The 141,379-nt window shown below is 35.0% G+C and overlaps 13 protein-coding genes and 2 pseudogenes across 20 annotated transcripts; 2 read left to right on the top strand and 13 right to left on the bottom strand.

The window, feature by feature from the left end:
- Window positions 1-13,444: 13,444 nt before the first annotated feature.
- LOC132645462 (cyclic nucleotide-gated ion channel 1-like) lies at window positions 13,445-16,422 on the top strand (annotated as a pseudogene).
- Window positions 16,423-16,668: 246 nt separating this feature from the next.
- Window positions 16,669-26,284, bottom strand: LOC132645461 (long chain acyl-CoA synthetase 4-like). Its single transcript, XM_060362456.1, has 19 exons — window positions 26,016-26,284; window positions 23,514-23,577; window positions 23,097-23,186; window positions 22,742-22,798; window positions 22,363-22,411; window positions 21,629-21,705; window positions 21,433-21,472; window positions 21,253-21,347; window positions 20,434-20,601; window positions 20,095-20,205; window positions 19,930-20,017; window positions 19,610-19,676; window positions 18,840-18,915; window positions 18,611-18,728; window positions 17,875-18,120; window positions 17,646-17,785; window positions 17,306-17,488; window positions 17,055-17,174; window positions 16,669-16,897 (listed from the first exon to the last, which is right to left on the bottom strand). Exons 1-19 carry the CDS (start codon window positions 26,168-26,170, stop codon window positions 16,862-16,864), a joined length of 1,980 nt encoding a protein of 659 aa, XP_060218439.1. The 5' UTR covers window positions 26,171-26,284; the 3' UTR covers window positions 16,669-16,861.
- Window positions 26,285-36,628: 10,344 nt separating this feature from the next.
- On the bottom strand, window positions 36,629-37,219 carry LOC132644383 (uncharacterized). The gene has a single exon (XM_060360972.1). It carries the CDS (start codon window positions 37,217-37,219, stop codon window positions 36,629-36,631), a length of 591 nt encoding a protein of 196 aa, XP_060216955.1.
- A 724-nt stretch (window positions 37,220-37,943) lies between these two features.
- On the bottom strand, window positions 37,944-42,488 carry LOC132645457 (cyclic nucleotide-gated ion channel 1-like). 4 transcript variants are annotated; one of them, XM_060362448.1, is made up of 8 exons: window positions 42,364-42,488; window positions 41,440-41,818; window positions 41,147-41,359; window positions 40,089-40,384; window positions 39,898-40,009; window positions 39,330-39,572; window positions 38,854-39,248; window positions 37,945-38,751 (listed from the first exon to the last, which is right to left on the bottom strand). In XM_060362448.1, exons 1-8 carry the CDS (start codon window positions 42,393-42,395, stop codon window positions 38,451-38,453), a joined length of 1,971 nt encoding a protein of 656 aa, XP_060218431.1. In that variant the 5' UTR covers window positions 42,396-42,488; the 3' UTR covers window positions 37,945-38,450. The 4 variants fall into 4 exon arrangements, with proteins under 4 accessions (XP_060218432.1, XP_060218431.1, XP_060218429.1 ...); XM_060362446.1 differs by having other exon boundaries at window positions 41,440-41,824; window positions 42,364-42,486; XM_060362447.1 differs by having other exon boundaries at window positions 40,089-40,381; window positions 41,440-41,824; window positions 42,364-42,486.
- A 19,984-nt stretch (window positions 42,489-62,472) lies between these two features.
- Window positions 62,473-63,476, bottom strand: LOC132645458 (non-specific lipid-transfer protein 4.2-like). Its single transcript, XM_060362450.1, has 2 exons — window positions 62,961-63,476; window positions 62,473-62,628 (listed from the first exon to the last, which is right to left on the bottom strand). Exons 1-2 carry the CDS (start codon window positions 63,299-63,301, stop codon window positions 62,619-62,621), a joined length of 351 nt encoding a protein of 116 aa, XP_060218433.1. The 5' UTR covers window positions 63,302-63,476; the 3' UTR covers window positions 62,473-62,618.
- Window positions 63,477-63,585: 109 nt separating this feature from the next.
- LOC132645456 (cyclic nucleotide-gated ion channel 1-like) lies at window positions 63,586-68,164 on the bottom strand. The gene is made up of 8 exons (XM_060362445.1): window positions 67,723-68,164; window positions 66,833-67,214; window positions 66,541-66,753; window positions 65,485-65,777; window positions 65,298-65,403; window positions 64,753-65,001; window positions 64,281-64,675; window positions 63,586-64,201 (listed from the first exon to the last, which is right to left on the bottom strand). Exons 1-8 carry the CDS (start codon window positions 67,752-67,754, stop codon window positions 63,907-63,909), a joined length of 1,965 nt encoding a protein of 654 aa, XP_060218428.1. The 5' UTR covers window positions 67,755-68,164; the 3' UTR covers window positions 63,586-63,906.
- A 3,647-nt stretch (window positions 68,165-71,811) lies between these two features.
- Window positions 71,812-76,131, bottom strand: LOC132645454 (cyclic nucleotide-gated ion channel 1-like; annotated as a pseudogene).
- Window positions 76,132-78,310: 2,179 nt separating this feature from the next.
- LOC132645455 (non-specific lipid-transfer protein-like) lies at window positions 78,311-79,059 on the bottom strand. Its single transcript, XM_060362443.1, has 2 exons — window positions 78,680-79,059; window positions 78,311-78,581 (listed from the first exon to the last, which is right to left on the bottom strand). The coding sequence occupies exons 1-2, from the start codon at window positions 79,045-79,047 to the stop codon at window positions 78,566-78,568; spliced, it is 384 nt and encodes a 127-aa protein (XP_060218426.1). The 5' UTR covers window positions 79,048-79,059; the 3' UTR covers window positions 78,311-78,565.
- Window positions 79,060-81,013: 1,954 nt separating this feature from the next.
- Window positions 81,014-81,367, bottom strand: LOC132644382 (non-specific lipid-transfer protein-like). The gene has a single exon (XM_060360971.1). The coding sequence runs from the start codon at window positions 81,365-81,367 to the stop codon at window positions 81,014-81,016; it is 354 nt and encodes a 117-aa protein (XP_060216954.1).
- Window positions 81,368-84,963: 3,596 nt separating this feature from the next.
- On the top strand, window positions 84,964-90,525 carry LOC132645452 (uncharacterized). Its single transcript, XM_060362441.1, has 4 exons — window positions 84,964-85,422; window positions 86,109-86,423; window positions 88,326-88,905; window positions 90,187-90,525. Exons 1-4 carry the CDS (start codon window positions 85,073-85,075, stop codon window positions 90,331-90,333), a joined length of 1,392 nt encoding a protein of 463 aa, XP_060218424.1. The 5' UTR covers window positions 84,964-85,072; the 3' UTR covers window positions 90,334-90,525.
- Window positions 90,526-90,896: 371 nt separating this feature from the next.
- On the bottom strand, window positions 90,897-92,718 carry LOC132645453 (RING-H2 finger protein ATL22-like). The gene is made up of 2 exons (XM_060362442.1): window positions 91,999-92,718; window positions 90,897-91,398 (listed from the first exon to the last, which is right to left on the bottom strand). The coding sequence occupies exons 1-2, from the start codon at window positions 92,468-92,470 to the stop codon at window positions 90,974-90,976; spliced, it is 897 nt and encodes a 298-aa protein (XP_060218425.1). The 5' UTR covers window positions 92,471-92,718; the 3' UTR covers window positions 90,897-90,973.
- A 12,069-nt stretch (window positions 92,719-104,787) lies between these two features.
- LOC132599974 (putative RING-H2 finger protein ATL21A) lies at window positions 104,788-108,382 on the bottom strand. Its single transcript, XM_060313118.1, has 2 exons — window positions 107,677-108,382; window positions 104,788-105,224 (listed from the first exon to the last, which is right to left on the bottom strand). The coding sequence occupies exons 1-2, from the start codon at window positions 108,368-108,370 to the stop codon at window positions 104,788-104,790; spliced, it is 1,131 nt and encodes a 376-aa protein (XP_060169101.1). The 5' UTR covers window positions 108,371-108,382.
- A 2,690-nt stretch (window positions 108,383-111,072) lies between these two features.
- LOC132599973 (putative RING-H2 finger protein ATL21A) lies at window positions 111,073-113,964 on the bottom strand. Its single transcript, XM_060313117.1, has 2 exons — window positions 113,216-113,964; window positions 111,073-111,675 (listed from the first exon to the last, which is right to left on the bottom strand). The coding sequence occupies exons 1-2, from the start codon at window positions 113,904-113,906 to the stop codon at window positions 111,248-111,250; spliced, it is 1,119 nt and encodes a 372-aa protein (XP_060169100.1). The 5' UTR covers window positions 113,907-113,964; the 3' UTR covers window positions 111,073-111,247.
- A 265-nt stretch (window positions 113,965-114,229) lies between these two features.
- Window positions 114,230-118,008, bottom strand: LOC132599972 (probable F-box protein At3g61730). Its single transcript, XM_060313115.1, has 8 exons — window positions 117,780-118,008; window positions 116,111-116,310; window positions 115,964-116,008; window positions 115,674-115,838; window positions 115,551-115,598; window positions 115,091-115,261; window positions 114,690-114,797; window positions 114,230-114,606 (listed from the first exon to the last, which is right to left on the bottom strand). The coding sequence occupies exons 1-8, from the start codon at window positions 117,875-117,877 to the stop codon at window positions 114,524-114,526; spliced, it is 918 nt and encodes a 305-aa protein (XP_060169098.1). The 5' UTR covers window positions 117,878-118,008; the 3' UTR covers window positions 114,230-114,523.
- A 2,162-nt stretch (window positions 118,009-120,170) lies between these two features.
- Window positions 120,171-131,867, bottom strand: LOC132645451 (histone-lysine N-methyltransferase ATX5-like). Of its 5 annotated transcripts, XM_060362437.1 has the most exons (24): window positions 131,424-131,866; window positions 130,488-131,340; window positions 129,935-129,990; window positions 129,661-129,859; window positions 129,205-129,336; window positions 128,947-129,015; window positions 128,776-128,844; window positions 128,582-128,673; window positions 128,347-128,448; window positions 127,788-127,923; window positions 126,751-126,823; window positions 126,542-126,641; window positions 126,305-126,429; window positions 126,071-126,216; window positions 125,798-125,902; window positions 124,547-124,611; window positions 124,071-124,290; window positions 122,149-122,235; window positions 121,995-122,051; window positions 121,573-121,662; window positions 121,382-121,468; window positions 120,983-121,057; window positions 120,763-120,863; window positions 120,171-120,627 (listed from the first exon to the last, which is right to left on the bottom strand). In XM_060362437.1, the coding sequence occupies exons 2-24, from the start codon at window positions 131,250-131,252 to the stop codon at window positions 120,537-120,539; spliced, it is 3,042 nt and encodes a 1,013-aa protein (XP_060218420.1). In that variant the 5' UTR covers window positions 131,253-131,340; window positions 131,424-131,866; the 3' UTR covers window positions 120,171-120,536. The 5 variants fall into 5 exon arrangements, with proteins under 5 accessions (XP_060218420.1, XP_060218422.1, XP_060218418.1 ...); XM_060362439.1 differs by having other exon boundaries at window positions 128,347-128,436; window positions 130,488-131,867; XM_060362435.1 differs by having other exon boundaries at window positions 130,488-131,866.
- Between the last annotated feature and the right edge of the window lie 9,512 nt (window positions 131,868-141,379).

The following is a 141,379-nucleotide window of genomic DNA, read 5'->3' as shown; positions in this document are numbered from 1 at the left end:
TCACTTAGCTATGGTTAAATATTAAAAGATGTGTATACAAACATATACAATCTATGTTTTAATGAAAAACTACTTGTTTACACCATCTCATTGCCACTCTTAGGCCCCGTTTGTCCATAGATACCAAATAATTTTTCACTTTTTTTTTTTTGGAATTTTGGAATTGAAGTTGTGTTTGGCCATAATTTTTGAAATTGTAATTTTTTGTGAAATGTAATTGTAAAAAAGTGATTTTTTTTTAAAAATAAGTTTTTTGAGTTTTTGATATTCCGAAATATAACTTCAAGTTATATTTAAAATTTTTATGGACAAACACTGACTTAAAAAAAAGTAAATTTTTTTTTTGGAATAAAGTGAATAATTTTTATGTCAAACGGGGCTTAATTAAACGAAGGGGGATGAACTGTCTCATGATTAACTTTTGACACTAAACAAAAGACTTTCTTGGAATAACTTTAATTTGTTTGACTTTACTACCACGTGAAGCTAGCTAGCATGTACTACAAAAAGAAAGTACGAAATAATATCTTTATGCAATGGGAAAACTATGTCTATAAAGGAGAAATATTTACGTGACGATAATTTTTTTTATTTATAAAACATAATGATATTTTACGAAACATGGCAAAATTTTATATATTTTTCGTTTTTTATTTTTTATTTTTTAAAATATTTTTAAAAAAATAATAATTTTAAACTTAAAAAAAACAATTTTATATTTTTTTTAATTTTTTTTTTTTTTGCTCAAAGGCTTAAAATATTTGTGTATGAAAGCTATATGAAATGTGTATATGTAAGTGAAATTTTTAATATAGTTTTTCATACACAAAATGTGAATGAAATTCTAAGTCTTGAGCGAGATATACACATTTCATACCATTCTCATACATAAATTTTTTAGCGCAATGTTTAAGTCTTGATCGAGATATACACATTTCATACGTTTTTCATACATAAAATTTGAGCGAATTTTTTAAGCCTTGAGCAAGATATAAATATTTCATACACAAAAATTTAAGCGATTATTTTAAGTCTTGCATGTTGTATCAAAGTTATATACAACGTTGTTGTAGTTGTATTAATTTTAGAGAAATCTAACATGAACTTTATATACGAAAATGTGAGCGAAATTCTAAGCTTTGAGCGAGATACAAATTTCATACCGTTTTCATACATACAATTTTGAGGTAATTTTTTAAGCCTTGAACGAAATATACACATTTCATACAGTTTTCATACACTAAATTTTGAGTGAACTTTTTAAGTCTTGAGCGAGATATACACATTTTATACAACTTTCATACATAAATTTTTGAGCGAAAAAAATTATAAAATAAAATAAAATAAAATAAAAATATATATATATATATATATTTTAAAAAGTATGTTTATTATAGGGTTTGTAATATGTTGTTTTGTAAATAGAAAACTATCGTCATATTTCGTAAATATTTCTCCTTAATATGTATATATATGTAATTTACCCTTATGAAATTTGGACTGTCGACACCCAATGTTTTCAACACTTCTTCCGTAAATTAATTATTTTAATGCATTCCGCTGGAATAACTATTGCTTCAGTGATTCTTTAATTTCCTTATTTACTGTGTACTAAACTAGTGGTGTAATTATATTATTTGGTCAATTAAACTACTTATCATCTATCAACACGGTAAGCTCCTTTATTATGGAAAGATAAGTGTAATTAATTGTTTTTCTTGTTGACACTTCCTTTTTTTTCTTAGCCATCAACCTCGACCTTGTATCACTGGCAAGATACACAAGATTAAAACGTTTTGACGTACTTTACTAATTAAACATGCATGCGTGTGAGAAATTATTTTGCTATCTTATTTGTCAAACACACTGCTTACAATTAAAATTTAATAATTGATAATAAGTACTTAGAAAATGTTTTAAAGGCATGTGTTATCTTCTTATTTACACTACTAGAAATAGAGATTTTACCCACCGACATTCAGTGGGAAATTTATCCTATAAAACATGATTTTCCCACCTCATTCCCACTGAACCATCTCACTGGGAAAACGCATGATGGAAAACGGGTTTCTATTAAAACGCTGAGAAACTTCTTAATTTTTCTGTATGAAAACACTACTGTTTATGTTTTCCCGCCGACATTCAGTGAGAAATAGCCTCTGAACATTTTTCAGTGAGAAATTCAGTGGGAAATAGGGAATTTTTATTAGTATATTTACATGACGATTAGCAGTGGCGGAGCTAGGAATTTGATGAAGGGTGTGCAAATTTTCTTCTTACTTGTGTTAAGGGTGTGCAAAATTGAATAGATACTCATTGTACCTAACATTTAACCTATGTATACCGCGTAATTTTCCGACGAAGGGTGTGCACCTGACCACCCTTCGCCCAAGGTGGCTCCGCCCATGACGATTAAGTATTGGCATAAGCAATGGTGGAGGGCAGAACTTTCACCAAGGGAGTTCATCATCTATGTATTAGATATACATAAAAATAGTAAAATCTTATACGTGTAATTTTTTGACAAATAGGTTTTGTTGGAAATCTTACGGAAAATACTTCATCACGAACACTTGTAGGAACTTCTTTTACACTTGAGGAAAATGCTTGATCACGAACAATTGTAGAGAATTCTTCGTAGCTTGAGGCATGCCAATGGCACTGTCCTTAAGGATATTTCACCCGGTATGGGTGTATCCTCCAGGATTCAACAAGCTCTTCTAGCACACAACTAGGAGCCAGAAACTAACAAAGATTTCATAAAATAGAAAACCCAGCATAATAAAATATAGGAAGAAGAAATTTTTCTTTTTTATCTCATATATCATCTGCTCACAAAATTGTTGAAACTATATATAATGGTAGAAGAACCAACCAAACGGTAAAATACAACCATCTTAATAATGTTGAAAACGTCCAATACTTAAAAGCATCACTACAAGAAATATGACTTTTAACGATCACTTCTTAACGAAGGGGCATGAATCCGGTCGTTATAAGTATATCTATAGCGGCCAATTTTTTTCCGGTCGTTAAACCCAATGTTTAGCTCAATATTAACGTGGGGATAATGTTCCATCGTTAGAAGGCATAGTAACCAGTCGTTAATACTTTTAATCAACAAAAATACGCGCTTCTTTTTCCCTTTTTTTCTTTTCCCCTGACCCACCCCCTCCCACTCCAAAATAAAACATTAACCGTCGGTCAAAACACACACATTTCTGATTACTTCCGAAGAGTAAAAGAATGAGATCTGCTTATCACCAACCCGTTGCATAAGTGTGTGGGAGAAGAAAAGATGGTTCACTTGTGTCGGCATCCATCTTAGAGATTCTTCTCAAGGTGAGATTCAAAATATACCCTTTCCATATGTTAATTTTGGTTCAAATTAATAGGGTTATGATCACACTTATAGAGATATGGATAATGGTGTTGCTTTGGTGATGTTGGTGTTCAACAATTTGCGGCATTATCGATTTCAATTATCCTAATTTAGGTTTTCGTAATTTGGGCGTAGGAAACAAGAATTGTGGCATGGTCGATTCAATGTGCAATCCTCATATCATCATCTCTATCTTACTGCTTTTTAGTTGTGTTATACTCTTGATTTCTACTTCTTCATGGAGGAGTGACTTTTGGTTTCATGCTAAGTTTTAAAAAATCAAGTTTTTCTCCAATTGGGTTTGCAAAAATTTAGTGTCTTATAGAGGAATAAAGCACATTTTCCTGATAATTGGATAGTGGTTTTGGTGTTGGAAGCTTAACTAGATGGGTGCTGCTCCCTCTATCCCATATTAGTTGTCCTGTTTCGCTTTTCGAGAGTCAAGTTGACTAATTTTCGGAGCTAAATTGGATTAGATCAACTCAATATTTTAAAATTATAGTTTAGATATTCAAAAACTACACGAAAAGTACTACTATAAGTTACAATTCTTCTCATATTAATATGGTGAAATAATATATCTCAAAATGTTGGTCAAAGTCTATATAGTTTGACTTTTAAAAAAGGAAGTGGACAAGTATTATGGGACGGAGGAAGTATCATATAAAATTATATCTATTGCATTTTAGGTATCCTCGATTTCAGAGTTTTAGCTTCACTGAATTATTATGTTTCATGTTTACAACTTGTTGAAACACATCATAAGATGGTTTGTCATGCTTTAATTTATTTTGCACAATCTCTTTTCGAGAATTTTTCAGTTCTTATGAAAAAGGTGACATCTTATAGGTTCTTTCTTCTCCCTAATGTGATCATTCCTTGATCTTTTTGTTGTTTGTGTGAAGGCTAAATTTAAATGGATAGTTCTATTCTATGTAATAGTGGGCCTAAATATAAAATGTGCATTTTGTTTTTACTCTATGAGCTATTTACATTACCCAACAAGGAAAGCAATCAGGCAAATTATTAGTAGCGTAGGAAATGGGACATTTTAAGACTTCTTTATCTTGAATTTATCTTGCTTTGTCTACTATTCAAGTGAGTGACTCAATTTTTTGGTCTGTGTCCCTGCATTGCTGGACTATTGTTTCTTGAATCTTGCCTCAAACTTGGATATTCTTAATTATACCGAAGATCACTGTCGGTGTTATTAAGCGAGGAGAAGCGACCATCTATCGCTTCTTGCTTCACACTTTAAGCGAAGTGGGACCTTGTCGCTTTTTCTTGATTCACATTTCCGGAAACACTGATCATATAAAGGTATGTCTTCTTAGTTTTAGGTATCTGATTGATGTTGGATATGGATTCAAAAATGTTAATCAGCAGCGAATTTTGAAAACAAATGAGCCATTTGTATTAGCCAACCAAGCATCAGAAGTATTTTATGCTAATGATCATTCGCTGGCATGTTGTTTGAAAGTTTTGTCCTCGTGATTATTTTGACGTGCAAAAAAGGATGTTGAGTTAAAGGAGTTAGATAATTCTACACAGATGAAAAAGAAAAGAATTCTTGATGTTTTGTAAAACTCCACTATTCTATTTCCTATTTTGAGTCCTGAAGGTTTGTAAAACTACAATGTTCTGCTTTCTATTTTGAACCATGTGACAATGCATAATAGTTGTTTAATGGATTAAGCTGCTTCATGTCCTTATGTTTCTTTGTATCCATTTGAAAATACTAATAGACTGTCTGTGATTATCCAGGCTTTAAGTATGAATTCAGGCAATAGAACAACTGATAAAAAATGACCATTCACAGATGAGATTATATTTTATATCAAATTGTTTGTATTGCAGTATGTTTTTTGTTCGACTGTCAGGCCTTGAAGAATATCTTGATTATTTGGGATGATGCTCGTCTTATAAAGAACATCTTCAATAAGGCATGCTATGTATCGTGAGAAACTAATCAGCCGTTCTTTGGCCATTTCTACTTCTTCATTCTATTTCTTTATCTTCTTTCTTTATGCTATTTTTTTTTTTGCTCATCTTTCTCTATAGGACTACCTCGCAGGGATGAGGTTTTCTTTATTTTGAATTATCTTTATTTATGATTTGAGTGTTGAAATTGCAACTTCTGCGCTAATTTTTTCTTATTGCCTGCAGATTATTCTTCTGGCTTTCAATTCACCTGTAAGGAGGCTTATGTAAAGTTCCTTTGATGAATCTACTTATTCATATGATGTTGTATGTAGTTATGTGATGTTAGAGAATGAGTTATCTGGTTAAGCAAGATGTATGTGGGTAGTTTATTTCGGTTTTATCTTGTGTTGATTTCTTGACACTGTAGGCAGATTCACCAATCATGAGTAACGACAAGCACCACAAATGGTACATTATTAAATCTAATATGTGCCGAAAAACTCCACCTCTCATTGTGACCTCCTTATTCATTTTGTCTGTTAACCTCTGCTGATCTACATAATATCTCCACCTGGAATCCTCATTCAACTACTTAACTATTGTTTACTTCGGGGTCCAAGTCCTATTCATACTTATTACCTAATTTAGTGTTCTCCATGTGCTTTTGTTCCAAAGTATAATAATGTGCCAATTAACTTGTTTTCAAATTGAGTGTGGTTAAAGGTGCTATTGGGATGAAGGGCACAACAAAAAGGAAGGGGGAAGCAACAAAAGTAAGCAAATGACATGTAAGATAGAAAAAAGGGGCCCTTTTCTCTCATTTATAAATGTTTTAATTCGGTTTGTCATTGCAAATTTAGGGAGAGGTCATTTACTCTGTATATCAATTTAGTCTTCCAATTTCTTTTTGGTTAGAATTGGCAGACATCTAATAGAATAGCCACATGTTGACACCTCATCACTTTAGAATTTAGTCTATGCATTTCAAGTGATTAGTTGAAGGTATTTATTCGTGGCTAGGATTGAAGTTTCTGATGCCGTGTCTCTATGGTGAGGCAAATGTCATGCTGGAGTATTCATGTAATGAGCTGCAGGACTAACTATTGAAAGTGCCTTTCCATAGCCTTATATAAATGAACAGATGTTGTTGAACGTTTGCTTTAGGCATTTGCTCTTTTTCACAAAACTTAGGAAATTGCTAAAGTTAAATATCACATGTTGATCATTTACAGGCAGTGATCTCCACCTCATTCTATTTTTTATTACATATTCTAAAATTTCCACTGATAGAAGAGGGATAAAAAGACAGAATTCAAGATCTGGGTTTACAGTTTCTACCTTTGTACAGGTGATGAACTACCAACATTTTGTTATTATTTAGCTTTACACTTCACATATAAACTACCATGGCACTTAATGCAGCTATTTTTCTTTGGTTGAATGTAACTCTGTTAACTGCAAGTCTACAACTCTACGGGTGTTTTGGCCAATTTTTAGCTACTAAACTTTGTGGTGCTGTTTCTATCAATTTTTAATCAGCCTTCAACTAAATGTTGAACTATTTTCGTGTTGGCCCCTACTGACCTCTTACTAGTTTTTAAAGTTGAATGGTTCGGTATTCGTCCTTGTATGTATTTTTTATTTGAATTACAATTTCAACTTATTTGATAGAGTAACTGGATGATTAATATTTTCCTTCAAATAGATATGACACTGCTGAAATAAAAAAGCATGTATATATACGTGAAATGTGTTTTACTGACAAACAAAAGAAAAGTGATTGACATTTGATCATGTGATTGTAGCGTCTCTGGGTACTTGATTACAACTTGGTGATACTCATTCCATGCCAGGACAGTTGGATCGGTCGACGAGTGAAAATACACTAGGAAGCTTTATGAGATGCAGATCTGAGAGTCGCAGAGACTTGCAGGTACTTATCAGATCATATCTATTCTTTTCTACTATAAAATTGTAGTGTGTTCATATAGCTGGCTTTAAATGATTTTAGATTGAGATGTAGTTGATCGATATTGGTTTAATGCATCAAATAATACATAAAACACAATTGCTAAATTTTCTGATGGTACATTCTTTCTGTTAGTTCTCCTTAATAATTTCAAGACTAGTAGTAGCTCTACTATAAATATACTAATGATATGGTTGGCCTAGATGTAGTAGGATCCATAGCTGGTAGCAATCTGCATGTACCCACTACTTGATATATAAATAAAATATCTTGTTTAAACAACAACAAAAAAAAAATTCAAGAATTCTAATTTTATCCTATTCCATCTACTGAGCCTTGTATAATTCTCTCAGGTGATAGCATCAACACATGCTTTTTTTTCATATATTTTATTAAGGATAAAGCCTTCCTATAATTTGAAGAACTCACTGCTAACAGTATTTGATATCTTTATTTGCATTCTCCATGAGCCCAGCTTTTAGTTGTAGCTTTCAAAATCATGATTGGGAGAAGGTGATTTGTTATTAGAATATTTTTACCTATCTGGTGGTTCTTTAGCTTTGAGAAGCACTTTAATGGAATTATTTTATATTTCTTTGTTGCTAACTCTAAAAATGGTTTTGGTAAGATCAGTTGATTTGTTCGTAAAATTTATAAAAGCTTTATTCTGGTTCATGCATTGCACAATTTCAAGTTTTATAACATTAGCGCTGGCAAATTTTGATGTTTTAATTTGCTTTCCTCAATTAAATGATGAGTCATATATAAGAGGCCTGAATAATAGTATCTGACCATTCCAATTAGACAAGTTGCTAAGTGGGTTGTCATATAGTGAATGTTGATTCTCGAATTGCATTTTAATACCTGTAGGAAATTGGGCACAGACTAAGGCCTAATTTTTAAAAAGGGAAGTAGTAGCTAGTTGAATTTTGTTACTAAATTGACATGAACTTGTCTTTTTAACAGTATGAAGAATTTGAAATTGGAAGAGCATGTCCTCTGAAGAAAGTACAGAGCAATTTGAAGCACAAAAAATGTCAAAAGTACAGAGCAATTCGTAGCACAAAAAATGTCAAAAGTACAGAGCAATTTGAAGCAGAAAAAATGTCAAGAATAAGTTGAAGCCCAGGAGAAAGCTACTGTTTACGGGTTTATTTAAGATGTTCCTATTTAGACATGTTTTAATTCTATTTTCTCTTTTGGTAGGAGTTGACAAATACAATGTCATATGATTTGAAGGGATATACTTTTATAATGTTAGACGTTAATTCTTTGTATTGACTAGAATTTTGATATGAATACAAGAAAATTGTACATAATTATCTAATATAGCTTTTAGCAAAGGTTATAATGATCTGCAAAATAGTTTAGTTATCAGATAATTAGCTAAGGTAAAATCCTGTCGCTAAAGCATTTATAGCAACAGCATTTAATGTCACCTATATAGGTTTTGATGACTGGAATGAAAATTAACGAAGGGAAAATTTAGTCGCTAAAAGGAAGTATAATGACCGGATTTTTTGTCGTCGCTAAAGGATCTTTAACGACCGGATTAGAAATCCAGTCGTTAAGTTTTAACGACAGAGCTTTTAGTGACCGGCGACGACTGAAATTTTTCCGGTCGTTGTTGACCAATGGCGACCGGATTTGGACTTTTAACGATCGCTTATCCCTTCGCTAAAAGTCACTTTTCTTGTAGTGCATAGTAATGATCATTCAAGGCACACTAAAGGTCATTCAAAACAATTTAAATCATCTGTTATATTTTGCAAGACTTTGAATTCAATGACCAATCAAATGGTCTGTTAAGCTTTAAAACCAACGTTATAGTATTACCAAATTATTAGCATATTAAAGAGCCAATAACTTAATATTCAAAATAATGAAAATAGATATTAGTAAAAGTATTTCTTTTTTGAGATATTCAAATTATTTTTACAACAATCCCCCACTATCTCAAAAAGAATAATAAGGAATAAAATCAAATAAGAAGTTTTGGAATAGAATAAAATGAGAAGTTTTGCTGGGTTCTCACAAAAGAGCATAATGCGTCGAATCTGGTGTCGCGTAGACTATGAACCAGACCTAGATAAAATAAGTATAAATTTACAGAATAATTGGTGAAGTTTAGAACTTCTATGAACCAAGAATTCTTTTGTAAGTCAGGGTCTTATTTTATTACATCATACTCGCACAATCTTTGTCGTTATCGCGGTTTTGGGCTAAGAGGTCATGCGCGTGTCCTGGTATTCATGAGTGCTCTAGAAATCCGTCACAATTTCATAGAAGCGGCACCACTCCACACTCATATAGGTCCACCCATCAAGTGTACTCTGCAGAGCAATACACCACCTATAAAAGATATAATAATGGATTAAGAGTTTATAACTCAGCCTCACTTTGCCTTGCAGAACTGCACTATATTTACACACCATAGGAAGAGACATAATTTTTATAGTGCACACTTGATCAACTAATGACTTGTTATTACCCATATGAACCTAATTCATGGGGTCTCCAATCACATAGGTTGGGTTACCATCATTGTTGATCTTCTCAAATTGACTTAAAAATCCATTCCCTTCGATGTTTCTTATAGTCTGTGAATTGATCAAGTTCACCTTCTGACTTCACATAATTAATGAAAATAATTTCATCTCACAGCAACTGCTTTATCACACTATGTCTCAAACGAATGTATTTTATTGCCATTGAAAATTTTATTTTTCATTACAGCTAATGCTGCTTGGCAATCCCTATTTTTAAACACGTTGGTTTTATTCCAACCCGACTCATCACTAAGATTCTTAAACACTTAGTCTCATTACCGGCCAAATCCAAAACAACAAAATTTGCTTAGCTGATTCTCATGTTGGCATTCCTACCAGAGGTAACAATATAACCACCTTTAAATATTATCTCATCTTAATCTGAGATCCACTTAGCAACACTGTATCCTTATAATACAACGGAAAGTTCACTATACCATGATAAGGGCATCTCTCAAATACTTATTTATCGATCAACTTAATATGTTTGACACAATTTTTTGAAAGTTACAACTGTCAGCATTATCACCTCATAAAGCAATTTAATCCATTCAAACGTCAGATCCCATTTACCAAAGAAAACTGTTTGAAACTACAATATTTTCTCATAATTAGCTATTAAGGTTGTTGAAGAGGATTGAATTCACCCATTTTTCAAACTGACACTACAGCTAATGCCCCCACACTTTCAAATATTTTAAGATAATTAAGAAAGAATCTTTTCACCATTCATAAGTAAGTTTCCAGTCATGTAAGGTGTCATATTTTATACAAATTTATTCACCAAAATATATCAAAGATATTACTCACACTTAAAAATCAATACATGATATCATACAGGCAGAGAAGTGATCATTAAAACCACCAAATGTCTCATTACATTTCACATAACATACGCAGGAGACATGTTTAAAAATAATTATCAGATTAAAATTTATTAATAGGATATTAAAAGAATGAACTTTCACACACTTAACAATGCCTGAAAAGTTAACTAAAATAAGATATTGCATTATAAGATAAACTAGCACGCCCAAATGTAACACGCCATAATAAATTACATGAATGAATCAAGTAATCATAAGTACTAGCATTTTCGACATTTATTTTGACATAGTAAGCACACAAAAATAAATCATGATTACAATATTCATTGCCCACAAATACATCATTTTGGCTAACAATATTTATTAGATTCAAATGAAATTTTCACCCCCACTTTTCCTAATAATCTCACAGAAATCAAATTAGGTCATATATTAGGAGCATATACCACTTCAATTAACGCTAATGTTTTTCAGATGTGAGTTTAAGAAGAATTTTCCATTTCCAAAAACTTAAGTCCAAGACAAATAATTCATTCTTCTTCTTCAACATGGGTGTAAAATACAAAGATAATTTTGCTAGCACAAATATGCTTAGCAACACCAAAGCCTAACACCCAATCTCACACATTAGCCACAAGATTCGCTTGAGAAATGACCACAATAATTATATCATCCGCTTACTCAAATTTACTTTTCGCTTAGCGGGATTATCATTTCTCTGAATCTTCATCCATTTAGGGGCATAGATGGCTTATTTTGCCACACACAAAATAATACATATTTTCATTGAAGATTAAATTTTCGAGGTCATAAAGACTTAGTCATCCACACTAATTCTAACATTTTCACTTACAACCTTAAAAACTCACTGGACCGACCCAATTCATGAATTCTACGTGTAACCAAATTCAGGTAAGTCATAGAACAATTTAAAAGCAAAATCTATAAGGAGCATTTGTATATACATATTAACAAGTTCACTGAAAATATATATACGTTCATACTAAATCCCCAAAACAACTATTCTACTGTGAATATCAACTTCTTCTTTAATTGGTAAAAACCTACGTTAGCACATATGCTTAATATAGAGGACAAAGTACAAGAATTCTCCTTGATACCTTGAGAAACCATTTAATTATGCAAGTGCAGTAATTTTCTTGACAACCGTTTTGACTATATGAGGAAATTATAAAGTTCCATCTAACCACTTCACGTTTTGGAAAACATAGTAGTAGTAGTAGAAGAAGAAAATAACTGTGAACCATGGAGCCCCTTTATTAATTATAAATCATGAAAGAATGGGTCTATGAGCCTTTAGCATAAAGTGGGCTCGTAACTAAATAAATTCTTCTTCCCCTTAGGCTTTAACAATCACCCAGACCTATGTATGATTAGCATTCAAATATTAGAAGAAATATATCTGGAACTTAGACAGATTGTACTAAGTTATTATCTATTGATTTTTTGTAAGAATAGAGTGAGAAATATCCTTAAGATTTCCAACAGGTTTCGGATGAACCCCGTTCCGCCCCGGGCACGAGTTGACAATAACAATTGTATTTTTAAAAAAATGTGCAGAATTCTTATTGAACTTGTTTTGTGGATCTGTATGCATTTGGATCTGTAACTATCCATTTTTCCCTATTATATCGATGGTTAACGACTTAACGTGATCCATTATCATGAAGTACAAGTAATATTGGTTGATTTTAGTTTAGTTCATTAGTAGAATGATGTGAGATTTTTACTAGTTCTGACAAGAGGCTAATGGTTCCCGACACCTTTTTTTTTTTTTGGTATGTACATTAATTAATGGTAAGTAAAGACCAAATATATATCAGTGATGATAACTAGCAAACTATGCCCGTGTGATGTACGGGGCCCAACATGATTAATTTAATTATTCAATTTAGTTAGTCTTTATAGTTTGTATATTTTGCAAATGATACTGCGATTCTCCTTAGTGAGTCTCCATATTTTTTTCTTTTCCTTTATTTTTCCCCTTAATTTCTCAATTGTTGTTAAATTTGTCTTATTTTGGTTATGTCCGTATCTTTTTATATTTAGTAAGTTGACAATTCAAATATCCTACATGTCTAGTTTATAATCACAAGATTCAAAGGATATTTTATTATATTATACACATTTTTAATTTAGAACCACAAGATTTGAAAGTCTATCTTTATTTCTTAAACTCTGTGTCTAGTCAAACGTAGACACTTAAATTGAGACATAGGTAGTATATGCCAAATGAAGGAAATGAAAGGATAATTGAGACACTGCTATACGTGGGGACTTAAAAAGTAAACACACAAGCGGTAGTATTAATGTTAAACTTCTAAAATGTACACATGTTAGTCCCAGCTTAGAGTACAATTTCAGTTGCCTTTCGTACAACTTATTGTTGTTGTATTCGTCCACCTTGGGCGTTTGTTGTTAAATAAAAAAAAATTGTCTTATTTTAGTTATGTCCGCCTCTTTTTCTATTTAGTAAGTTCACAATTCAAATATCTTACATGTCAAGTTTATAATCACAAGATTCAAAGAATATTTTATTATATTATACATATTTTTGATTTAGAACCACAAGATTTGAAAGTCTATCTTTATTTCTAAAAATCCGTGTCTAGTCAAACGTAATCAATAGAACGATGTTCAATTGTCTTAATCACAAGAGTAATAATTTAAATTATCCTTTATCTCTCTTAAACGTTTCACTTAATTAACACTCCACTAATTGAAGCACCAGGGGTGAGTTTGGAAAAAAAGTAATAGATGCTCCTTGTGTTTTTTTAAACGTCAAATTTTGAAACAAATTCAGACTTATATTTAGACAAATAGAAATATCCGTGTTTCGCAGTAATCTTATTCTATCTAATGTGACATGTTCTACTCAGATTTGAGGACTGCAAGTCAGAAAGATCATCTTTTAATCAGTCAGATAACGTGTTTTTTTCATTCAGAAAACCATCAATCACCTCATGGATGAGTATTCGACAGGGGTTCAGAAAGAGTAAGTAGCTTAAGAAAATCACTGTGCATTCCTTCTCTAGCTGTTCTTCCACTCCCTAAAGAAGTATCGGAATCATCAAGAAAGAAAATTCTTGATCCTCAGGGGTCATTTCTTCGGGTCTGGAACAAAATATTTGTCTTGGCTTGTGTAATTTCAGTGGCCCTGGATCCATTGTTCTTCTACATTCCTGTCATAGATAACGAGAGGAAGTGCCTTGATTTGGATCCCACATTAAAGATCCCTATTTCTATTCTGCGATCAGTCACTGATCTTTGCTATATCTATCATATCATCGCTCCTAACATGAATCTCCCCATTTCTCTGGTGACGGGAGAACAATTGAAGATTGTTATTTTCACACAATATGTTCCAAGAATCCTTAGGATATATCTGTTATACAAGGAAGTAACAAGGACAACAGGCTTTTTTACTGAAACGGCATGGGCTGGAGCTGCTTTCAACCTATTTTTATTCATGCTCGCCAGTAATGTATGTTTTCTTGGATCACTCATCAGAGATACTTCTTTGTGATAATTAGACTTGCGTGTTCTATTCCACTAAGACACTGATCCCTCAATCAAGCAGGAGATTGTAGTTTATATGCCCCTTTTGTTTTCAAATGTTTGACCTCAGGTAGTAGGAGCCTTTTGGTACGTGTTCACAGTGGAAAGACAAGATGACTGCTGGTGAGAAACATGTCAGCGTACTGCAAAATGTGTTTTATTCAACTTATATTTAATCAAGGAGGAAAAGGAAATGCTCAATTTCTAAGTTCTTCTTGTCTTCTTCTGAAACCGGAAGATATAAAAGAGAATGAGTTTGATTTTGGGATATTTCTTGATGCTTTTCAGTCCCAAATCGTAGGAAAATGAAACTTCTGGTCCAAACTCTTCTATTGCTTCTGGTGGGGGCTGCGAAATTTAAGGTCCTCTGTCCTGTTATTTTGGTTTTGATTTTGTTAGAAATCATTCGATAACTTTGTCTCAGCTAAGCAGATCCTTCTGTCTTTTGTTTTTCAGCTCTCTTGGCCAAGACCTTAACTCAAGCAACTTCGTAGGGGAAATTCTCTTTGCCATCTTCATCTGCATTGTTGGGATGATTCTGTTTTCCACTTTTCCTTGCTAATTGGCAACATGCAGGTGCACATGGAGCACCTATTCTACCTTAGAGTCTAGAAAAAGTCAATCTGTTTTAAAGTGAAATTTTCACATGCATTATATTTGATATCGATATGCATTTGACTTTAATCTCTTCCTCTTAGCTTCTAAGATACCAAGAAATCAAATACAAATCGCTGATTTTATTATGCCTCTCTTGCCTACTATGCTTCAACACCTTGTTTTCCCAAGATCTTGCTATGAGTTTCCATTTTGCCAAAGTAGAGAAAAGATGATAACTTCTTACATTGGAGAACTGAGGTCAACTAATGTTACATTAGTTGCTGGCTACAGGAATATTTGAAGTCTATGACAGTTCGAGTAGAAGAGATGAGATTGAAAAGGCAGGATGCAGAATATTGGATGTCTCACCGTAAAACTTCCTGACAACCTCAGAGAGCGTGTTCGAAGGTATGAGCAGTACAGATGGCAAGAAACTAGAGGTGTTGATGAAGATTATCTAATTGTTAACCTTCCAAAAGACTTGAGGAGAGACATAAAGCGTCATCTCTGTTGGTCTTTGGTCAAAAGAGTGAGTGCCTAATTTTGTCCTAATCATGGCCTTTCTTGCATTATGGAACATGTTGATCTTATTTAATCTTCTATATGCAGGTTCCCATGTTTGATAAGATGGATGAACAGCTACTGGAAGCAATGTATGATCGACTGAAACCAGCTCTTTTCACAGAGAAAAGCTTCATAATCCTAGAAGGAGATCCAGTGAATGAAATGCTTTTTCTCATGAGAGGTACTGTGTTGACTATAACCACCAATGGTGGAAGAACTGGCTTCTTCAACTCTACATCTCTCAAGGCTGGTGATTTCTGTGGAGAGGAGCTTCTTACGTGGGCTTTGGACCCCCATACTTCCCCGAGTCTTCCCGCCTCTACTAGAATAGTACAAGCTGTTACAGATGCGGAAGCTTTTGCTCTCACAGCTGATGATCTCAAGTTTGTTGCCACCCAATTTAGATGCCTTAATAGCAAGCAGCTTCGGCATATTTTCAAGTATGTTGTTCAATTTCAAAACACAAGTTCTACAGCCATCAGTTTTGGAGAAGGCCCTTAACAATTTCAGTCTGCTTTGTTTCAGGTTCTATTCAGAGCACTGGAGGACATGGGCAGGCTGTTTTATACAAGCAGCATGGCGCAGACATTGCAAGCATGAGCTTGAGAAATCTTTGAGAGAGGAAGAAGATAGACTTCAGGTTGTATTGGCAAAAGAGAATGCGAATTTACCAAGTCTTGGGGCTACCATTTATGCATCACGATTTGCTGCCAACGCGTTGCGTGCCTTGCGACGACGCAACCAACCAAGGGGTCCCAAATTATCTCCTAGCTTATGTCCCTTACTGCTTCAGAAGCCAGCTGAACCTGATTTTAGCTCTTAAAGCCAAAAGGTAGGCAGTCTAACCAGAAATATTGGAAGAGGCTCATTATGACCTTAGTTGCTGCAGTTTGGTTTCTAAACGAGTCTGATAAAAGAGTCTGCTGTATCTTGTTACAATAAAAGCCTTGAATATAACAGGCATTCTGCACCTGCCTTGTAAAATTTTACTATGCTGAACTATGGCTTTCAATAACTTTTGGCTATTTTACATGGTGTCACAGTCTAGTCAAATTTGAATTCTGAAGTCCATTCCTGGACACGCTTTTAAATTGGTCACTTAATATACCACAATACGAAAAAATAGGAACAGCTGAGACTACTATATGCCCGGGTTAACGTTTCACAATTAAGAAATCTTTATTTGTAATGTTGTAGGTTAGATTATGTGGAAACTCCTCAAATCTCAAATTGGTGAGTTGAGCTTTGGAAGAAAAAGAAAAAATGGACCGTGTCCAGTAAATGAAAGGACCTCTGAGACATTCAATTGTGGAAGAAATAGCAAGTAACATAATTGGACTTTTATGAGGTACAATCAAGAATGAATTACAACTAATAAATACGAGCTGAGATAAAACTGCATGTAGCGTTTGACATCATATATATAGTTATGTTTCTCCAGCTCGAACATGAAATCAAGGTGTCTGGTTGTTTATTTTGTGCTTTTGTACAATGTATCAATAATGTCCTGCAATTTCATGTTAATTCTATGTCAGCAGCAAACAAGATACATGCTTGCAACTTAAAACAAGACTCTTGGTAACAGACCCAATTGTAGAAAGAAATCAACTTTTCGCTATATGGGCAAACCCTAAATCTAAAATGGAAGAGGCAGATTAGCAAACCTGGTAATATTTGAGAAACTGGACCCTCTTTTTCTTGTGAGTTGGGGTTAGAAGTTCACGCTCCATATCAAATGGTGTATAGTCAAGGTGCACAGCTTTTATAAATTCGAAGCCTTTCAGCTGTAGCAGAATCACATATCAATCAACCAAAAATAATAAATCATAGACATTCAGTATAGAGTTAAAAGTTTCTACATATGGATAAAACAATAACTTCACTGTATATATGTAGATACAGAATAAGGGATGACCTTCTTTTCCTTCGCGATATTGGTTAGTTCTGATAGAATATATGCTTTTGCCTTTGGGCTCTCACATATAGTAGCAAAATCCCCAGTCATTCCATTCTCCTCAGCCCAGGATTGAAGAGCGCCCATATTGGGATTCACAACGGCAACAAGAAATGACTCATAACTACTACCGTAGATCCATATCTGTTACAAATGAGCAAAAATAAATCTTCAAGATAAAATGTGACGACACAACTATATCTAGAGTGGACCTGATCATTTAATATTGAAGGACAGAAGGAACACAACTTAAAGGGGATGAGTGTTATATTCAAGACTCTGTAAAATAAAAGAAACATACAGCATCCACACTAGAGGCAAGAGAATAAATGCCCTCCAGATTCTCAACTGCAACATATTCTCCTTGGGAGAGCTTGAAAATGTTTTTCTTGCGGTCAATAATTTTCATGCTCCCATCTGGCTGCCATTCACCAACATCACCTGTTGCAAGTTTATACAGTAAGCAAAATGGAAAGCTATCCAAAAACCAAGAAATTGGGTTGAGAACACAGATATGTGTCCAGTCACACCTGTGTGGAACCATCCATCGAGCAACACCTCCTTGGTGAGGTCTTCGCGCTTATAGTATCCTGAGAATAAGCACTTCCCTCTTATGCATATCTCTCCACGAGGGGTATCTCCAAGGGCATCGTACCCCATTTCAGGAACAGATTCTAGACACACATCTATAATTGGCAAAGGAGGACCAACAGTACCAACCATTGCCAGTTCATCTGGTCTTGCAACAAATGACCCTGCACAGGTCTCCGTTAAACCTACAGCCCATACGGAGAAGTTAGAGGTCAAAACATTTCTTAGTCTTCAACTTAGGACTTCATCAGCAGCTATGTGAAAAATATATTTACCAAGCTCAAGAATGTGTTCATGTCTCTATTCTGACTAAACAGCAAAAGATTAAAAGAGGGAAAGACTAGTATGTAAGTGAAAATCTGAGCTCTTTTATGACTTAGGCCTGAAAGAAGCTGTTGATGTAAATACAGGTTGCTGAAAGGTCAAAAGGGAATAATTATCAGGCTTCTGGCTGACTGATATCCATAAAAATCAGAAAAAGTTTGTTGTCTGATGACAAGTTTGAGAAAAAAGAAAAAAAGTGATACTCAACGAATTGCAGAGAAAACTTAGCATCTTATTCATACTTATTTTGTTTAAATAATAACTTAATTACTAGTACCTAGAGAATGATTACATAAATAAATTAGGAATATCGTTGGTAAGTAGAAAATGCTGATAAACAGTAATGAGTACCATATCCTTGAAGAACATTAGCACATGTTACAACTCGTAAATAGGTTTCAACAGCAGAAGAGAGAGGTGCCGCTCCTGATAGAATAAGACGCAAGTTTCCTCCTAAACCCTCCTTCACCTAAATTAGGAATCATTTCGTAAGGCATTAGCAAATCCCTTCAGTACACCAAAAGATGGGGACACAAGGATGAAAAAAGAAGCTGCTGAGAAAGTGGCAAGTGCTTCCTACCTTGTTGAAAATTATTTTGTCAAAAATAGGAGCTGCCTCTGCATGCTTATACCCTTTACTCATGTTACCCAATTTGCTGCAAAAAATGTGTTGTACATTAGAGGCGGATCTAAGATTTGAACATTATGAGATCAGGTACAGAATTCAACCACAGCCTATTTGATTTATTGGGTTCAAACTCTAAAGCTTGTACTTATTTAGTGGATGTTTTTATCACACCTACACGGTTTGCGCCAAAAGTCCTTAACTACATCCGCTGCTCTTGTGCGTTATCATTATACAAATGAAATAACTCTTAGTAATATTTCTAATATAGCGCGACACATCCATTGAAAAATTGTATTTGAGTTACATATGCCATAACTTATCTGAGAGGTGTATTTATGCACATTGAAAATTTTACACAGCAAGGAGTCTCTACATGTATTTAACTTTAACTCTTACAAGCAAATTTCTGTGTGTTTACATATGCAATAAAGGTATATATATGCTGCAATCGAAAAACTTATTTAACGTGGCAAAGATCATAAGCATGATGATGACCTAACAGCTCAAAGGCCTCCATGAGTATCAGATGGCTTAATAACCAGAGACATGGACTCAAGTAATAACAGCAAACTGAAAAGGTCATCAACATAAAAGACTTCTACCATTTAAGTATCATTCTGGTTGTTCCACAATAAGGAAAATAGTATAGAAGAAAAGAAGGAAGCGGGTTTCAAAGATGGCATCTCTTTTTCCCTTGCAAACAAAATCAAATGGGCACTCACTAGTTATATGCAAAGTTAAACAGTTTATGTTTAAGGAAACCAGCAGACGAAATCTTCTGCACCAAACCTGAAAGTTGAAAGGTTAACAATTTAAGAATCTTAGTTGAATTGTGCAAAAACAATGCAAGAATCTGTCACTATGAATATAGATTATAAGCTGATAGCATCTTCGCAGTAGGCAAAAAGGAGACGTTCGTGTAGCAATTAAATTTCCAATCTTCTATGGTAGTTGAAGAAAAAGTTTCTGTTAAAAAGCATGTAGTCATGGCTATTTTTCTAAAGTAAAACATCTTGTAGTTCTGTTAGCTTGCAGCTTTCACCTGAGTAAATCCTGTCCAGCACACGCGGAACTGAGCAAAATACTGTTGGCTTCAACTCTTTGATGTCATCAATCAGTTGTTTAACATCCTGAGGATTCCGTTCATAAAGCATCATTATTTTCAAGTATTTGGAAGCAAAAGTAATCCACCGTGTTCTTTACTTACCTTATGCCAAAAACCTACTGAGGCACCTTTGGAAATGAATAATTCTTCAATGACTCGATCAAATATGTGCGCTAAAGGAAGGTACGATAAATATATATCCTTATCAGTGAACTGCATATCACAGAGGGATTAGTAAATGAACACGCCTAAACGAAACATGAAAAAGTTGAATAGAAAGAAGAAAAAAAAAACCCAGCTGAAACGTAATAGTATGTACAGTTTACATATGTATATGAAACTTCTACACGCATAAATTGTGACCGACACACTGAAACATTACTAGAAGGCCTTCATAACTTTATACTGCCTTTGAAACCAGAACAAGGCGATTAATTTTACCTCTTCACCCACGGTCTCCATATGGTGGTTCACTCCAGATATAAGGGATAGAATGCTCTCATTAGAAATTATGACTCCCTTTGGGTCACCAGTTGTTCCACTTGTGTACATGATTGTACAGATATCTGTCTTCTTTTTTGCTGGAAGATCAAACTTCTCTTGCATTCCCTGCAGATTAGTACTGCATATTAATATAAACTACAGAAAATAGAAATGGAAATAAGTTGCATAAATTAGTATTTGGAAGGTTAGTTCAAATAATAGGTATTAGGAACGTTCTATTAGCTGACAACTGATATATATGCAGAAGCTCAATAACCATAAGAGGAATAGAAGTTGATGATATATAAAGACATGCCGTGAGATAAGAATATGGACTGCGAAATTGCCTTGGATAGAATTTATTCCCAGTTATAATAGAAGATTAGCACGTTCCAGAAAACAGAATTGGATTCAGGACTACCGTTGAAACTGATCTAGGGTTGATTCCCTAGCATTTTCCTAAGTACAGGCACGACACTGCTGATATTTCAGACAAAAGACAGACCCCATTGGAACATGTTGCTCGCACAAAAATAACTCAAAGTTCAACGTTGAATTAGAACAAAAAGGACAGTAACTCAGTAAAAATTTTGTATGAGAAAAGTAGACCTTCCTTGTGTGACTTATATACTACTAAATCACCAAAAGTAATGAAGAATCATAAGAGCTAGGCAGTGAGAAATCCAAGAAGACTTCCATCAAGTGAAGAATGTTTCTCTACAATAGACAACAAAAAAGAGGAAGACATGACAGTAATGATTGCTCCAAGTAACCTACCAGCAACAGGAACTCATCCCAAGAACACAGTTTCAAGTCAAAAGTTCCAGCCATGTCTTTCTGTTCCTGTGTGACCTTACTGAAGCTTACAAGAGCTACATAAAGGAGTGACAAACTTAGCACCTTTAGGTTGATCTTTGCTCTAATTAATCATAAGAAGTTAAAACAGTAGTTACTTACTTTTCAGGAACTTTCCAGCGTTAGGAAAAGCTTTTAGCACCTAAAGTGAGTAAAAGTAAACAGTAAGTTCCTGGATGGAGTGAACTTCAGGCAGAGAAAGAAGTAACAAGAATATGAAGAAAAAAGCAAGGAGAAAAGTAGACTAATGAAGTTGATCAAATTTTAAAGTTTCATGATATAGTGAGAGCATTATTACCTCAGAAATTTTAGTTTCCTCTGCGAAAGCAATGGAAACTTCTGCATGGCAAATGATATACTCAACTGCACCAGCACCTGAAGCCATAATAATGCTCCCATAATGAGTGGGGACATTTATATATTGGAATGGCAAATGAAAATATTAATTATCCCATCCCAAGCTATGATTATTCCCTTCTTGCATTTCTTTCACTACTTCTTTATGTTTAGTTTAGACTGATCTGAATAAACCAAATATGACAAAAATGACGCGGAGCATGCTGACTCCTATTGAACTAATTAAAACAATCACCAAGTCCTTTAAAGAGACCAAACTATGTCTAATGTGTCTTCTCTTCTACTATATCTTGCGTGTACCTATTCCAAAGTTTTAGACAGAAAGCGAGCTGATATGTGAGGACTCACAAAAAATAACGCATTCAGGCTTGCTCAAACAAGTCCTTACCATTATGCATCAATTGACTATTTAGATTTCCCATCACGGTTTCTCCATTAAGTCAGCAATATTAAGATAGTTTCAAAACCGTAACATACTTTCTTGTAGCTGTGATGCTATGTCCAGATATATGCAATTTGCGAGATGCACCAAAAACATTACTCCCAACATGCTAACTCATGCTAAAATATATGGTCCTCTTTCAGGATTTTCTTAGTAATTCAGCATTTTACTTTAACTTTGTGTTTTCCTCGTGGAAGGAAAGGGGAGAAGGTCTGGAGAGGTGACACACTTACCTAGAGTATCATATAAGGGGACGCAATAAAGACCATGAGCATTGCAGGCCTGCAATAAGAGAAAGAGACCATTTTGCTTACTTTGCTTATTGGACACCATGTACTAAGCTGATCACTATATGAAAAAAAAAAAAAAAAAAAAACTTCATATGATCACACAGAACGTTTCTGAGACAACACAATTATCCAATTCGAATTTGAAAAAGATTTAATATGTAATGAAATTAACAATGTTGTTTCTGTTTTCCTTTCCAGTCATTGGCAAGTTATTCTTGAAATATCCCCCTGGACAGAATTGCAGGAGGTACCACTCGTACACAAACTGGAAGTGAATAAGTCAAGGTATTGGGACAAACTCAAGTATATTTGAAATATATACCTGCATGCTTATGACCCAGTTTGAGCAATTGGCGCCGTATATACCGCATTTTCCACCCTGCATATAAGTGATCAGATAAAAAGTCATTAGAATGTATGCTAAGTTTGTTAAGAGATATCATATGTAAATTGGATTTTCTAAAGAACCAAGACAAAAGGATTGTGGCTTGGCTTGATAATCTTAATAACTGAAGTTGAATAAAAAATTAACTGACAAAGCGTGTGTTCACCACGGTTTTTATTTTTTCCTAGTTGCAAGAATTTCTTATTAAATATTAATTCAAAATCACACACCATCTCTATATTGAATGAAGTTCTCTGTGTCACTCTTTAACTTTAAAGTATGAAAGGCTTACTTGCTTAACACCGCAGACACGAATAGAAGCTCCAACTTTTAACACTAGATCATACACTTCTCTGTAAGTTAACCAAATGTATTTACCTGCCTACAAAGACACAAAAAAAGCCATGGACAATTGATGAAAATGAGTAACAACAATAAAAGGAATGTACTTAAAAAAACCAAACGGAAATCTGCACTTTTTTTTTTTGGTCAAAGCAAAGCTTATTAACACCAAGTCATAATGTTCATTATCTTACTTGAAACATGAAAACATAGAAGTCATTCATGAATAAATATTAGTTTATTAAAAGACAAGTTGCTAATTTTCTTGATGTTGCAGAACAAGGAAACACATGTGGGGATATGTAGCCTCTATATAAATTAAAATGAAAATGTGGGTTGAAATTAGTAAAATGATCAATATATATACCTGACCGTGGTACATTTCCCGCTCACCTAACATTCGGTTATTTGGAAATTTTCTCACAGACTCACTGCACCAAAAATAAAAAGTAACATTTACATCAACAGCAGCTCGTTAACTAATAAAAAAGTGAAGCTTTTAGATGAAACGGTTTAAACAATTAAATTAAACTAAACAAAGGTTCTGGATTAATCCAAACCTCACTTGTGGGATTACACTGCGTATGTTGCTGTTGTGATTAATCCATCTAATAAAAATATTTTGATAGCACGTGACTGCAGAGAATAATGGCGAAAGGAAGATTCTGTTGGCTATACAACGAATAAGAGGAAACTAAGGAGGCAACTTTAGGAAAATTGAACAAACAGAGAATTGGTGGGGAAAATTAAAATTATGCCGTTACGACTTTTTTTTTCTTTTTCGCGCGGGAATTGAGGGTAGTTAAAAATGATAGTAGTAGGCTAGTGGGCCTAATATCACTTGGATATATCCAGCCCAAATGCATTCTAGGAACATTTTTTTTGTGCGGAATCGAAGGCACTGGTCTTTATTTTTTGCTTCTCAAATTTGAAATTTTTAATTTTTGTCCTTCGCCTAAAAATTCATGGGTTCCGGCTTTGAATCCCCGCTCAGTCAAATATTAAAAAAAAATATCGCAAGGTAGAAGTTTGTAACAACATTACGCCTATTCAGGCAAAGTTAGGCCTATTCAGGCAGATTAAGGCAAACCTCTGCCTGAATAGGCCTAACTTTACCCGAAAAGTTAGGTCTTAAGGCAGAGGTTTGCCTTAAGGCCTAATTTTGGATAAATATTTACCTTAAGGCAAACCTCTGCCTGAATAGACTTAATTTTGTTCAAATAGACGTGATTTTGCTACAAACCTCTGCCTTACGATATTCCTTTTTTTTTTTTACTGAGCGTTCGAACCCAAAACCTCGGGGTATTAGACGAAGGAAAAAAAAATTAAAGACCAATAATTTGAGGGGAAAAAATTAAAGAGAAAATTATACTATATGTTAATTGGGGGAACAATGCTATCAAAATTGACCCATGTTTTTAATTCTCACAAAAAATGACCCAAACTTTTTTTTTTTCTCTCTCTCTCTCTGCCTTTATATATGTTGGAATAAGTGTCTGTATATGTTTATATATTTTGGGCTATTTTTTGTAAATTTTAAGCTATTTTTTTACAATGTAAGTGATCAACTTGTATATTTCTGAAATTTTCTCAAAATTAAATACCAGTGCCTTTGAAGGGGAATCGTGCAAATGACCCTTCTAGGAATTCTCAAACAAATCCTATGTATTCCACTTTTCAGATTTTGATCCACTACATTTCATTCTTTATTCTAAAATAGTATAAGAAAAAAAGATAAATTTTATATGTGGTACTCCCTCCGTTCTAAATTATTTATCGTGGTTATTAAAAATAGTTATCTCAAATTATTTGTCGTTTTAAGAGTTTAAGACACAATTAATTATTTTTCCCATTTTACCCTTAATAGAATTTTATCAAAAATAGTTGTCTCAAATTATTTGTCGTTTTAGGAGTTCAAGGCACAATTAATTATTTTTTCCCATTTTACCCTTAATAGAATTTTATCATTAACTGAGATGACACATAGATATAGTAAACATTTAATGAGGAGAGATTATGACTTTGACATAAATAAGAGTAAAATTAGTCAAATACTCCTTCTAATTAATATTTCTTAAGTGGCGTGTAAAATAAAAAATCACTAATAATTTGAGACCGAGGGGGTAATGTTATTGTGCTCCTATTTTAGTTAAAAGGGACTCAATTTTCCATTAATTTGGATGATCGCTCCACTTTCATTTTATTACACCGAAAATTTTTTACTTAACTTTAGTTAAGTATTATGAAAGTCACCAAACTAGTATTTTATAACAGATCAATTTTGTATAAGTCTCATAAAAAGTTACCAATCACATCAGAAACTATTGGTTTTGGAAGAATGTTCATTCATATTCATCAAATCTATCGACTAAAAGGAAACAAATAGAGTTAAAAATAAATTTTATACACTGGCAGAATAAAAAATATATTTCTAATCAGGCAATGACTTATAGATAATTACACATAGATTTCAATGATAAATTTTATATATGACCTACTAATACTATCACGGGTTAAATTGTACTCCTTCTGTTCCAATTTATAAGATACTTTTCGCTTCTCGAGATTCAAATAATATAAACTTTTGATCAACATTTTAAAATATATATTTTTTTTATCAAATTGATATGAGAAAAGTTGCAACTTATAATACATTTCATATAGTTTTCAAATATATAAATTTTAATCTTAAAATATTGAATTAATTTAATCCAATTTAACTTCAAAGTTTAGTCAATTGACTCTCGAAAAGTGACAAATATCACATAAATTGAAACAAATGGAGTATTAACAACGTAAAAACTTCACGTTATCAATATGTATAACTTAATTTCGAAGAGCATAAAGTTTTGGAGTGTGATGGACTAACCAAAAAATATCCCAGCAACTTTCAAGTCCATGAGATAAAGGCCTGAAACCATCTTTGGCTAATACATTACGATAAACAGGTCCTGTTGATGGCCTTCCATCTCTGCCTTCTTTAGCTTTCTCAACTTCAACTACGTACTTCTTTTGATCCTCCATTTAAAAAAAAAAACTCAACAAGCTTCTGATCAATAAAACTCTACTTCCGATGATATTTATATAAAGGATATATATTTGTTATGGCAGACGATCTGAAAGAAATTCACGCAAGCTTCCATTTTTTGGTGGCCAAATGGGATGTCTATGACTTTATTTACTCGAATTCAACAAACCCTCAACAAGCTTTTTGACTTTTAGTTTAAGTTATTACTCCATCCGATTCATAATAAGGGTCTACTTAGCCTTTTCACACTCCTTAAGAAAACAATAACTCCTAAAAAAATAAGTATTTTGACTAAACTATCCTTAATTAATAAGACTCTCTTGCCTATTTATTGTCTTGAGTAAATAGGTGCAAATCTGGGAATATGATGTTAATTCCTCCTTGATTATGTAAGTGGATACTTAGTTTGAACCAAAAAAAAAAAAAAAAAAACTAAGTAGACACTTATTTTGAACCGGAGGGAATATTAATTACACAAGATGAGAAAAAGAAGAAAAAACAAACAAAGAATGTCCTGTTAATATTCTTCTAATTGAATTAGCGACGATGTATTTATGCATGGTTATTGAATAAATTGATTACGTGAAGCTAAAGAAGATGTTTTATTGGATATATAGCATATTATTGATCTAATTATGAATATGTTAGGTTTCAATCTGATGAACGTTTCTGCCAATAAATTTCAATTGGTCGTCAAACGGTCACACCAACCTTGCTCTTTATAATCTTTTTTCTAAGCTTATAAGCATCATAATTTTAATAACAAATTTGTAAAATTAGTCAACGCTAAATTTTCTCCTTTAATTTGTCTTGTTTTCAAATGAAGGAATTTCATTTATCATCACCCGTTCCATGAACGTCATTTAGTATTATTTTTTATTTATAAATTAATTAGTAAATTAAGATATACAAGTTACTTGGTGCCATGTGCTTAATAAGACCCGACAAAGACATCATGAACCTAGTTTTTTCTTCTTCTTTAAACTAATTTAAGTTTTGGACAACTTTGAAGAATGGTAAAAACTTATCGCACATGATATTTACACCAAATTAATATATTCATTATATGTGCTTGCATATAAACTTATATTACTTAACCATGATCAATTAATATGTTCCTCACATTATTAAATCATTTAATCATGGTTATGGCTTGATGCCCACATTGAGTGTAGGTAAATTTTTACCTACTACTAATCTTCTAGCCACAAGACAAGTTACGTACAGTCTGCTATATGTGCGTGTTCAGTTTGCTACAAGTCAGGCATACTTGCACTTTTCAACTAGTAATACCTCGTAGGAGTAATTCGATACGACAATAATTCAATGTAATAAAACACATAGTGGGATGAATTTAATGATCATCTTGTCAACGTTATACCCACAAAATGCATGGACAGTTCTCGTTCTCTTTTGTTTTTATCTATCAGGCTTCTTAGTTTCTCTTCATGACATATATAGGCGGTTGATATTTGGCACAAATATCTATGTTTAAGTGTCACTTTACCTCTCGTTCTTAAGCCTTTAATCGCCAATTATATGTTGAAATCATTGTATCTGCGCTTATGTTGGTGTATTGTGTGTAATCAGGTATAACGAGGACAAACGATGGAAAACCGGACAATTTTGGCCGACTTTGGGACAAATGAAGCTTACATGAGGTAACGAGATAAGATGCCTGAAGTTTGGAGCTGATGAAGACACAAGGAAGCAGTAAATGTGCCAGCCCCGCATCGCGGGTCCAACGCGGGGTGCCATTCAGGTGTTAGCCCCGTGATGAAAAAACACGGTTGTAGAATATTGACAAATTCGTCTTGAGGCCGCGTCGCGGGCTCAGCACAATTGATGAATTGAAGTCACTGAAGACCTCACGTTGGACCCGCGACGCGTGGCCAACGCGAGAAGGCCCAGTTTTGTCCGATTTTAACTAGGATTAGGACCCTTCTATTTGGTTATATTAATAACCCTAAACTATAAATAGATGTTTTACTTGTTATTAATGACGTGCTGGGATTATTCTAAGACTTGTAAGCCGTCATCCTACTTTCTCTCTCTAGAACTATTTTATTTTCTTCTTTTCAACCCTAGCTTCTTCATGAATTCTTGTTCTTCATATAGAATCATGAGTAGCTAAACTTCTTAATTCTGGGGTTGTGGCGAAAGACATGATAGTTGGTTTGACGACAATTTCTATCAATTAAATTTCCATATTGTGGGTTGCTTATTTATTCTTGTGCTTAGTTGTTTGATTATCTGGCCAATAGTTGAACACCATCTGTGGTGCGTGAATTGGAATTGAGAAAGGGAATTCACGTACGTAATAAGAATAAATAGAGTTTGTTCGATATTATCGCTTTGCTAATGAGGATAGAGATATACTCTTTAACCTTACTTAGTTAAATACGGAGAATTAAATGCGTTCTTGTTACCTCTGATGACCATTGAGATACATGCGTTATAGTAACATCCATAGACTTGTGAGTAGTTCGAGAGAATATCATAAAATTATGATTAACCGGTCAACTAGTAACCCAGGAAATAAGATAGGTAGAATTGTCAGAAGATCATTGTCGAAAGCCATGACCCTGGAACTCTCCATTATCCGATAAACCTTACAATCTTTGTCGAATTATTCTCAGTCACAAAAACACCCATCATAAATTGTTTACTTTTCAGTTTTAGTCTAGTCACAACAAACACCTTGATTTTCACTTTCTTGAATAGTTTTATTCGAATTTGAATTAGTTTAACAGTAGAATCTAAGTCTTTGTGGGATCAATATCTAGACTTAAAAGTTCTATATTAATTGTACGATCACGTATACTTGCGTGTGCGTTTGGGAGCAACAACGGGTATACCATAAATTTCAAACTAAAACCGACAGAAAAAGAAAAAAATTTGCACATATATAAACTAAGAGTCAAGTACATAAAATATCCACATAGAAGAAAGGGATCTCTATTCTTAATTTTTTTTATGAGAATGCAGCTCCGTGCATCATTATTTGCCATTTATTTATGCTTTATTTATTGCATCAAGCGCTACATTCATATTCCCCTGCACCACATATAAAAAAGGAATTAGAATCATTCATGATTCAACGACTATTATATGTTAATATCGCACCATATTAAGTGTATCTTTGAGCTGACTTAGCCCAGAACTACTTTACTAGAAGTTAGTATACAACCATTGAATGAAGAAAATATCTTGTACAATTAGTGTTAGGGCCAACATACGGCAGAGATGAACGCTTAATATGACATAGTTGTGAAGCAAGTGCAGTGGGATCATAATGAATACGTGAAAGTGCGCTCTGTATACACTTGCAAACAGCTGGGCGATTCTTGCTATATTTGATCACATTCACTATGTTGTTCAGTCCTTCGCAGCACGCGTTTGATGGCTTGTCCGATTGATGATGTTTGCCTCTAATGTAAGACAAACAGGGCACTATTCCTTTTGAAACAATCATGAAGGCTCACATTTACAAGAAGGATGATCTGCTGATGTTGCTAAAACAAGCAAGAGAATGATCACAATATATAGTAGCTAGCCTTGCCATTGTCACTGATAGTGGTTGTGTAGTTTTTATGTATTTGGTGTGAAAAGGGGAAACCTTACTATATTATTTATATTCTGTGATCCAAGTGGTTGTTGCCTGAATTTCTTGGGCGGTTAACACACAAGTATCATGGAATGCTAATAATCCTCCACATTGTAATGGATTCAATTCTGTAAAAACAAAAAACAAAAAACAAAAAACAAAAAACAAAAAACAAAAAACAAAAAGAAAAACTAATTGATTATCCACCGGATGCAATTGTTGAATTTTTTTTATTGGCAGAAAGGTATTCAACCAGGCTAAGAATATGCAAAAGTTTTTGCTTCCTAGAAACTACATAAAAATCCATGATATACAAAATCTTGCAAAATTTATGGGACTTCACTACTTCAGAGTTCAAATTTGACTAGATTGTGACAACATGAAAACATAGTCAAAATGCCAACTATTGACATTTGACATGCATAGTTCTCTACTTCGCTCTCTCTTTTTCTTTTATAACTGAAAAGTCACTCAACTCTTAATATTTCACTTATAAAATCACTCAACCAACTTACGTGATTTTTCCATTAGATTTTGCTGACATTTTTATTTTTTTTATTTTAAGCCAGACTTTTAAAAAATAAAAACTACCATTGTAACCATTTATTGACCTGCTCCACTTGTCCCGACCGGCTAAAATTATACGGGTCAAATATATTTAGTGCTTTATACAATCAATACTTGTTCACAAACTCATTGAATCATGTCACTAATTGATGAAGACTCTCATAGGATATGATAAAGTACTATTATCAGGTTCAAATAGTGTTAAGTCCTTTATTTTAATTTAATAATTAATTTATTGCTTATTTAGCCAAGATAGCCTAGCCTATATATATACCAAGTGATCGATTATTGACAAATAGTTTAGTTGAGCAGAAACCATTATTTATTGATAATTGACACGGGCGATTTATGATATACTTATTCATAGTCCATTAGGCTTGTGAAAAAAGTTTGAGGTTTGGGGTTCGAGGTTTTAAATAGTTCACCAGGCTTCTGTTTTCGACCGGTCGGCTTCATTTGCTTTGATTTATTATAGATTATTAGACTTTTGTTTTATTTTAGATTATTTGAGTTTATATTTTTTACAGAGTCATTTGTATTTGCATGGTGTTTTTGACGGAAAGTAAAGACAATTAAAAATAATAGCAACATAACTTCTTCATTCACACATAGCAAAACATAAAAAAGCTTTCATCTATGAAAGTCCAAAAGTTTCCAATGCTTTCATAAATGAAAGCTTTGCAAAAAATTACACATTTTTTTTTTTTTTTTTTTTAAAACTAGTATATTAGGGGGTAGGAGGAAGGGTGATAAGATCAGCAAGCTCTCCCCCGAGCCTTTCAAGGATTACACGCAGAAAATGTGCAATTCCACGGATGTGCATTTTCATCCGCTACCTGTCCTCTCCAAGCCCCCTGAAGAGACGTTCCATGTCATGTTTCAAGAGGAGGATTTCGGGGGAAGGGCTTTGATGACGATAATGGTAATGGTGTGGTAGTCTAGCCTAAATGTGGTGGGTCATTATCTTTAAGGACGTTACTCCTCTACTGCTTACCATTGCAAGAAAACACCTCTAAGTGTGAGTGCATTGTAAATCCTCCTTTATCATAGTTTTTGTAAAATGTAACAATTAGAGTTTGTTAAGTATTTGATGTAGACCAAATGTGCTCACATTTTACAAACTTAAAGGTCCAAAACTGCTCAAAAGTATATTTAAGGGATCATTTGAACCTACCCTCAAATATAAAAGACCTTTTTGTTAATTTCTCTCACATTTCAAGTAGGATTTTTATCAAATCTGATCAAAATTACTTTTGTCATAACTGAAGGAAAATTAAATAATTTTTATGTAATAAAAAAAAAGATTAGTGACTTTTTAGTAATAAACACAGTTGAATGACCCCCAATAAAATTTAGGCATTTTTACTTGGTGTAGCTTCTTCTAAGAGGTAATTATCGATAATAACTACCTTTTAATTTATTTATATTTAGTAGCTAGAGTGATTTTGTAAATTATCATTCGTAGCTACACCAAAATATATAAAGTCGGAGTGGCTGAAGTGGTTATTGGGCGAGGCTCTCACCTTGCCCGCCTAGGTTCGAATCCGGCCAACAACATCTCTTTTCTTACATATTTTCCCTAGCTTCTTCTCCTTGTATTTGAGTGTATTTCGCCATATGTATTTGGCTCACATTTGTATCTATATGTATTTGGCCTGAGTGTACTGGGCGGGCAAGGGGAGAGTCTCGTCCAAATACACACGAAATACATAGCTTTTGCTTAAAAGTAAGCTACGATACATAGCTTTTGCTTAAAAGTAAGCTACGAATTGTAATTTGGAAAATAATAGCTACTAATGATAAGATTCTCATAGAAGGTAGTTATATCAGTAAGTACTCGTTCTCCTTTTCTTGTTATCCCTATTAGGCTTCTTTCCCTTCATGACGACATATTATGCAACCGACGGAAGAAGAAGAAACGACGCATATATATAACAGAGATTCAAGTATATAAATATTCACATAGAAGAAAGTATCTCTACATTATTAATTTCTTCATATGATGCAGCTTCATACTCATACTCATTATTTGCCATTTACTTATGTTTTATTTGTTTACATCAACCGCCTACATTATCAAATGCATGTTCTTATTAGCCAATATCTGTTTGCAACATTCAGATTCCCCTGCACCACATGTGAATAAAGAATTAGAATCATTCAACCATGGCAATATGTCAATATCACACTATGTTAAGAGTATCTTTGGACAGACTTAATTAGCCCTACACTATTTTACAAGATGTTAGCATACATCCATTAAATGAAAAACATACCTTGGACAAATGCGGATCTTAGGGCCAACGGAAGCCAGAGATGAATGCGTGCACAGTAGTTAAGCTAGTCCGATACGAGTGGGATCATAATGGATACGCGAAAGAGCACTCTCCATACACTTGCAAACAGCTAGTCGATCCTTGTCATTGTTTACCCCACTCTGTATATTGTTCAGTCCTTTGCAGCACGCTTTTGATGGCTTCTCCGATATTGGATGATGTTTCCCTCTAATGTAATACAAACAGGTCACTTCCCTTTTGAAACAATTTTACAAGAAGGTGCTGCTGATGTTGCTAAAACAAGCAAGAGAATGATCATAGCACAGAATAGCCTTGCCATTGTTTCTTTTTCTACTGATAGTGGACTGTATAGTTTTTGTATTTGGTGTGAAAAGGGGAAAACTTAGTAGCACTATTTATATCTGAAAGAAGTTATTTCCTTGCCATTCACAACAATCTCAACAGTGATATATACAAGCTAAGCTACATAAGGTAAGGCTCTAAACTAGGACCTAATTACCTACAATTAAGGAGCTAAATATACAAAGTCCATAAATAGCAAATATACACTAATCAGAATATATTGACATATATTCTAACACTCCCCCCGCAGTCGAAGCGGGAGGTCGTCGAACGCTTAGACTGTCCCGAAAATCCTCAAATAATACCAAAGGGAGACCCTTGGTAAATATATCTGCAATCCGATAACGGGATGGGACTTGTAGCACTCGAACCTGTCCACGAGCAACCTTTTCGCGAACAAAATGAATATCCATCTCAATGTGTTTAGTGCGTTGATGCTGAACAGGATTCCCGACAAGATATATCGCACTAATATTATCACAATAAACCAATGTAGCCTTTTGGATAGGACAGTGAAGTTCCAAAAGTAGATTCCACAACCAACAAGATTCGGAAACCACATTGGCTACCCCTCGGTACTCAGCTTCTGCACTCGACTGGGACAAGGTTGCCTGTCGTTTAGCTGACCAAAAGATCAAGTTATCACCAAGAAAAACGCAATAACCAGAAGTAGACCGCCTGGTATCTGGACATCCACCCCAATCTGCATATGTATAAGAAACAAGAGTCGATGTAGAAGAAGGATAAAGATGGAGTCCATGTTCAAGAGTACCCTGAATATAGCGCAAAATGCGCTTGAGAGCGTGCATGTGTTCATCCTTCGGGTCATGCATGAACAAGCACACCTGTTGCATGGCATATGTAATGTCGGGTCTTGTGAAAGTGAGATACTGAAGAGCCCCAACAAGGCTCCTATAGAGGGATGGATCCTCGAACGGTGTGCTAGAAGTAGCACTGAGCTTCGGTTTAGTATCAACCGGAGTAGGTGATGACTTACATGAAGACATGCCGGCACGATCAATAATTTCTATGGCATATTTCTTCTGTGACAAAAATAGACCACCTGCATGACGGGTCACAGCTATACCCAAAAAATAGCTAAGCTCACCCAAGTCCTTCATAGCAAATTCCGAGCTAAGAAGAGTAATGATAGACTTACGAAGCTCATCAGATGAAGCAGTCAAAATAATATCGTCCACATATAACAGAAGATAAGCCATAGATGTACCCTTCCGATAGACAAACAGAGAATGATCTGAAGTACTGTGAGAAAACCCGAGAGTATGAACATAATCAGCAAATTTCCTGTACCAAGCCCGTGGAGCCTGTTTAAGCCCATAAAGAGATTTCTTCAACAAACACACATGATTGGGTTTTTCAGGATCCCGAAACCCCATAGGCTGATGCATGTAGACAGTCTCCTTAAGTTCACCATGTAAGAAAGCATTCTTGACATCAAGTTGATGAATTGGCCAAGCTTTAGATAAAGCCAGGCTGAGAACTGTGCGAATAGTAGCCGGTTTGACCACCGGGCTAAAAGTGTCACCACAATCCACTCCAACCTGTTGAGTTTTGCCATCACCTACAAGACGGGCTTTATGCCTCTCAAAAGAACAATCAGATTTTTCTTTATGAGCAAAAATCCACATAGACCGAATTACATTAACATCAGATGGACGGGGGCACCAACTCCCACGTCTTGTTTTTAATAAGAGCATCATATTCGGCATCCATAGCCTTTTTCCAATTTGGGTCACAAAGGGCCGACACTGGGTTACGGGGCAGTGGGGATTTAAAGACCGTGGAAAGAAGATTGAAGTTCTTTTTGGGCTTAAAGATCCCATTTTGGCTGCGTGTAATAGCAGGCCGAGGAGGTGAGCGAATTTGAGGAGTTGGTATAGGAAGAGTTGGAGGAGATGGGCTGCTAGGGAAATGGAGGCCGGCAGCCCAGCTGGAGGAATATGGACGCTAGTAGGGGGTGGCGTCACTGGGCTTGGGCTGGCAGGAGGGAGGGCTGACTCAGAAATGGGTCCGGTTTAGGCAGGTGGGGAAGTGGGCTCAGTGTTTGGGCCATTTTGTGGTGTTTCATTTTGAGCAGTAGAAAAATAATGGATTACAGAGGGTGATAATCCATCATCGAAGAAACTATATGTGTTATTTTGGGGAGTATGCAACTTTGCAAACGGGAATTGTGTTTCATCAAAAATCACATGACGGCTTATGATGATTTTCCGAGAAGACAAGTCATAGCATTTATATCCCCGGTGATTAGACGGGTATTCCAAAAAAACACAAGGAGTTGAGCGGGGTTGGAGTTTGTTTATGGTAGTTGAAGGAAATAGAGGATAACATAAACACCCAAAAATCCGAAGATGAGAATAGGTCGGGTCCTTTTGATAAAGAATCCGAAGAGGGGATTGATAGTTCAATAGCTTATGAGGAAGGATATTGAGAAGGTAAGTTGCCATTTGCAAAGCATGATGCCAAAATGAGGGAGGTAAAGAAGCATGTGCAAGTAAAGTGCGAACAACATTGTTAATCGTACGAATTTTTCTTTCGGCTTTTCCATTTTGAGGAGAAGTGTGAGGACAAGACAAACGGAAAGAAAGACCATGCTTTTTACAAAAATCCCAAAAAGGCCCATTATCAAATTCCCTACCATTATCACATTGTATGTTCTTTATTTCCCGTTCAAATTGAGTTCGGATGAAAGTTCTAAAATTTAAGATGGTGGAATAAGCATCGGATTTATTAGACAACGGAAAAGTCCATAAAAAATTAGAGAAATCATCCAACAATAAGATATAATATCTATGACCAGAAGAACTCAAAACAGGTGATGTCCAAAGATCAGTATGAACAATATCAAATGGCATAATAGTAGTAGAATTTGAAGAAAGAAAAGGCAATTTAATATGTTTCCCAAGAGGACATGAATGACAAATACTAGAATCTCCAGATTTATTACATTCAATAAATTTATTCTTCCTAAGAGAACTCAGAATATTAGCTCCCGGGTGACCCAAACGCTCATGCCATAATGAAGGAGCTAAAGCAGCAAAAGTAGAATGAGAAGAGACATGTGGCGTGGTGATGGGATAGAGCGCGCCCCGACTCTCACATCTCATTAGACGCATCTTCGTCTGAAAATCCTTCACAGAAAACCCAAACGGATCAAATTCAATTGAAACAGAGTTATCAGTTGTAAACTTTCTAACTGACACTAAATTTTTGATAAGGTGAGGGGCATGGAGAATATTTTTAAGAGCTAAGGGAGGATGTGGAGACTGTAATTGTGTATGACCATAACCACGAATTGGAATAGACTGACCATTACCAATAGTTATACCACGATTATTGCTCAAATTAAAATAAGACGTGAGATTACCTTTCCCGGATGTCATATGAGAAATGGCACCGGTGTCCATGTACCAGTTTGGATCCGAAGGAGTAATGTTGAGGGTGTGCATCGCCGCCTCTATATCAGTTGGGGTCAGTCCAGTAGCCGAGTAGGCTTGCTGCGGTCTAGGCCCAAGAATACCAGGTTGCTGGCGCTGGCCTTGTCGGAAATTAGGCCTGGCCCATGGACTAGTGGGAAATGGGCATGGTGGAACTGCCCACTGCATCTACGGCCAAGGCCACTACTGTGACAGCCACTGATTTGGGGCTTGCTGCTGGCCACCGTTCCACCTGCTGGTGTCGCTGCCTTTGCCCCCACCACCGGACCTACCACCAGAACTCCCTTTACCGCCGCCACGACCACCGGATGAGGAACGATTCTTCCCAGAATTACTTCGGTGTTGTTGCCGTTTCCCACCATTATTATTACGGTGGGTTGAATGTTGATCAACATTCTTTTGAGAATCATCCAAGTCCCGGGCCACCATGGCAGAATAGGTGGTCTGAGTCGCCTTCTTCAGTCCCGCTTCTTCAAGAACGAGCATTGATCGGGCTTGATAAAATTGAGGCAAAGGGTCACTTTGACGAATTAGTGTGGCCACCCTCTTGTATGACTCGGTAAGGCCCGAAACCAATTGGAGAACCAGCCGACTATTGTCCACCGGAGAGCCGACGCTCTTAAGTAAATCCGACAACAACTTGAGATGTTGACAGTAAGCAGAGACATTTGGGAAATTCTCTATTTGTGTGTGAGCGAAATCATACTCAAGTGTGACGGCACGGGAGTGTTTGTTATCTTGGAATATATCACGCAACCTATTCCAAGCCTCCATTGCCGTGGTGTCGGGTTCAAGAATTGTGTGTAACAGATCATGAGAGATAGTGGCGTAAATCCACTGAAGAATTGTAGCATCGAGAGTCGACCACAGTTCCTTCTCCTCCTCGGTCTTAGGCGGTTTCTCCTTTCCCGAAGCCGGAGGAATAATATGATCAAGTACCTTATGAGATCTTGCGTGAATTTTGAAAAGCTCCGCCCATGTCGCATATTGAACGTTCTCCATCTCAAGAGTGATGGGAACAAGATTTTTGATGTTTGAAACAACAAGAGCAGGGTGAAAAGAGGACTTTGAGTCACCCATGGAGATGGAGAATTTAGAGAAGAAGATGAAAGAATGCAACAGGAAGAGGGGCGGCTAGGGTGCGGAAGAGGGATGATCTTTTGCTAGAAATCTGATACCATGAAAGAAGTTATTTCCTTGCCATTCACAACAATCTCAACAGTGATATATACAAGCTAAGCTACATAAGGTAAGGCTCTAAACTAGGACCTAATTACCTACAATTAAGGAGCTAAATATACAAAGTCCATAAATAGCAAATATACACTAATCAGAATATATTGACATATATTCTAACAATATCATGTGAGGCAAGTGGTTGTTGCCTGCATTTCTTGGGCGGTTAGCACACAAGTATCATGGAATGCTTATGATCCTCCACATTTCAAGACTGATTGATTCAATTCTGTCAAAAAAAAAAAAATGGATTTTCAACTGGATGAAATTGTTGACATTTCTGTTGGGAGAAAGGATTTCAACAAGGCTAAGAATTTGCAAAACATTTTGCTTCTTAGGAAATAAATAAAAATCCATGCTATACAAAATATTGCACAATCTATTGGACTTCAGAGTTCAAATTTGACTAGACTGTGACCACATGTAAAATAGCCAAAATCTATTGAAAGCCATAGTTTAGTAGAATACTACAATTTACAAGGCAGGAGCAGAATGCCTGTTTTATATTCATGTTGGTCGCTGCAATGTTGTTTGTTCTAGCGATAGGCTCCATGCGCGATTCTGGTTCGCAATTCGGTTTTCTGTTCTGGAATGAATCTGTTCTAAAGAAAGACCTGCCTATACTGAAGAGAGACTGGTACATGGTAATGAATGTTGGTATCTAATCTTAAAAATATACAACAGACTCTTCTAACTGACTGATCGTAAAAACTAACACTAAAACCAAACTGCAACAGCCAGGTCATAGAAGAGCCTATTTCCAATATTTCTAGCTTAAGGAGCTAAAATCAGGTTCAGCTGGCTTCTGAAGCAATAAGGGACTTAATCTGGTAGATGATTTGGAACCCCTTGGGTGGTTGCGCCGCAAGGCACACAACGCGTTGGCAGCAAATCTTGATGCATAAATGGTAGCTCCAAGACTAGGTAAATTTGCTGTCTCATTTGCCAATGCAGCTTGCAGTCTATCTTCTTCCTCTCTCAAAGATTTCTCAAGCTTGTTCCTGCAGTGTCTTCGCCACGCTGCTTGTATAAAGCAGGCTGCCCATGTCCTCCAGCGCTGTGAATAGAACCTAAAACAGCCAACGTATATTGTAAATTTTAAGCGCCTTCTCCAAAACTGATGTTAGTATAAGACTTGTGTTTTGGAATTGAACAAGGGTTGGTCAATATACCTGAAAGCATGCCGAAGTTGCTTGCTATGAAGTCGTCTAAATTGGGGGGCAACAAACTTGAGATCATCAGCTGCAAGAGCAAAAGCTTCAACATCTGTAACAGCTGTTACTGTTCTAGTTGAGGCGGGAAGAGTCGTGGAAGCACAAGGGTCCAAAGCCCATATAAGAAGCTCTTCTCCACAGAAATCACCAGCCTTGAGAGAGGCAGAGTTGAAGAAACCAGTTCTTCCACCATTGGTGGTCGTAGTCAATAAAGTACCTTTTGTGAGAAAAAGCATTTCACTCACTGGATCTCCTTCTCGGATTATGTAGCTATTCTCGGTGAAAAGAGCTGGTTTCAGTCGATCACACAATGCATCCTGTAACTGGTCATTCATTTTCTCAAACATGGGAACCTGGATATAGAAAGATTAAATAGGATCAACAGTTTGAAGAATGCAAGAAAGGGCATGAGGAGAACAAAAACAGGCACTCACTCTTTTGAGCAAAGACCAACAGAGATGACGCTTTACGTCTCTTCTCAAGTCGTTGGGAAGGTTAGAAATTAGATGATCTTCATCAACACCTCTAGTTTGTTCCCATTTGTACTGCTCATATCTTCGAATGCGTTCTCTCAGGTCGTGAGGAAGCATTCGGTGAGACATCCACTGTTCTACATCCTGCCTTTTCGACATCATCCCCTCTAGTCTAAGTCTAACTGTGATAGACTGCAAATACTCCTGTAGCAAGCAATTAATGAAACATTAGTTGACGTCAATTCTCTCCAATGTAAAAAGGTTTTATCTTTTCTCTAGTTTGGCAAATAGAAACTCACAACTTGATCTTGAAAGTAGAAGGGGTTGAAGCATGGTGGGAATCAGAATGCATTGTCAAATTAATGATATTTATTCATAACTTCCTTGATGGATTAGAAACTAAGAGGAAGAGATTAAAACCCAATGCATATCAATGCCATTAATGTGAATTTTTTTCACTTCAAAACATGTTGCGTTAATTCAAGACTTTAAGGTAAGAACTAATAATAAGTGCTCCATCAATCCGTACCTGCATGTTGCCTATAAGAAAGGCAAAAAGGATCAGCCCAACAATGCAAATGAAGATGGCAAAGAGGGTCTCCCATACATAATTGCTTGTTTTAAGGTCTTGGCCAAGAGAACTGAAAAACATAAGACAGGAGGATCTTTTTAGCTAAGAGAGTTACCAAATGATGAAAAACAAAAAACAGGACCACAGACCTTAAATTTCGCATCCCCCACCAGAAGCAATAGCTGAGTTTGGACCAGAAACATCTTTTTCCTACAACTCGAGACTGAAGAGCATCAAGAAATATCCCAAAATCAAAGTCACCCTCTTGTATATCTTCCGGTTTCAGGAGAGGACAAGAAGAATTGAGAAATTGAGCGTTTCCATTCCCTTGTTTCACACAACATAAGTGGTCTAACACACAGTTTTTAATATCCTTACATGCTTCCCTCCAGCAGTTATCTAGTCGAAACACTGTGATCAAATACCATAAGGCTCCAACTACCTGCTGTCAGACACTTGTCCATATCATTATACATGTGAAGATAAAAAATAACACATCTATGCATGGACACAACAACAGTCATCTCCTGTTTAATTAGGAATCAGTGTCTTACTGGAATCTAACGTGCAAGTATAATTATCAATAAGTAATTCAGCTATTAATTACTAAAAAAAAAAAAAAAGGGGCAGCCCGGTGCACTAAGCTCCCGCTATGCGCGGGGTCCGGGAAAGGCCGGACCACAAGGGTCTATTGTACGCAGCCTTACCTTGCATTTCTGCAAGAGGCTGTTTCCACGGCTCGAACCCGTGACCTCCTGGTCACATGGCAGCAACTTTACCAGTTACGTCAAGGATCCCCTTCTCAGCTACTATTAATTACTATAATAAAAAAATTATCTCACAAGGATGATTGATTTTTGCTGAAGACAGGTAACAATGGTTTACATATTACTCCCTCCGTCTCAATTTATGTGGCACCATTTGATCGGGCACGGAGTTTAAGAAATAAAGAAAGACTTTGTTATGTTTACCAAATTGTCCTTACTTTAGTGCCTTCTTTTATTGACTTTTCTTCACATTAAGTACATCTTTTAAAGTTAAGTGGGACCCAACAAGGATAAAATAGAGATGATGCCATTAAATAGTTGTCAAATAAGGAAAGATGACATTCATTTTGGGACGGGCTAAAAAGAAAATTGTGCCACATAAATTGAGACTGATTGATAATAAATTATAGCACAATTAATATACGATGAGTGATCTATACATTACTGGCGATCATGAACAGGAATAAATTGAGAGCAGCTCCAGCCCATGCCGTTTCAGTAAAAAAGCCTGTTGTTCTTGTTACTTCCTTATATAATGGGTATATCCTAATGATTCTCGGAATATATTGTACGAAAATAACAATCACCAACTGTTTTTTCATCTCCAGAGATATGGGGTGATTCATGTTCGGAGCAGTGATAAATAGCACCATCTGTACCAACAGATGGCTAATATGTTAATATAAAGATATAACTGAATTCCAACTGAATGTCTGTGGAATTAAACACAAACCTGTGGGAGTGGAAGAACAGCTAGAATGTCAATGAGGAAATAAGGGAGCAAGTATCGCTTGGCTATACGGAAAGCATCCTCAATCAACTCATCCCTACCAAATACTCGAGAAGAAGGAGCAAAAAAACCAGTGCGAAATTGCAAGATGATATGATATATATAGCAAAGATCGGTGAGTGATCGCAGAACAGAAATAGGGATCTTTAATGAGCTGTCCAAATCAAGGCACTTCCTCTTGTTATCAACGACAGGAATGTAGAAAAACAATGGATCAATGGCCACTGAAATTATGCAAGCCAAGACAAATATTTTGTTCCAGAACTGCAGAAATGGTTCCTGAGGATCAAGAAGTTTCTTTCTTGTTGATAATTCTTTTGGCCTGTCACTTAGAGAAGGTCATACATATATATTAGCAGAGGTGGCGCCAGAATTTGTAGTTTATGGTTCAGAATTTTAGTCCTTTTAAATTAGTGGGTTTTAAATTAATTATTTGTACATATTAAGTGGGTTTTAAATTAATTATTTGTACATATTAAATGATCCTTATGTTGCTTCTGTTTTACTTGAGTCGAGTGTCTACCGAAAACAACCTCCCTACTTTAACCTGTCAAGGTAGGAATAAGGTCTGCGTACAGTCTATTCTCCCTAGACCTCACTGGTATGTTGTTGTTTGTACATATTAAATGATTTTGTTAAGACAAATAAAGAATTTAAACCAAAGTTACTCGGTCGGTCGAACCATTATGGAAAAGTTAAAGAATACTGCAAGACAGAAATACAAAAAGGGTATGCAAAATTATTTGAGAGTTTGGCAAAATAAAGCAGATAGCAAAGAAATATCAGAAGTAAGTAAGATATCTACATTTTACAATTGCTAGTTAAATTCAAGACGTACGGTGGTCACAATTTCATGGAACTAATTACCTTAAGTAATTTTCTTGATAGAGAGCCGTCATTTTCAGCTAATTAATTCTCTGTTGCAGAAAGAGAATGTCAAACAAGAACAACTTCCCTTTCCACTATACCCCTCTACTAGCAAGAAATTGTAGCCCAGATACACTTCCAACTGAAAGTATTAAGACTTAAATAACTGAACTTCAACAAAAAAATAAACAGAAAGCCGCAAAAAAGTGGTGGGTCATGGCTTTCTTGAAAAGTGACTTCTAGTCCACGTCTTAGAAGTTTCTCAAGAAATTAAACAAAAAGTATCAAAAAAGAGTTGCGAAAAAGACAAATCAATTTGTTTGTCTGGTTTTGACTTAACATAAAATTAAAAAAAAAATAAACAAGACTTTTGAATCTTATGTTCTTAAATTAAAGATATGTAAAATATATCAAAATACTCTTTAATCTTGTGATTTTAAATATATCACGTGAAAAGTTTAAATTGAAGAGTTGCCAAAAAATTTCTTTTTAAAATGGACTAAAAAAAGTAAGACAAATGAATTGAAAAAGAGGGCGTAAATATGTTTTGTTAATGAGGGAGCTTCCATGTTGATGCAGTAGTCTATTCGAGCGATCTAATTGATTGCAACCCCTTTTATTTGGTACAATACAGTAAAAAGAGAAATTAAGGAAGAATTGGTCATCATAACACTCGACGTCAACAGCTAAATTCCACATAGATACGTGGCGGACCCACCAAGGGTCCAAAGGATTCAAATGAACCCACTTCGTCGAAAGTTCTTAGTATTTTATATAGGTTAAGTTTTGTTACGTAGCTATAGAAGTTAATTGAATCCACTTTGAAACAAGATGATCCTGCGGGGACTATGATCTAGTGGGCTCAATTTACAGAGAAAATCACTGAGTTCGAAAAAAGGTTGCGTAGCTCCTCTCAATGTCTTTTGCATTCTTTTTTGTTCTGTCACCGTATGTACTGCACAAGTTCATGTGCTAAGTCCTACTCAACAGCACTCCCTCCGTCCCAATTTATATAATGTAGTTTGAATGGGTACGGAATTTTAGAAATAAAGGAAGACTTTTGAATCTTGTAGTCTAAAACAAGTCAAAGATATTTGTGTGATTATAGATCATCTCATTAAGCATAAAAGGTAAAGTTTCCAAATAAGGAAATGTGTCATTTTTTTTTAGTACTAGGGAAAAGTAGTTTATTCTTCTTCTTCCTTAAAAAGAAAAGGGCAAAGGGGCAAATATACCCCTCAACTATAGGATATGGAGCAAATATACCTTCCGTTAAAAAAAAGGAGAATTTATGCCCTCGCCGTTAATGAAAAGGGGCATATATACCCCTTAACTATAGGATATGGAGCAAATATACCCCTCGTTACAAAATTGGTGCAACTATACCCCTGTCGTTTTAAAATGGTGCAAATATACCCCTGTCGTTTTAAAATGGTGCAAATATACCCCTGTCGTTTTAAAATGGTGCAAATATGCCCTTTTCACTAACGGATTTTAAAAAAAAAATTAGGTTATTTTTTAATTAAAAAATATCACGTGACTTTAAAAAAAAGTCTACCCATTTTTTTGTGTAGACATACTTTTCTAAGGCCACATAGTAATTTTTTCTTTTGATAGGTGGGGTCTGTTCGTTTAAAAAAAATATCTTCGTGACTTTAAAAAAATAAGTCTATCCATTTTTTTAAAAGAACCAGACCTTACTCATCAATTTTTTTTTTACTATGTGGCCTTAGAAAAGTATGTCTACGCAAAAAAATGGGTAGACTTTTTTTTAAAGTCAGGTGATATTTTTTAATTAAAAAATAACCTAAATATTTTTTTTTAAATCCGTCAGTGAAAAGGGTAGACTTATTTTTTTTTTTTTACAAATGGGTAGACTTATTTTTTTTAAAGTCACAGAGATATTTTTTTTAAACGAACAGACCCCACCTATAAAAACAATTACTATGTGGCCTTAGAAAAGTATGTCTACACAAATAAATGGGTAGACTTTTTTTTTAAAGTCACGTGATATTTTTTAATTAAAAAATAACCTAAATATATATTTTTTTAAATCCGTCACTGAAAAGGGTAGACTTATTTTTTTAAAAAAATGGGTAGACTTATTTTTTTTAAAGTCACGGAGATATGTTTTTTAAACGAACAGACCCCAAAAAAAAAATTACTATGTGGCCTTAGAAAAGTATGTCTACACAAAAAAATGGGTAGACTTTTTTTTAAAGTCACGTGATGTTTTTTAATTAAAAAATAACCTAAATATTTTTTTAAAAAAATTCGTCAGTGAAAAGGGTATATTTGCACCATTTTAAAACGACAGGGGCATATTTGCACCATTTTAAAACGACAGGGGTATATTTGCACCAATTTTGTAACGAGGGGTATATTTGCTCCATATCCTATAGTTAAGGGGTATATATGCCCCTTTTCATTAACGGCGAGGGCATAAATCCTCCTTTTTTTTAACGGAGGGTATATTTGCTCCATATCCTATAGTTGAGGGGTATATTTGCCCCTTTGCCCAAAAGAAAATTATGATGAGCTAGTGCAATCATTGAACTTATTTACTATAATTTATCAGTTCATCTTAAATTAGTTTATGCTAAATTGTTTATTTGTTACATTAAAATTATTTATTTTACTTTACAAGCTTTCTTCCTGATAGTTTATATAATTAGTTTAGTTTAAGTTATAACTCTTTATAGTTTGTTGTCTTTTGTTGGTACATTGACAACTTCATTATTTAGTTTATCAATAAAAATGAGATTTCAGATTTAGTTAATTTCTTAGAGTCTGGTAAATTTCGGTTAATATATTTTTTGGTTAATGTTTAACAATTTGTAGACTTCGTTGAAATAATTTGTTAAATTAAATAGATAAATGTCTAACATTTTTAGTTTAAAAAATTGGTTTTTCTTAAACGTTTTAAATTAGGGAGAATAACCTATATATCCATAAGAATAGGGTATATTTACAAAATATGACGATACTTTTCAGTTTACAAAACATACCAACAGATTTCTTACAACACATATATGAAATTTTTTGTGTATGAAATGTGTATATCTTGGTCAGAGCTTAAAATTTTCTCTCAGAATTTTGTGTATGAAATATGTATATCTTGCTCAAGGCTTAAAAATTTCGCTCAGATTTTTGTGTATGAAAACTGCATGAAATATGTATATCTCGCTCAAGACTTAGAATGCTCACAGTTTTCGTGTATTAAAACTGGATAAAAACGATATGAAATATGCATATAACTGTATAAATTTTGTATAAAGTTCATGTTAGTTTTTTGAAAATTTAATACAACTACAACACCTTTATATATAATTCGGAGACAAATTTAATATAATTTTGAATCTTGCTTCGAAATTCGGATGAAATATAAAACAACTTTGTATACAATTTTCATACAATATTTATTGAATATAAAATTCAAAATATTCAAAATTTTCAGCATCAAGAGATAAGAAGCTTAAGTTCTATGCTTTCTAGTTGTTATACAAGAGCTAAATCAAAAGCCTAATGAACATTACGCTAGATCAAGGGTCCATGAAATCACTGAGGGTGTCTCTTTGGTCTGAACTACTTGCAGTACCACAACTCTAACCATACCGACTTATGGTTAAGATTGCAGCAAACAATAGGAGATAAAAAACTTGTCGACAAGTATGCTTTGTTGATGAAGAAGAGAAAGAGATTGAGAATCGCCTCGTTGAAAAGTTGGGACAGTGTCGGAAAGTATGGATGAAACAGAGCATCGACAAGCGATTTTTTCTTCCAGATCTGGACAGATTGTGATAGAGAAGGAGAAGGCAAGGGTCGGTTGATTTTTTTTTTCCAGATCTAGATAGATTGTGATAGAAAAGGGAGGAAGGGAAGGGTGGGATTTTTTTATTTTTTTTAAATCTGATATGTTGTGTAATTAAATTGGTGTATTTTGTAAATAAAAAAAGTATCCTTATATTTTGTAATATAAAGTCTTAAGTAGTATTATTAGGTCATTTTCCCTTTAAATTATCCACTAAATTTTGAAAAAACAAAAGAACAAGAAATATCGACCTCAACTTTTTTAGATTGTTCATTTTGTGGTAACATTATGCCCCCTCCAAATTGTAAACTTCGTTGAAATAGCGTTGTTAAATTAAATAGATAAATTGTGAATATTTTTAGTTTAAAAAAATTGGTCTTTGTTAGTTTGTTAAGCGTTTTAAAAAAAATTCCCCCTATTTTTTGAGAAAACAAAGTAAAAAGGAATGTTCACCTCTACTTTTTTAGATCGTTCATTTTGTGGTTGCATTATGACCCCTGTATGCCCCCCTTCACCCCCTCCCCCCCTGCACGGCCACCCTTAAAAGAAAAGTGCATTTGTTGAATCTCACTTGCTGGTATCACTCTTATGTCAGTTAATGTCATTTTTTATTGAAGCCACTTATGTAAAACTCTGAGTCTGTCACTGTATGTTAGTTATAGAGATTTAGAGGGATAGTTGTGATTGAAGTACCCGAGCAGTTGTCCAGGACTCGAACGTTCACTTTGGTAATACATATAATCGTTAATTTATAAATTAAAAAAAAAAAGAAAAAAAAGTGTGTCACCGGTTTGGATTTTGGGTCAGGTCGGATCAGATCTTTTTAATTGAGTTTTTATTTATTGGATAGATTAAAAAAAAGAGTAAAAATATATTAATCATGACATTTGAATTAGTGAAGCGATTTTTTTTGGTATTTTAGAAAAATATAGGGAATCCAATTTATGACATTATTGTGATTATTCATTATGATATATTGCCCTCTAGTGCAGATTTAGTCATATGTTTCAGGTAAATTAATCAAATTAGGTGGTTTTTCTAGTTTTTAGAAATTGATAAATCATATTTCATGTTTTTTATAGAAAAAGTACATTCAAACAACCAATTATTATTTGCAAAAAGAATAACTAAGTACAACTCATCTTCAACTCCAACTTCAAAAATTCCTAATAAAGTGAAAAATATCTGGTTTCCATGGTAAAACGCCTGCTTAGCATACCGGGTGGCCGAACATGGGAAAATCCTATGTTGCTCGGACTCTCTAAAAATGTTGCCGCACCCGCGTCGGATTCTCCAAAAATGCCCTACTTTTGGAGAACTCACACACACCCGTCGACATTTCTGAAGAGTCCGAGCAACATAGGGAAAAACAATATAAGATGAATAATCTGTCCCGAAAATTGCTCGATAAGAATGATTTCTTCCAATATTCTGTCTCTCTGTCTTAGCTAGCAACTTAATAAATCCATGGAGTTACAAATCTTAGATATGGTAACATCTCTCTGTTGGAAAACTTTATACAGTCCATACAAGATCGCAAGTAAATCATTAGACAGAGATATAAATCTAGAAGATTAGTAAGGGCACTTACCTTGATCCATTGGAAATCAAAAGAAGGAAGTTGTGCTCTTCTTGATAGATTATGTAAATATTAATTAGAATATTTTGTAGTTTACTATTTTAGGTTAGCATATTTTGTATATTGTGTAATCTCCTATTTTAGGTTAAAATATTATTCTCCTATTTTGTATATAAACCAATTCAAGTAATGAAAGGATTCAAGGAAAATATTTCTTACATTGAATCAGATTAGGGTTTCTTTCTTCTTCCTCCTTCCGCTACGCCCTAAATCCCTATTTTTCCTCCCTAAGCCGTCGCCCCCCTTTTTTTTTTTTTTTTCCCATGGCCGACGCACCTACCACCCTGGCTAAGCCCACGTTCCACCCGGCCCTCGCGGTCTCCAATATCAAGAATCACATCTCTGTTACTCTTGAGATGGAAAACTCACAATAGGGTACATGGGCCGAGCTTTTCAAAATTCATGCTCGTTCTCACAAGGTCCTTCATCACATCATTCCTCCACCTAAAGGTAAGGAGAAGCCGGCTCCCAAAACTGATGAGGAAGTTGAATTATAGACCACCATTGACGCCACCGTGCATCAATGGATTTATTCGACAATTTCGAATGATCTGTTAAACACTATCATCGAACCAGACGCTACTGCCATGGACGCTTGGGATCGCTTGCGTGATATCTTCCAAGATCATCAAACTTCTCGTGCGGTGACTCTCAAACAAGAATTCACGACGACTCGTATAGAGGATTTTCCCAATGCCTCCGCCTATTGTCATCGTCTCAAGAGCCTTGCCGATTAACTGAAAAACGTCGGGGCTCCCGTGACGAATATCCACCTTGCCCTTCAACTGGTCTCGGGTCTCACTGAAGTGTACAAAGGGGTTGGGACACAAATTCGCCATGCAAAGTCGCTTCCCCCATTCACCGAGGTTCGGTCTTCCCTTGTTTTGGAAGAACGTGAACTTTCGGCTATGGTGTCTCACGAGTCTGGTTCGGCTATGGTGGCCTTGGTCGACGACGCGCCACTCCCCTCGGATACCACAAGCTCACGCCGAGGGAAATCAAAAAATTCCCGCGGCCAAAATTCTGGAACTGGCCGTAAGGGGGGCTCGGGCCGCGGCTCAGGCAACGGCAAAATCACCGGTGGCCGCGGTAATTCTGCCCGAAGCAGCGGCGGTCAGCAGCAGTTTGGCCACTGGCAGTGGGTCCCCCAGCCCCGTTGGGCAGCTCCTCTCCCCTGCTCGTACCCGACAACCTCTTGGGCTTGTCCGCCGCCAGTCCCGCCACAACAACAGGGTATTTTGGGCCCTCCTCCAGCTCAGCAGCTCTACACGGTGACAGTGGCTTCTCCCGGGTCGTATGTTCCAACCGACTTTGAGTCCGCAATGCACACAATAACCTTGAACCCGCCCAATCTAAATTGGTACATGGACACCGGAGCCACTTCTCATATGACATCCTCGAACGGTAATCTCTCGTCTTATTTTAATTTGAGCAGTCAAAATAATGGTATTGTTGTGGGAAATGGTCATTCGATTCCAATTCGTGGTTGTGGTCATACTAGTTTGCCTCCCCCAAACCCCCCTTTATCCATACAAAATATTCTAATTAATATTTACATAATCTATCAAGCCAAGTGATGCAACCACAATGGGGAAATGCCATCGTCCAAAAACTCATAAGTAATAGAAGTGGGAGAATGTAAATTGGAAAAGGGGAAGACATTCTCATAAAAAATCACGTGACGAGAAATAATGATTTTATGGGACGATAAATTATAACACTTATACCCTCTGTGATTCGTAGTATACCCCAAAAAGACACACGATGTAGACCGGGATTGCAATTTGTGGATAGTCGGAGAAGGAAAGAGGGAATAGCATAAACACTCAAAAACCCGCAGATGAGAGTAAGATGGCTTTATTTGGTATAGCACTTGAAGAGGAGAAACGTGACCTAATAATTTACTTGGTAAAATATTAAGAAGATATGTTGCCATTTGTAAGGCGTGATGCCAGAACGAAGGAGGGAGAGAAGCATGAGCAAGAAGAGTCCGAGTGATATTATTGATAGAACGGATTTTTCTTTCGGTTTTCCCATTTTGTGAAGACGCATGTGGACAAGAAAGACGAAATGACATCCCATTAGACTCACAAAATTTCCCGAATTGACCATTATCATATTCCCTTCCATTATCACATTGGACATTTTTAATATGACGTTCAAATTGAGTATGAATGTAGGTTTTTAAAGCTAAGAATTTCGGATAAACATCAGATTTCTTAGCCAAAGGAAAATTCCATAAAAACCCACATTCACCAAGGGACTACGACAGGTCTTATTTGAAGATTTTCGGGACAGTCTCAGCGTTCGTAAACCTCCCGTTTCGACTGCGAGGTGTGATAGATTATGTAAATATTAATTAGAATATTTTGTAGTCTACTATTTTAGGTTAGCATATTTTGTATATTGTGTAATCTCCTATTTTAGGTTAGAATATTATTCTCTTATTTTGTATATAAACCAATTCGAGTAATGAAAGGATTCAAGGAAAATATTTCTTACACTTCTAAGTCTTGTTACGTTCTTTATGATAATTCTCTTAATAGGGCAGAGAGGAAAAGGATCAGTAACAGACTTAGGGACCATAACCAATATATAATAGTGAGGCACCTCTTCGAAGAGACTGTAACCTTTCAGAATTGGTGTAACTCTTCAGTTATGAACCCATCAATTATAACTAAAAAGTTAATTATGTTTCTACGATTATAAAATCCATACCTTATAACATAAGATTTATATATAGCTCATAAAATAACACTTTATTAAATCAGAAAAATGGGCGTCTTTAATTGATAGTATATCTATGTGCAATTATATTAAATATGTGAGTCCACTAAATAGAGAATTTCTTACAATCTTCCACTTGAACCAAATATATTTCTGACAACTTATACATAACGAAAACTTTATAGTGTGCACAATTTGCTATCTCTAAGCAATCTGGTCCATCAATCGTACTAATATGGGATCAAAGCGGTTTTCGTAACATATATTCGTCACTAAACCCATCAATGGTCACAATATTAGCAAAATCAATGACATAGATCAAGTACGGATGTGTAGCATGGAAATTGCATGTAAATTTGATCTCAGTCATGTCTATTTCCAACTGGTCCTATTTTATGACTTTAAATAGCCTAAAATCACTTTCTGACACTTTATGCAAAATCGCAGTAGAAAGTTCATAACTTTTTTTTCAGAATTTTCAATAAACGTTTGAACATAAAATTCTTAAAATTTTAATCTGTACAGAAAATATACTTAAACACGTTAAAAGCATAAATAAAAACAACAAACTCCCACTGAAGTGGCTCATCATAGAGTCTAATGACATCCATATAATCTACAGGTTCATAGAAAAAAACTTATTGTTGCAACCTTTTATGAGCGGATCCGCAATAATGGAGTCTGTACTAATATGTTATATTGACACAAGAAGATTCTGAACTTTTTCCTTCACACAATTAGAAATTTAATGAGTATATGTTTTAGTTTCGACGAACTTCGGATATACATATTTCAAACACATATATATATCCTAAAAGGGCTCGTCTCCAGATACCTAACACAACATTATTATTTATTCTTTGGACATAAATGATAATTTGTAAGTGGTACTCTTATAAATAGTTCATAAATAACTTCTAAAAGGCCTAGTAATATGCCTTTTTTTGGACCGACACATTACCAGCATGATCTATACTATATTAAAAGTATGAAACCCCTAACTTAAAAGATAAATTACTTAAATGCCCTTTTTAAAACTTATTTACTTATTATTTTTATTTTATTTTTAAAAATACGGCAGAACAACACCCAACCACGCTTCCGTTCGAACGGGTGTTTTCTTCCAATTCTTAATACCTATGTTAATATTTGATTTTTTGCTTATTTTTGTGTCTCAATGTAATAAGTATATATGTATTTTATTCAAATCATTTTTCATGTTGCGCTACAAGAAAACTAGGTAATAGCGACGAGCATTTAAGGACGAGTTGAAAATCTGGTCCATAAAAGTATATCTATAGGGACTAGATTTTCTTCTCATCCCTGAAGCGCTCTTAATTAGTGATGGAACTAAATCCGGTGCCTAAAAGAAAGAGTAACTGGTCCCTAATACTCAAAATTGGGGCACCAATTAAAAGCCCACTAGAAATAAAAAGTCTGTGCTTGAAATATATCTCAAGCACAGACTTTTTGTGGGTTTTCAAGAAGAAGATGATTATATATGCTTGCCATTAAATTTATGGTTAAGAAAAACATAGTTGCTTATGCTCTGTGCTTGAAATATATCTCATTTTCATTTGACATCTAAGTTTCTCGGACTCAGGTGTGGGTGTCCGATACGGGTGAGGATCTAGAGGTTGGATCCTTCATGATCTAAATTTTAAGATTCGGGTATACGGATCCAGTTATGGATCTGGGTGCGGGGATTCGGCTAAAACAAATTCAAATATCTAAAAATAGAGTTATAAAACCTAAAGTATGAGATATTATATGGAAAACTTGAGGGAAAAATATTGATCAGGGGGAGAATCCAAGAAGGAGATAAAAGGAAAAGGAGTGGCATAGAAATTTCTAGATACAAGGTATCCATTTTCTTCAATTTCACCTTAGCTTTTGTTTTGATTAAAGAAATCATTGAATCTGTCCCCAATTTCTCCATCGATTTTGATCAAAGTCTGCTCTCTAAATCTGTTCTTGTGCTTAACTTGTACCAATAACATAACCTTTTTCTCTATAAAGGATAGACTAATCCTAAGATTTTTGCTTTTGAATTCAATTTTCAGATAAAGATAGTTATGGGTACATAAACTGCTTGAATAGAGGTTATGGACCCTTCTTTGGTAGAAGTAATTCTTTTTTGTAAAGAACCCTGCATAAGTAAAGAATTGAAAATCAGAGGGAGCTGATCCTTGCGAAGAATCGTGGTCCATGGACTGGTGTATTATGCTACCGATCATTAGTCTTTGATATGCAGTTTACTGAAAATAAATCTATTGACTTTTTCCCCACAATACTGAACTCACTAACATAATAAGCTAATTTACATGCCTGTTCTTTGTTTACCTTTAAAATGACGAACATGTTTCGTGTTCTTCTTAGTTTTGCAGTAAACTTCAAGTGTTAAGTCTCATTGGTAATTTTGAAGATCAACTTGCCAGTCTACAACACTTCAAGCACCAGTAAGCTATTTCATTTCATACCACTTCAGATGCGATCACATAGAATCTTGGGATACAGTTTCTATTTGTGTGGAGATTTTAACTCCAATCATTTTACCTAAGATACTAACCTGGTCACTACATAACCTCAGAGATTTTTAAGATTAATATCCCAGTCAATTTGTTTTATACTGAGCAAGAAATTAATCAGTATCTCATGCTCTTTTTTTAGTGGATATAGAAATTTGGCATGCAATGACTTCACTCCTAGAGTTCCCCATTCTATGAGTTCCTTTCCACTTCTCTGGACGAGGTTAATAGTCTTATTTTATTATTCTTTACTGCAAAAAAAGGTCTACTAGATTGAGAAAATTGTTATGACGCAGCAAAGCATTGATATCCCGAGTTCATAAAATTATCTTCATTGAAACCCCCTGCTGTTGTTGTCAAAGATTCTTCAGTCAGAACTGAATAGTATAACTTTCTGTTAATTTCCATATGAACTGACAGGATGGCCTGAAGTGATATACTGCTGTGCTTGTGCACTATCCAAATTTCGGTAGAAAAAGTTATATTTGTTAGATTTGAGAACAATGCCATTGATGGGGGGTAGGTAGGAAATGACATTTTCTTGTGTTGTATCAGTTCATTTTTTATTTTATTTTTTGCGTCTCAACTCTCATGTACTTCAATTAATTTCCTCTGCTTAAAAAGAAATACATTAAAGTTCTATTTATGTTGATTTTAAAATATGTCCTAGTCTTTACATGCATTAACTTTTGAGTTAGTTAACTGTTTGGAATGTAAAAAACAAAGAGCATGCTTCCTTGTATAGATCTGATGCCTCTTTAATTTCTAGTCTACTGCATTATTTCACTATTACAAGTTGTTTGTTCAACTATCTTTTTGTATATTTTCTCCCATTCAGATGCCCTTTTGGACAGTTTAACTCATTTAAAGTCCACTTCCTGCATCTTCATGTTGTAGTCCAACTATTTAGTACTTATTATTAGTAGTAGCTTTTCTTTTCAGTAATTAATTTGATACAAGTTCTACTCATGAGAAGTTTTTATAATGAGGATAATTTTTGCTTGTGCATTGTTCATCTCAAATATCATCTTATAAGAATCGTTTGAATCTATTTCATTTTGATTATGTTAGAACTTTATCCCTCTTTCTATATATAGACATATGCATACGTACAAATTCTAATTCATCAGTGTTTGTCTTTGTGCACCTCCTTTCACTTTGATGTTTAATTTTTGAAGTGTATATAATTATATTTGGCGAATTGAACTTTCTCTAGGTGAGTGGTTTAACTCATTATCAGACTTTAATTTACAACAGTATTTAACCAATCTATATAGTTGATCTGAATAGTTTCTTTTAGATGTAATTTATTTTATGCTTTTACAGGATTTGAGGATCTCAATTTACAAGACAAAGATGAAGCCTTCTAATAAGTTGATAATTTTGTTACCGTATTGCCAGGACAGTTAGGCAAAACATCATAGTATTTTCTAGGATGTTAAGTTCTTCTTTCTCAAGGATTGTGTTATTATTATTTATATATCCTGGCTATACAATGCTACAAATGGGATGTTAACCCCCTTCTTTGTAATTCATTACAATGTTATATACAAGAGACCATGTTATTATTGATTACAGTATTTTGCTTTAATACATTTGATTATTTTATATTAGAAATTATAAGATAATTTAGAAAAAATAAATATTAGTCCAGTCCTTAAAACTCTTCAAGGACCATAGCTTTCATCTTAAAAGACTCTTTCTGGACCAGTAAAGTTGTCGCTGATATGTCGCAAGACCCCCTTGATTTTTTTCGGGACCAGTAATTTTGGTCCCTAAAAGTAAGTTAAGGACCAGAATATATCTGGTCAGAAAAACTCTTTAAGGACCAGTAACGAAATCTCGTCCATAATACCCTTTAGCGGCAGAGCCTGTTGCGACGGGTGGCGACCAGAAAAAACTGGTCGCTATTGACTTATAGGGACCAGAACTGAATTTTTAGGGACCAGTTTTCCCTTCGTTAATGCCCATTTTTCTTGAATGATAATAATGTAGTTAAATAATAAATTCTTCAGTTTTCATGCCATACATAGACCATGTAGTATTTATTTCTTTTCATGCATCTAAGTGGTTAAAAACATTGGTGTGGGCGTAAGATTGTTAGTTTTAATCTTGATTTTTTTGAGTCAAGTTCATAGGATAGTTGTCATGATTTTTTTATGATAATCTGCATGCAAGACTATTGATAGAATATGTGTCATGATTTTTCATGATAACTTATATGTAAGACTCTTCAGTGCATGCAGTAAGATTGATAATTTCTAAGTCGAAGAAATCTATGTGTCACATGCATTTAGGGATCATTCCACCAGAATTAAAAATCACAAAGATGCAGGCAACCATGGACTTTATGGAGGCTGAAGCTGAGGTATTTTTACTCTTCCTTATCATATTTTTTTCTTCATGAAATCTTGACTTGATACTTACTTTTTATGATTTTTTGAAGGCGGAGGAGTTTCCAATTGAAGATGTAGAACTCTCATACTGCCATCTTTACAACGTTGATCGGTATGATGTGGCAATGCGACCACTAACTATTTTGGTCTAGATCAAGCCAAAACTTCATTTCTAAATCCTTGGCTGATAAGTTAGGGTGCGAAACAACTGATCTCAACCCACGTTTGGTTGTTCGGACGACACCGGCTGAGATGTGGAGATTATCTCAAAAGCTTGCCGCAACAGTCCGTTCCATTGGCAAGGCTCTTTCTTCACTGCATTTTCCATGTCATACTGTTGAAACCTGGGGACATCGACGTAAGACTGTTAGTTGTAATCCTGAATTTTTGGAGTCAAGTTGATAGAATATTTGTCATGATTATTTATGATAACTTGTATGCAAGATTGTTGACATAATATTTGTCATAATTTTTTATGATAATTTATATGCAAGACTATTTAGTGCATACTTTAAGATTGAAATTTTTTTTAGTCGAAGAGTTACCATGTGTAACATGCATTTTGGGATCATTTCACCAGAATTACTTCTATCATTCTATGAGGTTAGAGTTGCTTTCTTTTTTCATTTTTTATGGTCTAAATGAGATTTGAGAGTTAGCACAGTAACATTAAGTTGGTCTAAATGAGATTTGAGAGTTAGCACAGTAACATTAAGTCTCAAATAAGACGAATATGTTAAACACATCTCAGAGGCAAGATAAGAAATATTCTTAAAAAGCTACAGAGTAAACATCTTTGAATAATGTTATGTTACAAGTGAGTTTCTAAATTATTTCTCTTCATTAACTTCACACTCCTTCTAAGACAGACTCAAGGATGTAATTGATGTTTCCGTTTGTAAATGTGATTTTTGAAAAATATTTCACTATTACGTTATTTCATTTGTCAAAGTTAACACAATGTATTTATGCAGGAAGTTTTTTCTTTTTTAATATATCACCTTAATGTGCTTGTCCACTAAGATATCGGGTTCTGATTTGGGAAACTGTTTCTTAAAAAAAGGCAGAAACTTTGAGATGTGAACATTTGCAACCATAATTGATGTTATTCATCTTCATATTTAAAATGTACATATTGTAAAATAGAGTAAACAATCAAGCTCAATATTTAATATATTTGAACTGTTGTCATTCGAGCATTATTACTTTGTCGTATTGAGCTTCACATTGATTATTCACACACATTTGTGCTATATTCTTTATGTGTAATTATTTTATTCAAATCTTCTATTTTAGTACTATTGATATTATTTTACAAAATCATGTACTACATGATTGGCATACACATGCAACACACGTGACGAGAAACTAGTATTACTAAATGTATCACATATTCATGACTATCCATAATCTGGCCAAAATAATTTTCCTTTGGGATAATTATTTCGCATAGACAAAGCATGCTTAATGTTCAAAATAAATAAATTTTATCTAATAGAGGTTACCTTGGCAACATATTAGACTAATCTATTCCATTTGAAACAAGAAGCACAAATGGTATAACTCCATTCCCAGTACAAATAACTATTTCTTTTATGCACATCGGAAAAATAGCAAAACAAGACATCCCCAAGATGCAACTGGAAAAATGCAGATCGATATTCGCTTTATGCAAGACTTCTTTAGAAATTTTGAAAAGTACATTAAAAATCTACATAAAGTTATGCAGAATAATGTTGCTAAATAATTCGAAGTTACTTTTGTGCTAAAGACAATTAAACTTGCACTAGTAAATTTCAACATCACCTTTGGGTAGAAGTTTGCAAAGCGAATGCAACTGACTAACTATAGAACTAAAACTATTTAACTACAAAAACCCTTCGAACTTTATTGTATCTTTGGACAACGGGAAAAGTACGTTCTTAATATTTAAATGTCTCATTCTACACCAATCAATTCTCCATATTAACCGCACCTTTGGGCGACCTGCTAAGTTTCTACTGAATTGATTGCAATATTAATACGATACCTTTATAAGATTGGCACATCTTGACTATCAAATTTACTTTGGCCACTCTCAAATTTGTAGTTATTGTGTAATCTCATAGTCTATACTAAATTTTCTAAATCTAATACCTTATAATTTTAGGATGCGTTAGCCATCCTAAAATCTTATATTTAAGAAAATTTCATAACTTTACTCCTTTAGTTCAATGTCGTTCTAAATGAAATTCATCACAATCTAATACCTTATGGTTTTGGAATCCGTTGGGAAATACCTAAACCTTAGATTTAATGTTTTTTTTTTTTTGACATTGACACATCAAGTTTTAATGTCATATTCCATATGAAATCTTCCAAACTTAGTATCTTATTGTCTTAGAGTGCTTTGGCTAATCTAGAAACCTCATTAAATCTGGAAAAATTGACACTAAATTTACCTTAATATATTTTGGTTTGCCTTTTAAAATATTGATCTCAAAGAAACCGTCAAGTAAAGATTAGTAAGTTAAACAAAAATAACACTTTAAAATTGCATAAATTTAAAACAAATATGCAGAACTGGATATGCTTAAATGAGGACCAAATTGCATCTTAGTGATTAGCCAAATAAAGTTAGTCAAGACGTTAATTTCAAAAAAGAAAAAGTACATCCATAACCTCGGATACTTAGAGAATTAAGTTCCTTAAGGACACATTGTGAATTCAGTGGACTTGAATTTCTTCATCGTTATTTCCGCTTCTTCTCCATTTCTGAACTTAGTTTTTGTTTCTAGAATATATTTTCGAATACAGAAAAATCAACAAGCTTAAGGAACTTTAACCTTTATATATTCTGTATTCTGTTAATCTACTAGAAACACTCTTTTGATGGGAAAAAAAAAGTTACTCCTGTATACAGAAATAAAAGTACTCATTTCAGAAAAGGGAAAAAAAAAAAACTCCTGTTAGATTTGACATTTCTGTATAGTAACACATCATATACAAGCAATTTTTTTTTTTAAGAAAGGACAAGAGTAAAGATTGGGATTAACTTTCATACCATCTTTATATATACACATCCAGTCGGCATTAATTACATATCACTTTCTTCCCCTTTTTTCCTATTTTTTTTTAAAATATCACGTCTAATGATCTTACAAGACCGTGCTCTGATACCACTTGGTAGAAAACTTTATACAGTTTATACAAGATCGCAAGTAAATCATTAGACAGAGATATAAATCTAGAAGATTAGTAAGGGCACTTACCTTGATCCATTGTAAATCAAAAGAAGGAAATCATGCTCTTCTAAGTCTTGTTATGTTTTTTATGATAATTATCTTAATACGGCAGAGAGAAAAAGAATCAGTAACAGACGCAGGAATCATAACCAATATATAATAGTAAGACATCTCTTTAGAAGAGACGTAACTCTTCAAATGTATCCTATCAGAAGAGGTGTAACTCTTCAGTTATGAACCCATCAATTATAACTGAAAAGTTAATTAGGTTTCTACGATTATAAAATTCATACTCATAACATAAGATTTATATATAGCCCATAAAATAACACTTTATTAGATTAGAAAAATGGGTGTCTTTAATTGATAGCATATCTATGTACAATTATATTAAATATGTGAGTCCACTAAAGAGAGAATTTCTAACACTCTCCTCAATACGGTCTGGTGGTATAGAATTCTTGTGTGACTAAAACTCATTTATAATGTGAGAAAAGAATTGTCAGTATGACCTTTTTCTTGCCACCTCAAATTCATTTGTTGGATCTTGTCGTCAAATAAGATGAATTTAATTAGGAGAGAAGGGACTGACGAAGGAAGGGCATTGAATCTCGATTCGAGTTTCGCAACACCATGTTATAATTGTTGGGATTTAAAGTCACCAATCACCGAGTAGTAAGCTTTAAAGATGAAGTGTTAATTGGGAAATGGAGGGAAATAAAATTGGAGGAAAATGAAATTTTGGACAAGTAACTTTTTCAAGTGAGTATTCTCTCACTTTGGTGGTGGAAAGTGATATATGTGTGCTTATATTTAGAAGCAGGTCCTCTAGCTCATAAAGAGCTGAGAAGAGGACCTCCCCTCGAGCTGTCGTCGTCGCTCGACTTCGAATTTGAATTTGGTCAAATGATTTGATTGGTAATCTTTTTGGACCAAATTTATTTTTCATTTTCATTATTTAATTTTCCTAATATTAATTCGTGCATTATTTAATTAATTTGCGAAATAAATTAATGTTATATTCCTAACGTTAATGTTATATTCCTAACGGTCTTAATTGATGACCAAACGGTCGCCTTCTTCCCGAACAGGTGTCTTTGCACCTTTTCAATGGCTATAAAATTTTCAAAGGCTTCGCCTCAGAACACACACTGCAATAATGAAAATTTTGTCTCTGCAAATTTTTACTCTCTAAGAAACAGTCTTTTCATCCTCTCCTCTTGCATCGTTTTCAAACACAGAAAAATAATAAGTGTCGTGTGATTATATCCGTTGGTTGAGTTCACTGAAGTTCTGCAATTTCGATTGCCAGTATTGCAGAATAGAGTTCCGTTCTATCCTGGGAGGTATTAATCCAAACCTCGGGCAATTGTGAGGGGATTAAATTCCTTAAGGAAACACAGTTTTCCATGGGCTCGAAAATACACTTTCGTTCTTAACATTTTCTGGTTTACAGTTTATACTTTTGATTATAGGATAACAATAATCAGACATTATTCTCTCCGTTCATTTTTACTTGTCACGTTTCGCTTCTAGAGAGTCAAACTCTATGAACTTTGACCACTATTCTAAGATGTATTTTTTCATAATATCAATATCAAAAGAATTACAACTTGTAATATTTTCGAGTAGATTTTGAATATTTAAATTTATGTTTTCATATATTGAATTAATCTAATTCAATTTAGCTCAAAAAATTAGTCAAATTGTGAAGTCAAATACAAACTACTACACTTGGAAAGTACTTTTGACAAAAGCACATTTTAAAATAAACAGATTTTCCAAACTTGATCAAACATGCTATAAGTTGATGAAACAAACATGCATTTTGCACCAAATTTGGCTGCTGGAAGATCTGAATGTATAAATTACTTACGTGCTACACTCGTAGTTTTTGTCTAGAGGAGGCATTTTAAGAGAAACGCCACACTTCTTGGGGAGTTCAGCAATGCAAGTGGGAATGACATTATTTCCAAGATTAATAAGTACCGTTTTAAGCAGTTGCAGATAGCAACTCGATCTTCTTTGATTTTTGCAAGTTGGTAGATGTTATTTACACCTGTACAGCAAGGTACTGATGGATCATTATTTATCACCTCCCTTTTTAACACCATCTTTTCTAATGTACGACAGGCATGGAGGTGATAGCTGAGAAGTGACAGTTTGACAGGAAGGAGCACTCCCTCCGGTCCACAATAAGGACTTTTTAGTCTTTGGTACATCCCTTACCCTCCATTTGGATGGTTGTTTCCCGTGGTTCATTAATGTACATTACAGTATGGTACAGTACGGTGTTGTATTGTATTGTACTGTATTAATGAACACAATGTTTGGATAGACTGTATCGTTTGTTGTGGTTTAATAACATTTGTATTGTTTGGTTTGACTGTATGATACTGTATAATAACTTATAAGTTTACTAAAATACATTTAACTCTTAATTAGAAATTAGTTTATATATATTAATAAAACTAAGATAAAGAATAAAATAAGAACTTTAAAAAATAAGTACGTAGTGGGTGGTAGGGTGGGGGTGAGTGGTTGTGGGGGTGGTGGAGGGGTGGGTAGTTGTGGGATGAGGGTGGGGGTAGTGGGTGGTAGGGTGGGGATGAGTGGTTGTGGAGTGGGGTTGGGCAGTGTTGAGAGGTAGTGGGTGGTGGTTGGGGTGGTGGGAGTGAGTGGCAGAGGAGTGGGGTAGTTGGGGGTGGGGGTGGGGGTAGGTGGTAGGGCAGGGTGGGGGTGGGGTTGAGTGGTAAGGTGAGGTAGGGGTAGGGGTAGGGTGGGGTGGATAGTGGAGGGTGGGGCGGGGTGGGGTGGATGGTGGAGGGTGGGGCGGGGGTAGGGTGGGGTATAATGGAGAAATAAAATACGTAACTACGGAAAAACCACCAAATCCGTGGTTACAAAAATTGGGACTTTTCATGGTTATATAACCATGGGATGAACCACAATTTTACAACACCATATCATATAATTTTAAGAACAATGGAAACAAACATGGTTTCATAGAAAACCATACATTAATGAACCATGGGAAACCACCATCCAAACAGGGAAAATATTAGTTCCTAGAGAAAAATAGGTATTTTGACTAAATTACCTTTGATTAAAATTGGCTTATGATTAATTTTGACACATTGAGATCTGGTCATAGAAAATTGGAGTAATCTAAAAGACTTCGTAAGAATACGCAATTAATTAAGGGAAAAATTTGGAAAAATAAAGTTAAATCTTTCTTGATTATGTAAAAAAAAAAAAGGAAAAAAAAAGACACTTATTTTGGACCAAAATAAAAAAGGCCAAACGGTCACTTTTTATGGACCGGAAGGAGTTTTGCTTAACCCTTATCAATTCTAATATGTATCCGCACATCATTATTTAACAATGGTTAGTAGATATGATTTGATGTAAACAACGGATGCGGGTAAGTTTCTACCAGAACACTGATCTGCTAGCCACAAGACAAGTTCATGCTATATGTGTGTGTTCAGTTTGCTGCAAGTCAAGTATACTTGCACTTTTCAACAAGTAATAACTCGTAGGAGTAATTCAATATGTCAATAATTCAATGTAATAAAAGACATCTTAGCTAGGATGAATTTAATGGCCATTCTTGTAAACGTTAACTTTAATTTCCACTAAATGGACAGTTTTCCTTCTCTTGTTTTCCCCTATCAGGCTTCTTAGTTCCCCTTCATGACATATATATAACTAAGAGAAGTTTCAAACTAAAACCGAGAGAAGAAAAAAATGTCACATATATACAGTAATACAAATATTCACATAGAAGAAAGGGATCTCAGTATTAGTAATTTCTCCATGAGAATGCAGCTTTATACATAATCATTTACTTATGTTTTATTTTTACATCAATCGCCAACATTATCAAATGTGCGTACAAATAATTAGCCAAGCATCCATTTGCAACATTCAGATTCCCCTGCACCACATGTAGAAAAAATTAGAATCATTCAACCAGTGCTCAGAGGCGGAGCCAGAATTTGAAGCTTATGGGTTCGAGATTCTAGTTCTTTAAAGTTACTGAGTTCTAAACTAATAATTAATACATGTTCAATAAATTTTTTAAGATAAATACAGGGTTTGGATCAAAGTTTCTGGGTTTGGCCGAACCCGCCAGTTATATACAGGCTCCGTCCCTGTCAGTGCTTTATGTCAAAATCATACTATGTTAAGAATATCTTTGAACTGACTTAATTAGCCTTACACTATTTTACGAGATGTTAGTATACATCCATTGAATGAAATACATACCTTGCACAAATACGGATCTTAGGGCCAGCGGAAGCCAGAGATGAATGTGTATGACATAGTAGTGAAGCTAGTCCGATGCGAGTGAGATCAAAATGGATACGTGAAAGAGCGTTCTCCATACACTTGCAAACAGCAAATATATCCTTGTCATTTTTTGCCTCTCTGTTTATACCGTTCAGTCCTTTGCAGCACGCGTTTGATGGCTTGTCCAATCGATGATGTTTCCCTCTAATGTAATACAAAGAGGTAATTATCCCTATTGAAACAATTTTACAAGAAGGTTCTGCTGATGTTGCTAAAACAAGCAAGAGAATGATCATAGCACAGAATAGCCTTGCCATTGTTTCTTTTTCTACTGATAGTGACTGTATAGTGTTGTATTTGGTGTTTGGTGTGAAAAGGAAGAAAATTTGTACTATTATTTATATAATGTGAGGCAAGTGGTTGTTGCCTGAATTTCTTGGGCGGTTAGCACACAAGTACCATGTATGCTGATAATCCTCCACATTTCAATGTGGTGATTGATCCAATTCTGTAAAGAAAAACAAAAAGAGGAAAACTAATTGTTATCAACTGGATTTGATTGTTGGCATTTTTGTTGGAAGAAAGGTATTAAACCAGGCTAGAATATGCAATACTTTTTTCTTCTTATAAAATAAAAGATCCATGCTATACAAAATCTTGCACAATCTATTGGAATTCAGAGTTCAAATTTTACTTGACTGTGACAACATGTAAAATAGCCAAAATCTATTGAAAGCCTGAGTTCAGTAGAATACCATAATTTACAAGGCAGGAGCAAATGCCTGTTTTATATTCCTTTTTCTAATCTTACAAAGATACAACAGACTCTTCTATCTGACTGATCGTAAAAACTAGGACTAAAACCAAACTGCAACAGCAGGGTCATAGATGAGCCTCTTTCCAATATTTCTAGGCTCTAGCTTTAGGAGCTAAAATCAGGTTCAGCTGGCTTCTGAAGCAATAAGCGACTTAATCTGGTAGATGATTTGGAACCCCTTGGATGGTTGCGCTGCAAGGCACGTAACGCGTTGGCAGCAAATCTTGATGCATAAATGGTAGCTCCAAGACTTGGTAAATTTGCTGTCTCATTTGCCAATGCAGCCTGCAGTCTATCTTCTTCCTCTCTCAAAGATTTCTCAAGCTTGTTCCTCCAGTGTTTTCGCCATGCTGTTTGTATAAAGCACGCTGCCCATGTCCTCCAGTGTTGTGAATAAAACCTGAAACAAGCAAAGTACACTGTAAATTTTAAGGGCCTTTATCAAAAACTGATGGCAGTAAGACAAACAACATATATACCCGAAAGTATGCCGAAGCTTCTTGCTATGAAGGCGTCTAAATTGGGCAGCAACAAACTTGAGATCATCAGCTGTAAGAGCAAAAACTTCAACTTCTGTGACAGCTTGTACTGTTCTAGTAGAGGCGGGAAGAGTTGAGGAACCATTGGGGTCCAAAGCCCATGTAAGAAGCTCTTCTCCACAGAAATCACCAGCCTTGAGGCATGCAGAGTTGAAGAAACCAGTTCTTTCACCATTGGTGGTCATTGTCCACAAAGTACCTCTCATGAGAAAAAGCATTTCACTCACTAGATCTCCTTCTCGGATTATGAAGCTATTCTCTGCGAAAAGAGCTGGTTTCAGCCGATCACACATTGCATCGAGTAACTGTTCATCCATTTTCTCAAACATGGGAACCTGCATATAGAAGATTAAATAAGATCAACAGTTTCAAGAATGAAAGAAAGGTCACGAGAACGAAAATAGGCACTCACTCTTTTGAGCAAAGACCAACAGAGATGACGCTTTACGTCTCTCCTCAAGTCTTTGGGAAGGTTAGAAATTAGATGATCTTCATCAACACCTCTAGTTTGTTCCCATTTGTACTGCTCATATCTTCGAATGCGTTCTCTCAGGTCGTGAGGAAGCATTCGGTGAGACATCCACTGTTCTACATCCTGCCTTTTCGACATCATCCCCTCTAGTCTAAGTCTAACTGTGATAGACTGCAAATACTCCTGTAGCAAGCAATTAATGAAACATTAGTTGACGTCAATTCTCTCCAATGTAAAAAGGTTTTATCTTTTCTCTAGTTTGGCAAATAGAAACTCACAACTTGATCTTGAAAGTAGAAGGGGTTGAAGCATGGTGGGAATCAGAATGCATTGTCAAATTAATGATATTTATTCATAACTTCCTTGATGGATTAGAAACTAAGAGGAAGAGATTAAAACCCAATGCATATCAATGCCATTAATGTGATTTTTTTTCACTTCAAAACATATTGCGTTAATTCAAGACTTTAAGGTAAGAACTAATAGTTGCCTATAAGAAAGGCAAAAAGGATCAGCCCAACAATGCAAATGAAGATGGCAAAGAGGGTCTCCCATACATAATTGCTTGTTTTAAGGTCTTGGCCAAGAGAACTGAAAAACATAAGACAGGAGGATCTTTTTAGCTAAGAGAGAGTTACCAAATGATGAAAAACAAAAAACAGGACCACAGACCTTAAATTTCGCATCCCCCACCAGAAGCAATAGCTGAGTTTGGACCAGAAACATCTTTTTCCTACAACTCGAGACTGAAGAGCATCAAGAAATATCCCAAAATCAAAGTCACCCTCTTGTATATCTTCCGGTTTCAGGAGAGGACAAGAAGAATTTAGAAATTGAGCGTTTCCATTCCCTTGTTTCACACAACATAAGTGGTCTAACACACAGTTTTTAATATCCTTACATGCTTCCCTCCAGCAGTTATCTAGTCGAAACACTGTGATCAAATACCATAAGGCTCCAACTACCTGCTGTCAGACACTTGTCCATATCATTATACATGTGAAGATAAAAAAATAACACATCTATGCATAGACACAACAACAGTCATCTCCTGTTTAATTAGGAATCAGTGTCTTACTGGAATCTAACGTGCAAGTATAATTATCAATAAGTAATTCAGCTATTAATTACTAAAAAAAAAAAAAAAGGCAGCCTGGTGCACTAAGCTCCCGCTATGCGCGGGGTCCGGGGAAGGGCCGGACCACAAGGGTCTATTGTACGCAGCCTTACCTTGCATTTCTGCAAGAGGCTGTTTTCACGGCTCGAACCCGTGACCTCCTGGTCACATGGCAGCAACTTTACCAGTTACGCCAAGGCTCCCCTTCTCAGCCATTAATTACTATTATAAAAAAATTATCTCACAAGGATGATTGATTTTTGCAGAAGACAGGTAATAAAGGTTTACATATTACTCCCTCCGTCCCAATTTATGTGGCACCATTTGACCGGGCATGTAGTTTAAGAAATAAAGAAAGACTTTGTTATGTTTACCAAATTATCCTTACTTTAGTGCCTACTTTTGTTGACTTTTCTTCACATTAAGTACATCTTTTAAAGTTAAGTGGGACCCAACAAGGATAAAATAGAGATGGTGCCATTAAATAGTTGTCAAATAAGGAAAGATGACATTCATTTTGGGACGGACTAAAAAAGAAAATAGTGCCACATAAATTGGGACTGATTGATAATAAAATATAGCACAATTAATATACGATGAGTGATCTATACATTACTGGCGATCATGAACAGGAATAAATTGAGAGCAGCTCCAGCCCATGCCGTTTCAGTAAAAAAGCCTGTTGTTCTTGTTACTTCCTTATATAATGGGAATATCCTAATGATTCTCGGAATATATTGTACGAAAATAACAACCACCAACTGTTTTTTCATCTCCAGAGATATGGGGCGATTCATGTTCGGAGCAGTGATAAATAGCACCATCTGTACCAACAGATGGCTAACATGTTAATATACATATATAACTGAATTCAACTGAATGTCTGTGGAATTAAACACAAACCTGTGGGAGTGGAAGAACAGCTAGAATGTCAATGAGGAAATGAGGGAGCAAGTATTGCTTGGCTATACGGAGAGCATCCTCAATCACCTCATCCCTACCATCTCGAGAAGAAGGAGCAATAAAACCAGTGCGAAATTGCAAGATGATATGGTATATATAGCAAAGATCGGTGAGCGATCGCAGCACAGAAATAGGGATCTTTAATGAGCTGTCCAAATCAAGGCACTTCCTCTTGTTATCAACGACAGGAATGTAGAAAAACAATGGATCAATGGCCACTGAAATTATACAAGCCAAGACAAATATTTTGTTCCAGAACTGCAGAAATGATGTCCGAGGATCAAGAATTTTCTTTCTTGTTGATACTTCTTTTGGCCTGTCACTTAGAGAAGGTCATACACATATATTAGCAGAGGCGGCGCCAGAATTTGTAGTTTATGGTTCAAAATTTTAGTCCTTTTAAATTAGTGGGTTTTAAATTAATTATTTGTACATATTAAATGATTCTTATGTTGCTTCTGCTTTACTTGAGCCGAGTGTCTACCGGAAACAACGTCCCTACCTTAACCTGTCAAGGTAGGGTAAGGTCTGCATATAATCTATCCTCCCCAAACTTCACTGGTATGTTATTGTTTGTACATATTAAATGAATTTGTTAAGACAAATAAAGAGTTTAAACCGAAATTACTCGATCGGTCGAACCATTATGGAAAAATTAAAGAATACTGCAGGACAGAAATACAAAAAGGGTACTATGCAAAATTATTTGAGAGTTTGGCAAAATAAAGCAGATAGCAAAGCAATATCAGAAGTAAGTAAGATATCTACATTCTACAATTGCTAGTTAAATTCAAGACGTACGGTGGTCACAATTTCATGGAACTAATTACCTTAAGTAATTTTCTTGATAGAGAGCCGTCATTTTCAGCTAATTAATTCTCTGTTGCAGAAAGAGAATGTCAAACAAGAATAACTTCCCTCTTTCCACTAGACTACTCTACTAGCAAGAAATTGTTTCCCAGGTACTCTTCCAACTGAAGGTCTTCAAGAAAAAATATACTTTGCAGCCCAGATACTCTTCCAACATATGAACTCAAATTAACACATAGAGTACAGTATATAGTACTATACAGTAATAAATTCAAGAATGAATACTAGAACAAATTAAGGTCATCAAGAGAAACTAACATATGGAGAAACAATATACTAATTTGCTGGTGTGCCTGGGGGGTATAAATAACAAGTGTATATGGGAGAAGACAAATAGGTGGCTGGTAGCACTCTTAGAAACAGGACAATTAAGTAGGAGTAGATAAAGAATGTGCTTTTTATTAATTAATTTGAGAAGGTTCCTGGAGGTTGGTATATACTAACTAAAGCAGCGTTGGATCATTGCACTTTATTGCAGAAACTCTCAAGTCAATGAAGACTGCTAAAATGGAAAATGTTTTCTTATTCTGAAATTTCTGTCCATGCTACAGGGATGGGTCCTACCTACACAGGCAGATATAAAATTTGGACTTCATGGATTCCAATTGTAGATTTTATCACAGTTCATTGGATTTAGTGAGTTCGAAATTAATTACAGTATTTATATTTATTTCGTAGTAGTAATTTTTTTTTTAGAGTAAAATGAGTTGTTCTTTGACCGTAATTTTTTCATATGTCTATTAAATATTTTAAATTATTAATTATGGTGACTTATCATACTTGTACGTAGTTTCTAAATATGTAAATTTCATTTCGAAAATATTAAAGATTCTATGTTCAAACACACGATCAAAATTAAGAAGTTTAACTCTCGAAAAACAAAAATTGTCTATCTTTTTGAGACGGAGGGAGTAATACATATACAAGGTCTAAGCTGATACAAGAGATCAGTAAAAAAATTAAAAATAACATAAAATATGTTTATAAGAACTTTTTTTTATTTAAATTATAAATGGGCATAAAAGGTCAATTCCTCTTATCCATCCGTCTACCGGGAGAAGGACAATTGCTCGAGGGGGAATTAACGTTTTCAAAGGAAAAGTGAGTAAACCTTTCGAAATTTCTAAAAGGAAAATATAAAACATTCATGTAAGTATCATGCTGATTGTTCCACAATAAGGAAAATAGTACAGAAGAAAAGAAGGAAGTACGTTTCAATGACTTCTGTTTTTCCCTTGCAAACAAAATCGAATGGGCACTTAATACTAGTTATAATCAAAGTTGAATAGTTTATGTTTAAGGAAACTAGCAAACGAGATCTTCTCCACCAAACCTGAAAGTTGAAATGGTTAACCGTTTAAGAATCTTAGTTGAATTGTGCAAGACATCCTGAACCTAGTTTCTTTCTTTTTAACTATTTAGGTTTTGGACAACTTTGATGAATTGTAAAAACTTATCCGCATCTTTATACTAAATCAATAGATTAATTACATGTGTTTGCATATATGTATTCTAATCATATCAAGATATCATCAAATCACTTAACCATAGTTAGTTGATATGATTTAATGTACACACTGGGTGCGAGTAAATTTCTACAAGAACACTGATGTGCAAGCCACGAGACAAGTTAATGCAATCTCGCTATATGTGTGCGTTCAGTTTGCTACTAGTCATGTATACTTGCACTTTTCAACAGGTAACTCTTAGGAGTAATTCTATATGGCAAAAATTCAATGTAATAAAACACATCTTAGGATGAATTGAATGATCATTCTTGTAAACGATAACTTCAATTTCCACAAAATGGACTGTAGTTCTCCTTCTCTTGTTTTCCCTATCAGGCTACTTAGTTCCCTTTCATGACATATATAACTAAAAGAAGTTTCAACTAATTAAACCGGCAGAAGAAGAAAAAAAAAATAGCACACATTCAGAGATTTAAGTACGTAAATATTCATGGAGAAGAAAGATCTCTATATTATTAATTTCTTCATGAGAATGCAGCTTCATAATCATACATCATTATTTGTCCTATTTATTAACATCAATCGCCAACATTGCCAATTGTGCGAACATATACCTAACCCGCATCCATTTGCAACATTCCAATCCGCTGCACCACATGTAAAAAAGAATTAGAATCGTTCAACCACTGCTATACGTCAAGATCACTATGTTAATTAAGAGTATGTTTGAGTTGACTTAGCCCAACACTATTTTACGAGAAGTTAGTATACATCCATTGAATGAAAAAAGTACCTTGGACAATTAGTGTTAGGGCTAACGGAAGGTAGAGATGAACGCATAATATCACATATTATTGAAGTAAGTCCAATATGAATGGGATCATAATGAATACGTGAAAGTGGCTCTCCATACAATTGCAAACAGCTATGCGGTCCTCGCCAGTCTTGACCACATTGGCTATATCCTTCAGTCCTTTGCCGCACGCGTTTGATGGCTTGTCCCATTTTTGATGTTTGCCTCTAATGTAAGACAAACAGGGGCACCATTCCTTTTGAAATAATTTTACAAGTAGGCTCTTTTTTCGGGGTACATTTTCAAGAAGGCTGTGCTGATGTTGCTAAAACAAGCAAGAGAATGATCACAATATAGAGTAGCCTAGCCATTGTTTCTTTTTCTACTGATAGTGACTCTATAGCTTTTGTATTTGGTGCTTGTGCAAGAGGGAACTTAGAGCCCGTTTGGATTAGCTGGAAAAAAATGATTTTTAAGCATAAGTGCTTAATGTACTTTTTAAGTGCTGAAAGTTGTTTTATAAATAAGCAGTTACGTGTTTGGATAAAAGTGCTTAAAAGGTTTTTAGAAGTAAGGGTAGTATTGGAATTAATAGAAAATATAAGGGATAAAAGGATAAAGTTATTGGTCAAACCAAAATGGCTTTTAAGCCAAAAAATATAAGTTGGGGTTGAACAACTTCTTGGTTTTGGCTTATTTAAGCACTTTTAAACTTAATTTAAGTTATTTTCTATTTTACCAAACACCCAAATAAGTTGAAAATGACTTATAAGCTGGTTTGACCAACTTATAAGCCAATCCAAACGGGCTCTTAGTAGGACCATTTATATTTATATTATGTGAGCCAAGTGGTTGTTCCCTGAATTTCATGGGCGGTTACACAAGTATCATGATTGCTGATAATCCTCCACATTTCAAGATTGTAATTGATTCAATTCTGTAAATAAAAACCAAAAGAGGAAAACTAATTGATTATCAACTGGATTTAATTGTTGGCATTTTTGTTGGGAGAAAGGTACTAAACCAGGCTATGCATATGCGATGCCTTTTCCTTCTTATAAAAAAATAATCATCCATGCTATACAAAATCTTGCACAATCTACTGAACTTCAGAGTTCAAATTTGACTAGACTGTGACAACTGTATACGGTGAAAACTGGATGTATGCGACACCGGTAAGGCCGGGAATCGAGGGTATGAAGAAACGAACACGAGTATGAAGTGTTTCCTTCAGACCGGGAGGATTGCACGGACGAGGTTGATGATCCGAGTAAAGTGGAGTAAATCTGTTTGGTCCGGCATCTCCGGACCAACTCTGCATGGCTGTTAGTCCGGTTTCTCCATGACCGAATTGATCGTGGCCGTTAGTCCGGTTTCTCCATGACCGAGTTGATCGTGGTCGTTAGTCCGGATTAATCAATTACAAAATTGTCACGCGTCGAGACCGTTCTGCCACATTGTACTAGCAACCGTACGGGCGTCAGACCGTACGGCCCAACCTTATCCTTTTAGGGTTTTTCTTTATTCAAAAAAGGCTTTATGTTGTATGCAAGGCCCATAGGGCAAAAACTATAAATAGAGGGCATTTCCCTACTTTTAAGGGTTAGCTTTTTGAGATCTAGAGCATTGTAATAGCAAAATCAAAATATCATTTCTCTCTTTGGCCCGAATCAGTGGAATATTGTTGTCTTTAGCTTACTCCTCTAATACCATTAACTTAATCATCCATAGGAACGTATCTATTCAAGTTATTAACGCATATATTCATATATATATACCATTGCACACCAGCTCATTTATATATTCCACACAAACCAAAAATAGATTAAAGTTTATCCACATATCCTATACCTCACTTACAAATTCAATTGATTACCTAAATTAGGGTAAACAACAACATGTAAAATAGCCAGTGAAAGCCATAGTTTAGTAGACTACTACAATTTACAAGGCAGGAGCAAAATTCCTGTTATATTCTCATACAGCAGACTCTTCTAGCTGACTAGCTGTAAACACTAACACTAAAACCAAACTGCAGCAGCCAGGTCATAGATGAGTCTCTTTCCAACATTTCTAGCTTTAGGAGCTAAAATCAGGTTCAGCTGGCTTCTGAAGGAATAAAGGACTTAATCTGGTAGATGATTTGGAACCCCTTGGATGGTTGCACCGCAAGGCACGCAATGCGTTGGCAGCAAATCTTGATGCATAAATGGTAGCTCCAAGACTTGGTAAATTTGCTGTCTCATTTGCCAATGCAGCCTGCAGTCTATCTTCTTCCTCTCTCAAAGATTTCTCAAGCTTGTTTCTGCAGTGTCTTCGCCATGCAGCTTGTATAAAGCACGCTGCCCATGTTCTCCAGTGCTGTGAATAGAACCTGAAACAGCCATAGTACATTAAAATTGTTAAGGGAATTCTCCAAAACTGATATCAGTATAAGACTTGTGTTTTGAAGTTGAATAAGGTTTGGTCAACATACCTGAAAGTGTGCCTAAGCTGCTTGCTATGAAGGCGTCTGAATTGGGCGGCGACAAACTTGAGATCATCAGCTGTGAGAGCAAAAGCTTCAACATCTGTGACAGCTTGTACTGTTCTAGTTGAGGTGGGAAGACTCGAGGAAGCATGGGGGTCTAAAGCCCATGTAAGAAGCTCCTCTCCGCAGAAATCACCAGCCTTGAGAGATGCAGAGTTGAAGAAACCAGTTCTTCCACCATTGGTGGTCATAGTCAACAAAGTACCTCTCATGAGAAAAAGCATCTCATTCACCGGATCTCCTTCTCGGATTATGAAGCTTTTCTCTGTGAAGAGAGCTGGTTTCAGTCTATCACACAATGCATCCAGTAACTGTTCGTCCATTTTCTCAAACATGGGAACCTGCATATAGAAGATTAAATAAGATCAACAGTTTCAAGAATGAAAGAAAGATCATGAGAACGAAAATAGGCACTCACTCTTTTGAGCAAAGACCAACATAGATGGCGCTTTACATCTCTTTTCAAGTCTTTGGGAAGGTTAGAAATTAGATAATCTTCATCAACACCTCTGGTTTCTTGCCATTTGTACTGCTCATATCTTCGAATGCGCTCTCTCAGGTTGTCTGGAAGCATGCGGTGAGACATCCACTGTTCTGCATCGCGCCTTCTTAACCACATCCCTTCTACTCTAACTGTGATAGACTGCAAATACTCCTGTAGCCAGCAATTAATGAAACATTAGTTGATGTCAATTCTCTCCAATGTAAAAAAAAAATTAAAAAAATCACTCAACTCGATCTTGAAAATAGAAGGGGTTGAAGCATAGTGGGAATGAGAATGCATTGTCAAATTAATGATTTATTCATAACTTTCTTGATAGACTAGAAACTAAAAGAGGAAGACATTAAAACTCAATGCATATCGATGCCATGAATGTGAAGAATGTTCACTTTTAAACAGATTGACTTAATTCAAGACTCTAAAGGTAAGAACTAAGAATAGGCAGTCCATCAATGTGTACCTGCATGTTGCCAATAAGCAAGGAAAACAGGATCAGCCCAACAATGCAGATGAGGATGGCAAAGAGGATCTCCCCGACATAGTTGCTTGGTTTAAGGTCTTGGCCAAGAGAACTGAGATACAAAAGACAGAAGGATCTGCTTAGCTGAGACAATGTTATCGAATGATTTATAAGGATGATGAAAAACGAAAAACAGGACCACAGACCTTAAACTTCGCAGTCCCCACCAGAAGCAATAGCTGAGTTTTGACCAGAAACATCTTTTTCCTACAACTCGAGACTGAAGAGCATCGAAAAATATCCCGAAATCAAAGTCACCCTCTTGTATATCTTCCGGTTTCCGGAGAGGACAAGAAGAACTTAGAAATTGAAAGTCTCCTTTCCCTTGTTTCCCACAACATAAGTGGTCTAACACACAGTTTTTAATATCCTTACATGCTTCCTTCCAACAGCTATGCAGCCTTTCCACTGTGATCAAATACCATAAGGCTCCCATTACCTGAGATCAGACACTTATGCATATCATTATACATGTGAAGAGAAAAAAATAACACGCAGACACACATATATATATATGTACACACAACAACTTTGATGTCCTGTTTAACTAGGAATCAGTGTCTTACTGGAATCTAACATGCAAGTATAATTATCAATAAGTAATTCAGATATTAAGTACTACAGTAAATAATTTGTCCCACAAGGATGATTGATTTTTGCAGAAGACAGGTAAGAAAGGTCTAAATGTTCTGTTCAGAAATTATAGCACAATTAATATACGATGAGTGATCTAAAGGAACATACATTACTGGCGATCATGAACAGGAATAAATTGAGAGCAGCTCCAGCCCATGCCGTTTCTGTAAAAAAGCCTGTTGTCCTTGTTACTTCTTGGCACAATGGGTGTATCCTAAAGATTCTTGGAATATATTGTACAAGAATAACAATCACCAACTGTCTTTTCGTCTCTAGAGATATGGGGCGATTCATGGCAGGAGCAGTGATAAATAGCACCATCTGGAAGGGTAACATGTTAATATAAATAAAACTGAATTTAACTGAATGTCAGTGGAGTTAGACACAAACCTGTGGGAGTGGAAGAACAGATAGAATGTCAATGAAGAAATAAGGTAGCAAGTATCGCTTGGCTATAAGGGAAGAGTCCTCAATCAACTCACCCCTACCAAATACTCGAGAAGAAGGAGCAATAAATCCTGTTCGAAATTGCAAGATAATATGATAGATATAGAAGAGATCAGTGAGTGATCGCAGAAGAGAAATTGGGATCTTTAATGAGCGGTCCAAATCAAGGCACTTCCTCTTGTTATCGACGACAGGAATGTAGAAAAATAATGGATCAATGGCCACTGAAATTACACAAGCCAAGACAAATGTTTTGTTCCAGAACTGAAGAAATGGTTCCTGAGGATCAAGAACTTTATTTCTTAATGATCCTTCAGATACTTTTCCTGGACTGTGACTTAGAGAAGAGATGCGCAGTGATTTTCTTATTAAGCCACTTATTCTATCAGAACCCTTCTCAATTCCTCTTCTAGTAGTACTCATCCATGAGCTGATTGATGATTTTCTGACTGAAAATAACCTATTATCTTCTGACTTGCAATCCTCGAACCTGAGTAGAACAGGTCATATTAGACAGAAAATTTAAGAATACTGCAAAATGGAAACATAGATATTTCTGTCTAACATCATATAATAGTACTTATATAGCAAAAGGTACTATGCAAAGTAATTTAGAGTTGGCAAACCAAAGGAAATACCAGCAATATCAGAAGTAATTAGATATTCTACAGTAGTTATATTCAGGACAGTAGTTCAGCCTGAGGTATCTTGAAAATCATGCAGTTTTACTTCTGATAACACAATTCATGTTGTGTCAGTTCACAATGTTAAAGGTTGCAAAATACAGGATAGAGGATGCTGATTATCGTACTAACCTTACGTATTTTTCTTCATTGAGAATCGTCATTTTCAGCTTCTGCTCTATGATATGCTCAGCTTCTTTATTCCAGAAGGAAAATGGTCAAACAAGATCAATTCCCTCCTTCCACTATGCTACTCTCCTAGCATGAAGCCCACTCTTCCAACTGAAAGAAAATGCAAGTACTTAGAAAAATTAAATTACTATGAAGACTTGAACTGAAGGCCAACAGTGAAATTAAGTTTGGAATTAATAAATACAATCCATTAAATTTTTAGAGACAGGTTATCCAGGAAAGAAACAAATTGTATAACACTAATTATCTAGCTCTAAGATGATTCTTTAAGCTAATGCAGCTATTTATTTCAACAAAATCCAAGAATAACACCTCAAAATGCTATATCATGCAACGTGAACATATGAACTCAAAAAACATATACTAGTAGTACTATACTAATTTCAATAAAGACTATATGTAAAACAAAGGTGAAGTACAAACCTTGAAAAAGTGGAGTGAAGAAAAACTAATAATGTACTTTGCTGGTGCACTCAGGGGAATATAAGAAGTGACACGGGAGAAGGTTCCTGGAGATTGCTGCTATAAATAAAGTACCATTGGATCATTACATGCAGGGAACAGCAGAAACTCACAAGACTAATTGGTGGGACTATAGTCGCAAGTCAGTGAAGAGCTGCTAAAAAGGAAAACGTTTTCCTTATGCTGGAATTTCCACATATAATATACCTCATGGGTAACCTTAGACCAACTTTTTCCATTATCTAAATATTTTCTCTATTTCAATTTATGTGAACTTATTTTCTTATTAGTCCATGTCAAAAAAAATGACTTCATTCTATATTTGGAAACAATTTAGCTTTATGCGATGATTTATAGTTAAAGGGGAGGTTCTAATTGACCTTTAAAAGGACCTTTTGGTTTTTAATAATTAGTCCTCCATTACTTGGAAGTTTCTGAAGAAACAGAAAGTAAACAAACCAGAAGTGTCAAAAAGAAAAGAAAAAACAATTTCTAATTATATTTCCAGAATAAAGGAGCTTCCGTGTTGACACAGTAGCCAAGTTCAACTGATCTAATTAATTACACCATTAGCTTAGTGAAAAAACAGTAAAATAAGAAATTAAAAAATGATTGGAGCAGCATGTATTCCAAAGAAAATGGATTAATTAATTAATTTTTAGAAGACCTGGTCAAAAGATTCGATGTTGACAGCCAAATTCCACAGGAGTATTGTTTTTTGTACAATATACTCTATGCTTTACGTGGTAATACTTTAACCAAAAATTATTTCACACAACTCTTGCACGTGCGTAAATGGAAATATTAATACTCCCTCATTTTCCTAATAAGTAGTGTTTTTAGCTTGGACACACCCCTTAAGAAAACACTCACTCCTAGAAAATAAAAAGTGTTTTTTCTAATTTACTCTTAATTAAATACCTAGAAGAAATAGATCTTTAATATTTCTTGGTCATGTGAAACTACATTTATTTAAATAAAGATAAAATTGGAAGAACAAAAAATGTTTTCTTGATCTTGTAAAACATCACTTACTTTGAAATAAAATGAAAAACTAAAAATATTACTTATTATGGAACGGAAAGAGTATGTTAATCAGAAGATAGTAATGAAATGGTAATCGGATGGTATAAAAAGTTTAGTCTCCACCTAATTCGCCCTTTCAAGTTGACATCTTATGCTTGTTTTTGGATGATACCTTAACTAAAAAATTGATTAAGAAGGACGATGAATATTTTTATTGAATGGAATTTTGAAAGATATTATTCCTATGAAAAGACATGGGCTACAAAAGTTCTTTCTTTAAAGGGCCCCTTGTTTAAATAAACGAATTAGTAGAAGACAGCACCACAATAAGACAAAACTTGAAAAAACAAATTGAACACTTACCCACCAGGCCGGCCGAACACGGGAGAAGCAGTAAAACATTTCAGCAAAACGCTCTAGAATAGCAAATACTTTTAGTTAATTCACCAACTAATAACGAAAAATATTTTCAAGCATAGAATACAAAAGTTGAAAAAGGAAGAAAAAAGAGATCAAAGAAGGAAAGACAACGTTCTCTGAATTATCATTAAGCCCTAATTAGCTTATTCGATAAATCTATAAGAGAATTAAATATCGCCGTTATTAGTGGTGGAATTAATTAGAGTTTTAATTATAAGGAAACTCAATAGTGCGAGAATGCAACATTTACCACTTGTCAAGGTAGGTATGTATAGATATTAGCTTTTTTTTTTTAACCTTATTTGCGAATATAATTTTTTAATAAAGGAAATTCAATTTTAACCCCCTGCCCAATTAATAGGTATTTCCTCCACTAATTACGGCACCACCAAGTCTCACAGTCTAATGATATCAGTGGGTTCACGTAATAGGTAGATTATATTGGATTCTCACTGCCCATTCCCTTTCCGCTCTAATGAACTAACAATTGACAATATGATAAATATTTACCCGCACATGATATTTCAAATTAATTTAACTTCATCATAGTTAAATGATTTAATATAGTAAAAATATGTATTAATTAATTATGATTAAATGATTTAATATAGTGAAAATATATATCATGCATCTATTCGTTTGATGTAAATGTCTGATGCGTAAGTACAAACTGAATGCCCCCTTCTCCGAATTTGATTTGCAGGGGCATCTGCCTAGTCCACCTACTACTTTACTTTGTAACTTTGCATTTAGTTTAATATATTTTATTTATGATTAAGAAAAAATTGACAATATGACCTTTTTCTTGCCTGCCACCTCAAATTCATTTGTTGGCAGTAGTATAATTCGGCTGATTTAAATTCCAATCAAGTATCAATGAACTCTGGTCCAAACTACTAAAAGCCGAGACACTAATCAAATTTATATAGTATTGATCATATAAATATTCGTCAATCAATATTCAACCGTGCGCTAACATTTGAAGTTACGTTTACAATGGATCTTGCTCTAAGATCGTTATACGTTTAATTAAAATCTGATTTCGTGCATATGGTATCAACTTCTAGGCTTTATTTATAATTTTATCGGTGTTCCAGCAGCTTCCTAGATCACTACCCCTTCATCAATACATAGGAACCCTGCACATGTAATAAAAATAACAAGTTAGACAATAATTAATTAAGCTGACATTGACCAAATTGGCTGCTGGAAAATTTGAAATGTATAAATTACTTACTTGTTACAGTCGTAGTTTTTATCTAGAGGAGGCATATTAAAAGAAACGCCACACTTCTTGGGGAGTCCAGAAATGCGAGAGGGAATGACATTATTTCCAAGATTAATGAGTACAGTTTTTAAGCAGTTGCAAATAACAACTCGATCTGGTTTGGTTTTTGCAAGTTGGTAGATGTTATTTACACCTGTACAGCAAGGTACTGATGGACCATCACCTACCTTTTTTGCACCATCTTTTCGAATGTATGAGAGGCATGGAGATAGCTGAGAAGTAACTGTTTGGCAAGAAGGAGCACTCAAGGCATTATATTGGTTTAAGAGAGTACTTATTAGTAGGGCTAAAGAAAGATACACAAGAAACCGAGCCATAGTTATTTGTGTGTGTGTCCAATTCTTGGGGAAATGAGTGACGTATATATATGTATAGGAGTACCTATTTTTCAGCCCCTAATTAATTAGCTGTTATAACATGCAATTCTCATGAACTACTAGAGATTGTTTAGGTTATTGTTGATCAATTCGAATTTCACACGATATTTCCTCTTAATTCCCACTGGAGATGTATAGGTTATTGTTGATCAATTCGAATTTCACACGATATTTCCTCTTAATTCCCACTGGAAATGTAAGTTGATTGAAACTCCCCATCAACAACAAGGTACATATTTATTGGGTGTGTGAATAAAATACCACATTGAAAGTAAATAAGAAAAGAAAAGAGATACTTACAAGGCGTTATAATATTCTCAATGATGTGATATCTTTTGAGAAAACAGTGTGAATTTAGTCCAAACGGACAATATTTGAGTCAGTCAATTAGCCCAACACGTATTAAGGCTTGAAAAAAATGTACCTATTGGAGGAACTAAGCAAAATTACCTTGGCCGTGTATGAAATTAACCAAAAGTGAAAATTAAATGCTGTCTAGATTGGACATATATTAGAGTATGAAGTTGGATTTTAATAAGGCAGCCCGTGGATCTTAACCTTACAAATATAATGACCTCCTATTTTTCTACGAAGACTGGCACCTCTCTTTTGTGTATCTTTATCATTTTTGTGGTCGGTGTTGCTTTCTTGTGGAATCCCCTGAAGAAAAGATCTTCTTTGACGTGCTATCAGTACTAAGTTTACAACTTATGCAGTCAAGAGGAAAGTCATTTACATTTCTCCAATTAATTTGAAAATTTTGTATAAACCTAACAGGAATTGGACATTTTCAACTGAACGAAATAATAAGAAATTAATTAGCAGTACTAAATTGCAGACTAGCTGTGAAATAACTTAATTTTTTATATGAACAAACTTAACTCCAGATACATAGAGGAAATAAGTGTGTCCGACTCTAGCGTGATTAAGAAGGAGAAGGACATTTATTTGGAGCAATTGGTAGTTTTGTCAATAGGTCGCAGCTAAATGTCTACTCAAAATTTCTAGTGATTAAGAGCGACTCGCTTATGATCATACTTATTACTACGAGGTAAGTAACATTTATTTTGCACATTTGCAGGCAGCATATGCCTTTTGTCTAGAGTAATTTTACCATTTCCATAACACCAATCACCAATCTGGGCTTGGATTTTTTTCCTTCACTTTTGTAAATTCTAAGGCGAGGTGTCAATTCATGTATAATCTCATCACATATTGTAGGACATGGTTGATTTAAAGTAGTAATTAGTAACAGAATGGCCAAACTCCATATAGCCTACTCATTCTCTTTCATTCTATTGTTAATTGTAGCACTTAGAATTAATGAAATGATATGGTGATGAAGAGAAATGTGCAAAAGTTAAGAGATTTGGCAAGTCTATGCAAAAGTATTAGGACTTCTGAGTTTACAAATTCATGCAGATTAATTACTCGTACAAGACGAGACTACAAGTAGTCGTCTAAGATGATAAATTTGTGATTGACTTCGAGAAAGATTGGACGAGTTCTATCAGTTGCGTTATTCACTTTTTCTTCATTGAAATTGGATGTGTGAGGAAGTTTGATGATGTTGGGAACTAGAGGAATCCCTGACATCCAATCATGCTTTCTATGTGTGTCTTCAGTCATGTAGTTGCACTTTTTGACAGGTAACTCGTGTAGAAGTATTCAACACGACAATAAAAAGTATGAAAATAAAACATCTACTAGGATTTTCCCATTTTCCTTAAACTGTCTTGGATAAATGATCATTCTTGTTGTGAAGCGAATTATTCTATTACAACCACTACTATTTTTTAATTTGTGGTTGTCATTTAGTATAAGGATTCACATTTTTTTTTAAATACCTTCTACTACATATATATATATATCTACCCACTGCTGCTTTCATACTACTCAGACTCTGTCAAAGTATAAGTTCACAAGTAGTGTTATGGCCAACAGCAGGCAGAGCAAATTCGGTATTACATTGTTGTGAAGCAACTTTGATACGATTGGGATCATAATTAATATGCAAAAGTGCTCTTTTTATACACTTGCAAACAGCTATACTGTCCTTCCTGCCATTTTTCTCCATTTGAGCTATATCAGTCAGTCCTCTGCAGCACCTGCCCGATGGCTTGATCGCATGATATTTCCCTTGAATGTACGAATAACAAGGTGCTAGCCTTTTCGGAACAATGTCACAAGAAGGCTCGGCCAATGCTGTTGTTGCTAAAGCAAGCAAAAGAACGATCACAGTATAGAATAGCTTCACCATTGTTTCTTTTTCTACTATAGTTTTTGTATTTGGTGCAACGGAGAAAGTAGAGAGTATTATTTATATATTATGTGAGGCAAGTGCTTGTTGCCTGAATTTCTTGGGCGGTTAGCACACAAGTATTATGAATGCTGAAGTCCTACACGCTTCAAGATTGTGATTCAGTTTTACCCTTCTTGTTGGGAGTGCATTCAGTTAGTCTAAAATATGCTATACTTTGTATTTCTTGTATAAGATAAGTGCAATATTATATTTCAAAAAAAAAGTAGAAAAATACTCAAGTTTAGTAATCATTAAGACTAAACTTTATTATTTTCTATTTCTTCAAGAGTCCATAAAGATTGAAATAGAGAAAACCTTATCCAACAAACTAATACTGGGGTCTTCTTGAGGAAGAAGCATTTAAGACTCCAGTATATAGCCAACAAACTACCCACTTTTACCAATGTCATTTAATGTGAAAAAAGCTATGTTTCTCGGACTCTTCAAAAATGTCAACAGATGCGTGTCGGATCCTTCAAATGTAGTGCATTTTTGAAGGATCCGACGCAGGTGTGACAACAATTTTGGAGAGTCCGAGCAACTTAGGGAAAAAGAGTATTATAGATACTAATAACCAAAATTTAATTAGTATCCTTTGGAATAAAAGAAACATATGGATTGAACTTAAATCGTATCAAAATCAATGTAGTGTCGTTTATTTTGATTAAAAGTAGTCATGGGATTTACCAAATATCTTGTGTATATATTTGGAGTCAGGACTATTCTAAATCTTCTTGAAGAATCTTTCTGTGTCTTGAGAACTAAAAAGTCCCTGTCATATTAACGTGTGTGTAAATCCTTAAGTCTAGAGTGAATAAACAAGAAAAAGAAATACAATTGCAGCTAAAACAACGGGGGAGCTGGTTTATTAATGCTATCTGTTCTGAAATTACTTCCCTGTTTTTCCTCTTTGATCTCTACTCTTACATTTCTCACAACCAACAAAGGACTAATAAGATCAGTGGTATAGCCGTGGTTAGCACCATTTACTCTCTTCCTTTCTTAGTACGAATATATTTAATCTGTTCGTGAGAACATATGAGTTGGTTAACATGGATCTTAAGCTTCTTCCTTTCATGATTTCGTTATCTAAATATTTTACAGTCAAATACTAGTACTTATTCAGGTAGAATTCGACTATAAAGGAGACTGTCAGCTGCTTCAGATATTGAAACTTGCATTTCATGTTTAGATATAGAAAAGCATTCAACGAACATCGAACAAATTGAAGTACTTAGTTTCTTAGACTACATTCAAGAACTGCCAACTTACAAATACTTTAGAATTGTCACTTCTAATTTACCGTGACAATTTTTTTCCTCGACTTTGATTCATGTTACATCTTTAAACCCCATGTGACCCTCAAAAACATGTATACTTTGATGCTAAATCTACTATCAGTTATATCTGGAGCTGACCATCAAAAGCCAAGGCATTAATCAAATAATTGAATTTTGCAATGGACCTTGCGTACAGATACATTATACGTTTAAAATATCATTTCATATATATGATATGTATGGTTTGTTCATAATCCTATACTGGTTCAGGCAGCTTCTTTGATCACTATCCCTTCAATTCAAAGAAATCCTGCATATAGACAACAAGAAGGTAGGTTTAACAGATCAAGCAAGCATTGTGCAAAAAATATGCTGAAATATTTGATTTACTTTTTACAGCGATAGGCATTAATTAGAAAGTTGGTAGAAAGGGTAACTGACCAATTATAATAGGATAAACTATAGTGTTGTAAAAACAATCTTTACACTGTCAGTATATAAAACTTTAAATCCATATAGTTTAGTTTGTCTACTGCCATCATACTGCATCAGCCCTATCAAAACATACCTTGAACAAACAGAGTTACGACCAACAGCAGGCAGAGATAAAGACGTTAGACATAGTTGTGAAACAAGAGTGATACGAGTGGGATCATAACTAATATGTGAAAGTGCTCCCTTTATACATATGCAAGCAGCTATAGGACCCTCCTTGCGACTTGTCAACATATCAGCTATATCATTCAGTCCTCTGCAGCACCTATTTGATGGCTTGATCGAATGATATTTTCCTTTAATCTACGAATAACAAGGTACGAGCCTTTTCGAAACAATTTTACAAGCAGGCTCGGCCATTGCTGGTGTTGCTAAAATAAGCAATAGAATGATCACAGTATAGAATAAATTTGCCATTGATTCTTTTCCTCTATTGATAGTGATGAGTGTGGTTTCTGAATTTGCTGCTTGTGCAAAGAGAAACGACATATATAGTACTCCAATTTATATTATGTGAGATAGGAGTTTATTGCTTAAATTTCTTGGTCGGTTAGCACAAATGTATCATTGAATGCTGATAGTTCTCCACATTTCAAAATTGTGCTTGATTTAGTGTATTATAGGAAATCAAAAGAAAAACTAATTGACCTTAATCTGTAGTGGTGTTCAAATGAGATTGAAAAACCGATCCGAACCGGTAAATCGAGTCAAACCGACTTAATAAATCGAAAACCGGCTCGGTTTAGTTTGATTTGATTTTAAATTTTCAAAAATCAATAACATTTGATTTGGTTTGGTGTTAAACAAAAAAAAAACGAACCAAACAGATAAACATATACGTATTTAAAATATAAATATGTTGAGAAATCCAATACTAATTCAAATAATGAGAAAGTAAATTTTGGTCAATTTGTGTGAACTGCAAGATTTACTTTTGATTTTGAGATTCATTAATTAGACCATCTATTTTCTAGTGGTGCTCTTGTACGGCTGATGCACTCCGGTTTCTTTTCTTTTCTGCTGATTTTGCATACCACTAAATAAGACGCAAATTTTGATTCACAAGAAGCAGCAGTTCTCATGTTATTAAAGAACAAGTTAGTAAATCTTGATCTTGTTACAAAATTCATTCAGTTTCTAACTGAGCCTCCAGGTAGTGAATGACTACTTCTTCTTCTTCTTTTTTTGTGTCAAATTAGCTTCACTTGCTTTGTCCTTGTATACCTTACTTGTATCAATTTCATTGCATTATAAAATACGTCCTTAAAATTCACAAAAACCGATAAAATCAACGAAATCGAAACCGATAGAATTTATGCTATAATGGTTTGGTTTGGTTTCAATATTTAAAAAAACCGACTTAATTGGTTTGGTTTGGTTTTAACCAAAACCGAGTCAAACCGGACCATGAAGTTTGTAACTTCAAACGCTAATTTGGCTTAATACATAGACAACCCTTTAAATTTGCCAGTAAATTTCATTTAGAAAGTACTTAATTGGAATACGACATAATTTTGAGTATCTATTGTAATTGGATTCTTTATCATTTGTTAAAAAACCGACGTAAAAATGAAATTTTTCTTTTTCATAGTTAATTGGATTCCTCTACTAACAATGCGGAACTTTAATTTAAACCACGTAAAAATGGAAATTTTCTTTTTCATAGTTAAACAACCAAAAAAAATAAAAATAAAAATCGCCTAATAACGAGAACCGACCCGGCTTAAAGTTATCCATTGTTTTGCCTTGATTTCTTGGACTTTCCCAAATCAGTAATTAATTCTCGCGCTCCTATATATACTGTTCAAAACGACGACCTTAATCTTTCTTTTTCCCCCAAATTCCAATCTCCGCACAAAACCGAAACTACCAAATCAATCAACCAGCAATGGAGATGAAAGAAGGATCAGTAATTCATCAAGTCCTCATTAAACTCCTTAACGGTAACCACAAAGCCCTAAATTTCACTACCCAATCCATCTCAACCCAAACCCTAAAGCACAAAATCCAAACCCTAACTTCGATTCCATCTCACCTTCAGCTTCTACTCCCTTCCAATTCATTCTACCCTCTTCATGACAACCAAACCCTAAATCTCTCAGACGGGTCGGGTCATTTTCCGGTGGTTGTGCATTTGTTGCTCCGGTTAAAGGGCGGTAAAGGAGGTTTCGGGTCATTGCTCAGAGGGGCGGCGACGAAAGCAGGCCAGAAAAAGACGAATAATTTCGACGCGTGCAGGTAAGGGTGGCAAAATCAGCTTAATAGATCATGACCCGTTCAACCCGTTTAGGTTTGGGCGACTCCCTTATTTTATTAACTCGACCCGCTTAATTTAGGTCATTTGAAAATTGGGCTGTTATGCAGCCCAGATTGATCGATGAGAAACTTTGTCTATATATTTTTCAAAAAAAACATTCTTTTATTTGATACGCCCAATTTATGTGGCATAGTTGGAATTTCGAGAGTCAATCAAGTTTTTCTTTGACCGGAATTTCTTTATATGCCTTTTAAATATTTTAAGCTCTTAATTATTGTGATTTATACTACTTTTTAAGTAGTTTCCAAATATATAAATTTTATTTTCCGAAAACTTATAGCTTCTATATCCGAATTCACGGTTAAAGTTTAGAAGTTTCAATCTCGAAATTACAATTGTGCCACATAAATAGGGACATAGGGAGTATGTTATATTAGTCATAATATAAGGAATTTTTTTTATTAGGTACTCAAACAAATTATAAGAAAACAAACGAAGAGTTTAAAACATAGTTAGAATTGGGTGTGTTGGGTTATGACCCTGTTTTTAGCCCGTTTCAGCCCAAGTAATTTTTGGCCGGGTTAATGACCTGCTTATTTATTAACTCAACTCATTTTGACATGCCTAATTTTAACCCAACCCGCTCATTTGAGTCCTCTACGTACAGGGATATGAGTGGTAGAAGGCTAAGGCATGTGAATGCAGAGAAGAAGCTGGAAGAGTGGAGAGCTGAAGCAGAAGAGAGGAAATTGGAGAAGATGGCAGAGGAATTTCTTAAGAAGAATGCTAAGGAAGCCGCGAAAAAGGGTAAGGGTGTTAAAGGAGATAATACGGATAAGTATGTGCAGAAGTATAGGGAGGATTCAGCTAAGTGTATGGAGGAAGTGGAGAGGTCAGTTAGGGAATCGCTTAAGGGATTCGTGTCATCTAAAAGGAAGGGTGTTGAGCTCAATGAATTGAATTCCAAAAAGCTCAAGATATGGTAAGGCCTGTAACATTTTTACTTTTCGCATTCTTTTTGCCCCTGTTTGTTTAAGAACAACTAATTTGTCTTGAAAGACTCAATATTTAGTGTTGAAATGAGGAATGGTTATTGAGGATTTGTGGGCGACCGGACTAGTTTGGGGTTTAGGTTAGCTGTTGTTTTGTGTTGAATTGAGTTTTGCTTTGGAAAGCCTGTATCTAGGGTTGAACATTTGAATATCATCTATATTTTTTCAGTTGGGTGAAATAGATTCAGTTCAATTTGAATATGAGGGCATGAGCCTATGCTTTGAGTTTTCCAATATCAAGTAGTTTGGATAGGCATTACTCTTATGTCTAGTAAGTCTCTCTCCTTTTTACAAAGTTGTATTGCCTCAAGAACACCTTTGGCAACCATAGAATCTCGCTAACAAGTGGAAATATAAGATGTTTGCTCTGATGTTGGGCAATCAGGGGGCAATGATCCATTATCCACTTTTTTAAGACTAAATAGTCAGGTGAAAGGAAGGAAATCCCTCCCTTTCTGGTTTTCCTGTTTCTCTCTTTTATATTATTTATATATTTATTTGGATAAAGGATGCTGGTTCTCCTGTAGTTGGATCATAGGAATCATTAGCTAGAATGGGTTTTTGAGTTTTCTATCTCTAATTTCCCCTCGACCTAATATGTGACTATTTCAATTTTGTTTTAAAAAAGTGCAAAGTGGTGAGTAATCACTGTTCTGGATAATCATATATTAAACAATCCAAAGGTGAGACCTAATGGTCAATGAAGTGGTAGGAGAGCCATGAGGTCTCAGGTTCAAATCTGTCTAAGCCTTGGTGGGCACTGGTGGAAGGTAGGTAGCAGGTACCTGGTGGAATAGTCTAGGTGCATGCAAGCTTGCATGTAAACCGCCATCATTAATATTATATATATTGTGAATGGGTATTTATAAATATCAGTGCATTTATAAATGGGTCTTCATGAACCAGGGGATTGTGAATGGGTTGCTGAAAGAGGACATCAATCAACTGAGCTGTAATTTCTCCCTGAAAAGAATAACTTACACATTTAAATTTAGCTTAAAAAGCATAGATCAACTAACACCTCGTCAGTTTAGCTTTTGATTGTTGTGTTTGCATTTCCATAATATAAGAAAGAAATAGGTTAAATATAGTTTAGCTTTTAATTGATGGGTTTACATTTTTTGATTATTCGGTTTTAAATTTTCTGATTATAACAAATTAACAATGAAATTACTCAGATTTGGTTTAGCTTTTAACTGCTGAATTTACGTTTTCAAATTATAATATTGAAATTGATTAGATTTTGTTTAGCTTTTGATTACTGGATTTACAGGCTTAAAAAGATTGAGAACTTCATTATGAAAGAAAAATTTGCAGAGAAATAGACATAGATGGAGGTGGGGGGAAAAAGAATGGACATAGATGAGGCATCTGGGTTTTTAAGCGGGAACGATATCTGGGAATTAAAAGAAAAGAGGGGATTTTGGTGAAAGACAAATAAGTCCCTACATTTAATGTGTTGACACCAAATATTAAGGATATTTAGTGAATTGAAAAATGGGTACAATGCTAACCCACAACCTTCATGTTGTAGGTTAGTAAAACCCTATACACACACACACACACACATAAAATAAACACTCATAATACCTTCTCAATAAAAACACCTCATAATTGTACATGTTACTTGCCTGATAGAGAACCTTGTAAATTTTAAATGGAAACATTAGATGATTGAATGCAAGTTGTAGAAAATCATGTTTTCTTTGACGGGTCTCCACTGTTTGTATACATTTTTACATATTCTATTTGCCTAATTTTCCTGTATCCAATATAAACTTATTACCTTATGAATAAAGGAATTATAACTCAAGGCTTGTGATTTTTGGTAGGAAGGGTAAGAGGATAATGGGCGAGAGTGATAGTGATAGCGAGGACCTAGATGATGATGACAGTGATGAAGAAGAGGAAGAGAATGACAAATCCATTGTCATAGATAATGGGGACAATTCAGACTCCAATGGAGAAGCAGAGGGAAGTTTGGATTCTGTGACTGGCAGAAAAGTTGATGGTGGTTCATCTGAAAGCGGTTCCGAGGAAGAAAAGGATACTCTTCTTCTTAAGAATCTTGATTCTGCTAAAGATGTCAGTGTAAATGCAGTTCAGCATGAAGGTGAAAGTCCGTCCTCCCTCACTCCAGACAGTCAAGAAATAATTGGGCAGAGTGGTGTTGCCTCTGCTTTTGCCACTGATATTGCATCTACGACTGAAAGTATTCAAACAGAAAAGGAAGCTTCTGGTACCGAGCCAATTGTTGTGGAATCTAGCTCTGGTGTGAAAGAAAATAATGTTGCAAAACCCAATGATACTTTAAGCCCTACACCAGTTCCTCAGGAAGATGCAGTCTCAAAGGATTCAGACTTGGAAAAGCCTTTGAATTTCGAGGAATTTAGTTCAGCGGCGGAACTGGAGGTATGTATGCATATTCTCTGATATTGTTCTGAAAAAGTATAGTTGATTCGACTCCATTGCTCTGTATATGTGTGTTGTTCATCTGTCATTACATACTGGTTTACACCTAGCCTTTAAACCTTTTTCTGCTTGCTGCAACAATTTGTTCTCAAACTTGCTGGTTGTTAATCAAATTGAAAATTACAGTACTTCAACTCTTCTGTTTGTTGATTCTTTTCTTTTTGGTGGAAGTCCTGTGGGATGACCAACTCTTTTTATTCCCCTTTCTGTTTTGGATAGCTCAAAAGTTGCTAATGACCGCGCAATGTGGGTGATTGTTACTTGTTTACACTGGCCTCCCCTATGAGATCAATAGCAGTTAGTAAATTTTTTTATTTTGGCTCAAGTATGGGTTAGTGACTTAATAAGTAGTTGTAAGTCCCAACCTTTCTATATCCTGCAGGCAAACTGAAACCGTTGAGAATGATCCATACTTTTTGTTATCATCTTTTAGCTGACGTCTGAGTTTAATTTATGATTTTCTGCTGTTACTTTTCGGCTCTGCTTCTCTTCTAATTTTTGTCTTTAATGTTGAATCAGTGATATTGCTTATGTGACTAGTATAAAATTCCTTATGGCTACTTTTGGATGTTAAAAAAGTTGCTGGAAAATGATCTTTGAGAAAACTGCAGTAAAATAAAAATAAAGAGAAGGGAAGTCATTCTCTAGTATTCTTTATTTGAAAGGAAATGGGAGTTTAAATGAGAGGAAGAGCTTGCTCTTTTTCCTTTAGATTTGCGGGACTTCGGAGGAAATCTTTCTTGGGTAAAAACCTTTTCCAACAACTTTGTTTTTAACCAGGTGCATCAACAAAGTGCTACAATTAACTTTCTGGTACTTTGCTTTTCCTTTCCACACAGTCGAATGGTTCCTTTGTGTCTTTGCTGCAAGTAAGTTTGTGTTTTAAGGGGGAATAAGGTTGTGGGTCTTTTGTTTATTGGTCTTCCCTTCTTGTGGGAACTCTGGCTTCTAGTACATTTGCTTGGTTCATCTGCTAAGTCTTTACTCTTTGTCTCAGATAACAGTATGGAAGTTTGACATGAATACATTTGGTATATAATTAATTGCTATTTTAAATTGGGGCAATATACTGTAATTTTGTCATTGGTAATTTGGTATTATTGTCTGGTCTCTACGTTTTCCTCTTCACCAGTAAGCTTGTGTTACTGTTCATGGGTAAATGGAATAGTGTTTGTAGCCAGTAATTCCTAACTAAATGTACTTTGATTTGGTTTTTTATAGGTCCTCGGTATGGAGAGGTTAAAGTCAGAACTTCAAGCGCGTGGGTTGAAGTGTGGAGGCACTCTGCAAGAACGTGCAGCCAGGCTTTTCTTACTCAAAACCACACCTTTGGAGATGCTTCCAAAGAAGTTGCTTGCTAAGAAGTAATTTTGTGCTCGTTTGTTTTGTAGCTGGTTGTAATTGTATCCTCAGATGTCTAACTGTCAGTTTATTCTCTATTGACTTACCGTGTATATATGCATGTATTTCTCTGGGTTTCAACAAGTTCCGAGGATGATCAATAGACTCACTTTTCAGATTAATGAAAGGTGACTAATGTTGACTTGTTGGCTTTGATAATTGTGAATTCGATGTCGTATGCGATTTGCATGCTTCTTTTTTTCCTAAACCAGAATCCAACCAGTAATGGTTTTTGAAACGAATTTAAACTAAAACCAAATCAAGAATGTTAAGAGCTTACAGTTTCCTTTTGATATTCTTTAGTTGTTTTCAGTTTGCCCATTTTTAGAAGAGTTTCTTTAGTATAAAAATTCGTCCGGAAGTGAATACTTCAACAAGAGGCTGGCAAAATTTAGTTATATTCACAGCCATTCTACAATAATATTTGTTTGTCGAATGGAAAACACAAATTAGAGAAAAGGTTTCAACTTTGGAGCTGGCAGGGATACAGTATCTAGACTGAATAATTCAGGTAAGTGTATTCCGTTATTATGTATGTGTCAAAAGAAATAATATATACACATAAGTCGAGTCAAAATCACAGAAGCTAAAGCATAAGAGGACAAGATCATGAATGAAGAGAATTTCGGCAAACAGGGCAAGTGCTATTCATCTTCAACCATTTATCAACACATTCAACATGGAAGCAATGTTCACATTCAGGTATGCATCTCACTGTTTCTCCAGCACTATACTCACCTAAGCATATTGCGCAAGTCATAACGTTTAGTCCCGGAATTCGCCTGCTTTCACCAAGAACCACTTTTGGATAGGATTGAATCGTTGATTCATCAAGCCCTTCAATCACAATCATAGGCACTGTTGCTAACCTTGCTGTGGCTGCTTCTGCAGCGGCAGCAGCAGCGACTTGGCGGCGATGGCTTAGTTCGAGAAAAATTCGGCATGATACACAGACTAAGCAGAGAAGGGATGGTAAAATGAGGGATACACCCACGAAAAATATCAAGATTATTTCTTTACGTGAAGTCCTATCTGTCAATTCAAGCAACTTATCATATCAGTTGTAAATCAGTAATTAGCCATATTATAATTCAATATCAACTACTGAGTATATAAAATTATTATACGTGTGTTTTGAAAAAATAAAGAGTTGAGCACAATTGTTAGCCTAAACCTTAGGACTTTTCGTGTACGCAAATGCGTTAGCTGGAATTTGTGATAGCTACACAAGGGCGGCTCATCAAAAGATTTAGGTACATTCTATGCACTGAAGATATATAGAGATATTTACATAATCTGATCATTTTAAAGGTAATTGTAAGCCGTGACGGAGCCACGTGTATTCCAGGGGTGTCAATTGACAACCCGTCGTCGAAAAATTCAGGTAAAATTTATTTTCAAGTATACATACTATATATTGACTCCCCTTGACTTCTTCATGGGGTTTACTCCTTTATATTTTGATACCCCTTAGTGAAAATTCAGGCTCCGCCACTGATTGTAGGTAAATTTATATAATTAACATTGATTAGCAAGTTGCTTGCTACAAGATTTCTATTAAATTCAGTCATGAAACAATTTAGACTTAGAAATAATCCAAAAATAAAAATTCCAGAATAGCAGTATAATCACCTTTTCTTGGAACATTGGGGTTGCTGGTTTCTCTGTCAAGATGAACATCCCATGATAATCGAAGATCTCCATGAAAATCAGATAACAAGGAGAAGGTGTAATTCTTAGAAGAAGAAGCCGAAAACGGAGAAGAAAAATGGTTTAAATGTAGAAGCTTTCTTGGAAGACAATCAGAGGGAATTTGGAGTTTGAGCTCTCTAGTGGAGTAATTGATTTCTTGTACAAGAAAACCTCCTGAAAAAGGATGATTTAGTAGTATATTGCCTTGATCAGTGCACCTTAGGGAAAAGCTATTATAGTTTGGATTTTGTTGAGTGTTTTGGGATTGTAGTTGGAAAGGGTCTTGTATGGTGAGATTCCCACAAATAGAAATGTTTAAAGAGAAATTTTGTGTAGTACTAAGGACAGAATGATTATGGAGAACAAGAAAGAAGAAGAGACTCAAAATGCCCATCATATTAGGTGATCTCATATCTTGAGATTTTGACTTTTTGGTTAAGAGAAAGAATTAAGGAAGTTCACTAGTGATTACTTTAACATAGTGTATATCTCTAAACCATTATCAATAGAAATTGACGAATTCTTAACTTTAATCAATGAATTTAGTATTTGTCATACTTTATGTAATTTGGTCTTCTCAAGCAAAGCAAGACATAGAAGACTTGGACTAAAGTTTATTTTACATTTATGTGGTAAATTATACAATCAACTTTCCTCTCTCTGTCAGGCCCTCGAAATACTCACACTACTATATAGATGAGAAAAAGCAAACTCTTGTACTCATTAAAAGTCCAAATTTTTTATATCTCGAATTTGTAAGCTTTGCATCTTCGAATAAGACCTTTACTCCATCTAACAATTGCTTCCAGATATAGCCCTTTGTGGATTGAGAAGATGGGGAAAAAAAGAATATCTTTGCAAAGCATAAGTAAAATACTCTGCCCGTTGAGTTACAAATTAAGAGCCTGTTTGGATGGGCTTAAAATAAGCACCTTATAAGTCAAAAAAAAAAAAAAATTGGGGGTAGGCTAACTTATTTTTTTTGGCTTATAAGCTGCTTTAGATAAGCTAAATCAAACGGGTCCAATTATTTTTTTTGAGCTTATTTTATGCACAAAATGACTTTAAGCTGGCCAGCCAAACACTCAAAAAAGCTGGAAACAGCTTATAAGCAACTTATAAGCCAATCCAAACGGGCTCTAAGTACCAAGCTAAGAAAGAAAAGACCAAGCTCTAAAGCAGGAACCTCAATATAATTCAAGAAAGTTCTATCGGCATGGAGCAGAGGGGAAAAAGCGATAAACATATTACTCCATATATTATTGTTATTAAGGGTGTGTTCAGCATGGAGGAAAATGTTTTCCTAAAAAATAAGTGAATTTTCACTTATTTTCTCATGTTCGTTTGGATAGTGGAAAATAAGTGAATTTCTTACTTATTTTCTCATGTTCGTTTGGTTGATAGAAAACGTTTTCCGAAAAATACTCATTCAAGCTTCACCAACTCCAACCTAACCCTATACCCCCAACCCCACCCACACCCTACTCCCACCCACCCACCTATGACCCCACCCCCACCCCTTCCAAAAAAACATTTCTTTTGATTTTTTTTTTTTTTTTTGGTTTTTGCACCCCCACCCCAACCCTCACCAACTCCAACCCAACCCCATACCTCCACCCCCACTCATACCCCACTCCCACTCACCCAGCCCTACGCCCCTCCATTTTTTTGTTTTTGTTTTTTGCACCCCCACCCCCACCCCCAACCACTTCAGTAACCCATACACCACCCCCTCCCCTCGCCCCCACCCACCCACCCCTCCCATAACTTTTTTTTTGAAGTTTTTAATTTTTTCTAAATTTTCTACACGATCACATCCCCCATCACCCTCCCCCCTTGCGTGGAACCCTACCACACCAACACCTTCCTCCCCAACTCCAACATTTTTTTTTGAAGTTTTTTTTGTCTTTTGCAGGTTTCTACACCCCCTACCCCCAAAAAAATCTTTTCACCACACAGCCCCACGCCCTCCCCCCTCCCCCCATCACCCCTTCCAAAAGTTTTAATTTTTAACCACGCAAACATTCAATTTTTATAATTGTCAACTTTTTTTCAATTTTTTTTGGAGGGGTTGCAAAAAATCAAAACAAATGTCAAAACTTTTTTTTTCAAACTTTGAGGAACAAGCTTCATCATCACCAAACTTGAGGAATTTAAAAAAAAAAAAAAAAAGGCAGCAATCAATTAATATATTCTACGTATGTTGCGTCGTCACTCATTTGGGGGTTGTGAGGTTGGTGGGGGAGAGTCGAGGAGAAAACCCAAGGAAAAGTAAAAGAGAACAACAAATGTGATGACTCAATTCAAGATATAACTCAAATGAAAGTAACTACTCTCTCCAATTTATGTGATATAGTTCGAATTTTAAGAGTCAAATAAGAAAATACTTGACCGTAATTTATTCGTATGCTTTTTAAATATTTTAAGTTGTTAATTATTATGAGTTAAAGTGTTTTTTATATAGTTTTTAAATATGTAAATTATTTTTAAAAAAAACTTAAAATTATAAATTCAAGGTCAAAATAAAGAAATTTTGACTTTCGAAATCTGAATTGTATCACACAAATTGAAAGAGACATAGAGTATTGACCGAATCACCGGATAAGTTTGTCTTGTAAACTTTCTCGAAAATTTACCACAAACCTATTTCGATCTCTTTGGATTAATTACTACATTTTGGCTTGAAATTAAATATTAGCAACCATTGAATTTTCAAATCAATAACTATGGTCAGGACTCTGGAGTTACTGCTAAAACGTTGATTACAATAGAAGCTAAAACTCAAGGAAGCAATGGACTAATTACATCTGTTTGAGCTGTTTTTTCACACAAAATCCAAGTATTATCATCAGCTTTGCACTTGGAACGCTCGCGCTTGTTGTGCTTCTTAGTGAGAACATAAGCTTACTTGAAAATTAGGAATCTTTTTAAAGAGATGTAATACACTAAGGTGTATCCAAAGAACTAAATCAAAAATCACAATATTATATCTAGAAATACCAAGCTTCCATCGAGGAGAAGTGAAATGCTTATAATTAGTTTCAAGAATCGGAGTTGATTCATCTAACAATTCGTTTTCTGAGAGAGAAATGGGGCTGGGAGGAGAAATTTTTCAAAAACAAAAGACACCTCATGAGTCACAATGGATTTTCAAGAACATAATTTCTCGATTATCATCTAGAACTAGAACTACTACTTCATTAAACTTGGGAGGAGGGTGGAAGGAAACAACACAAAGATCAAGACAAAATTATGTATAACTTTTGTGTTACAGATCAAGAGCTTAATAATTGTGGTGTCTGTGCTCTATTCATCAAAGCTTAGCTAGACAGATGAAAAGAAATCCCCTAATGTTTTTGCTTCCGCTAGAATTTGAATATGAAATCTCATAGTTTTCAACCCACTTTATTGACCATTAAACCACGTCTTTGAACGCAAAAATATTGCTTGATGCTTACAACAACAATGGCAAAAAAGTCAACAACTATCGCCAATCCTGGTAGCCTTCTCTGCCATAGATGATCAATAGTAGACACCTCGAATAAAGAGTGCTACTCGTCACAACGTAGGTCAAAAAAAAAAATTAAGAAAAAAATATATGTATAGACAATACTGCTTGAAAATCAATTTGGAATAGGATATAAAGCTTTAGAATCCCATCGATCTGATTCAAATATGCGTACAAATCAAATTATGACAATAGATCGACACAACTTGTACCAAAAAGAAATTTGTATGAGCATTGAGCTACAAAGTAGGGACGAAGTTATCATGCAATTTGGAGAAGAGGAGACACTTTCTACAAAGAGGACAAGTAGTATTGATCTTCAACCACTTATCAACACAATTAATATGGAAACAATGTTGACCCTCAGGCATACACTTTGCTATCTCTCCGGCTATGTACTCAGCCAGACATATCGGGCAACTCGATTCATCCTTACAAGCCGGAACAAGTTGCCCGCTTTCATCAACCACAACTTTTCGATATAACTGAATCGTTGACTCATCAAGACCAATCGCGCGGCCTGCACCAATGCCAGTTTGTTGATGTTGGCGGTGAATACCGGCCGCGCGAAAACGAAAAACTATACAGACTACTAACAAGGTGGATGGTACAACCAGACATACCGTAACTATTAGGACGAAGATGATTAAATGACGACTTGCCATGATTCTGGGATATTCAACTAAATCGCATGCTTATATATATTAGATTCAGTGATCATGTTTATTCCTAAGCATTATATGTATATGTATATGTATATGTGTGTATCTAATACTCCCTTTTTTCAGTTTGTTTGTTTCACTTTCATTTTTAGTCTGTTTGAAAAAAAATGATTCTTTACTTTTTTGGCAACTTTTTAATTTCAATTTTTCACATAACATGTTTAAGACCGTAAGATTAAAGGACATTTTGATACATTCTACATAAATTTAATTTTAGAGCACGAGGTTTAAAGTCTTATTTACTTTCTTAAACTCCTTGTCAATTCAAAATCAGACAAACAAATTGAAACCGAAGAAATAGTCGATTTTAACCAATAATTTTTTAAAAGTATGACGAGTTCAATACTAGAAATTTTAAAAATTAAATATTCCGTCAAGTTAGAATCTTGAATCTGTTTCTGATTAGACTCCATGAATATGCCGGCCAGAACGTCAACATACCATGGCATGTAGTATTGTAGTATTTAAGTCTAACTCTCTGATCATATGATCATGTACTAGTTGTTAAGAAAAAATTGTTTTTTTTTTTTGGGGGCAATAAGAGAGAAAAAATTGTTAATAATGTGACACGCTATAATAATTTCATCCAATTGAATTTTTTTAATTCCAATGTGATGCTTATAAGCTATGTAATAATTGGAAAGTCAATTTTACCCCTGGCACGTTTTTTCCCATTTAATTATGAGGTTAGACAATTATAGAGAACCTTCTCCACCTCACCCCCACTATTTCTTTTTTCTTTTAATTTGATGGAACAATTTAACTACAGTGAATTAGTCTGATAGAAAACTTTGATGGGAGTACAGAATTTCCATTAAGAAAAATAAAGAAATTTTAACCAACACATAAAGGAAATTAAAATTATATTGTCTCGTGGAATATTACCATGTATGGAAAGCACGAGTATATGCTCTCTTTATTTCAATAATCATAACTGGTTTCGTAATCCAAACTAAACGGAGTTAAGATTTAAATGATCTGCTGGGACAATCTCTCGTCTCATCTCCAAAAGCCCTTCAATAATTTCGATTGTTTAATGTAAGAACTCAATTAGTATTTTGAATAATGAAAGGGTCTCCATCCCTTGATATCAATTATTTATATTTCATCATTAAAAACTTGAGGAACAAGCTTCATCCCTAAACTTGAGGAATTAAAAAAGAAGGCAACAATCAATAAATATATATATGTCTATATAAGTTGCATCGTCAGTTAGCACCTTGGTTGATGGGGAGGGGGGTGTGAAGGGACGGCTCAATACTATTGATGGCCTAAAGCCAAACTTCGATGAGAGGCCTTAATATTTTTATTTAAAAAAAAAGTTATAGAATAAAGTAGTTTTTATTTAAAATTTAATTTTCTAGCTTTTTGAGATGCGAAGCTATAAATAATCGTCTTATAATCAATTTCGTCTAATAATTCTTTTTCAATGGATAATATACCTCATCCATTCAATCTCTCTTGAAACATGGTTGTTCGTAAGTAAGATTTTATCAATTTTAGTTTTTAAAAACTTCTTTTCGTTGAGGATCTATGTCAGATTTCTCGTTCTCACTCATTTCCTCCTCTTGTTGTAGAATGATATTATCATCTAATTCAACGGGGTTTGTAACTTGTTCCTCCTCCTATATTTTTTTATTTTTTATTATTTGTTAAAATTTTATCAAGAGCTCCTTTTTGGGATTGTATTAAAGCTTCATTTTTCTTTTTTCTTTTAAGTTTTGAATAACTCGATTCAGATTTTCCAGTTGACATATTTAAATTTTAATAATATAAAAAGAACAATATATGCCTATGTAAATAGAAATATCAAGCACAATAAACTTTAATTGAAAAAATAGTACTAAAAAATGAAGAAACAGAACCTGATTTAAGTAACTTGATCTCAAAATAAGAACTTATTGCTTCATAAACTTTAAATAATGCTTAATATCCAAGAAAATGAAGATCAATAATTTCTTTTGCCACACACTTTTGCTCTTTCTTGTTTCAAGAATAATATTGCTAAAGAGAATTTTTTTTTGAAGGTTGAAGGAACAAAGAAAATATAACAAGAGAGGAAGTTTACGTTGATATTTAGAAAAAGGAGTGAGTTTTGCAAAGCCCAAAAAAAGAAATGAAAAGTCTTATTTTCATTGAAAAGGTAAAAAGAGAAATTAATGTTTACTTTTTCACTTCTCTTCCATAAATTCTTTGTTTTACACGTTACAAGCTTTATTTGAGGTCCTTTTATGTCAAATCAAAGTACAAACAATACTTTTTTTTTTAGTAAAAATATGAAGTACTTTGTTTAAAAAGCAAAAGCTTATTTTATAACTATTCTGATACATTTTTTTGGGCGGATTGACCTTCTTTTGGGGTGGTCTCTAATTTTTGGTCCTCAAATTGATGCTCTTTAATTTTTGTCCTTCGCCTAATACATCGAGGTTCTGGGTTCAAACCCCAGCTCAGTAAAAAAAAAAAAAAAGAGAATTTCGCACGGCAGAGGTTTGAATTCGCAAGACAGACTTTTAACCTTAAGGTAGAGTTTGAAACTCTGCCTGAAGCATGAGGTGCAAAACTCTGTCTTGCGAATTTTTTTAAAAATTTTTAACTGAGCGGGATTCCAGCCCGAAATCAAGAGATTTTTAGCGAAGGACAAAAATTAAAGACCACCCCAGCGAAGGGCAATCCTGTAAATTACTTGGGGCAATTCGCAGGAATGCCCTTATTTGGGTGGTCTTTAATTTTTTCCCATTAAATTGGTTGTCTTTAATTTTTGTCTTTCGTTCAAACCCCCGCTTAGTCAAAAAAAAAAAAAAATCGCAAGGTAGAGTTTGGATTCGCAAGGCAGATGTTTGCATGCAAAACTCTGCCTCACGTAGAATTTTGCTACTTTCAGGCAAAGTGTGAAACTCTACCTTAAGGCAGAGTTTGCAGTCAAACTCTACCTTAAGGCAGAGTTTTGTCTCATACCTGAAGGCAAAACTCTGCTTTAAGGCCTAACTTTGGCCCGAACACGCCTAACTTTGCTACAAAAATCTGTCTTGCGAAATTATCTTTTTTTTTTTTTTTTACTGAGCTGGAATTTGAACCTCAAATCTCATGATATTAGGCGAAAGGGACAAAAATTAAAGACCACTAATTTGAGGGGCAAAACTTAAAGACCAGCAAAAATTAGGAGCCTAACGCCCAAGCTTCGGCAGGTTTACCCAAAAGCTAAGTCAAGATTAAAAAAAAAAAAAAAAAAACACTAGGAAAAATAAAGGAAACAACATATTTGTGACCTGTAGACTTTCTCGAGATGTACCACAAAAACAAATTATTTGGATGATTTTGGCTTGAAATAATCGGATAACGCATGGAAGCATATGGACTTAATTACAGCTGCTTGAGCAGCTTTTTTCACATAATCCAAGAATTTATTATCTGCTTTTCACTTGGAACGTTCGCGCTTGTTATGCTTGTGGTGCAAATCTGATGCCAGAGGTCATTTGGCTTGGTACATTTAATAATCTCCACATAAACTCCAACCTTACTAATACAATATTTGGTTGCAACGCGATTCAATAAAATTGGTGACTTAAAGTTAAAATTTAACAAAAGGTTTTGAGTATATTCAATAAAACTAGTTCGCGCACGTGCATCTCGTGCGCCACACGTGCATCCTATGAAATAGTCTTAGTTGAAATATGGCCAGTACGATTTCTCATGCATGAAATGTACATATCGTTATTTTTACCAACCGATTTATGAGTAACACTAGTTACAATTTCTCATATGCTTCGAATTATTCAAATCTATTTTAAAGTATTTTTACTTTAGAAAACTCAATTTTTTCAAAAATTATTTTATAAACCTATAACAATAAAAAATGGGGCCCTAAAAATTATGGGCCTAAGGCATTTGCTTTATCTACTTTACCCTAAAGCCTACAATGTGATAGTTGACTTATTGGGATGATCAAATGCATGATAGTAGCTAAAAGTTTTGGGAGTGCTTGATCTTAGAGAGAAGATGATATAGAGCCCGTTTGGATTGACTTATAAGTTACTTATAAGTCGTTTTTAGCTTTTTTTAAGTGTTTGACTGGCCAGCTTAAAGTCATTTTGTGCTTAAAATAAACCCAAAAAAATAATTAGATCTGTTTGACTTAGCTTATCTAAAGCAGCTTATAAGGTGCTTAAAATAAGCACATCCAAACAGGCTCATAGTCATTAGCTTCCTTGTGGACCAAAGGGAAAGACTTTTTCAGCACCGACCTTTTGTTTAGAGAACATATGTTTTTATTTTTATGAAGACTTACTTTGGTGCTTTTTCAAAAATCTAATAGTTTACCTTATATCCTTGTAAAATAGCTTGGGCCACTGTACTTGAGCACTAATATGATTTTCTTGCTTTCAACCTGTCAATTGGACCTGTTCAACTGCTAGTATCAAGATATGAGTTCTAAGGATGTTTTGATTTTCACCTCTTGAGACCTGCATTTTTTTTTCATTTTATTAAAATCTGGGATATTCACTTTTTGTTTAATCAGTTTCTTTAAATAAAAATCAAATCAGTTTTTCTTAAATTATTGGATCATTTCCGTCCAATTTTTCTCTAAAAACAGTTAAGTATCTCTTTGCATTAAGTAAATTTTAGGTTATTAATGAAAAGTGTTTTTAGATTAGTAATGGTATTAAATAATTGTATTTGTCTAATTTTTGAAATTAAATTTATTCAAAATTGAAACTCAGATAAATTTGAAGTTTAAGTTTACTTGGAATACTTTACATTTGAATTATTTCACAAAGCGGAAGTAATATAAATAACTTAGCATCAAGTAATTTTTTATTGTTTCTTTACCTATCTTCTCTAAATCCTATTGTCTTATCCTTGGAATACTTAAAGTTTGAATTCCTTAAACCGTCAATAATGTAAAACGTTCTGTTACACAATATTTCGTAATTCTCAAGAGTTCTATTAAAATAGGCCAATTCAAACTTTACACACTTTAACTCTCAATTGCTTTATTTGTTTTCAATTAATTGGCTGCCTTCTTTCGTTCTTATTGCTATTTAATTAGTGGACTGTGCAAGTTTAGTCATATACAATAAAAAATTCATAAAACAAAACAAAAAGAGAGTAGAATATTATAGTTTAACATGTTTAGTAATAAAGATTATAATAAAACAAAAAATTTAGTTAGCTCTCGTTAGGGAAAAATATGAAAAGAAAAAATTGTTTGATATTAATTAGCCAAACTTTGTTCTTTGTTTAAGTAGTCAGATAACTACATAAGTTGCGGATGCATGCACTAAAATCCACAAATCCACATCGTCTGATTTCCCCCAACTCTCAACACAAGACTTAGATTAATTTTGTTTTACTTTTTCTTCTCTATAGCTATAGCCAAATGGTAGGTTTTAAACGCAAAGTGTAGAAATGGTAAAACTTGTAAAAAGACACTACGAACGAAATTACCAGGGTTGTTCTTCTTTGTTGTTGTTCTCAGTATATGTGTCTTAACTTACATAAATTAATAACATAATCGATGACTGGGACACGTTATTCTCCATAAAAATAGATTATGAAAGATTATTATAATTCCATTAAATATGGAATACTTATGAAAAAGTTAATTCTAACAGACAATCATTCTCGGTACAGGCATGACAATTCAACCTGCCATCTTTTTTTCTTAATATACTAGTAACACAAGCTATATATATATATATAGCTGAATACAAACAGTCTCCATATCTTTTCAACATCCCTCTTCGGACGACACATATAGCTATAGCTACTACTCCAGTTTCATATAAGGATATTTAACGTAATATATACGAACCAGTCTCCAAATCTATAGCTAAAAAACCTACTGTTCTCTCTTATGGCTATACATACTGTGGCAGTTTTCACCTTTCTATTTCTCATGTCTCAGCTGGCGGACGCACAATCCCCTACAAATCGAGATGATAAGGGCTCCAAATATGAACTATTACGGAAGCCTTTATTGGTTACAGGGGTAGTTATCTTTTATATCATCGGGTATCTCCTATACGCCTGGTTTACACGGGATGGAACTGCTGACGCTTCTGACGCAACACCTCCTCTATTAACCCGCGTGTCAAGTGAAGGCATTGAGGACGTCGACCACTACAGTCCAGTCAGCGTAAGCTCATGCCCCCTCGAACCATTTTCTGAGGCGAGGATTGCACCATATGCTTGGAACCCTTCAAGGTCAAAGAAGAAGTCTGAGTCGTTCCCTCATACTGTCATCAATTTCATGATTGGTGCATCCGAGGCGGGACGGAAACAGGAAGTAGCCAGTCGTGTCCTCTTTGTTGTCGGCTCTATGGAGATATTGACGTGTAGTTTGTGTCTGGAAAATGGTAGATTTCCCTGTGTAATAATTTTCTGCTCCTTACTTTTTTGCGTTACATTTTGTAATAGGGATTCACTCTTTTTTTCTTCCGTTTTTCTTTTGGCTTTTGAAAGTGAAGACGTTATGTGGGTGTTTAATCGAATGCTTTATAGAGTGGTCAATTTCAGTTGTCTTTTGTTGAATTTGAACGACCCCTTTCTAGTTTGGTTTAATTTCAGCTGCTCATTGCATGTCATGAGTTTTGCAATTAAATGAAAAAATGATTTCGTGGTTCGCTAACGGTGTAGAATGAGCTTTTAGATACATGATTTCATTGTTTTTTCATTGTTATTCTTGGGTGGCAACATTCAAAATCTCTGTTGGCAAAGGACTCGGGGAAATACAGTGGGAATCCAATCTACTTCACTGATGATTGTTCAAGCACGACTCAATAGAATTAGTGACCTAAAGTCAAATCTTAACGAGAGGTCTCAAGTATATTTAATAAAACTAGATCACGCACGTGCATTTCGTGGATCGCACGTGCATCTCATGAAATAAATTTAGTTGGAATATGACCAGTACGATTTCTCGTGCATGAAATGTACACATCATTGTTTTAACCAACCAGTGTCTGGTTAGCACTAGTTATAATTTCTCATATGCTTCGAGGTCAAATCTACTTTAAAGTTTTCTTTTATATTTGCATTAAAAAAATTATACTTTATACTTTGAAACACTCATTTTTTTCAAAAACTAATTTATAAACCTAGAATAGTAAAAAATGGTGCCTCAAAAATTTTGGGGCCTAAGGTCTTTCCTTTATCAGCTTTACCCTAAAACCGACACTGTTTGGTTGCGACTTTTATTTTTAATCATTAGTAATGCCTGCATGTGATTCGAGAATTTATATATTATATTGTATGTGAGATAGAATGTAGAAATAAAATGCACATATTAATAATACATGAATTAGAAATACTAAAGTTGTGAATTGCCCGTTAGAATGTTAACCAAAGAAGTAGGAGTAACTGTTGTCGTTTGGTTCACGAGATAAGGTGGGATTTCTTAGAATTAAGTATGTGATTATATTTGAAGTTTATTTGGGTGAAGATATAAATTTATACCTTCAACCAAGATAAATTTATACTTTCTTTTATTCTCAAACTTAGTCCAGGATATCCCAATTCCCACTTTTCTCATCAAACTTGATATTATTTTATCCGTCTCTCAAGTGGGATAAGTTAATCCAAATTATAATCTCAGGACTATAATCCTGAGATTAATTAGTCCAGGCAATCTTAATAGCTCAGTTGGCTGGCTACCTGAACTTTCACCTGTTGGCGGGAGTTCGATTTCCCACCTTGTAACCCCACTTTTTTTTATAAATAAATAAAAATGAGATAACTTAGTCCACCAACCAAACAACTTAAGGGTTATCTATGTATAGTGTTTCAGATAACAATTTCATGCAGGACGTCCTTTGCTACAACTTTCTAATAGTATTCAACAAACTAGTATTTCTTTATCTTTCGGGGCTAAACTGAAATTTAGAAGTCTGTCGAAAGAGATGAAATAAGCCAAAGTACTCCTATATTTCTCTAAATATGTTAGTATAAATATTAGAAGAAGAAATGTTGGGGACTATTTAACTTCAGTGGAAGAGAAGTAAATAAAAGCCTTTCATAAAAATTCTCCGAATACATTCAATTTAAAGCACATCAGTATGTGAATAAAACATCCAAGCAAGGAAACCTAGCCAAACTTCTTCACACGCAAATAAATGAATTAGCATCTTATAAGAATGATCTTAACAATCGTTCAATGAGAATATGTACAAGTTTGAATTGAGATATATAATACTCCCTCCGTTTCAATTTATATGAACTCATTTGACTGGGCACGACATTTAAGAAAGAGGAAAGACTTTTGAAACTTGTGGTTCAAAATAAGTCTTGAAAATTTGTGTGGCTGTAAATCATTCATAAAGTGAATTTGTTTCCAAATTAGGAAAGAGGCCATTCATTTTGGCACGGACTAAAAAGGAAACAGGTTCAAATAAATTGAAACAGAGGGAGTATTAATTTCAAAAATAGAATGTGTCAAACAATGTAAGTAACCAAAAAAAAAAGTTTGATTAGAAAGATAAAATGCATATACAGACAAGTGCATTATGAAGAATTAACATGAGCAGGAGAAGGAGTATTTCTACAAACAGGACAAGTACCATTAATCTTTAACCATTCATCAATGCATTCAGCATGGAAGCAATGTTCACACTCAGGTATGCTTCTCACTATCTCTTTTGCATGATACTCTCCCAAACATATTGGACATGTTCCGTGATTTGGCCCTGGAACTCTCCGACTTTCTCCTAAGACAACTTTCGTGTACGATTCGATCGTCGAATCGTCGAGCCCATTCGTCGTTTCCGGTTGTGGTGCTATGGCTGCTCCGCCAGTAGTGTTCTGGAGAGCAGCCGCCGCTTGGCGGCTGTCTCGGCTTTTCTCATAGCAGATGTAACATGTCACAGCCATTGAACATGTGAGGGCTGGTATCACTAAGGATAGTGCAACAATTCTGAAAATTTGTATACCTTTTGCATTGCCTGCAACCAAAAATTAATGATGATAACGTTAAGGCAAAAGAATGTTTTTGTCATGTTGCTTTTACTTTTATTGGGCTAAGAGTTTTGTAACATAGTCGTAGACTTCTTTACTGTTACTAAACTTAATATTGCTAATACGCCCGTTTATGAGCGGGTTAAACTAGATTATAAGAACCTTTTGGCTTATTTACATGTTTGGTAAACACCGAGTGCTTATAATTAGTCAAATGCTTATATACCAAAATAAGTAGAAAATCATAAATTAGCTATCTCCAATTTATGTCTTTTCAGTTGTAAGCACTTTTAATTAGATAAAGATTTTTACTATCTTATCCTTATTTTTATTTTTATTTTAAATCTCGAAATATCTTTCAGAAAATAAAAACCGCTAACTTCCTCTCAACTTCATATTTATCATTCCTCCTTTTCAAAAGAAAAAACACTTTTAAATTTAGATTTTCTTGTAAATTTTGTAAGACTATTTTAGTCAGTCTAATAAAATAATATATAGCTTATAAGTAGCTATAGCACTTATTTATCAAACACATCAATTGTTTATTCCAGTGAAAGCGGGGTGTGCTTAGTGTCTTCTACTCGAGTTAGACAGATAGTTTAAAAAAAAATAACAATACAAAATTATATTAAGTTTTGAAGCCATTTCCACAAACAACTGACGTGTGCAGTGACATAACCGTACCCTTTAGCTTAAAATTAGATCAGATTCTCAATATTCCAAATGTAGTTTCTGAATTTATTAATTAAGGTGATATAATGACATACATCATTTTCTGCACGATCATAGCTGATAAGAACATTAGTTGTAAAATAGTATAAGTCTTTACTCCATCAAGTTTGACATTGGACTACTATACAGAATAAGAAGGGCCAACTTGACATTTCAAAATGAAATTAATATGTTTGGTCAATACAAGGACAGTTATTCACAGTTGATCTAAAACTGTAAGTGGTCGTTTGGTTGCTAGTCAAAATAGTCCCGGGATTACAATTCCGGGACTAATTTATCCCATCAGTTGGTATTATTTTATACCATCTGAAAGATGGTATAAAATTATCCCAGTATAAGTGGGTTAAGAAGGTATAAGTTGAGTTATTCCAGCACAAATTTTTATACCACGTTTGGTACAAGGTATAAAATAATCCTGGGATAAATCTATACCTTATACCAAACGTGGTATAAAAATTAGTACTGGCATAACCCATTTTATACCTCAAACCAAACGACCACTAAGAATTATAATAGTGATGATTAGTACAAGTTTATTTGTGCATTATCCATCACTTGCCTTAAAAACCGACCTTACCCCAAAACCTCAGGCTCAAGGCCACCTCAGCTATCGTTTTCCTTCCCCTTAGAATATCTTGACCCAGTCAAAGTCAAATCTCCTAGCGACATAAATTGTTTTCATTGAATACTCTAAGCTAATCCTGGTAACTTATTAATTACTTCGCAAAGTATAATCAATTCAAAGTTTGAGTGAAGAAAGAGTGTTACGGTAGATTGACTGATTAGTCTAATTAACAAGGAATCCTATGCAAACAAAATCTCACATTAGAAGTTGATACAAAAAGCTACATATAAAACGTATGATGCTTTTTATCTGAGGATAACTTTGCGGACTTAGCCCAAAGCAAACAGTATCATACTATATTAATAGTGTCTTTAGGTTGAGTTAGACCAACACACAGAGTTATTGAAAAATAATAAACTTAATGTGTTATAAAAATAATTATAATATCTCAAAAAGAAAATAATCATCTTTGAATATTTCCAAAGTCAGAGTAACGTCTTTGTAATAAAAATTTGACATTGCTCTTGAATGGCCTTAATGACTAATTATTAATCCATTAATTTCTTTCCTTATCACAGCAACAAATATCCTTCGGCCATTATTCCGTAAGCTTATTTGTGTTAAATGAGTATTCACTCATTTATCAATTCTTACACATTGAATAGTTAGCCTTTAAGGCTTTTAATATTCCTTAAATCTGAAACGTTGCCCTCTGCCCGTTTGGTTTGCTTATATAATTTCTTTTGCTTCACTGTTGAAGGATGTAGAAAAGAGATACATCAAGAAAAGTTCTTCCTCCCATATTTTTGTGTGCTGGGTTTTATTCCATATTTTTGTGTGCTGGGTTTTATTTTAAGATAAATCTTTATTAGATTCTGGCTCTTAGTTTTGTACTAGAAGAGCTTGTTGAATCCTGGGGGATACACCCATACCGATTGAAATATCCTTAAGGACAGTGTCTTTTGACACGCCTCAAGCTACAAGAATTTCTTATTATTTCCGTGTTTTGTACAAAAATTTTACAACATAATGTTCATTGCCAACTTCAACTAATTAAGATACGGGCAAAGTTGATCAATAATCTTATTTAACATTGCTAAACGGGAAAATATTGAAGGACAAACGAATGGAGAAATATTTACCTGTTCCAGGAACATCAAAGCATTGAATTTCTCTAGAAGTTGCATTCTTAAACCCACAAAAATCTCGTTTCGCTTCACAATCTTGACAATTCGGTTCATCCCATGTTAACACAAGATCATTATTAAGGTCACTTGAAAAAACTGCCTCATATTTAGGAGTCCACGAAACAGGAACAGGCAAAGTGCTATTCAGTACACTGCAGTTATACAAACTTTTCATTTGGTTTGCAAGACTCATTGACGAAGTAGCCAAAGTAGAAATAGTAGAATTACTCATACAACCAATAACACTGAATTTTGACGTGACCAAATCTGTGGAACAAGTCAAGAAAGTATAATTCCGATAAAATACAGCCTTGAAGTTAGACGAAGGAGGAAATTGAAAATTTATAAGCCATTTTGGGAGGCAATTAGATGGATCGTAGAGTTGAATTTCTTGTGTGAGGTAGTCGATATCGCGTACATAAAAATCCCCTGCACCTGGAAGATTTAGAATTGCTCTGCCTTGATTGTTGCATTTAAGATTGAAACCGGGATATGTACAGTGCTGATTATTTTCTGGGCCTTCTAATCCAAAAGGAAATCGTATGTCAAAGCGATTATTTCCACAGATGGAATCCAGGGGGCAATCATGTTTTGCATAGATAGATGAAAAGAGAAGAAAAGAGACAAAGAAGATTAGCAAATTGTCCATATGTTTCAAGAAGCAATTTCGATATGGACAGCCAGCTTATATTAGAAAGAGTTTAAGATGTAGAAAATTCTATTTATTTATTAGTTGTTTCAAAAGTCAAATGTTTGAGTTGGGGTTCATGCCAAAGATGTTATGAGCCAATTCAACAGCAAATATAAAATCATACTTGTACAAAAGAGTTAAAAGGACGTGTTGTCGCAGGTTAACGCTAGATTAAGTTAAAAAACCGAATATAAATTCATAAGGACCCATAGGAGCCTGAATACAGCGGACGGATAAAGACTAATCGTAATAATTTATTAATTGAATGATACACTTGCAACTGGAAATAATTTTAACTACTCCATCTTTTTTAAAACAATGTATTTGGAAACTCATAGCAAGTAAATGCTTAAATAGTTACGTTACTTTGTCTTTAAGTTGCTTCCATGGGAGTACAAGAAAGCACACACCATAAGGAATAATGTGAATGGGACTAATACTTTCGTTTTGTTGCAAATTTAAGCTGACTGCTACCACATAAGGGGTTATCATAGTTTTTGGTTGCCAATCATAGAAGCATCGGCTGGTTGAAATGAAGAAGTGTTACCGGGGTATTATGTGATTGAAGAATGCCTATCAAAGTGAAAGACTAGTTTTATAAAACAGCTAGAATGCTAACATTGTTATATGGTAGTGAATGTCGGGCTGCTGCAGTTCAACATATCCACAAGATAAGTGTGTGTGCGGTCATACCAGATTAGATAAGATTAAAAATGGCCACATTCGCTAGAAGGTGCAAATAGCAGTAGGATAAAATGTGAGAAAGTCGTTTGATATAGTTTGCACTTGTACACTCGACCTACAGATGCATCAGTCCATAGGTACGAAATTATGGTAAGTGAAGGTATTAAATGGGACGGAACAGATTTAAAATCACATGGAAGAAAGTTGTCTTGAAAGATCTACGAATTTTTGGTATTAATGCAGACTTAACTAAAGATAGGATACACTGAAATAAAGAATCTATACTGGTAATAGCCACTAGTTGAGGATAGGGCTGTTCACGGTTTTGGTTAAAACCAAAACCAAACCGAAAATTTAACCAAACCGAATAAAAAAACCGACATTTGGTTTGGTTTGGTTTGATTTGGTTTTAAATTTTAAAAACCGATAATATTTGGTTTGGTTATGGTTCTATTAAAAAATAACCGAATAAATAACCAAACCAAACCGATAAATTATATACATAAATTTTATAATTATTTATATGTATAATATCAGTTTTTCATAAATAATTATAAATATTTTATACCTTTTAATCATTAATTTGATTTTTGGTCTACTTATTTCACATGATTGTTTAAGACCCATGTTTTTAAGAATATGTCCAAGCCCATGTTTTTAAGAATATGTCCAAGCCCATGTTTTTAAGTCTTTTAACTCTTTAAGTGTTAAGTGTAAACCTACTAACGGAAGCTCACGTTAGAGTCTAATGTCTTTAACTTAAATGTTTAGCCTTTCTTTGTCAGCCATTTGATTTTAGGTTGTTTCTTCTTCTTTTTTCGAATTTATACCTTTTTTTTTTCTTGTCTAAATGGGTCCTAAACTTCTAATATTTTTCATATGAAGAGGACAGAGGTTGTAGATTTGAAGGTTCCTATAGAAGATACTTCAGTAACATCAGCATTTGCTGCAACTCAAGCACATGGTAATGCCCTAATACTTCTTCCGTGGGTAATCCTCCTAAAAAGCAGAAAAGAACAACACCTTGTAGTCGAGACCTTAGCCTTGGGAATAATGATAGAAAAACATCTGAAGTTTGGGATCATTACATAAAGTTTTTTTAATAAAATGGGAGAATTGAGGGAAAAATGCAAGTACTGCCCCAAAATTTGGGATCATTACACAAAGTTTTTTTATTTCATATATTTTAATTTTAATTTTAGGGAGTCTTTATGTTTAATTAATATGTATGTTTGTAACAATGCTCTACTTTATTTCTAGGTATGTGTATTAAGATGATAAAAATGGTGCAGCCACTACTAAGTTAGTTTTTAGCTCTATATGTAATAGTTTAGTAACTTTGGGTAACTTGAGTAATACACTATCACTAATAGTGAAAATGTTTCTATGATGTATGTTCCACCTTAAACTATAAATAAAAGTTATCGTTTGAACAAAAAAAAAGACATGTCTTTTTTAATTTTTTAATATTTTACTGATAAGTCTCATGGCTGCTAGTCATAAACCGAAAAATCGAACTAAACCGAACCAAACCGACAATAACCAAACCGGTAGTTATTATTTTATTTGGTTTGGTTATGGTTTTAGACATTTAAAAACCGACTAAATTGGTTTGGTTATGGTTTTAATCAATAACCCAAACTGAACCATGAACACCCCTAGTTGAGGATACGCTTTAGACTTGTTAGAGAACTTTTATTACTTATATTTTTATAATCAACTTATTTTCACTTAAACTTTATTTAGTATGATGATGATATGACTTAAATGAAGAAGTGAGAATTTATATGGCCGACCCCAACTTGTTTGAGGCTGAAGCGTAGTTATTGTTGTTGTATTGATCAACAGGAAAAAAAAAAAATAGGCCGGACAAAAATAGGACAGCACTGGGAAAATCAAATGCCCATGAAAGAGGAGCAAATTGAAGACTTTGATGAAAATCATGTGAAAACTTCAATCCATGGACGTGGGCACGCGAACAAAATATTTGAATAACAAGAACTAGCTAAGCTTCTACAGAAGTAAAGAAACTAGCACTAAACCACAATGATCTTACTAAACGCCCAATATGCATATGTACAACTTTGAATTGGGATTTACAACATTAATTTCAAAATGCAAAATGTAAAACAAACTACGTGCCAAGAAGAACTAACACAATGTTGCAGGAGAAGGATTGTTTCTGCAAACAGGACAAGAACCATTAATCTTTAACCATTCATCAATGCATTCATCATGAAAGCAATGTTCACATTCAGGTATACACTTCACTATCTCATTAGGATGGTACTCTGCCAGGCATATTGGGCAGGTTTCATGATTTGGACCTGGAACTCTCCGACTTTCTCCAAGCACTACTTTTGTGTATGACTCGATTGTCGAATCGTCGAGGCCTGTAGTGGATGCCGGATGTGGTGCTACGGTTGTTGTGGTGGTGATATTTTGGATTGCATCTACAGCGAGCCGGAATCGGCTGTAATCAAAGCAGATGTAACAGGATACACCAATTATACATGTGATGGCTGGAATAAGTAAGGTTATTGCAATAAATTTGAAAACTTGTCGACCTTTTTGGCTACCTGCAAGTGAAATTATGGTAAACTTTGAGACGAAAATGTTGTCATATTGGATCTTATTTTTATTTTACCTAAAATTTAGTAGCATAGACTTTTATTCTTGATTCACTTAAACTGCTAATACACCAGGCTCAGCCACTCAGCCATGTTGAGTCATATACGAAGGTATTGGATTATTTAACTAATTATCTTAAAGTTTTGAATTTGATACTCAAATTATTAGAATAAACTTTTGTGTAAGCATGTCATTGCACCCGTAAAAGTAAATCCCATAATTGGATTATATATACTGCAAGGCGTTGAATACTGCATATAAAAAGTTATCCAAAAGTAATATTCCTACTACATATTTTATATGTCAATAGTTGAATCGTTATTTTCTTTCACAAGCCAATGGTATAATCCAATAATTTTATTAGTTTATAATTTTATTAACTAATTAGTTTATTGAGTTGTTAGGATCTACAAGGAAGTGATAGAATGGCATACGCGATACATTTTCATTTGCACGATCTCAATCAATCTGCAAGTTGCGGAATGATACAATACCACTTGAATTGGAGGCAGCTTCTCCATAAGGATTGACATTTGAATACTACTCCCTCCATTCCGTAATAAGTGGTTTTTTAGGCTTTTCAATTTTTTTCAAAATAAGTGGTGCTTTAGGATTTCAAGAAGACTTTGGGCAGATTCTTCCAAGATTACCCTTATTTAAATAGTCAAGATTCATTAACTATCTTTTCTTTTTTTAGAAAGTAGTAAAACTTGATTAGGGGTAAGTTAGTAAAAACACTCCTAATTTTTTAGGAGTGAGCAATTTTTTAAGAGTGTGCATGAGCCTAAAAAACACTTATTATGAAACGGAGGGAGTACTATATTAAAATTAAAAGGGGCAGCTTGGCCTTTCAAATTTGCCAAATGCACTTATCAATATTTGTGATGAATACAAAAAAATTTATTCCCAGTGAGACAATCAATACTAGATTCATATAACATCATGATATGTACTATAATATATTTCTGCATTATCCATAACTCACATTATAAACCAAACCAACTCCAAAAGCTTTCCTACTAATCAAAGTCAAAGAGCCGTTACCCATATTGGATTATTTTATTTGAATATTCTCACCTATCCTTGACTCCGCCTATGTGATTGCCTAGCATAGTTTGTCCTCAGCTAGGTAAGTTAAAAAAAAAAAGTTACCCTAGGTTGATAGCCAGTATAGAGGTAATTTCCCATAAAGGGATCTTTACACAAATACAAGGGCTCTGTTTTATCAATCCCAACAAATGAGGCATAATTGATTGATTGATTCTACTCTTAGCTACACAAACGGGTTGTTTTCTTGTATGGTTACTCAATTAATAGCTATTATCTCATAAAGTCACATTTCTTCTTGATTCAAATTTGTTTAACGAAGAAAGTGACTTTTTAAGATAATAACTATTAATTGAGTGACTATCTGAAAAATCAACTCTTACGCAAATGGAAATTACAGAAGAAGAAACGGAAGGAGACTCTAATGGAAAAAATATTTACCTGACCCATGGCTGTCAAAGCATTGAATTTCTCCATTAATGGCATTCTTGAACCCACAAACACCATGTTTTGCTTCACACTTTTTGCAGTTTGGTACATCCCACGTTAACACAAGATCGGTATTAAGGTCAGTTAGAAAATCTGATTCGTATTGAAATGCCCATGAAACAGGAACGGACGAATTGTTGATTATGCTACAGTTATACAAACTTGTCATTTGGCTTGCAATACTCATAGAAGTAGCAGCTAATATTGAAGTGGTGGAATTGCTTAGACAGCCAATGACATTCAACCGAGAGAAAACTGTATTAGCTGAACAAGTCAAGAGAGTATAGTTCAGATAGGAAACAGCTTTGAAAGGTGAAGAAGGAGAAGTAGTAGTGTTGAAATCGAACAGCCGTTTTGGGAGGCAATTAGATGGATCATAGAGTTGTATTTCTTGGGTACGGTAGTCTATATCCCGTACATAGTAATCTCCTGCACCTGGAAGACTTAGAACTGTTCTACCTTGATTGCTGCATCTAAGACTGAAACCGGGGTAGCTACAGTTGTGAAGGTTCTGGCCTTCTATTCCAAAAGGAAATCGTATATCAAAGTGGCTATTCCCACAAATGGAATCCGGGCAATCATATCTTCCATAGACAGTTGAACAGAGAAGAAAATAGAAAGAGATGGAGTTCAGAATACCCATGTATTTCAGAAAGTCAATTTGGATAAGGATGAAGCGCCATCAGAAATAGCGGTTTGCCCAAGTATTTCAAAGATTCAAACCATACAGAATTTCATTAACTTATTAGTTGTTTCAAAAGTCATAAGTTCAAGTTGGTTGACACGACAAAGATGTTATAAAATCCAAGTTATACAATGTACTAAATAAAGAAGATGTTAACAGTTCAACTTCCTTTAAAATACTGCCTTTGGGAACTCATAGCAAGTGAATGCTTAATAATTCCATTGATTTATTATTAAGTCACTTCTATTAGAGGACAAGATAGCATAAGCCATAAAGAAAAGTCAGGCTGCATCATGAATTTGCCTGTTAATTTGGCTAGTAAGTAATATATTACAAACAAGAATCGTTTACTAAAAAAATTATACATTTTTTTGAATTTGCTAGGTATAACTTGGTGGAGTACAACCCGTTTGAAACTTATTGATAGTGGGCTGATTGTTGTATTTATGGAGTTATAGGCTTAGATCTAATATTTGCTGAAACAATGAGCTCTGGTTTGGTAGGCAGTAAGATTATACTTGGCAGGTTTTTTTAGATTATACTTGATAGTATTTGACAAAATCACTGGAGCTTCATCACAGGAGCTGCTCTGATATTCTGATTGAAACAATATCACCACTCTTCCCGGACTTCATGACATGGAATTTTATGCAAAGACCTGCCACCACAATATAACAGTAAGTAATGAGTGAGAGATAAGGTACGGTTTGTCACTCATGAAACTTGCCGGGGTAAATATACCTTCATTCTCTTGCAAGTTTGTGTTGATTGCTACTGCATAAGGGGTTATCATAGATTTTGGTTGCCAATCATTGGACTTCCCTACCCATGACTTGACATCAAGAACAGCTGAACATGCATTTACAAATGACACAGGACAGAATTAAATCTCATGATATCAAGTATAAGTCACTGTCCTTTGTTCTTTATCAGGGTCTAAAGTAACAGGAGTTGTCTTGCCAATGATTTCACGTGACTATGAATTATCTACATTTTGAAAATTTGATGAGTTCTTGTACTGATTCATGAAGAACCAGGGAACAGCATAAAAGCTTCTATATTTTGGAAATTGATGGTGTTAGACTGCAGTGCAAAGCTAACAATAAATTATAGGTGTCAGTGAATTGAGCTGTTGAACTTACCAGAAGTTGAGCAATCTTTGAGATGTTTGACATCAAATATACCAGCAGATGCTCCATCAGCTTTCTTATTCTCATTTTGGGAACCTAGCAACTCATAGTCCCAGCTTCCATCCTGGTATCCTTCACTTAGAAACAGTTCAATATGTCTTGCATCTAATACCTGCATCGTTCCTGCATAGAATAACACATAATTAAATCTTTAATCAGCTTTGCTATCACTTTGGATAGACAGGAAAAAAAATGTGGGAATTAATCTTGGGGGTGGAGACCCTGGGGAATGGACTAAAACCAAAAGGGGTGACTGTGGAACAGTTTAATTTGCACAAACATGAAGTGGCAACGGTTCAATCTGCTGCCAATGGTTCAATTAGTAGAAAACCCTCCTTACTGATTAAGTTCCTAAAGGTACAGTAACCTTGTCGTTCCTTTCTAAAACATGAAAAAAACACAATCAGCTCACCATCACATGTGTTGAGGTCACAGACTGGGCAACGAACAAGCTGCAAATCTGGAAGAACCAATGAACAAAGGGATTTAAGGGTCACCCTGATAAGAAATTCTTTTGAATAATCACAAATTTTACCAGCAATCCAGATTCCATTCTTGACATTTCTGACCACACAGCACCCATTTAACTCCAACATCTTCTCAGTTGTCCTCTCCTTAAGGAATTTCAAGGGAGGGATCAAATTCCTTGTCAGGAGTGCATTTCGCGAGTCAAAGGAAAATGCTCCAATGCGCATCCAGTCTGATCATTCGTTCAAACAACTTAAAAGGCATCAACAACCATTGACAGAAATTGTCACCACCTCAATGCAATGTGTTAATTCCAAAATTCACCATATAAAAGCAAAACTGGAGAAAGGGCTATACCGATATGCTTATCCTGCTGGCGGAACATGTAAGAGTGGCATCCATCTGCAACGAATAAATTAATTTGTTACAGTAGAGAACCAAACAGTTTCAATATCATTTCTGAGTTAAATTGTCAAACTCGCTGTAAAACGAGAAATTGCTTACTGAAGGCTGTTGCATATAAGTTGATCCATTTGGATGTTACTTTTCCAGGATCAGGAACCTGGAGGTCTCGCAAGCATGCATATTTCCATATGCTATCCTCCATCATGATACAATGGAACCACTTGCAAGTTGCTGCAAGCATCACCAAAGATTTTCCATCCAGGAGCTTAGCAATCTCTGTCCACAGGTCCTCTTCGTACCTTATGGAATTCAAATAGGCATAAACTCAGTCTCATCATCCATGAGAAACTTGATAACTACCATATGATACACAACAAAGATAATCTCAGTAATGTTAATGGTCATGCAGATGATATTAGTTAAACAAAGAAGCTGATAGCATTGGCTTCTGTGATATAGCAAACTATGTGATTTTGATTCGCAGTACTACAGAGAATAAAGTGACGTCAAAAGAAGGACAGGCAATAGCAATTCGCTTGAACTTGTATATTCAAAACCTTACGGTTATCCACTACCCAGAATACTTCTAAACTCATAAAGTGAACTGAAGCTAAAGATCGGATTTGCATGAGTCTTAAGGAGACTCTTAATACAGCTATTCACCTTCTTATAGAAAAGATGGTGTAGTATCAATTATCATATTTTAGCTAATACTCGAGCTTGAGTACTAGAAAATTTGTGGATCAAAGAGTATTCAACTGCAAAACCTCAACAAATAAACGCATTCGACAGTTGCAGCACAGCACGCATGGCAATATGCAGATCGCAGATGAATTTTAGCTCAAATATCAATAGTATGTTTCACTATTGAATCCACGGAACATAGAGCAAACAAGTGATTGAGAAATTAGAGAGACTTGATTTCAAATGTATCCCCAATCGTTTCGTATCTTCTATAGATACATAAAATAGAAATACGCAGCAACACAAAGAGTCTAATAATACTGTCTTTTAATACAGTATAACCTCGCCTTCTTAGACGTAACATCATTCAAAGATAAATCCATTCCTTGCTCAAATTCGTGGAATCAGAGAGCATTGAACTGCAAAACCTCAATCAGTAAACACATTTGACAGTTTTGCTACTAATACGCATTGTAATAAGCAGAGTTTCAATTAGTATATTGATCGGAGGCGTAATATATCAGTTATGAATATTTAGCTAATACTAACATATGAATCGATTTCTAACTCAAATTTGTGGATCAGAGAGCATTGAACTGTTCGATACAATAAACGCATTCAACAGTTGCGGCGCGGCATAACACACATTCCAAAAAGCAAAGCAGCTGAGAATTTTAGCTCAAATTCACCACAAAGCATCTATTCAGCTAATTTTTTTCAATCGGATTACTCTATCTTGTAGATACAATAAAATACGCAGAGAGATAGATAACTGAACTGTTAATACAGTATCAAATCGCCTGCTTACAAAAGCAATAGATTCAACTACATGAATAATAATTTCAGCAAACAATTTTAACTAATATTCAACGATAAGCTTTTGGATCAGAGAGCATTGAACTTCAAAATCTCAATCAAATATAATAGAATATTGACAGTTGAGTTGCCGCACACAAATCAATTCGTTTATTCATGCATTAAACTGATATAATAGAAAAGCAAAAAAATCCTCGATTTCAAATGCTGTTACAAATGGATTAATTACTAGATATACACAAATACAAATAAAGCAGAGAGGGAGAACCAGGAGAAGATAGAACGGGAAGTGAGAAATGTAGTTGTTGTTAATCGAGGAGATACACAGCAACATAGAGGTCTCGTTCTTCTCATACGCTTTCCCATTGTTGTGATTTGAAATGTGACTCACTGTTGCCAAATTCAAACTGCAAGTCGTGTTAGCTATTTATAGGCGCGCCAATGCATGGATTCAAACTACAGTTGGAGCTCAAGTACATTGCGTACTGGGCCTCAAGCCCATAGTTCCGGATTTTGTGAAGTAATTACACGGTTTGTCCTTCAAGCATAACTTGTGAATATTATGATGAGCAAATTATACCTCTCTAGGGATAAGTTTGATTTTGAAGGATAAAAATCAAAGACCAGCACAAAATAGGGTCAAAAATGCAAATGTCCCTTCTCTGGGTTTCCTTTTATTACATTTTGTATTTATTTTTTAAAGTTGTGCAAATATAGTCCTATCTTACAGACAAAATATTAGACCATCATTTAACGTTTGGAATAATTTACAAAATTTTAAATTGTCGTATAATGTTTTCTCATAAGATTGTCAGTTGGCTCAAAAGGAATCTTTAGACCTTGGTCTGAAAGTCCACAAATTACAAGAGAAGTTTAAAAAAAAAAGAAAAAAAGTAATTCACTAGACAGTTGTCCTCAGAGGTTTAGTGATTTTGGCGTGATCTTTTCATTGAGTTCATAAATACAATAATCAAACTTCAAGATATACTCCCTTGAAGTTTGAAGTATTACGACTAAACTTCACGACATTGTATTCTGAAGTTTGAACAACCGGACATCATAGCACAATGTCCTGAAGTTTAGAACTACCACAAATGATTTTTAGGACAAATTTTCTGAAGTTTAAAGTACTATACCAAGTTTCAGGACACTCTGTCTTGAGGTCCGAACTGTAGAGTTCAAACTTCATGCTTGTGTATATTCCTGATATATATTATATACTTATCATCTTAGTATATCGTGTATTATTTAGTGTTCAAATAAACCTGCCAGCTGTTCATTGAATATAAAAGTAAAACAATATGTTCCAGACAAATGTGATTCTCGACTATGTTGTTATTCCATCAAATATTCATAATAACAAAACTAACAATTTCAACAAAGTATAATGAGAAACCCAATTGTGCGTCTTACATTAATACAAATACTAATTCCCCAGCACTATGATATACAATAACACCTAATACTATTTCTTGCACAATGAATCTGGTAACCGGAAAGTGAGCGAATATACGCGACGTAGAGCATTATGAATATGGTGTCATAAATAATATTCTTAAGGATGTATTGTTTCAGTAATAAACTTTTTAAAATAGGTATTCCTTTTTTGTGTTTAGTTAGGAATTTTTTGGGCCGGAAATGTAAACTTACTAGGAATCCTAATGTGTACCGGATTGTTACTAAGAAGTAAGAATTCAGAGTAAACTCTCCAAATCCCAACTCAAATAGGAGAAAACATTATGCTAAAACGAGTGCTTTCCTTCTATAAATAATAACATGCAAAGTTTATACGTCCAAACAACAACTGAACCATGCCTACAATAAGACTCTTTGGCAAAGACATCGAAGCGGAGGAGGAACAGAAGAGCATAAAGCTATTCGGACAACGGATTTTCCTGCATGCAACATTGAACAATAATAATAATCAACAGCATTACAATAGATGCATATATTTGCCTCCACCAAATATGTTTGAGGCTATTCAATTTGTTCGAGGGAGTCGACTGGTTTACATAGGCAGGAAGAAGGCAGAGAACTCAGACATCAACCGAAACTTGGCCAGATTCTTTATTCCTGCTACATACACCATGAAAATACGCAACGACTTGAGCGAGTCAGAGAGAAAAAAGATAGAGAACGAAGATAATGAGAAAGGCCTTAAAGTGAGTATAATGGACCCATTGGGTAACTTTCATGACATGAACTTTACCAGATGGAAGAGCTTGGATAGACTTGTGTTTAACAGAGGATGGAACAAGCTTGTGGCAGCTAACGAGCTTCTAAAGGGGGATACAGTTGACCTGTGGCACTTCAGAACAGGTTCTCAACTTTGTTTTGCTATAAATATCATTAAGAACTAAGTAGGATTTTCATGTAAATTCTTTCCCTCATCATTTTCTTTTAGGGATGTAAATATCATTTTGAGGTAATTGTACTCTTGATGCCTAGTTTATAATTAAGGCCCGGTTTCTATTAGTATTGTCCGTCTGTTGTCTTACTCTTTTGAAGTTTAAACTATGCACAACATAATTCTTGAATTTTAATTACAACGTGCAATAACTTTTGTACGCCTTAACTCTCTTAAGTTTGGAATTGAAATAATCAACTAATACAGAGCGGATATATTGGAAGAACTTATAAAAATATGGGTCAAAGTAAATGAGACAAAAAGAATAAATGTCACCTGAAATATAGAGCTAGAGATTCAAAAGGTACAATGGCACTTTAGCCCTCTTCTGCCAAATAAACTCAATACATGTTGCAAAACTCAACAATTTTTCCTTTTCCCTTTGGTGAAGCTTTCATGACATGAAGGAGAAGAGCTGTCAAATGCCAGCTAAATAGCTGGTGTATACATTTTATTTGCAACTTAAAATTCAATTGGAGAGAGAATGTGACAAAATGGCTGGCTGCTATTACGAAACAAAACCCACACACAAAAAAAAAAAAAAAAAAAAAAAAAAGAGAGATTTGCTGTATTCATGTTAGCATGTCACTGTACGAGAAATCCTGTACATCAGCTACACTAGTTCATAAACTTCCTGCAATTAGGAGCTCCACATAGGCAGGGCACTTTAAGATCATCATGCTCATCCGGATCAAACAAATAATCATACCTGTTAAACAAGATAAGCAGAATATAATTTATTTTTAGAAGAGAACTGCAAGACTAAATTAACAGATTGGAAAACCCAATCAGAAACCAAATGAACGAAGAGATGATCCACAGAAGAGGGGGAAAACTGTCATACGTCAACTCATCACCAGCAGATACATTGCTTTTAGCTATAAGGACTATCCGACTCTCCTCTTCACCCAGACTCATGATCCTCGCATAGCAATTGGGCATGCACTGCATGAGATAACGGAAAAAGCTTAACCACCTAAAATGAACAAGTAATCTGAGAAACCAAATTAGCCCAGACAGCAGAACAAACTCAAACGGAAGTTTGACAATGAACAACAGCCTACCGAATGATTGATTAAGCGTGCAATATTCCCTTTATTTGTCGCATCAATCACGACCTCTTCGCTTACCTTAAACAGCTGCATGGAGAGAACATGTGTTAGCATCAACAGCTGAGACAAATAACCAGAAGAAGCAACAGATCTAGCTTAGAGATCATTGATTTTATGGGCTCAACAAATCCTTTGACTGGAGTACAGATGATAGGATAGTAGGGGGCAATATGAGATCTTTAGCATCCTTACAAAGAGTTTAACTAATGATTCCCTCTAAAATCTAAGCCTATTTTAAAAATAGAGTAGTAGACTGATCAGAGTCATCTTTGCATGTTCAAGACAACCCATGGCCTAGGCACATGTACACATATGACAGAACCCCACATAAAAGTAATGAAATTGACTCACATAACAATCTTTTCCCTCCAGCCGATAGCGTGCCTCTCTTAGATCAGCAACACTACGCCGCACCTGCTCCCCGCGATACTCAAGGACCTAGAGAAGTAGACAAAAATAGTGTATCACTTAAAAATCAAAATTAAACCTCCATAACGGTAACAAAAAGAATTCCCTTAAAACATTTCATTCATGAGATGTACCATTTCTCCTTCTTGAATGTTTCGCCGTGCAAAGAGGCCCCATCCATGTATTCCAGATTTACCAAAACAAACTCTCCGATTTTCCAGCATCTATTTAACAAGAAATAGACAATAAGTTTGGTTTCAAATGTATTTGCAGTTGCTGAAGCATGTGCTGCAACTATATTATCTGCAGTTATTTGCCTTTACTCTGAAAAATAGCTTGCTACAATTATAGTTGCTTAAGTGATGACAGTAAGAACTGATAGTGTGAAATTTAGTTTTGGAGTACTAAAGATTGGGGTTGTGAACCTGCTTAGTCAACAGGTATCATGCAACACGGAATACAAGTTCGCTAGTTTGAGTAGTTGCCCATTAACAGAGATGATATTCCATAGAATAAGCAATCAGTCTTCATGCAGTACAAAGAGAGGATTATTTACCTGCAGATGGATCAGCCGCTCTTTGAGTGTTGAAAAAGCCTTCACATCTCTAGCCAACTGTACACATAAAAATAAGAGAAGGAAAAACTAATCAATTAGATTGTGTTACAACACAAGATGGATTCTAAAACACGAGAAGAAACGTACTACATACTTCTTGTGAGCTTAAGCAATCTATTGCTTCTAAAGAATGTTGCCTTGGCCCCATCAGTCGATGGAAAACTGCCTCTTGTCCAGCCCTCTAGACAAAACCCAAGCAAATTAGAGGCAAGAGCAAAAAACAGATCAAGAAATCTTCCTCATAAAGATAGAGCAAGAAATTAGATGCAAAGAATACAAAACGATGGAGAATGATAAAATTAGTTGGTCACTTCCCTGCAATTAATGTATTCTTCTTGCTAGCATCTCCAACTCATACACTTGCTCTCATCCGTTTCATTTGTTATCATAAGGTGTCCTCCATGGTTTAGACTTTTAAATTTAACATTAGTTACTTGTTACAGGCCATCTTACACGGAATTATTTTAACAACAAATCAAGTGTTTTGTGTGTGTCTGTCAACAGCAAAAATGTCTTCATTGAACAGCAAAGTCAAAGGTTCCAAAGCAAACGTCCATGTTACATGGAACAGAGTTGGGTACTATATTTTCCAATGGAATATATTCAACCCATGTTTTGGGACTTCGAAGATAATTTAAGCAAATGATACAGCCCACTTGGTGTGTGTCATCAATTTAACAAGTTTCATCAGAAAGACATGCACAAAATTCACAGTTGGTATATGAGAGAAGATTTTTGTGTGGCAAACAAGGATTTTTTAGTGTTCTAAGAAAAGAGTCCGACAGATTGGGTGGTGTGCCTCTATTGAACTATTAGTACAACAAGACAGCAGAGAGAGGTGATAGCAGAAAAATATGGAGTTACTGAAGGGGGTGGAGAACTAGAAACATTACTGTTTTTGGGTGCAATCTTTGGAGAACTATCTTGAAAAAGTGGGAGGAACTTAGTAGTTAGTGGTAACATAACTTTCATGGTAGGGGATGGGGGTAGGGTAAGTTTTTTTGAAGATAGAGGTTGTGTGGGGATAACATCTTGAGAGCCATATACCCAAACATCGATAGTATTTCATTCAAAAAGGGGATGACAATCCAACAAATTTGGAAGACACAAGAAGGAAATGTTCTCTGGGATCTCCAATTCAGGAGAGATCTTCAGGATTGGGAGATAACAGATTTCAAAACTTGCTTGAGATGCTCTACAAACAAATTGTATCCTCAGAAATCAAGATCCGTAGAGATGGGAGTTAGGGAATGGTGGTCGACTGGTCATTTTAAATCCCATTATGCCAAGACGCTTACAAGAGATGTGATGGTTTTCTCGCACGTTGCAGTCTGGATTACCAGAACACCAAGAAAGGTATGTTTCTTCATATGGCTGACGACAACAGGAGTGATTTTGGCAGCCGAAAATATGAGGAAAAGGAAGATCACCTATATTAGTTAAAGTTTTACATGCAAAAACTCGAGAGATGGTATGGATCACCTTCTACTGCATTGTCAGGTAGATTCATGGATATTGTGAGAAGACTCTGAGATGATGTAGACTATTTTGTGGACTATGTCGCGGATGATAAGTATGATTTGTTAACTTGGGCTTTCAGAAGACAACCCGCGCATGGCATGAACAATGCTCCATAGCTCTCATGTGGGTAGTGTGGAGAGAGAAATAGAAGAGCTTTTGGAGGAATTGAACTTCATTTATACATTTGAAGAATGGCCTTTTATATATCCCTCATATCTTTTTGGTGCACCCACGAAATTCCTATTTGTATTGAGGAATGGATATCTTTTTTAGAGAACAATTTATTTTGTAGGTTCCCTTTTTGGGTTTGTTATACTACTTCTACATGGGGGTTTTCCTTTTACTAATAAAATTTGTACTCACTTGATCAAGAAGAACACACGCAGAAGAAAAAAAAAGTAATAAAGCTATATTCGTTGAAATAACGAGAATAAGGCGCAAAAGGCAAATAAGTAATTTCGTACCATATTTAAAAATTATAGAAGAGCATAATACCTTATTGCTAGATTTCTGAAAGACTCGACACCTTGCAGCAGAGAGAGGATCAAAGCTAGTGGTTCCAGCATCAGATGCATCAGAGAGTTCAACAGTCTTAGATGAGATGAGCCTTTTGCCTCCCGAACAATGTTCTTGACTTTGTCTTTCTACCAAACTTTTCGTAGAAAACACTCCAAACGGAGTCCGCATGACCAGGACATTGTCTGTGTCTGGAGCCCTGAAATTCAAGCATATGACATATCTAGGTAAACAGACATCAAAACCATGGGGAAAAAATGAACAATGTCGAAACTGCTTCCCGACAATAATTAATGGGAAATCTTAATGGAATCAACCTTAGGTATAATGTCAAAGAAGAAGAAATTTAATAGAAGAGAGAATTGTTTATTTGCCATAGGTGTTAATCTCAAAAGATAAGAAACAACGCAAGAAGAAAATAGATAAACAATAAGAGGACAATATATTAACGTTACCTATGAAAGGCACAATATGATAACCAGCTTGTTATCTGTATCCCATTCTTCTCTGAGCAGTTCAACTGATATTCAGAATTTTGAAGTATCATATCAGGTAATTACTTCCAATTGGAGAAAGAAAAAAAGGAGAACGAAAAAAACAAAAATAGAAGCACATATACAAACAGACTTTCTTTTGATAGGAAAATGTCTTACATATGCAAACAATTATATTATACGCACACACACAACAACCATTATATAAACATGCTCCTTCAGTCCCATTTTTAAGGAAAAAAGAAAGACTTTTGAAACTTGTTTAAAACAAGTCATAAACATTGTTGGGGCCATAAATCAACTCATTAAGGGTAACATGAGAAGTTTAAAGTTGAATTGTTTCTAAATATAGAAATGTGTCATTCTTTTGGGACAAACTATAAAAAGGAAAGTGTCACATAAAATGGGATAGAGGGAATAGTAAAGCCTTGTCTTATTGCAAATGAAGGGAGAAGAAACACATAGTGCATTCAAATGATCAATTAAAGCAGCTCCAGAGTGTAACACTTACGTACACAAGGAAAAGAAAACAGGGAAAGAAATTGGGAGACTGCAACTTTCAGCACCAAGTCCTATAGCATATATGCATCATTACCAATGGCATAATTACGCAACTGTAGGAAAAATAATGGAGTTCCAAAACTTTATGACCAAGATAAGAAATTATTATTTTTGCTCATGTTTCCAAGAAGCGACCTAGTAATCGAAGAGTTGGATTAACAGCCTTGATACCAAGGTTCGGATTCCAGCAGAGATAACACTAAGTGAATTCTCCACATCTGCCTTACACCTAGTACATGTGTTGGTGGAAGGTGGCAAGTACCCAAAAGATAAGTTAAAGTGCGCACAACTATCAAGAAAATGTTTAGAAAGAAACTGAATTATAAATCTCGCCGGTCACAAAAGCTAGAGTACATCCCTTACAAGGTAACAACTAAAAAGCTGTCTAGATGTTATCACTCCTATATTTAAGGCAAGCAACTGTGAACATGAAATCTGATCCATCAGTGAGGAAAACCATCACAATCTTCATATGCATCAGCTTTGCAATGCAATGCCCTAGCACAATCATTCCAAGCCTGAATTTTGATGAATGATATTTGGATTTTACACTAAACTATCACATTATCTTCCTTCTACTACTGAATGCATCTCTTCATAGAGATTATCATTGTAGAATAACATACACAAGGAAAAGGGTGGGCAGCTTACTTCCATATGATATCCAGCTCTCAAAGCACACATAGCATGAAAGCTGGTGGCACATTTGCAACAATGAGTGCAAGATCCGTGAACTTGTTTGCAGATCACACATGCCTGCAAATTTATTTATTACCAAGCTTTTTTAGCCGACAATAACTAAATATTTTGACAGAAAAAGGAAATTACTTATTGCATCAACCAGATCAGCAGCAGGCACTTGAGAAATCCAAGAATGATCAAGACTAACCAAATGAATATAATCCCATATAGATACCAAAGTACCTTTAGGAAAGTGTTCGGAGGAATTCTAAGAAGCCCAGCAGCCGGCTCCATTTTATCAGCATTATGGAAAGCAACTTCAGGCCGAAACCATGCACATGTAACGTGAACCCACAAGGAGTCAACATCAGTTGGCTTTAACGCACCACCTGCAAAAGCATTAGTTAACAAAATCTAGATTAGAAAGTCATTAATGAAAAACATTTTACTAAAATTGCTGGGTGTCATATGACTTGCCTTTGACTGGGCAAAGACAACATTCTCTTTCAATTTCAGGGGTTTCACATGCTCGACAGACCCATGAAGCAAAATCCTGAGCATTGCTTACTCCATAGCATTCTTGATGGACGGCTATTTGACACCTGAATCGTCGGGATTAGTTACACTAGAAAACAAAATCCCGCCAACCAAATCAAAGGAACATGTCCATTCAAAGATATTTGTTTCTCCTAGATAGTTCTTTTACAGGAATACCTATTGCATATGATTATTTTATTGTAGTCCCAATCCTCAACCCATCTACATATAGCACATCTCTCTGTAGTCCACTTTGCATGAACAGGTTCATACTTCTCTGCGACAAAAGAAGAGACATATGATTGCTTGCTCAACAGGATACACACAAAAAGAGGCACTCGAGCACTGAAACTCCAGTAAAGCAGCAGAGAAGGAACAGAGATTACCTCTTAAAAATGCAAACAGCTGCTTCTGATTTAAGTTCTGATAGCTAACATTATAACCATTACTGTCCGAAAGCTGCAGCATCAATACTACTAAAATTAAAGAACATAAAACACAACCTACTCCAGATGTTGACGAACAGAAGAAAATCACTACGTTTTATTGGTGTGAAGCACTACAAGTTAGTTGAATTCTAGACCAAAAACTGAAGTGAACACCCATGAAAAGTAATGTTGAGGTAATAGTATCATGATCTATATAAAGCATATTCCACCAATTAAAAAAAAAAGCATATTGCAAAATGAAAACGAATATCAGTCATTTCTTTATTAGTCATTCTTTTAGTCTATCACTACCCAACAACATAAAACGTTCCTGAAGTTGACACCAAAAAATTAACCATTGAGGACTGTTGCAATAGAACCCTTTAAGAATCCCATCTGTCGTTGATCCACTCTGTGATCAGTGACAGGATGCAATGAAATAGATAAAGGGAAAAGGCTCAAACATACCTCTATTTTGGAAAAAGGGCTAAAAATATCCTCCGAACTTATTTTGGGTCAAAAATACCCCTCCCGTCCTTAGAATTTTCAAATATACCCCTGCCTTGACTGATATTATTCGCCAAAATAACCCGAAATAATTTTTTAAATCCGCTCTATCATTTAAACCCGACCCAACTAAATAATAACCCATAAGATCCCCTTATTCCCCCAATACGTAGGTATGAAGTTTGAGGGAATTGGGGGAATAGGGGGATCTTATTGGTTATTATTTAGTTGGGTCGGGTTTAAATTATGGAGCAGGTTTAAAAAATGATTTCGGGTTATTTTGGCGGATAATTTCCATCAAGGCAGGGGTACATTTGAAAAGTTTAAGGATGGGAAGGGTATTTTTGAGCCAAAATAAGTTAGGAGGAAATTTTTAGCCCTTTTTCCAAAGTAGAGGGGTATTTTTGACCCTTTTCCCATGGATAAACTAAGACACAGCATCAGAGAAGATGACATATGATTTAGAAACTTCATAAACTGGTACACACCCATTGGTCAAGTGTAATCGTTGAGCCCTTTAATTTCACGCTGCACTTCCATTTCTTTGCTCTGCAACCAGTATGTTTCTCCCACTCACTAAGTGTTTGCTTCTTTGTTCCGCAAGAACCACACTTGCACTGAACTCTGTGACAACAATGAAGGAAGTAAACTAGAGCACTTTCTTTAAAGAAAAAAAAAAGGTAAACTAGAGCAGTTCATATCTAGAGCAGCCAAGTATGAAGTAATCAAGCTTAGAAGTGCTCCATATATTTTGCAGCAGACCAGTTGAATCACGAGAGAGTGCCCTTATCTCCAAGCAAGTTGTTCACACTTGTTACCAACCGAAAATAGTTTTTTCTAGTACTAGAATTCTTTTTGTATATTAAATGCCAAAAACTGTTCATGAATTATGCTTCAAACAGAAGAGTATGATCAAAATAGATCGGCTATCACAGCAGGCAGTCGACCTTAGCACTCACAAGGACCTATCCAGATTTCTTTTATCATATGAACTTCAAGATTTTTCATGATAACCTTTTCTACCCCCATTCTCTTTCCAGAACTTACAGGTGAATATCTGGATAATAAATCCCTTCGACTCCAGTACACTCAACAGTAATCATGTTGGGCATCACACTTCCACTGCTCTTTATTAATCTGTTTGAAACACTTCAACATTTCAAAGAACAAAACATTACAGGCAGTCAGCACAATAGAACAAGTAGTAAACCGACCAAACACAAGTCCAACTTATTCATTTGATAGGATACATCAACCAAAATGCAACTTAAGCAGAAGATACCTCGCTTTTGGTCCCCACTGTTCTGAGACCAACAATTTTTTGTTAAAATTTGCTTTGCACTCAGGGCAAAAGTAATCAGTGTTCTGTAATTTCTGCAAAAGGTTGGTATAAAAGATAAATCTCCCATGCACTTTACCAAAATCAAGTTACGAAAAAGGAGGAAAGACAATACACTGAAATGCATATGGAAATACCTTTAAAGTGTTGCTGGAAATATCTGCACATTCCGCATGCACCCAAACATCACAACCATCGCAACACACCTAATAAGAATATCACGTGATGAAAAGTTCTTAGTTTGTTCTAGTTTGCCAGCCAAGGACTCAAAAGGAATCAAAAACTAAAATCAAAAAGAAAATTCTCACCCAGCTCCCACCATCTGAATGATGCCAAATTTTCTTGCATATGCCACAATATTGCTTTGATTTCCTCAACTGAACAACACAAAAAAATCTTAAGAAAGTGGGGAGCAGAAAAGAAGTATTGCCTTATAAAGATCTCATAGAAGGAACACGCAACATATCAATTGAATAGCATAAATCTGGAATTAAAGCATGTGTTCTTCAACCAAGGAAATACATGTAAACACAGAGAATTGCATAGTAAAAGATTTTGCAGATGACCTTAGTACAATGCCTGCAGAAAAACTGAGCCTTGCACATTGTATCTTTAACTTTCTTCATGGTTCGGAATGGAACAATCAAACCACAACTGTCGCATGGTCGAGTGTCTTTCCTCTTATCATATCCATCCTGCTGAAGAATTACCCAGAAGTCATCCGAATGGAACCATTAGAGATTCTTCAAATCATTATGGCAGTGTAAGATCATATTTCAAAACCCAAATGCTCCAACAACAAAAATTTGAACACTTCAACCAAGAGTGAAAAGGTGGGTTTGCTGTTTGCTCCTATCTTTTATGGATACTCCAAATAGTAAGAAGATTAATATAAACCTAAAGAATGAAGCTCAAAAGAATAGCATAAGGCTGACAACAGGCTAGATTAAGGCCTACATCAACAAATTTTCAATTTCAGATCTTATTCCTGGAAAGGACGTTTTCTGAAAAGTGAAACTAGCCTGGTCAGGGAAACAGAATTCCAGCTCCTGATTTGATCCAGTAGCCTCTTCAACTCCACTGTCATTAGTTGCCGGAGGTGTCTCTTGTTCCGTCTCAGGGGCTTGATTTGTGTAGCCATGTTCAGCTAGAATTGCCTCTTCTATTGCCATTTGAAAATCACTTGGTTTGCTGCCATACAATTTAGTCTGCCCCTGAAATCTGGACAAAGTAATGATGAAAATTCAAGTATCCAAAAAATTACCATAAGTTATTGATAAGTGGAATATCACACACCTGTCCATATACTCTTGGAAAGGGAAGATCATTCCAGCTTTGACCCACCCATAATCCTACAAACAACAATAGCTTTGAAGTTCCAAATCCAATCACCATAACTATGTATACAAGTATGTCAATGTACCAAAGGCATAAAATGCTCACTTTATCTTGTTGAGGCTTACAAAAATAAAAGATATCAGCCTTTTCCCTATATCATTGTATACCCAGAATCATCCCACCACACCAATAGAAATTATACTCCCTCTCTTTCAATTTGTTTCTCTTACTTTCCTTTTTAGTCTGTTTAAAAAAGAACGCCTCTTTCCTCTTTTGGCAACTCTTTAATTTGAACTTTCCACATAGCATGTTTAAGACCACAAGATTACAGAACATTTTGGTACATTCTACATATCTTTAGTTTAGGACAACAAAATTCAAAAGTCTTCTTCACACTCTTAAACTCAGTGCCAAGTCAAAAGCAGACAAACAAATTGTAAACTCAGTGCCAAGTCAAAAGCAGACAAACAAATTGAAACGAAGGGAGTACTAATGAAGAAAGAAAGATTACCCTTAGGCCACTTCTGGAGTAGCCATAAAACATGACACAGATCGTGCCTGGAATACAAGCCCTTAAAACAGCCTCAGGTGCTTGCCATAACGGGTCAATCACCACAGCAGGCCAGGAAGGAAAACACTTCCCGCATTTCGCCCACACTATATCTCCCGAAACAAAATCTGCTGGCTCAAAGAAATCCTTCTTCTTTCCAACCTCCTTCATATAGCCCCTCTTCGCCCTCAGTTCACACTCACCACTCTCCAAAGAACTACCTTCACCTAACGACGTCACACAACTTCTAGAACAATCTTTACTACTTCCCATGTAAGAAAACTCCGAACTAGGCATATGAATAAGTTGATTCTTAAATAAATGCATATCTACTACATTAGACGACGACGACGACTCATCAAGCTTGAACCTTTTCTTATGAGGCAAAACTACTCCCCTTTCGTCGTGCAACTCTTGTTCTTGTTCTTTCTTCCATGAAGGCAAAACAACAGAATCATTAAACTTTGAAGGAAGCACTTGAATTCGACCACGAGAAGACTTCAATAATGGAGGCTTGTTATTATTACTATTACTATGAACCTCAAAAGCTTTTTCCAAGCTCAATGCTTCTCTACAAAATGAATCTACTAAACTAGTACGATAATCTTCTAACTCCTTTATAGGCACTGTAAATAGCTCACTACTATTCAATTCCTCGGCAATTTCCTCAGCTTTGCATCGATTGAGTTTCGGCATTTTCACTTTAACCCTACGTTTCACCATCATCTTTCTCGCGTTACCTGGAGTTGTACTCGTAGCTTGCGAAGTTGTACGTTAGAAAATCCTCCTCACCCATTCCCAAATCTCCAAAACCCTAAATTGAAACAACAAATCCGTCAAAACCAAAATCCCCAATTATGCGAATCTCTCAGTGCATCAATTGCTCCAAAAACTCACCGCTTCAACAAATCAATCAGTTATCCAATAACATTGACAATTTTTTTTTTTTCCAATTGTACTTATAATCTCAAAGATCGAGACCAGACAAAAGCAAAAATCAGAATAATTCTATAATCGGTGAAAAGAATATTTCAACAAAATTAAATTAAAATAGAAAGTTGAAGCTTCTAAAATTGATGGGAATCGGATGTATCGAAAATTTATGAGTCACGGAAAACAAATTTCAGAGATATACAGATGAAATTAGAGATATATAGCGTATATGTTTAGAGGGGATATATTAGTATGTTGTCTGTAAAGTAGTAAAACTAAAGTATATTTTTATTAATTATTTTCTAGAAAATTAAATAAAAAAGAATATTAAATTCGATTTAAAAAAAACTTAGGGAGCTTTGGCTCCAAGATTGTTGCGAAATTCGAAACAAGAAGCAAAAATTGGGAGGGAGATGAGGGTATCGTGGAAGCGCGAAATTAAAAATATTAATGGAAATTTCCTAAAGGGGCAAAATAGACTTTTTGGGATGATGAAACTGTGATCGCAAAGGTATTTTATTGACGGCAGTGATCTCATGAGTATTACACGTGTCTTTTTTCTATTGCAGTATTTTATATTTTTTTAATGCGTGACTAAGAAGCAGCAAAAGAGCAGTTGTGAGGGGGTGATGTTATGTAATGTGTAAGTTGTAATGCCTGCTTTTAGTTTGGAAGGTTGGTGTGTCTTTCTCGCTAATAGTCTCTTTTTCAATAACCAAAATCCACGTGAATTGTTTTGCACTTTATAAAAAACTGTATTTTACTTGGTTGAAGGTTTTATATCATGACCTATATTTTTTTTAAATGATCAAATTTCTCTGGTCACCTGTTCGATGAAGTGTAGTGTAACATATATTCTAAAATCTTTTTTCTAGAAATTCTTGTTTCTTATTATGAATCAAATTTAAAATTATCTACAGATTTTTAGTATATGTTGTTTTTTTCTTTGTGTTTTTCTTCGCATTATTCAAGAGTATGATCGGAATATGAGGATAGATTGATAAGAGTCTAGTGTGTATCAAATTATGAACCCCAAAAGATAAATAGATTTGGGTACTCCGTTTTGAAAGTCATGTTAAGAGATTCTTGGTGTCCCCGTTCAAACTTGATATTCAATATTTGTCATCGTTTTATAATATTTGTAAAAATAATTTTGTTGATATTCACTATAGTTGACTTTCTATCTTTTTAATTACTCTCCCTCTTATTTTTGAACTCTTCTTCTCTTGCAATTTCCCCTTCTACAAAAACCTAAATAACAAAATATATTGTGCTCCAACAAGTTTTGTAATTGCAAGTGATGGGTTATCGCCTAATTTTCTTTGGAGTGCACTCGATTGGAATGAGGAAGTTAACCATTTTCAGGTGTTGTAGAATTTGCTCTAGTGCTTGACTTATGCTTTCAGAAAGTGACATATTCTTTAATTATTGTAGCTGCAAAAATTAATTTGCTCGACAATCACTCTTTGCCTTCGTCACTAAAATTCCTTTTTAGTTTTCGATATTCTTTGTTCTATCTCACTGCAAAAGTAAACCATACAAGTCCAATTTTGATATTATGGTGAGAGGAACACGAATATCAAGTCTAGTTTTTTTTTTTTTTATGACTTGTTAACAATATGAAAAGATAAGTAGAATATAGAGATAAACCAAGTTATGCTAATCTGTCATGACCACTAAAACTTACATGATTCTTCTTGAATGTGACGTCTCAAACTATGAGCAAAAGTATTAATCAGCGAGTAAACTGGCTTAGAGATTTGCTTTTCGAACGTTAGTTTGAACTCTATCAAGTTTTTATGGAGTTTAAACTAAGAGAAAAAAACATATTTTAACCCCTGAACTTGACACAGAAACTCAGTTTGGAAACTAAACTTAACTTTTATTTATTTACCACCCTTAACAACTTACGTTTTAATTATTTTCCCCCTCTAGTAGCCCAGACCAGTTGAGGGCTGGGTAGTGTTAGACACGCGCGAGCTAATTGGTCCACGTCATTATTCAATTCCCCAGCTTATTTTTACTCGTCCCCACATAAAAAACCCGACCCAACCCCAATTAACCCGACCCATCCCAAACAAAAGACCCAACGTCGGTTCCCAATCGACACTTTTTCCCCTTTTCACTCCTCAACCAAACCTTCACTCTACACAAACCGATCATTGCAAAGTTAAAAATCCAAAATATACGTAAATCTTGTCGTTTCTGAGTGATATTGAAGATTAGTTAGCCACAAAGGTACACGATTCTTGTTGTTCTCATTAGGGTTTGTCTAGATTTCGATTTTACTGTTTTTCAGTTGCAAAAAATTTATCTTTAACTTCGTTTTCTTTTTTATTTTATTTTTGGTGTAAATGGTAATTGAATCTTGTAATTTTTCATTTGTTTTTAATTTTAGATTTTGTGAAGAAAATGGACGATGTGTTTTGTGACTTTGAGGTTTAACCACGGAGGTAATTTAGAAAAACGCCCTCGTATTAAGTATGTTGGAGGTAGTGTGACAAATTATTTTGATGTTGATCTTGATAAATTCTCTTATTTTGAGCTTGTTTACTATGTTAAAGAAATCGGTTATAATGTTTCATCTTGTTGTGTATATATTAGACCGCCTAAATGTCGATTTGTAGTAGAAGTTAAAAGTGATAGGGACATTATTGGTATTGCACCTCAATTAAAAAACGGAGATATTGTTGTAATTTTTGTGACTCATCTTGTTGAGGAACCTATTGTGGTCCCCCTTGATCTTCCACCTATTACCCCTGTGGGTGGGGAATCTTTTACTGCTTTTGATAACCCCACATGTGAAGATATAAATGAAAAGGTTGGGGCAGGTGAGGGTAGTCAAACATTTGGGGGTAGTGAAGGCTTAGGGTTTGAAGAGGCTACTGGTCTTGATGAACCCTTGGGTGGGACTTCAGCAGCTACTGCAGCTACTGTAGTTGATGATGATAATGATTCTGACTTAGACAGCAAGAGTGAATATGAGGAATCTGACAATGTACTGGTAGAAGAAGGTGAAGAAGAAGAATTTGATAGTGATGTCCATGAGGAGGAGCTCTAAAATCAAAAAAGAAGAAAGAAAAGGCTAAAAGATCTGAAGGGATAGATTTAGGGCCAAAGGGTGTAGATATGGGACATGATGAATATTTATCTAGGAGTAAAAGTATATTTGAAGGAAAATTGGGTGGGGATGAGCCATTTTATGACTCAGATGAACCTGTTAGCTTTGAAATAGAGACTGATGATGAAGCTGATGATGAAGATGTGGTTAAAAAGCCTACCAAAAAGTCAAGGAGACCAAAAAGAATTAGAAATAGGGTTATTTTTTATCCTAAGTGTAAAGAAATAGTTTGGGAGACTGGTCTTGCATTTGAAAGTGCTAAACAGTTTAGGAAAGCACTTACTAGGTATGCAGTTCAAGAACATGTAGAGTTGGATAAATATGTCAATGAACCAACTAGGGTGAGGGTAAAGTGTACTGCTGGCTGTCCATGGTTATTGTTTGCCAGTTATGATTCTAGAACAAATGATTTTGTTGTGTAGAATTATAATCATGTTCACAAGTGCAATGCCACAACAAAGAACAAGTTGGTAAATTCTTTGTATATTTCAGAAAGGTACAAGGACAGAATTATTTCTGAACCTGGCATTAGAATTTTTGAGCTTCAAAATTTGGTAAGAAAGGAATTGGAGTGTATATTGGTAGGACCGTGACAAGGAAAGACAGAAGCATTGTTTTGCAACAAATCATGGGTGACAATGTAGAGGAGTTCAAAAGAATTTTGGATTATAGGGATGAGCTTTTAAGGACTAATCCAGGTAGCACATGTGTGGTTAGGCTGAGTGAATAAACTTTTGAAGGTGGAATCAAAAGATTTCAGTCCTTTTATATATGTTTTGATGCCATGAAGAAGGCATTCAAGGCTGGTTGTAGGAGAGAATTGGGTTGGATGGGTGTTTTTTAAAAGGTGTTAGTAAAGGGCAATTGCTTGTGGCTGTTTGTAAGGATGGGAACAACCAGATGCTACCACTGGCTTGGGCAGTGGTTGAAGTTTAGAATACATTTACTTAGAGATGGTTTGTCAACATTCTAAGGCATGATCTTGAGCTTGGAGATGGGACTGGTTTGACAACTCTTTCAGATATGCAAAAGGTAATGTATTCTTGGTTATTTATTTCTGAATTTTTTTCATTCTCTTTAACTTATGTTGCTCTACTGTCACCTAATATTTTTTTACATGTTATTGTAGGGTCTGGATATAGCCATTAAGGATCTGTTGCCAAATGCAGAACAAAGAATGTGTGCATGACATGTGCTTGCCAATTTTTCCAAAAAATGGAAAGGCATAGAGATTAGAAACTGCTTCTGGAGATGTGCTAAGTCCACATATGAGCAGGAGTTGCAAAAAAATTTGGATCATATGGAGAAGTTAGGTGATGGAATAAATGGAGATTTGTTGTATTACAACATAGATAGGTGGTCCAAGGTCTACTTTAAATACCTCAGCTGTTGTAATAGTGTTGACAACAACATGGCCGAGAGTTTTAATTCCTGGATTTTAGGGCCAAGGCACAAGACCATTATCACAATGCTTGAGGAAATTAGAGTCAAAATGATGAGAAGGGTAGGACACTAAGAGAGCTTTCTAAGACTTGGATAACAAACATCATCCCAATGGCTTTGAAGGTATTGCAAGAGAACACATCAAAGTCAATGAAGTGTACTCTTGAATGGAATGGTGAATATGGCTTTGAGGTCAAGGACAGCTGGGGTAATAAATTCATAGTAAATCTGAACAGCAATACTTGCACTTGTAGATCCTGGATGCTGAAAGGTATTCCCTGCTGTCATGCCATAGCTGCACTTCATTTCAGAAAATTGGAACCTATTGACTATGTTGCACATTGGTACACTAAGGACACTTACCTCAAAACATACAACTCATTCATTCAACCTGTTACTAATACGACAATGTGGCCAAAGTCAACTAATCCTCCTGTCCTCCCACCTGAGATTAAAAAGCTGTCAGGTAGGCAAGGAAGTGTAGAAGAAAGGAGTAGACATAAAACAAGACAGGGAAGCTGTCAAAAAGAGGTGTTGATATGACCTGCAGCTTGTGCCATGCAAAGGGTCACAATAAGAAGAGTTGTCTTATGAATCCACAATCTGTGAGAGGCAGAAGAAGGGCAAGGGGGAGAGGGACAAGTACTAGTTCAACAAGGTCAAGTGTTGATTCTTCTACAGTACCAAGTGATTCCCAACCAAGTAGAGGAAGGGGAAGACCAAAAGGTTCTGCCAAACAGGTAAAAACTTTCCTTGTTATTTACTACTTGATTAAATATTACAGTCTTACATTTAGTCTAACTGTTTAAATATGAATTAGGCCATGGCTGCTGCATTTCAATCTGGAAGGGGTACAGGACAGTCGTCTACATCACAGGTATTCTTAGCTTGTTAAATTACCACTTAATCAATTTTACAATTGACACCTTAAATGTGACTCAGGCTTCTGATGCAAGTGCATCGGTTACTGGAAGAGGGACATCCTTTAAGAGGTCAAGAGTTGTGGGAATGGGAGTGCTTCAGACCCAAAGTGGTTTCAAAATTGTCAATGTAAGCTTGCAACCTCATTAACCATTTACTGTAAACAATCTATCCTAATGGAGATCTATTTTGTTAATGCAGCCTGGAATGGCAAATCAGTCTGCAACCATGCCTATGAATTCAACACTAGTTACTAGTAGTCTTGGACATCACAAACCAAGACCAGGAGGACTAAAATGGAAAAGGAATCCAGTTATGACACAACAAGGTCTTGAACAAATGAGTGGACAAAAGAGAATGAAAACAAGGGCCAAAGCTGCTGAGTTGAACTCTTTAAGTCAAACAAGTTCATCAACTGACCAGAAATGAAATGGAAAAATGAAGTTGAATTAGTTTAGTCCTGTATGTGTATGTCTTTGTGTCACGACCCAGCCCCGTGGGCCGAGACTGGTGCCCTATTTGAACACCCAAACAGACTTACGTACTATATCGACATATCAAAGATTTATTCAAACTTAACATACGCTACTTTAAACATATACTGAAAACAGACATCATCTTAAGCGGTCACCTGTACGGAAATATCATATCAAAATCTGATAGGCTGGCGGAATACACATCGCCCAGATATACAAACATATACAAACATATGGGCCGTTATGGCCATAATAGCAAATGGGACCGCTTAAGGCACAAATCACAAACATAATCGAACAAACGTGACCCATGACCCACATATATGACTACAGGCCTCTACAAACCATGACAGAAACATATGACGGGACAGGGCCCCCCCGTACCCCAGATAGTCATACATATATACAGAGACATATACAATGAAAGGTCTTTACCAAAGTATGGGCTCCGAGTCAAAGGAGCACTCCAAAATAGCAGAATGTATCCTACACTGGCGAGTCACCAGAACAAACTTTTGTACCTGCGGGCATGAAACGCAGCCCCCGAAGAAAGGGGGTCAGTACGAAATATGTACTGAGTATGTAAAGCATGAAGTACAGAAATCTGAATCATAACTGAAGTGAGGAGTACAAAAAATGGATACAGAATTAGTATGTCAAAACCTGTGCTGAAAATATATATAATGCAAATAAAAATCATGCATAGGGCTCAGGAACGTGGTCGCAACTCCGACACTGGCGCCACAACACATCATACTCCAGAAGGTTTCAAATCTCCATACAATCCCCGAACATATCATATCATCAAACATATCACATCATCAGAACACATCATATGCCATATCACATCATAACGTCGTATATAAGCGGAACCCGGCCCTATGGCGAGGTCTCGGGAACCGTAACACATCATACTGCCGAATATAACATAGTGCGCACGATCACAAAATCGGCCCAGGATCCGGCGAACGATATCATAGTAGTAGGCACGAGCAGAGTAGTGCGGAAATCATATACATATAAATAAATAAATTTCAAAACTCGATGAACAAATATATTTACGGCATCCGAAGGCCCAGAAATCAGTTTCGGGTCAATCAGAGTTAGTATACGAAAGTTACAAATTTTTGAAGTACAGAACTTTCTAAAAGCATTTCAGAAGCTCTTTTCGGAAATTCAAGTGACATTCATATTAGGGGAACTTTCAACCATTTCTATGGAGCAAATCAAATGGAGCCCTTAAGATCATACGCACGTATCAAAATATATATATATCCAAAACTTTAGCCATATCAAATATTTTTCGGACATCATTATGGATCACATATTCATACTAGGAAACTTGCGGATAACATTACGGATCACATATTCATACTAGGAAACTTGCGGATAACATTATGGATCAAATCAAATGGGGACTTTAAGACCATATTTTCATATTGAAATATTCTTCAAAGGCTTTAATCTTCTCGTTTTTCTTTCGAACAACATTCGGAACATTACAAATAGAATCTTTGAACATCATAGAATATGTATCCTGCCATATGGAATAGCTTATGGAGGTCAAAGATGTTAGCCAACCTAGTGGCTCTAAGAATAGGATTTTCTCTATAATCATACATATACATTTTGTTTATTCCAAAAAGGATCGTGCCAAAAAGGAGGAACGGTAGGCTTTACATACCTCAATCGCTTGCTAGCAAATCTCGATCACTTGCCAAACAAATCCTGACTCAAGTCTCGGGCTCTCCAATGTCTACAATAATATTATCAATTACCAAATATTAGCTACAAGTACTTAGAAATTCAATTCTAATTAGTACTTGTCTACCGAAATTTCGGCAGCATCTCCCCTGTAAATTCAACATCCCCGAGAATTAAACTCGGCCAAATTCATCAAAAACCATACCAACAACCATACCAATAACATCAAAAACCAATTTAAAACTCATTCCAACATTAGTAGCCTTCCTTTCTACATATTCATCAACATTCAATTCAACTACGAATTTTCAAGCCGATATCGACACTTACATAGTCACTACTAATTCAAGATCATTCAAATACAATTCAAAAGTATTTCATACCATTCTACAAAATGTAAAACAATCTCACCAAAAACTATAATTCACCCGAAACCTCCAACCTTCGACGCAACCTTCTCAACACATTTTTTTATCTTCCAATTTCATCATCAACAACAACAATTTGCACCTTAACAATTCCATTCCCATAATTACATAAAACTATAATAAAATCACAAAATTTTCCTACAACAACTTACAACAAATTCTCATGTCAATCTTGAACTATTATTCTTCCATTCACATCACAAGGTTACAACAACACAATCAACAAGCTAAATAAAATTACTCCATCTCCTCCTCATCATAACAACATCACACGGCCACCTATACCTACACACACCCACACGGCTCACTCAACACACAACAACTCCATGATTTTCATTCAATTCTACACACTATATCATATGTAAATCTTCCATAACAAGAAAATGGTAGAATTCTTACCTTTTTCCAATTTTTCCACTTGATAAAAAAAGTACTTTCTTGCCTCAAAATTTATATCCCGTTGAAGAGGGTCTTGAACTTAGTGGGGATTCAAGAAGAAGTAAATTTTTGCATCAAAGATTTGGGCTCCAAGAATTTTTCTTTTTTTTTTTCTTTTTCTTTTGCTCTAGCCGAACCCCTATTCTTTTGTTGCTCTCTCTTTTGTTTTCTTGAAAGCTCTAGAATAATGACTAATTGTAGCCCCTTTTTGCTACTTATTAGTCTTGAATTCAATGGCACATGGGCTTGGCCCATTTCTTTTCCTCCATGGCCGGCCACATACTAATATGGGCCTCTTTGTTTTCTTTTCTTTTTTGATTTTTCTAGCCCAATTAGTCATGGGTCCTATTTGTAATTCCCGAAACTAATTTCCGAGATTCCCAATTTTGCCCTTGGCCTTCCTCCATATTTCCACATCAACACTTCATGAACAACACATATATATTGAATAAAAATCAATTATGGCCTTATTTCTTACAAGTCAAAATTATTTCGAATTTTTCGAGTGTGCAAAATTACGGGATATAACACTTTGGTACTGACTGTTATGTAGCAGGGACTGCAGGTTTTAATGTTGTTTTTGTGAAACAATTATGGTAGATGATGTACATTTGTCAATTATGTTTTTGTGAAACATATTAAGCAGCTGTGACTGCAATTTTGCCCTGTATTGACATTCTATTCTTGCAATATTAAGCAACTGTGACTGCAATTTTGCTGTATATTTCCTGGTTTAGTGACAGTTCAGTCTTGCAATGTTGTGTATGACATTAAATGCATAGAGAAGCTGCCCAGCTGTGACTGCAATGTTGTGTATAACATTAAATGCAGTAAACAGATTTGAGTAGTGTTTACACATTTGAGCAGTGTACAGATTTGAGCAGTCAAACACATTGAATGGATGCAAGTAAATGCATTATATAGATTTGAGCAGTCAAACACATTGAATCTGAGTTAGTGAATGATGGTAGTTGGTACTTGGGAGTGATGGTCAAAACCAATGAATCCGAGACATCATTAACTACTTGATCACACTAACACTATAACTCAACTCAATTATAAATAGGCATTATTTCCATCTCACTTTCACTCAACTCAAATAACTCTTAACAAATATAGTGATATTAAAGAGGTAGCCTTCATCTAAGATGAATGACATGGAAATGGCCGCATGTGTTGACAAAGAATTGACGAAATCATACGTCGAAAAAGACGATTTCGTAAGTGTTGTCGTATTATATATTTTCAATTGTTCTTTTACCTCTTTTGGTAATAACATTTTTTTTTTTGCAGATCCTTCCAACTGACACACTGGAATTTCTTCCAAACACCGACAAGGACGCTGTTGTTCATTATGACGATCACGCTATAATATGAAATACAAGGTTG

This window comes from Lycium barbarum, chromosome 6 (genome assembly GCF_019175385.1).
Source record: "Lycium barbarum isolate Lr01 chromosome 6, ASM1917538v2, whole genome shotgun sequence".
NCBI lineage: Eukaryota > Viridiplantae > Streptophyta > Magnoliopsida > Solanales > Solanaceae > Lycium > Lycium barbarum.
Note: the sequence above shows the minus strand (reverse complement) of the source record. Positions and strands in the feature narration are given on the sequence as shown.

Coding starts and splice junctions, on each gene's coding strand:
- LOC132645456 (XM_060362445.1), bottom strand. CDS start 67,754: ATGACGGCTCTCTATCAAGAAAATTACTTAAG. Junction 67,215..67,722: donor TATCAAGAAAATTACTTAAG/GTAATTAGTTCC, acceptor ACCTTCTCTAAG/TGACAGGCCAAAAGAAGTAT. Junction 65,404..65,484: donor TGGGGGATGCGAAATTTAAG/GTCTGTGGTCCT, acceptor TATGTTTTTCAG/TTCTCTTGGCCAAGACCTTA.
- LOC132645458 (XM_060362450.1), bottom strand. CDS start 63,301: ATGGCAAGGCTATTCTGTGCTATGATCATTCTCTTGCTTGTTTTAGCA.
- LOC132644382 (XM_060360971.1), bottom strand. CDS start 81,367: ATGGTGAAGCTATTCTATACTGTGATCGTTCTTTTGCTTGCTTTAGCA.
- LOC132645451 (XM_060362435.1), bottom strand. CDS start 131,252: ATGATGGTGAAACGTAGGGTTAAAGTGAAAATGCCGAAACTCAATCGA. Junction 122,052..122,148: donor ATTGCTTAAGCTCACAAGAA/GTATGTAGTACG, acceptor TTATGTGTACAG/TTGGCTAGAGATGTGAAGGC. Junction 120,628..120,762: donor TCTGCTGGTGATGAGTTGAC/GTATGACAGTTT, acceptor CTTGTTTAACAG/GTATGATTATTTGTTTGATC.
- LOC132645461 (XM_060362456.1), bottom strand. CDS start 26,170: ATGGAGGATCAAAAGAAGTACGTAGTTGAAGTTGAGAAAGCTAAAGAA. Junction 18,121..18,610: donor TAATGTTCTTCAAGGATATG/GTACTCATTACT, acceptor TATGGGCTGTAG/GTTTAACGGAGACCTGTGCA. Junction 16,898..17,054: donor AGTTTCTCAAATATTACCAG/GTTTGCTAATCT, acceptor ATGAAATTGCAG/GACATTATTGATACATTGTA.
- LOC132645452 (XM_060362441.1), top strand. CDS start 85,073: ATGGAGATGAAAGAAGGATCAGTAATTCATCAAGTCCTCATTAAACTC. Junction 86,424..88,325: donor TCCAAAAAGCTCAAGATATG/GTAAGGCCTGTA, acceptor GATTTTTGGTAG/GAAGGGTAAGAGGATAATGG. Junction 88,906..90,186: donor GTTCAGCGGCGGAACTGGAG/GTATGTATGCAT, acceptor GGTTTTTTATAG/GTCCTCGGTATGGAGAGGTT.
- LOC132645457 (XM_060362446.1), bottom strand. CDS start 42,395: ATGACGGCTCTCTATCAAGAAAATTACTTAAG. Junction 39,249..39,329: donor GTTGGTCTTTGCTCAAAAGA/GTGAGTGCCTGT, acceptor TTCTATATCCAG/GTTCCCATGTTTGAGAAAAT. Junction 38,752..38,853: donor CAACTTCGGCATGCTTTCAG/GTATATTGACCA, acceptor TGGCTGTTTTAG/GTTCTATTCACAGCGCTGGA.
- LOC132599973 (XM_060313117.1), bottom strand. CDS start 113,906: ATGGGTATTCTGAACTCCATCTCTTTCTATTTTCTTCTCTGTTCAACT. Junction 111,676..113,215: donor CTTTGACAGCCATGGGTCAG/GTAAATATTTTT, acceptor TTTCACTTGCAG/GTAGCCAAAAAGGTCGACAA.
- LOC132599972 (XM_060313115.1), bottom strand. CDS start 117,877: ATGGGAAAGCGTATGAGAAGAACGAGACCTCTATGTTGCTGTGTATCT. Junction 116,009..116,110: donor CTTATATGCAACAGCCTTCA/GTAAGCAATTTC, acceptor TATTCGTTGCAG/ATGGATGCCACTCTTACATG. Junction 114,798..115,090: donor CAAAGATTGCTCAACTTCTG/GTAAGTTCAACA, acceptor ATGCATGTTCAG/CTGTTCTTGATGTCAAGTCA.
- LOC132645455 (XM_060362443.1), bottom strand. CDS start 79,047: ATGGCTCGGTTTCTTGTGTATCTTTCTTTAGCCCTACTAATAAGTACT.
- LOC132599974 (XM_060313118.1), bottom strand. CDS start 108,370: ATGGACAATTTGCTAATCTTCTTTGTCTCTTTTCTTCTCTTTTCATCT. Junction 105,225..107,676: donor CTTTGATGTTCCTGGAACAG/GTAAATATTTCT, acceptor TTTTGGTTGCAG/GCAATGCAAAAGGTATACAA.
- LOC132645453 (XM_060362442.1), bottom strand. CDS start 92,470: ATGAGATCACCTAATATGATGGGCATTTTGAGTCTCTTCTTCTTTCTT. Junction 91,399..91,998: donor CCCCAATGTTCCAAGAAAAG/GTGATTATACTG, acceptor TTGAATTGACAG/ATAGGACTTCACGTAAAGAA.
- LOC132644383 (XM_060360972.1), bottom strand. CDS start 37,219: ATGGAGGCTTGGAATAGGTTGCGTGATATATTCCAAGATAACAAACAC.